The sequence below is a fragment of the Sceloporus occidentalis genome, unplaced genomic scaffold, assembly GCF_023333645.1.
Source record: "Sceloporus occidentalis isolate IW3139 unplaced genomic scaffold, rSceOcc1.0.p SCAF_2, whole genome shotgun sequence".
Lineage (NCBI taxonomy): Eukaryota > Metazoa > Chordata > Lepidosauria > Squamata > Phrynosomatidae > Sceloporus > Sceloporus occidentalis.
This window is the reverse complement of record NW_028316982.1, coordinates 67,335,990-67,469,415: the sequence shown is the minus strand read 5'-3', so window position 1 is coordinate 67,469,415 and position 133,426 is coordinate 67,335,990. Positions and strand designations below refer to the sequence as shown.

The 133,426-nt window shown below is 40.4% G+C and overlaps 1 protein-coding gene across 3 annotated transcripts; it reads left to right on the top strand.

The window, feature by feature from the left end:
• The first annotated feature begins 12,399 nt into the window (after nt 1-12,399).
• Nucleotides 12,400-71,097, top strand: LOC149318492 (xaa-Pro aminopeptidase 1-like). Of its 3 annotated transcripts, XM_089509849.1 has the most exons (21): nt 16,029-16,137; nt 23,240-23,351; nt 26,182-26,302; nt 31,606-31,669; nt 35,502-35,606; nt 36,785-36,877; nt 38,179-38,322; nt 38,556-38,651; nt 41,626-41,707; nt 44,293-44,503; nt 48,011-48,100; nt 48,357-48,407; nt 50,398-50,456; nt 51,246-51,323; nt 52,098-52,169; nt 59,246-59,306; nt 60,778-60,847; nt 61,188-61,361; nt 61,985-62,061; nt 64,280-64,378; nt 66,898-71,097. In XM_089509849.1, the coding sequence occupies exons 3-21, from the start codon at nt 26,186-26,188 to the stop codon at nt 67,024-67,026; spliced, it is 1,872 nt and encodes a 623-aa protein (XP_089365975.1). In that variant the 5' UTR covers nt 16,029-16,137; nt 23,240-23,351; nt 26,182-26,185; the 3' UTR covers nt 67,027-71,097. The 3 variants fall into 3 exon arrangements, with proteins under 3 accessions (XP_089365976.1, XP_089365975.1, XP_089365974.1); XM_089509850.1 differs by lacking the exons at nt 16,029-16,137; nt 23,240-23,351 and adding an exon at nt 12,400-12,456; XM_089509848.1 differs by lacking the exon at nt 23,240-23,351.
• Nucleotides 71,098-133,426: the final 62,329 nt, after the last annotated feature.

The following is a 133,426-nucleotide window of genomic DNA, read 5'->3' as shown; positions in this document are numbered from 1 at the left end:
CTTTGTAGTCAAGAGTCACTTTCTTTCAGACCTGGGTGAGAAGGTTCAGGGCATCATCCCATGCCTCTATTCTAGCTATTATGACCACAACCACCAGCTTCATCTCTTTACAGCTAGGAAACAGGGTCAAGGTGTTGCCCTAGGGTACTGGGGGGGGGGGGGAGCAAATTAAGAACATTGCTCCCCCCAATACGAATGCTGCCCTCCCATTTAAATTTTCATTTGTTCCCAAATTTCTACTATTGCAGTAATTTAAAGCTGTTAAGCATTTAGAAATGCAGCTTAAACGTCCAAAGAAAAAAGGCAGGTAAAGTTTCCAAGTGAATGCCAAACACAGCAAAAATAAAAGTTCTAGGGGTGAGCAATTTTCAGTGTCTCACTCTGCAATGCTAGAAATTTGTGGACACAAGATTTCATTGGGGGTAGAATTCTTATTTGGAGGCAACTGCTTCATTTTGCCATTCCTGGTAACCATAACCCTCATGTTACCAATGCTGGAACAAGGTGAGGAAAGCCAGATCTGCACCTCTCCCTTGCTGCAGGGTCATTTCCCTTTGGACAGCATCACAATACATTAAGCTCATGTGTTGGTACATGTGTAGGGTTGACATAACTGTCTACCTCCAAATTGGGACAAATGTAAAAAAAGTAGGACAAATGTAGGACAAAATTTAGGCCCAAATGTAGGATGTATTTTGTAAATGGAGGACATAAACAACTAAAAATACCAAATAAATAAATAAATTCCAAAAGCATTAATATAAACGCATGCTTCTTAGGCATGCTCAAAATGGAGAACATTTTGACATTCTTCCTGGATAGAAGTTTGGGATGTAGCTTTGTGTGGTGGACTAGGACTCTGGAGACCCGGGTTCACTTCCCTGCCTATTGGGTGACCTCAAGCTCAAGCAAGTGACACTCTCTCAGCCTCCTCAGCAGAAAGCCCTGGCAAACCTCCTCTGAACAAACCTTGCCAGGATAGGTTTGCTTTAAGGTATCCATAAGATGGAAAACAACTTGAAGGTACACAACAATAAATAACAACTGAGTACTGTACCTTTAAGTGCAGTGGAGGCTCCAGCATGGTGTAGTGGCCTAGGACAATGGGAGACTAGGGTTCAAATCCCAGCTCAGCCATGGAAACACACTGGGTGACTTTGGGCAGCAAGTCATACTTTCTCAGCCTCTCAGGGGAAGGTAAAGGCAACCCCCCCCCCCCCGAAGAAACTTGCCAAGGAAACTCTATAGGGTCGCCATAAGTTGGAAAGGAGCTGAAGGCACATAACAACAACAACAGCAGAGGAGGAAGAAGGGGGGAGAAGAAAAATGAAGGAGAAGGAGAAAGAAGAAAAGGAGCAGAAAGAAGAAGAATAGGAAAAAGAAGATAAAAATAAGAGGAGGAGGAGGAAGAGGGAAAGAAGAGGAGGAGGAGGAAGAGGGGAAGAAGAAGAGGAGGAGGAAGAAGAGGAGGAAGAGGGGAGGAAGAAGAAGAGGAGGAAGAGTCTCCCTACCCCCCTGCCAACAGAGAGAGGCCTACAGGCCTCTCTCTTTCCCCCGCCACCGCTGTGCGCCAAAAGTGTGGCAAGTGGCGGCAGGGACCCCTACACCCCCACCTCTTTCCCCCACCACCGCTGCCATGCCAAAAGCATGGCAGGGACCCCTACCCCCCCATCAACAGAGAGAGGCCTACAGGCCTCTCTCTTTCCCCCACCGCCGCGCCAAAAGCGCAGCAAGTGGCGGTGGGGGTCCCAACCTTCCCTGATGCTCCACCACAGCCCTACCCAGGCCTACCTGGGCTGCTCCTCCTCTGGGCCATTGCCCCTTGTGGGCAGTTGGAGACGCTGCAGCTCCTCCTGTGGCCAAGCCTAGAGGAGGAGGAGCTGTGGGCCTGCGGCGAGTGTGGCAGAGGCGCATGAGCGCCCAGGCCCCCTGCGCCCACGACAAACTGCCAAAACTGGGCCGGGACAATCTCAGGGCCCCAAACCCAGGATTGGCCTGGCTAAAACCGGGATATGGCAACCCTAAACATGTGCATCCATCCATCCATGCATGTGTACTCCAGTGCTAGCAAGATGGCGTTCCTAGCCAATTTCGCCACTGATAATTCAAACTTGGAAGAGAGAGACAAAACTAGTTGGAAATTGATGGTTTTTGTGTTCTACTTCTTTTCCATCATTGGACACTGCAAAAATGGATGAGAACCTCCCTCACATTATTAACTTCCTGACTAGGCTATCACAAAAACTGATCTATAGGATACCTCAGTGAGAACCTTGAGTTTTCCCTCTATCCTGGTCATTGTATGTATTTTAACCTGTTGTACGCCACTTTGATTGCCTGGGAAAAAGCGGGATAGAAATAAAAAATTGATTATTATTTTATTTATTTATTTATTGTCAAAACTCCTGTTTGAGAGCTAATATTTTTTAATGAATGTCTTCCTGCAAGAGTTCCACTTAGCAATTTACCTTTTGCTGCTGTTCTGGAGAATGGAGACATGGCTCATCCCTCTCCGTTTTTTAAAGCAGCTTCTACTGTACTTTTCAGCCAAGCACTGGTTCCCGCTGCAGCTAACAAAGAGTAAATGAAACAAGATATTCCCTTGTCATTGATTTCTGATCTCAAACATAGTGCAAATATAGGGGAAAGGGGAAAGGATAGAGAGAAGAGGAGAAAAGGCACATTTATGTACCAATTCCTAAAATAGGTGTTAAAATAAAAGTAGAAATTATTCACGCATAGGGTAGAGTTGGTTTTTCAGCAAGGCAATGGAATTATCTTTTTTTGGGTGGGGGGCATATTCCTCTGTTGCAACCTATCATACAATGTAAATGTGGTAGAGAGAATTAAAAACGTTTGAATTAGGATGTGAGTGCTCAGGGTCAAACCTATGTTTGATCACTGAAGGTCATGTAGTGAGTAGATGGTCTTGGACAGTTCACTCTCATCCCAGCCTATTTCACAAGGTGGTTCCCTTGCCATCCATATAAAGAAATCTACATCTGCTCAGCTATCATGTACACTACCCAGCCTGTGACTGCCTCCGAGGTATTACTGTAGCTTTAGGTAAATAGCATTTCCATTCATCTGAGCAGTTACTTCAGAGCCTCCAAATGTCCTGGATGCCCAACTGACCATTAAGGGGAAAATCCTGTTTGCATTATTTATAGTAATTGTACAATGTCTTTCCACTTGGATTGGGTGTGTGTGTGTTAATATCTGTGGATGAGAGAACGTGAACTCCATGTTCTCTTTTTTGGCCATCAACTCAGAGCCAAATTCCCTAGCTAGTCTAAGGAAATGGTTTTGCATGCTATCTTATTTCCTACACAGAAGTGTTGTTCATGTAGTAAACTCAGGTTTTTTGAACCAGTCTAGTAGTGCTGGAAATAGATTTCTGCATCTCTCTCTCTCTCTCTTAAAATGTAAGTTACAAATATAGTCATTGCAAGAAGAGCAGTGTCAAAACACAAGTAATGCTCATAGCACTCAGCTAAAGTTTCTCACTTCCAGTTGTATGTGTGTAAACATTATTTATTTCCCTATACTGGCCATGGACTGTTAAAAAATTACCAGCTTTTATCTGGGAGTTTCTATGATCGGAAAGCATGCTGACCTGATGCTAATGTGGAGGGTATGATTTTGTCCTTTCTATCCAATACCACCTGCGTAGGATTGAAATCTGAATATGCAGTCTTGATTAATTGGGTCTACTTTGCATTGACTTTGCTTGACTTCTTTGGTCTGTATTGGGTATGCATTTTAGCACAGAAGAAAGACCTGGAAAAAGCCCTGCTTGATTCTGATCTGTTCTTCATTAGATCTATATTTGATTCTTTCTATCTATTTTTCAAATACTAGTTTATATTTTTAGGTTGAACACATAGCCACTTGTTCCTCTAAAAGGTGGGAGACTTGGGGAGTCCGCATTAGCCGTGTTAGTATCTCCTTGAATTGTGGGGAAATTATAGCTCATAAAGAGCCCTGCAAGAGAAGGATAACTTCAGGGATCTTTTCACTCATGTATACCAGCACTAATTGCAAAGAGAGAACTTTAGTTTCCAGTAAACAATGTATTTTATTTAGAAATGTGTAAAAGGTGCATGCAAACATCCAAGAATGGAAACTGTCTCAACAATCACGTATCAGGCGACTGACCAATGGGTCCAAAATGGATGGATGGCTTTAACACCAGAGTGCCAATGCATTGATTAGATCTGAGACAAGCCCTTGATGATCAGGCAGGAAGAAGGATGTTAAGAACACCAGAAAGTGGGATATTGCGTATGCCTACTGATTGTTTTAACAATAGTCTCTTTTGCTTCCATCTTCAAAAGAACATGCAAAGAGCATGGGGGTGGATGGGTTGTGAGGTATTCAGCAAACCTTATCAGTGCCTATCTTTTGTTCTATCTAGGTCACACTCATGTCCTCCACTCAGTGTGACTCCTACAGGTGTACTTCCACAGGTCATTATAGCCTTAAAACATGTCCAACACTAGATATTAGTTATGAATTCTCATATCCAGTGACAGGAGTGTAAGGTGTGCTAACAAGCTCCTATTTGTGGGTATGATTTTTCTTTCCTAGATCTCTGTAGTACACATAGGGCTTATGTTCTGGTAACAATGCAGCAGATAGCCCTGCATTTGCAGACACTGCCCTACACATTTGTCTTGCAGTGTTCTAGACAATTATACTTCACATACTTACATGTATGTGATTTCGTTGCATAATAATACATAATTGTGGCTTCAGCAGAAGTCAACAGTTAGACAGAACACCCACCCCCCCCCCACAAACACCTAGGTATCAATGGATCAAGTTTTCCGATCACAGAACTGTTAAATTCTTGGAAGATAGTAAGATCAATGTTCTACACTAAAATACCATACTGGGCCTCGGCCCAGGAAGCTTTATTTGGCAGATGGATGAGAACTCAAAGTTGGATAAGATATAAGGACGTAACTAAAAGGACGATAAGAGGTGAAATAGAAATTAAAACCAAAGAGGAATTGGAAAGTAGTGGGGTTAATGTTCAATGGTTTATGTACCTGCAAATTAAATCCAAATTCAGAGAAGACTTAATAAAGGAAGGGTTGGAGACACGGCCAAATGAGCTGGATAAAATATTCTGGGATACAGATAAGGGAAAGATTTCAAAATTCTATAAATTATTGTCATCAAGGGAGCTTGAAACTGAATCGATCACATCCAATATGATAAGGTGGGCACAGGATGTGGGTCACCCGATTAACCTAGAAAATTGGGAAAATTCATGGAAAAAAACAGCAAAATTTACAGTGGCCCAAGACCTGAAGGAAAATCACTTGAAAGTTGTAAATAGATGGTACCTGACGCCGTCAAGATTATCCAAGATACACAATAACAAAGAAAATAAATGTTGGAAGTGTGGAAAGGCAAAGGGAAGCTATTATCATGTATGGTGGTCGTGTTTTAAAGTTAGGCGATTTTGGATGAAGATTCATGTCAGTATACAGAAAATAATAAGAGTAAAATATATTATGACTCCGGAACTATATCTGCTTAATATGACTACTCATTTGGGGGCAGAGCCGGAGAAAAGGTATTGGAAAATTGTGTTATACTTTATAACAGCGGCTCGTATACTTCTTGCCAAGTTTTGGAAAATGGAAAGAGTACCTAACACAGACGAATGGCTACAGAAAGTCTTGGAAATTAAAGCAATAGACAAATTAACTGCACTATTAAAGAATGAAGATTATGAAAATGATTTATGGCTACCCTTTGAAGATTATGTGTACAAAAGATGGAAAACAAGAATGTAACTAAGTGTTAGAGATAATATTTGGTGGTGGTAGACCATTTTGATTGCTATTCTTATGTTAACGCAAAAAATATGAATATATGTACATAAGAAGATTTCAGAATGAAGAGTTATAACATGACAAAAATTCAACAGAGATTAGCAAGAAAGATACGTATAGTGAGACTGTGCAAGGTTTATTAAATTTATCGATTATATGTCTGTACGCTGGATCGGCATTGTATAAAGAAGATGAAATAGATATACTGGACTTGTATGTTTTGAAATGAAATAAAATATAATCTCAAAAAAATGTACACATTGCCAAACAAATTGTGAAGAAAACAAATATATTATTGATATTTACATAGAAAAAATAAACATGTTACAGAAAAATGCAAAAAAAAAAAAAAAAAAAAAAGAACTGTTAAATTCTCTTGCACTTGCTGCTTACTTGATGGATGAAGGATTCCTCCTAGATTTAGCCTGTTAGCAATAAACACAGCAAATGGTCTGTTGTGCTTTCCCTTGGCAGTTGTAAATTGAGGCTGCTGCAAGCCACACTATTATAATACTCTAGAAGCACACTCCACATCCTGTGGGTTACCCCAGTCTCTAGCAAATTTGCTGTAACCTGGAAGCATCTCTCTCTCATCCCCCCCCCCCCCCCAATTCCTTTGCCTTCAGACATCAATGTTCTCTTAGGGGTTGTTCTCACTAGGTGAAACCCCGCGTTCTGAATCGAATCCAAGGAGTGGCGTTCCTATTAGGATCCGATTTAAACCTAGAACGGTTCTAGAGCAACCCGCAATCGTCTCCACTACAAATCGAATTGTAGAGCGGAATAAAATTTTGATTCGAGTTTTCCTCATTTAACGCGTGTTAAAAAAACACTAGGGTCTGACCTACGTTTTTCCATTGATTCGATTTAGGAACCGGAGCATTTAAATAGGAACGACAGCCTTTGAAATTGCGTTAGATGAATGGGAGGAGTGGAGTGCGATGGGGCTGTCCTTGGGGGAGTTGCCCTTTCTGTCCCCATCCGTCTGGCTGTCGCCATTTTTGCTTCCCTCATCCCTTTGTCCGCTGTGGTCTTTCAATAAGAGATAAGGATTATTTTTATTTTTTATTTTAATGGTTTACAGGCGCTTAATCTCTTCAGCGCTTTAAACACCTGAAGTCCCGGCTGCTCAAGGCTTCCCCCGGTGGATTGCAACCTCCCCTCTGTGTGGGGAGAGCCCATTTCTAACGGAGGAGAGGCAGGGAAGGGATGGCTCCTCGCGAGGAGACATTCCCTGCCTGCTTGGGCACTGATCTTGCCCAGACAGGGAAGGGAAGGCTCCTCGCGAGGAGGCATCTGATCTCACCCAGGCAGGGAAGGGAAAGCTCCTCGCGAGGAGGCATCTGATCTCGCCCAGGCAAGGAAGGGCTCTGATCAATGGGGGGGGGATAGAGCCTTTCTCCCTCCATTTCTCAAATGGAATCTGCCTTCTCCTCCAACCCTGGAAAGAGAATCTTTGGGAAGAGTGCTCCCTCCCTGCTTTTCCAGCAGCCTCCTTCATTGATCTCTGTGCTCTCTGAAGGGATTCTCCCTGGCTGTCTTGGGAGAAAGGATGCTGCCCTCCAAAACCTATCCCATAGTTCCTCTGGAAAGAGCTTCGCTTTTTGCCAGCAGCCTCCTTCATTGATCTCTGTGCTCTCTGAAGGGATTCTCCCTGGCTGTCAATGAAATGGAAACGATGCCAAAAGATAAATCGCTTCCAAATATTCCGGATTAACGTTACGTCATTCTGACGTACTATTGATTGACAGCTCCAAATAAGGTATGGAGGAAAAGAATCGCTTTATTTAAACACCGATTTCATGCCAAGTAGGAACGCTTGCAGGTAAAAACTTCGATTTAAACAAACAGATGGGAACGATGAACAAAGCGATTCGGATAGCGGGATAAGAACAGTGTTATTTTGAATCGATTTTATTAAAAACATTGTATTTTAAATCGTTTCAAATCTTAAGTGGGAACAACCCGTTAATAATATAGCTGTGGTCATCAGCAACATCTCCTTTTGCTAAATGGGGAGAGGGAGGTTAGTGAAAAGCCACCTGTGAAAATTTGCTCAAGGCTAAAAAACTGGCAAGCTGTTCAACTTTAGGGAACAATCAGAGAAAAGATATCAGATTCTTCTGTAATAACCCCTGTCATTTTGAGGCTACATGGATTTAGAGGGGAGAAAGGGACTGAAATTGAACACTATATCCATTTATTTTTAAGAACTGATTATCATATCTGATGAGATATAAAGAAAAGCAATGTGGTTTGTATGAATTTTTATAACAAATGGGTTTTCAAACAGATCAAGCTTGATTTCTCCCTAGAAACAAAGGGCCGGTACAAACCGGCGGGAAGTGGCGTGGTGGCGGTGATACTAGGGGTCGGGAGCGTGCAGCAACCGCATGCTCCTGAGCCCTAGTACGGGCGGATGATGGCATCATGACACCCTCCTGTCCATACAGGGGGTGCCATGATGATGCCGATGCCGTGCAGCATCCAGACGTCACTTCCAGGAAGTGACATCATGGCAGTGCCATTTCACCTTTATAGTGCCACAAAGAAGAAGCCGCTTAGAGTCAGGCAGTTAGGTCCTCTTCTGTAATTTTTTATTCTACTCCTTCCCTGTTTTCTTTTCCAATTTACTCCCAAAGTAAGATGCCTTGATTACATCATGTTTAGATGTAACTGAATGCCAGAGATGAAATTATTTTCAAAGAGATTACTATGTTATCTGTTGCAATATCAAAAATAAAAAGGGGGAGAGGAGGAATTTTATTTTTATTTACTTTTGGATTTATATCTTGCCATTCTCACAGAGTGGGATTCAAGGAATCTAGCAGCACTTTTAAGATTGATTTATTTTAGAATGAGCTTTCATAAATTTAAATTCACTTCTTCAGCTGCACTGATGGGGTTAATATCACACCAAGTATATTATTGCTGCTAATATAGTTGTGGTTGGTAAATACAGAAACATGCAATTTGTGACACTGGCAATAAATCTTAAAACAGTTAGGTCTGTCAGGTCTGTCAAGTTGGTCTGTGGTTATAAGGTGGGAAAGCAATAAATCTGTTGACCAAAAGTACTTTCCCTTGAAGTCAGATGGTTTTTGGGGAGTATTCTTTTGTTACATGTCTGGTTGTGAGGACATTTTGTATATACTCAACTATAAGTCGACTGCATGTTGAGGGCAAGTTTTGGGGACAAAATTATGCATTTTGATATGACTCTTGAATAAGTCGAGGATAAAACTGAGGGACTTTTTGGCCCATTCAGGCAAGGTCAAAGTCTTTGTTCATACCTTGGCTGGTCGATTGGAACATATGAATATGTTCCAGTTCAGCTGTTTCACTTCCCAATTTTCCTGTGAAACTTTTTTGTTCAAGAACCACTGACTTCTAAGTCAAAGAGTGTTATGTCCAGGAAAGTTAAATAGTTAACTAATGACATCAATGCTTTCCCTGTCTTCCTCCTAACTTTCTCTTTTGCTATGAGATTTGCTTTTCCTCACAGCTACCTGCTATGAGTTGCTGCATCCAAGTTTTTATGCATCAGGTGATGGAAGAGGTATGGAAGGAAAGTTATACTGTGAACCTTATTGCATGACAAAAGGAAGCGGAGAAGCAGCAAGAGAGTAACAGCTTATTTCTGGCCTCTCTGCATGCTGTCATAACGCTTCCATTCTCCTTTCAAAGGGAGATGGTCGTAAAAGTGTGCCTTATGCCAAACAGATTTTTCCAGCTTGACAAGACATGCTTTTATGACTGTCTCCCTCGGGAAGAAAATGGAAGTGCTTCGACGGCATGTGGAAAGGCAAAGAGAAAGCCGCTTCTCTCTTGCTGCCTCTCAGCTTTCTTTAGTCATGCAATAAGGCTCTGATTAATGGGAAGGAGGCATTAGCTGAGAGAGAAAGCAAGGAGGGAATTGGAAAGTGGCTGGCTATATCTAACGTGTCTCCTGCTCAGCAGTCCTTTGCTCTGTTTATCTTTTCTTTATTTTCCATGACAAAAAAGCAGAAGAGGATGGAGTAATAAAAACATAGGTGCAGAAAGCATACAGAAAATGGTGTGACTTTCTGGATAGCTCATTTCTTAGTGAGCAGTAAGAAGCTATTTTTAAATGTAGTAGAGAAAGCCCCTCATAGAAAGAAATGGTGAACCTCAGCACTTTAATTGTGTAGCCGCATGCTCACCATTCTCCCAACAGCAAAATGTTGTGGAAAATTTTAAAAAAATGTTTATATGATAGGATAAATTTAAAATACTGACTGAGTAGTGCAAATGCAGTTCTCTATCCCTGTCTTTCAAACTGGAAGTTGTTGTTGTGAGCTGGATTGCTAGGACATCAATTTCCAAGTGAGGAACATAGTAAGAGCAATGAAATAAAACAGCACTGATGCAAAGTTACTGTGTTTCATGGCCAAGGAGGAATTTTAACTTGATTCGCCCTAATCTAATACAGGAAAACCTCAGTTATCAAAGCCTCAGACAAAGAAATTCCTTTTTACAAAACTTTTAAAGGCCACCAAGCCCCTTCTTCTGCCTATCTAGATGGAAGGGTTTTTTTTAGCAGCATCTGTGTTCAAAGGATAGTGAAAGAGGACTGGAGAAATAGACTTTTGGTGCCAGGTTTCATCAGTACGTCTACAATAGACAATGCAATTAAAGTCAGAGCTAAGGAAGAATGGAATTCTAATCTATTTGATCCTATAGCATGTGTGCTTGTCTGCATTAAGCAAAACAAACATCAGCTACATCTAGAGTCCAGACTATGTGCAAACAGCAAAACTGAAAGAAAAGGGAAGAGCAGATAAGCTGGCCTCACCCAGCTTCCTCCAGCATGTTAAAAATGCACACTTCTATAAGTCTGGCCACCAAAATGGAAATTATAAGTAAAGTAGAGGCTGGTAGGGAACAAAAGCTGTTCCTAAATGCATATTGTAAGAAGATTTCAAGTAATCTGTAGAAGGTTCAGAATGTCTTTATTTGCTTAGGCAAGGCTTCCCTGACCTGGATGTTTCATTTCACATGTGTGTATTGTTATGTTTAAATAAAAAGTTTGCAGAAATATATTGACCTGGTTTTTTTTTTTTTTTTTTTTTTTTTTTTTTGTGGTACAGGAACTACCTATTCTATCTATGTTATTTCTGGCTCTGGTACCAAAGTTTCTATTAAAGAGATCATGCCCATGAACACATCTATTTTGTTAATTGAGGCCTGATACAGACAGGCCAAAATAAAGCTGCATCGAGTCACTTTGGAGGTATGCTGTTTAAATGATACATGTGTCCTAAGAGTCCAGAAGCTACACCAAAGCCATGCTCCAGACCTAAGGACAGAAGTGCAGCTTTGGTGCAGCTTCCAGACTCTTAGGATGCATGCATCATCGAAACAGCATACCTCCAAAGTGACTTGAAGCAGCTTTGTTTTGCCCTGTCTGTATAGGGCCAGAGATATACCTGTCTTCTTTAATTTTTTTTTTAAAATTGTATATTTTAAAATTGCTTTTACATCTATATATAATTTAAATATATTTAACTTTGTATGATTTAATGATGTAGACTTTTATCTGTATCTGTTTTAACTTTGTAAGCCACCTTGAGTACCAGGGTTGGGGGAAAAGCAGGAAAAAACAAACAAACATACCAAAATATGTGTGAGCACTAATTTCAGTGTGCTCAAACTAGGAGTTCTGGTGGTGCAGTGGTTAAATGCTGGTACTGCAGGGGTTGTGAGTTTGATTCAAGGCAGGGATCCAAGTCCAACCAGCCTTCCATACTTTTGTAGGTCAGTAAAATGAGTACCCAGCTTGTTGGGGGCAATTGGCTTACACATTGTAAATTGCTTAGGGAGTACCGGTACTAGTTCACTTATGAGTAGTATAGAAATGTACTTGCTATTGCTATAAAGAGCTAACATCAAGCATCTAACATTTCCCAGGATACTTCCCCCTCAGAATAGTTAAATATGACTTTAGTGTCACTTGAAAACAATAAAGTGTAACTTATAAGTGTCTGCAGTAACTAGTTATTGTACCTATCTATGTGTGTTACTAACTGATTTGACATTTTTGGAAATTTATGTTTCCAGAGATCCGTATCTTGGGCCCACTCAACAAGAAGCTTCATAAGTCATGTCACTAGTTCTCTGCTCACGGTTGGTTGCTAATAGTGTATTGAGTACAAGGATTGGGAGTTAATCCACAAACTCAAGACTTATAGCATTTTACAGTACAGTTCACATGCTGAGTAGAAGACAAAAAGTGTTTTGATACTTTTCTCTTTTCCATGTCTTCATGACAGGTGTCTACAGCTTTTTTAGGGTGGCTGATGTCTTATGGGGTGAGAATACATGACAACATTTTGTTGCTGGTTCCACTGGTATAGATCCAAGTAAGCAACTAAGAATCATCCAATCCGTTGTATTGCCCATCACCATGTATGGATGTGAGAACTGGACAGCAAAGAAAGTGGATAAAAAGAAGATCAACTCATTTAAGATGTGGTGATGGAGAAGAGTACTGAGGATACCATGGCCAGCCAGCAAGACAAACAAATGAATCCTTGAACAGATCAATCCTGATCTCTCCCTGGAAGCCAAGAGGAACAAATTGAGGGTATCATACTTTGGTCACATCATGAGAAGTCATGGCACGTTAGGGAAAAAAATGATAGGAAAGGCAGAAGGCAGTAGAAAGATAGGAAGACCATGTACCAGATGGATATCTCAATCAGGGAGAACATAGGCCTGAATCTACAAGACCTAAGCAGAGCAATGGAGAACAAGGGGTCTTGGAGATGTCTCATCCACAGGGTCACAATGAGTCGAGGTTGCCTTGAGAGCAGCTAAAAACAACAACAGCAACAACAAGCAATTATTAATTTCACTGAGACCAAAAGAGCAACAATTATAATTTACTGCAATTACAACCACCACACCCATATGAAGTGTATAATGCACTAATTTCCATATGTTGACTTAAAAGTAAGTCTCAGCTCAATTAGCTCTTTAAAGCAGGGGTGAAAATCCTTCAGCCTTCTGGAAGTTGGACTGCAATGCCCAGGAGCCTCTCCATTGGCAACTCTGGCTAGAAATGATGGGAGCTTCTTGAATCTTGAAGGCTACATGATTCTCTCTCCTGCTTTCATGTTTACCTGCATGTAAATAGAGAATTACAGGGGACTTTATCACAAGTGAGGAATTTCTCTTAATTTTGAATGAAAAGAAAGTGGGACCAGAACACATTTACGTGAATTCACTAGTTCAGCGAATTTACGTGAATGTGAATTGCATTCAAACTGGCTTCCCATTGCCTGAAAATAGCATGCCATTGCCCGAATTTGCGTGTGGTAGTCTATCACGCAACAACGTGAAACCTCATGATTGCACTTGGACTGACTTCCCATTGCCCACATTTGTGTGTGGTAGTCTATCACGCAACAACGTTAAACCCCATGATTGCGTTCGGATTGCCATTGGATTATACTTCCAATTTCCCTTGTCTGATAACATCCAGACATATGCTACTGATCTATTTCCAGTAGTAAACCACTTGCATTCCATCTTTGCCTGTGTTGTCAGTAGCGTAAGATATGGACTAAGGAACCCTAGGTACAAACATTTATTTAGTTGTGATGAACATTGACAAGGCCAGTCACTATCTCTCAGCCTAACCTACTTTGCAGGGTTTTGCAGATAAAAGTAACAACTCTATAATGTAATTATCACCTAACCTCCCTGATTACGGAGGTGCTGCAATCTATTCCTGGTTGAGAGGATGGCAACCAGGAGCAGGTCTTTTAAAAAAGTGGTACTTTGCTCCTGGAAGCCCCATCTACAAATACTGGATGGAGAGTGTGGGTGTTGTAGTCCAAAACATCTGGAGGGCCTGAAATCTGTCTGTCCTGAAATCATTTGCTAGATGCACTGATACTTTTTTTTCAATGTCAGATAAAGATGTCTGTATTCTCCCTGGCTTTAAATAGTGTTTTATTTTAATGCTATTGCCAATGAGTTAGGTCTCATCAATTGAATTGTTGTTGTTGTGTGCCTTCAAGTCATTCCTGATTTATGGCGACCTTATCATGGGGTTTTCTTGTTCTGAAGGGGGTTTGTCTGCCTTCCAGCCAAGATCACTCAGGGGGCTTCTATGGCTGAGTTGGGGGGGGGGGGTCAGGCTTCCCACTTGGCCATGGAAATTGATTGGGTAACCATGGGCAAGAGCAACTCTCCATTGAGCAAATCTTGCCAAGAAAACCCTGTCATAGGCTTATCATAGCATCGCTATAAGTCAGAAATGATTTGAAAGTATACAACTACAACATATTGCCCCTTTCTTATTAAAAATCTGTACTGAAAGAGTCCAGAGGAAGCTTGAAAACCTTCCAATTAAAAGCAATATCTCATCATGTCCATGCTGTCTTAAGGTGAAAACAGGCACATCTACCTGGGCATGTGCCATACTGAACACAACAGAGTTTAAGTCTAAGGTCCAAACATACTGTAGAAATAATCCAGTTTGAGACATTATTTGGAGAAATCTTTTGATATTTATTGTCCATACGCCTCAATCCATACCAAGTTGGAAAGGACTTCCAGGCACGCAACAACAACAACAAAGATACAACACACACTGAAGAAATAATCCAGTTTGAGACCGCTTTAACTGCCCTGGCTCATTGCTAGGGAATCCTGGGAACTGTAGTTTGGTGAGACATGTAGCCTTCTCTATGAGAGAGCTCTGGTGTCACAAGACACTACAATTCCCAGGATTCCCTAGCAGTGATGCAGGGCAGTTAAAGTGGCCTGAAACTGGATTATTTCTGCAGTGTGTTTTAGACCTATGGAAAATGCATAACATTGGACAGTATTTTTTTAAAAATGAAAATCAGAATACAGACTAGATCTTTATGAAAAAAACCTAAAACATGGCCTCTGCCTCTCTCCTCCCCTCACTGTCTGCTTAGTGTGTTGTGTGTGTGTGTGTTTTAAGAGAAAAGGTATTTATTTATTTATTTATTTATATAGTGCTGTAGATTTGCACAGTGCTGTACATAAAAACAATAAATATAAAAGAGTAAACCTGCCTATGGCGTACAATCTAAGAAATAATAGGATAATACATATAAAATACATAGCAACACAGGAAATGATTCAATAACACAGGCAACAAAAGAACATCAAATAGCAAGTGACAATCATGCAATGACTGGGAATGCTTCTCTGAACAGGATGGTCTTCAACTTTGTTTTGAAGCTGGTCAAAGAAGTGATGGCCCTTGCTCCGTCCAAAACACACTTCAGAAATAATCCAGTTTGAGGCTGCTTTAACTGCCCTGGCTCAGTGCTAGGGAATTCTGGGAACTGTAGTTTTTGTGGGCACCAGAGTGATCTCTGACAGAGAAGAGGCTATGGCGGGATACAGACCGCCGCTTTGCGGCGGTCTCCCGCCGGCGCCATTTGCTCCGCGAGGGAGCCGCAGCAGCCAAACCGCGCGGCTCCCGCGCGGAGCAAAAAAGAAGCTCCATTTCGGAGCTTCTTTTTGCGGCGCCTTTATGACGTCGCGAGGCGCCTGGCGCGGACTCGCGACGTCATAGGCGCCGCGACACGTACGGACGCTCAGCGTCCGATACGTAAACATGGCGGCGCCCATGTGGAAGGGGCGCCGCCATGTTGTACGTATTCTATACGTACTAGGGTTAGGGGGGTGCGGAAGCACCGCCCCTTCCTAACCCTAGTACGTATAGAAGACGTACTTTATGGCGGTCTGTATCCCGCCTAAGTGTCTCACAAAACTACAAAATCCAGGATTCCCTAGCATTGAGCCAGGACAGCTAAAGTGGTCTCTAAAATTAGCATACTCTTAGCTTATACCTTGTTTACACAGTTTCAACATCTCTATCCAATTCATTCATTTATTTCTCTTTGTTGCCTGTTTTTCAATAAACCATAATATGTTTCTGCATATAAGTTGAATTGCCAGGATGATAAGATGCAGCCTTTTCTGACTCCTTTGCCTATTGGGAACCATTCTGTCTTTCCATGTTTTGCCTTAAGAGTAGCCTCTTGTCTTGAGCCCAGATTCCTCATCAGGGCCTCACTGGACTACAAACCCCAAAATGCAACAGTCAAAGTGGAATGAGCAGCACTGTAAGACTGGCTCCTCCTCTGCTCCAGCCCCAGTGGCTGATGGTAGCTGGAGACGTCAGGGTTTCATGGCAGCCTCCAGGAAAGAGTGAAGCGGATGGTGCAGAGGAGGAGAAGGGGAGGAAAGGAAACACACAGACAGCCAGGACCAGGTGAGAGAACAGGTGCATTCCTCAAAGGGACAGAATGGATGCCTTGCATTTTCCAAGGGAGGTCTCTCTGTGTGTGTCTGGGTCTCCTCCTATAATATAGGACCTATATTGTCTGCTCTATTGGGCAGTGATTCATTGCTCATGGAAAAACCCATTGGGTGAGCTTGGGCAAGTCACACTCTCTCAGCCTCAGGGGATGGCAAGGGCAAAAACCCCTTTGGAGACACTTGCCAGGAAAGCCCCATGAAAGGGTTCACCTAAGGGTGGCCCTAAGTCACAAAGGCCATCTTCTGAGGCTGAGAGAGTGTGGCTTGACCACTGTCCACGTTTACTCAGTTCAAAAACCCTTTCTGTGGCCCCCATTGTTCAGTGTGTTGTTGTTGTTGTTGTTGTGTGTCTTCCAGTCCTTTCTGACTTATGGCAAACCTGTTATGGGGTTTTCTTAGCAAATTTCTTCAGAGGGGGGCATCCTCTGAGGCTGAGTGTGGTTTGCCCACTATGCATGTTTACTCAATTCACAAACTCATTCTGTGACCTCCATTGTTCAATGTGTTGTTGTTGTTGTGTGCGAGTCCTTTCTGACTTGAAGGCATCCAGCAACAACAATTCAAGTCAGAAAGGACTCGAAGACACAACAACAACAACAACAACAACACATTGAACAATGGGGCCCCACAGAATTCTAATAAATTTTTGAACAGTTTTTGGAGAAATCCTTTGATATTTATTGCCCATGTGCCTCAATTCATACCAAGGACTTAGAGGCACACAAAACAACAACAACAAAGGTCCAAAACACACTGTAGAAATAATCTAGTTTGCCCTGGCTCAGTGCTAGCGGATCCTAGACGCTGTAGTATTTGTGAGACATTGAGCCTTATCTGTCAGATAGCTCTGGGGCCACAATAAACCACAGTTCCCAGGATTCCCTAGCATTGAGCCAGGGCAGTGAAAGCAGTCTCAAACTGGATGATTTTTCCAGTGGGTTTTGAACCAAACTGAATAACAAGGGCCACAGGATAGTATATGTAAAGATCTGCCAAAAAAGCATGTTTTATTTGATGGAAGGAATCATAGAGTTGGAAGAGACCACAAGGGCCATCCAGTCCAACCCCATTCTGCCATGCAGGAAATCCTAATCAAAGCATCCCCAACAGATGGCCATCCAGCCTCTATTTAAAGATCTCCAAGGAGGGATACTCCACTACACTTCGAGGGAGTGTGTTCCCCTGTTGAACAGCCCTTACTGTCAGGAAGTTCCTCCTAATGTTGAGGTGGAATCTCTTTTCCTGTAGCTTGCAGCCTTTGCTCCGGGTCCTAGTCCCTGGAGCAGCAAAAAACAAGTTAGCTCCCTCCTCAATATGACATCCCTTCAAATATTTAAACAGGGCTATCATGTCACCTCTTAACCTTCTCTTCTCCAGGCTAAACATCCCCAGCTCCCTAAGTCATTCCTCATAGGGCATGGTTTCCAGACCCTTCACCATTTTGGTTGCCTTCCTTTGGACACGCTCCAGTTTCTCAATGTCCTTAAATTGTGGTGCCCAGAACTCGACACAATATTCCAGGTGGGGTCTGACCAGAGCAGAATAGAGTGGCACTATTACTTCCCTTGATCTAGACACTATAGTTCTATTGATGCAGCCTAAAATCACATTGGCCTTGGTAGCTGCCGCATCGCACTGTTGACTCATGTTCAATTTGTGATCTACTTGGACTCCTAGATCCCTTTCACACGTAGTCTCATTCATCCAGGTGTCACCCATCTATATCTATTCATTTCATTTTTCCACCCTAAGTGCAGTACCTTACATTTCTCTGTGTTGAAATTCATTTTGTTAGCTTTGGCCCAGCTTTCTAATCTATTAAGGTCATTTTGAATTTTGATCCTGTCCTCTGGGGTATTAGCTATTCCTCCTAATTTGGTGTCATCTGCACAATTTGATAAGTATGCTCCCAATTCTGTCATCCAAGTCATTGATAAAGATGTTGAATAGCACTGGGCCCAGGACAGAGCCCTATGGGACCCCACTGGTCACTTCTCTCCAGGATGAAAAGGAGCCATTGTTGAGCACCTTTTGGGTTTGGCCAGTCAACCAATTACAAATCCATGTAACAGTTGCCTTGTCTAGCCCACGTTTCACTAGCTTGTTTGTAAGAATGTCATGGAAAACCTTGTCAAAGGCCTTACTGAAATCAAGATATACTATATCCACAGCATTCCCTTCATCTACCAAGCTGGTAATTATTTTCAAAAAAAGAGTTTAGGTTTGTCTGGCATGACTTGTTTCTCTGAAACCCATGTTGACTTTTTGTGATTATGTTATTGCCTTCTAGATGTTCACAGACTCTCTGTTTAATGATCTGCTCCAGAATCTTTCCTGGTATTGATGTCAGACTAACTGGACAATAATTGTTGGGTTGCTTCTTTTCCCCCTTTTTGAAGATGGGAACAACATTTGCCCTCCTCCAGTCTGCTAGGACTTCTCCTTTACCCCTACACGTGCTCGCTATTTGAATTCCTCTTTGGTGATTTCCCCGTATTTCCATTTCTTATACATGTTCCGTTTAAAACTTAGCTCAGTTGAAAGTTCCTTAGTCATCCATCCTGGTTTCTTGAGACATCTCCCATTTTTCTTCCTCATTAGAACTGTTTGAAATTGTGCCTTCAGTATCTCCCTTTTAAGAAACTCCCATCCGTCTTGAACTCCCTTTTCTTTTAGTATTTCTGACCGTGCGGCAGAGCCAGGTTTACAGGAAAATGAAAGAAAAGTCCAAAGTCCTTGCTGTTTCTGGGAAGAGGCAACATTTCAGTTTCCTTTTCTTAAATGAAAGAAGCTAGTGTGCTGGGTGACCAGACATCCTCTTTTTCAAGGACATGTCCCTACATTTAAACATTCTTTTAAAAAAAAATTCAATATACATCTTAAAAATGTGCATATACAACAAGACAAAGAAAAAGTTATAAATATAGCCATACTAATAAAGTTGAACATATATGGAATAGTAATGCCATCCAACTGAAACAAATCAGGTAATTGGTGTTTTTGCGCTTTCTGTAGATTTGTATATTTTGTTATACATACATTACCCTATATTTCCACCTTCTGCCCAGGAGGAATTCCAAAGCCTCCATTTTGAGCATGGCAAAGAGACATGAATTTACATTTAAATGAATGTTTCCAGCTTTTATTTGGGAACCTTTGCAGTGAGGACATATCTGGTCACATTGCTGGAGTGTGAATGTGTGTCCAGTGTGATCTGTGTCTGATCCTGTGTATCTTCAGAAATAAATCCTAATCGGTTCAACCGAGGTTATTCCCTCAGCATGTATTAATTTTACATTAGATCTTTTCCTTAATGTGCTGGATGTTGATATTCTTGGATGTTGTTGTTGTGTGCCTTCAAATCCTTTCCAATTTATCGCATTCCTAAAGCATCTTATTCTAGCGGTTTGAGCGTTGGATTATAACTCTGGAGATCAGGGTTTGAATTCCTCACTCAGCCATGGCAACACACTGGGTGGCCCTGGGCAAGTCACTCTCTCACCTTCAGAGGATGGCCATTGCAAACTCCCTCTGAAGAAACTTGCCAAGAAAACCTCACAATAAATAGGTGTGGTGTAGTGATTTGAGTCCTGGAGTATGACTCTGGAGACCATGGTCTGAATCCCTGCTTGGCCATGGAAATCTACTTTGTTCAGCAGAACATTTGCACAATGGCCAGCTAGGTGATTATGAGAGGCTAGCAAGGAGGATTGCGCACTAGCAATTAGTATGGAGACTTAAGAACCACCATATTTCTGTTGGAAGGAATATATAGGCATCATGACTAAGTAGCTTTGGGCCCTTTATACACGGGCAACCAAGTACGTACTCCATATGTACTAGGGTTGCCTGGGGGCGCCTCTTTTAGACGCCTCCAACCCTAGTACGTACAGAGTACATACAAAATGGTGGCGCCCTGTCCACATGGGCACTGCCATTACGACAGCACGGCTGTGCCGCCGCCAAATGGAGCGATGTGGACGTGATGTCCTGGCGCCATGGAAGGGCGCCTGTGGCACCCTTTCCGCAGCGCTGGAAGGAGCTCCATTTTGGAGCTCCTTGGTTTTGTGTCGCTGGCGCAGCCTTTTCACAGCTGCACTAGTGACACAAAGGAGAAAGGGCCCGAGTGGCCCCTTTCTCCCTTTCCCTGCCACTGTTGGGGTGTCCTTGGGGCTTGAAGCTTGAAACCCCAAGGACACCCCTTTCTAGGCTGTGGGGAAGCGGTCTTTTGCCGCTGCCCTGCGGCCTGGAAAAGCAGCAGATCGGGGCCTCAGGACTGCTGCTGTGGCAGCTGAGGCCCCAATCTCTTGGGGAAAAGGGTGGGTGCAGGCCGCCCCAAAGGGGCAGTCTGTAAACTGCCATTGATAGCTTTTCATTCAATGCATTTTACTAATCCCTTTTGAAAGCTGTCTAGGTTGGAAACCATCAGCACCTCTTGAAGCAGTACATTCTGCTGTATGAATACTGTGCATAGAAGTACAGCTTCTTTTTGTCTGTCCTCAATCTCCTAGTATTCCACTTCACCGAATGATGAAACATAATGGAAAAAAAATCTCCCTATTTACTTTCTGTATGCTGTGCAGTTCCCTTACCCTCATTTTATTGCATTTAGTATTTTTGTTGAAAGCTACACGAAAAAGCAGCATATAAGTATCACACTAAACTAGTATTGGCTCCATGTATAATGGTTGGCATGCTGGACTAAGCCAAGGTTGTCCAGATTCAATTCCTCCTTTAATCATGCAGCTGACTTTGTGACATTGGGCCTGCTATTTTGCCTCAGTCCAATATGTGCTACAGGGCTCTTCTGAGGATAAAGCCTGTAAGACAGCAGGAGAATACATGCTTTGAATGCAAAAGCATAGTCTGGGAGAAAAATTGTGTTTGGCGCTTTACAGACCGCCCAAAAAGGGTGGTCTGCCGGCGCCTCCGTTTCTGCCGCCAGGAAGCCTCAGCTTCCCAACGGGGAGGGTTCCCGGTGGTGGAAAAAGAAGCTGCAACAAAGCGGCTTCTTTTTGCAGTGCGGTAATGATGCCACAAGAGGCCAATGGCGCACTTATGGCGTCATTTCTGCGCCACGATGTGCGGACGTTAAGCGTCTGCGATGTCAAAATGGCAGCACCCATGTGTATAGGGTGCCGCCATTTTGTACATACTAGGTACGTACTAGGGTTAGGGTGTCCGGAAGGGACGCCCTTTCATAACCCTAGTACGTACCTAGTACGTACTTTTTGCCCATGCAGAACGGGCCTTTGACTGTCTGTCCAGGATTTCAGTGTGGCCAACTCTGAGCTGCATAGTCCTGATACCTATCAAGATAAAAGTATGTGTGAAGCTTGTAAGCTATCTAGATCCTTTTGGAGGAAGGACATGGTAAAAGTGTACCAAGGGCAGGGAGTAGTACATGATGTGGGTGGGGGGGAGTTAAGTCATTGCATTTGTGAGCCTTTACCTTTGACATACAGTGAGCTTGTCATAAGGTTTACTTGACGAGATTTGTTCAGAGGTTGTTTGCCACTGATGCCTTCTTATATGTATTTTGTGTGTCTTCAAGTCATTTCCAACGTATGGCAACCCTATCATGGTTTGGGTTTTTTTGGTATGGTTTTCTCAGAGGAGATTTGCCTTTGCCTTCTTCTGGGGCTGAGAGAGCGTGAATTGTCCAAGATCACCCAGTGGCTTTTCTGGGATAATGTGACTTGGCCAGGGTCACCAAGTGGGTTTCCATGGCTGAGTGGAGATTTGAACCCTCATCTCCCAGAGTCCTAGTCCTACACTCAGTCATCATATCACAGGAAAAAGAAAGCTGAATTATCAGGTAGTCACTTATTAAAAAAAAAAAGGTCAGAGACTCATAGGTGCGTTACAGACCGCCGAAAAGTGGCGCCCTGTACCCGCCCTTTTCCCCGGGGTATCGGGGCCTCAGTGGGTAGAACGGCAGCCGCTGAGGCCCCGATCCACCGCTTTCCAGGCCGCGGGGAAGCGGCAAACGGCCGCTTCCCCGCAGCCTGGAAAGGGGTGTCCTTGGGGCTTCAAACCCCAAGGACACCCCGCAGCGGCGGGGAGGAGGAGAAAGGGGCCGCTTGGCCCCTTTCTCCCTTGCATTGCTGGGCGCAGCTGTCTGAAGGCTGCGCCCAGCGCGCAAAGCAGCACCGCAAACCAAGAAGGAGCTCCGAAACAGAGCTCCTTCCTGCTCCGCGCAAAGGGCGCACTAAGCGCCCTCGCATGGAGTGACGACATCACGTCCGTGCCGCCCTGTATAGAGGTGGCGCGGTCGTGACGTCGTCATGGCTGCCCCCATGTAGATGGGGCGCCGCCATTTTGTACGGACTTAGTCCGTACTAGGGTTAGGGGGGTGCAGAAGCACCGCACCTTCCTAACCCTAGTATGGACTGACTCCATACTAAGGCCCGTCTGTAACGGGCCATAGAGTTGGAAGAGACCTCAAGGGCCATCCAGTCCAACTCCTTGCCATGCAGGAACACAGAACCAAAGCACCCCCGACAGATAAACATCCAGCTTTTGCTTAAAAACCTCCAAAAAATGAGACTCCATGGCACTCTGAGGAAGCATGTTCCAAGTCAATACATGGCAAAGTTTAGCATCCGAAAGGAAAACTTCTTCCTGGACTTGCAGTTTCTGATTAAGCCATGGAGTCTTCTGTGTCCACCCTTTGCAAGTGTCACCCAATTATGTTTTTCACTTATTAGGCAGGCCAATATTAAACTTTATATTGACTACAAATGGCCCTGATCCTTACTAGTGTTGACCTTGTTTTTCAAAAGGATCAGAAACACCAACGTGGAAGTACCCTGTTTGTCTTCACAGCCTTGTAACATGGGATGGAGTTTAAAGTTGCTTTGGACCTCCTTCCCAAGGAGACATTTGATCATAGTTTTCGAGTTCAGCCTATGTCATGCTGCCTTCTGCTATTGTGAATTGTCACAATTCTATCACTCCAACCATCTTTGCTCACAATTAACAATTGTGGAAAGAAAAAGGTTATTGTGGCCAAAGTCTTTGTACCTTTGAAGTTTTGCCCTTTGCTTTGTCAGGCACTGCTGAGTTAATGAAAAGCAAGAAAAGAGCAGAATAGTGTGTCTCTGTCATAGCCTGAGCAACCTGGGATTCAGAGGGGAAAGAAGTAACACAATAAAGGACGTGAGAGTAAGTAAAGATTTCTCCCTCAATAAAATGATACATAGCCATAAATGAGAAAACTAAAACTATTCTGGCTTGTTTCTTAACATGTTTACTGTGAGATAAATCCTATTGAACTCGGTGGGACTTTATTTTGTAGAAGGAGTCAAGTTCAAAGAAGCAGTATGGAAATGTTGCAGGAGAGAAAAGAAAAGAATGAGCTGTAGACTCCATGGCATCTGCAACTCTGTTAGAAATCCATGGTTCTTTTTTTTTTTTTTTAATGAAGTACTATAGTATCCTTCTAGTTTTCTTTACTGGAGTGTTGCTGTTAGTGGTGTTCAGTCTTAGTAATAAAGTACAGTTGGCCCTCCACATTTGCAGCTTTGACTTTTGTGGAATTGATTAATATGTTCTCTCCAGGAATGTCTAATTCCTCCTGTGTGACTGTTGGAAACTGACATAGAGTTGTGCTGGAGGACTTAGAGATTACTGGAGAAGACACTTCTCTAGGCATTTGTAGGTCCTCCGTAATGATTGTACGGTCAGCTTCTGCCAGATGTAGAACACAGAGTTGGACTGGAGGACCTAGAAATTCCTATAGAGGTGTTCTCTCAGGTTGTAATGTAGTGTTTTTTTGTTTGCGGTTTTCCAATTTTTATGGGGCCCTGTGCCCCTGACCCCAGCGAATGTGGAGGGCCAACTGTATCTTTGCCAATGGAAATTTCCCATAACATTAAGGATATAAGAAGCTGCTTTATAACAGGGCCGCTTCCCCAGTCCAATTCCATACTCTCTTTGCCCTCTGTGGCTGCCTTTCCTTTGGAACCAAACCCACAGTTAGGGGTTGACAATGGAGCATCACATTGTATCTGTTTGTGATACCTAGAATGCCACAAATAGATTTGTAACATGAATTACATTTTTAGAATTGTTATGAGTATATTAGTGGAAGAGATATATGTGACCTAATGGTACTTTTCAGATGATTCTGTTCTATGTGAAATGGTGCAACACTTCAGGATGTTAACCCTTTTGTTTTTCTCTTTGCTGAACATGGTTTAATTTCTAAAGGAAAACAGTCTTTCCAGTCTTTTCAGCACAGGGAGCTAAATAAAGCTGTCAGACTGAAAATAACAGTTTTTCTGCAATTGTGATATACCAGATTTACAGTGCACTTTGTACTGTTGTGTGTTGGGATAGAAATAAATGCCAGCTATATATTTAGCATCCCTATGGGTTCTGTGACTTGTCGTATTTGAAGTTCCAAAAATAGCTCTTGTATCTCTTATATGGCTTCCTGTTGAGTAATTACAGCCCCCAGGCCTTGTCAAGGCGTTGTTGTTGTTATTGTGTGTCTTCAAGTCATTTTTGACTTATGGTGACCCTAAGGTGAACCTATAACAGGGTTTATTTGGCAAGATTTATTCAGAGGTGAGTTTGCCTTTGCTTTCCTCTGAGGCTGAGAGAGTGTGACTTGCCTAAGGTTGCTCAGTGAGTTTCCATGGCTGAGTAGAGATTTGAATGTTGGTGTCCAGAGTTTTCATCCAGTGCTCAAACCACTATATTGTGCTAGCTCTCTGTCAAGGCTTTACCCATTTTAAATTTAATTAATTAATTATGCCTTCTAAATGCTAAATAGGTTAAAAATAATCCTTTTGAGTTTTTGCCCTCAGCACAGTGTCTCCAACTATCAGTTTAAAATATAATAATAATAATAAAAAAACCACTAATTTATTACACCAGTATCAATATTTCTTATTCAACACCAAGGTAAGGATTTTCCACAGTATTTCTGATTTCTATGTATGGTTGTGAAAGCTGGACAGCAGAGAAAGCTGATAGGAAGAGGATCAGCTCATTTTGAATCTGGTGCTGGAGGAGGGTTCTGTGGATATCATAGACTGCTAAAAAGACGAATGAATGAGTTCAAGAGCCAATCAAGCTTGAACTCTCCTTATAAGACAACATGACTAAACTGAGATTATTGTACATTGGAAATATCATGAAAAGATATTGATAAAAGGTTGATTTAGAGGATTCTCATTCATAAGATTGCCATATATCAAAGTCGACTTGATGGCAATTCACAACGACAAATCATTCCTGTTCTACAAAGAGTTCAAATTTGTCTTCTTCACTTTGTCCTTGCAACAGCACTTTGAGGTAGGTTAAGCTAAAATGCAGGTGACTGGTGCAAGGCTGAAGGAGGATTCAAACACAGTCTCCATAGTTTGGTCAACACTCTGTATCACTACACCTTGCTTGCTTGCTTGAATATTTAGTGGCTATGAGTTCAGAAGTAAAATGTTCCCTTTCCTTGGGGAACAATCACTGAGAAATCGGGCTTTGTAGGACCAACTGGTTGTTCCTCACAAGTGACTATAATAAGAAGATAGGAAGTAGTGACTGGTTATGGGAACATTCTCCATGATGGCACAAGCAGTAGCAGCAGCTTGTGAATTGTTTCTTTCCTGTCCTGTGTCCTTGTCTTTCCTTTCAAATGCCTCAAAGCATCTGTTACTCTCAGTGCTTCCCTTACATAGTACTTCCTTCAATCTGTCACTTATCAGCCATCTCTTTCCAAGCAATCCAAATCTAAATAAGTTGGTTAGGGTTTAGCACTTAAGCCAGAGTTCAGGCACCAAAGAGCAGATGGAACCAGGAAACATTATTCTAAGGTATGTCCACCTCCACCCCTATAGAATAAGGGATAGTGAGATACTATAGATCAAGTAGGGAAATTTTACTTGCAAATTCTGGTTGAAGAGTTTGAGTTTTCATTCTGGGCTTTGAAATATTTGGGTTTCAGATCCAGAGGACCTTAACATCCCCCCCCCCCCATTTTTATGTGTAGGAACATGGCTCCAAAGATTACTACAGGGCTGCTTCAACAGCTTCGGCAGGCAATGAAAAACTCCAGATATGTTCCAGAGCCAATCCAAGCTTACGTTGTACCTTCAGGAGATGCACATCAGGTATGGGCTTTGGTACAAAATGTCTTCTGCTAATAGAATGAATGTCCCCTTTGAAAAAAGCTAGGGGTGCAGATTCTAATCAGAAGTGACTTGTTCAGAGAGAGAGAGAGAGAGAGAGAGAGAGAGCTGTTGCTCCTAAGGTGAAAGTAAGTCAGGGCAAGGAGTAATAAACAGGACTGTCTTGATATAGACAGACATTTCTTAGTAGCAGTGTACAGGTGTACCTCAGTTATCTAAGTGGATGTGCCCCTGGGCTTTACTTCTTTGGTACCAGAGGTTGAAGTAGCATGGAAAGAATAGGGAATAGTTTCCTATATTGCAAAAATGAAGAGCAATGTGTTCCAGCAAGTGTTTTATTCAAAACTAACATTATCATATGTGAAATGAAACAACCAGGTCAGGTAAGCCTTCCATAAGTAAAAAAACAAACAAACAAAAAACAAAAACAAAACAAAACAAAAAACATTTTGAATCTTCTAGAGATCACTTGAAAGTTTTTGCCAAAATGCATCCTGGGATGATTTATTTTTCTTTCAATATTTCCACTTTTCTTATGACTTCCATGTTGGTGGTGAAACAAAGATCTATGCTTTTTCAACATGTTACACAGCTGGTGAGGCAACATTATCTGCTTTCCTCTTTTCTTCACACTTGCTCAGTAAGTGGAGGCAGTTGTTTACCTTGCCTGTTATATCTAAGCACATACAGTTAGAATAGAATCACCTCAAACAGAATCCCATTCTTTTCCAGGTCAAGCTTTATTGCATTGTTTACTGCTGATATACTGCTGCAAGCTGACAGATACAGTCTGTCTTTCTCTAGTCTCCTTCTCCATCCACCCAGTGTTAATGCTGCAAAAAACAGATAGATAGGACACAAGAAAGTGGAGAGGGGGTGTTGGGCTGGGCTCCTGTAAAAAGACAAAATACCCTAAAGGCACCAGGTTCTGTCTGATCTTGGAAGCTAAGCAGGGCCATCGCTGGTTAGTACTTGGATGGGAGTGCACCGACAAATGCTAGGTTCTGTAGGCTATATTTCAGAGGAGGGAACTGGCAAACCATCTCTGAGTATTTCTTGCCTAAGAAAACAGTATGAAATTCATGAGGCCACTACCAGTGACAGGTGACTGAAGGCACATGCACACAAAAAAGAGATTTGTCAGAGGCTTTGTTAGCTGAGGTACACCTGTGCTGCGTTTTGGTGTTGTAAAATACATGAAGGAGAATCAATTAGCAAATACATGATACATTTTCCTTTGAAGTACCAGGTAGGGAAGTGGGAAGTAGAAAGCTAAAGCAGTCCGGTTGCCTGTCATTGCTTTTGGAGGGAGGCAGTGAGAGGTGTAACAGATACATTTCAAAAAGAGTATAAACAGGTAGGAACATTACACACACACACACACACACACACACACGTGTAAGAGAGAGAGAACGAAAGGGAGAGATTTGAAAAGTTATTTTAACTATTTTTCTTAAACAACCCACTCCCCCACAATATTTTATTGGTTATTTTACCCAAAATATAGAACACAAAATGAAAAATACATATTCCATGTACAAATCACACAAATATACAAAAATAAACATATATGCAAAAATATATCAACAGGTTAATGTATCCAGTAACTTAAACAACCTAGTTTTTTTAAAAGAGTGAAGACAGAAAGGGAATTAGAAATGGAAAAGTGGGAACAGGAATGGGAAAGAAGGCAATGGTTAAAGAAAACTTATGGTTTAATTGTTTAACCCTTAATTGTAAAATCTTAATGACAAATAAAAATGTGTGTGCTCCTTCTTCTTATTATTCTTTTTCTGATTTAGCTGAGAGGAGGAGTTTGCTAGCTGCTTCTTCAAATCTCAAGTAATCATAATTTAGTGCTAGTCAGACTGCACATAGTTAAACTGAAATTTGTATCCACAATATGTAATTATGTCTATCAACAATTACATATTTTTTATATTCACAGATATATGTGTACAGTACATCAGTACCTCTCCTAATGGATATATATTCCATAAAGTCCCGTAAAGTATACTTTGCATTTTCATATCGCAGGAGTGGGAGAGATGAGCCAGGCAGTATTACTACTAGTGTATTCTGTTTGGGGACTTCCCCTAGACATCCCTGCTTTCTAACTCTGTTCATTTAAATGCAATTATAGTTGATTTGCACACCTGCATCAGCACTGGAACTCTAAACTGCAGAAATAATGCAGTTTGACACCACTTTAACTGCCATGGAATTTCATGCTATGAGATTCTGGGATTTGTAGTTTTGTGAGCTATTTATCCTTCTCTATCAGAGCAGTCTGGTGCCACAACAAACTACAAATCCCTGGATTCTGTAGCATGAGCCATGGCAGTTAGAGTGGTGCCAGACTGGATTACTTCTGCAGTGTGGATGTAGTTTTAGTTCTTTCTGTTTTCCAGTGGTGACCATAAAAAGGTATGGTCATTATATGTTTTTAAATGAATATATAAAAAAGGGAAGGCCTTTTAAGGTCTACGATCAGCCTGCTTATGTGTGAAATTATGTTTTAATGTTAAACTATACCCTCAGAGGTGTCTTGGGCACATTATTTGGGGGCAACATTTTAAAAGTGGTTGGTGTGATCTTCTGGACCGGGGGGGGGCATGAATGGTCCCTGTACCCCTAGAAGATGTCTGTGTCTGATGTATGGAAAGGAGAACTCCCCAAAGCAGCATTGTGTAAATTGGACCTCAGTGGGGTAGCGATTCTTTTCCTTTAATTTGCTTATGGTCTGCCAATCTATACAGCTACGATAGTTTGTGTGTGTGTATGTGTGTGTAAATAAATAAATAAATATAGAACTGATTTCCTTAACCTCTCTGTGCAAAGAATACTGCCTCATTTTGTCACTACAGTGCCTTCTTCATCTTAGGCAAAGGGACAACATATGCATAGACATTAGTTTTACTCACAGGTGCTGGAAAGAAGGTTTCTTCTTTTATTGTTTTTGCAGCTGATATATGTTGTTTTTTTCCCTTGCCCAAAGCATCAGTTTCTCTGCAGCTCTGGTTACTTGGCAAGGCTTTTAACATGTTTCTGTGAATTCTGGAATAGCACCTGTGAGATTCTTTACTTCCTTTGAGGAATGCAGTGGTGCAGACACATTGTGCTATGCTTTTCCTGCTAGGCCAGTTAATCAGGTTATTTGTGTGCAGAGAGGCAAATGGACCTAAAAGCTGATTGTTATGTATCCGCTAGGTTTCTTACTTTCCATGATCATAGCAAAACCTATCCTCTATTAACATGGCTGAAGCCTTGGTTGCTCCTGTATAGGCTTTTGTCAGATCCTGTGTGGATAGAAGTTCAGACTTAGATCACGAAGTCTTGAGTTCAGATTCTCACTTGGCCATCAAGCTCACATGGAAGCCTTGGGCCAGTCATTAGTTCCCAGTCTAACCTACCTTTTAGGTTTATTGTGATGATAAAAGGATGGAGCTGGCAGTGGGATCCCCCCTGAACTCCTTGGAGGAAAGTTGGGATAAAAATGTAATACCCTATAATGAATGAAGTAAATAAAAGGGATGATTTTTTTAAAACAACAACAGCACAGTTTTATATGGTTTCAGTTAACTGTCAGGTGGATTTAGAAGGGGTTGGAAGCTGCGTGGGGGGCAGCTTCCAATAATCTCATGGGCATACTTCTGGGAAGCCCAAATTTTCCACTGTAGTCTCTCTCAAAATGGTGACGGGTAATGACTTAAGTTACTCCCTGCTGCCATTTTGAGACAGTTTGTAGAGGAAAATATAGGTTTTGAGGGTAGAATAGGCACCTGGGGTGCCTGTGGGTGCCGAGCGAGGGATAGTTTTGTGTGTTTTCACATGTTTCAGCATATTTTGGGGGCAACAATTGCCCAACAATCTTACTGAGAGTTAAATCATAATAGTTTGGGGGGGCTTTGAAGATCTGCTGGGGAGTTTCAGGAGCCACAAAAATGAGATCCCAGAGTCACATGTATCCCAGAGGCCGCAATTCTGACTGTTATCAGGTAACACCAAAAGTTAACTGATGCATTGTAAGCAGATCTATATTTCTCTGTCTTCTCAATTTGCCTAAGGTCTTTATGGATGGTGATTTAATTTTGCCATGAACATTGAAAATTGGTTGTTCAGCAATACTAACTATGACTAATGCTAACCACGATTAATGCTAACCAGGAATCCATCCATACACTAGATAGTTATAGCACTATGGATCCACTTCAGCTGCCATAGCTGCATCTTATGTAGTCTTGGGGTTTGCAGTTTGGTGAGGCACAAGAGCTCTCTGGCTGGGAATTCTAAACCCACTCCTGAAACTGCCAATCCAGGATTGTATAGGATATTGCTATGGAAGTTATAGCAGGATTATAGTGCTACAGTGCTTGTATGAAAGGGCCATAGAACTCTCATCTGAAATGGAGATTCTAGCTGATTTACAAGCCCTGGTTAAGAATGTAATTGGTTAGCATTACCTATGGATAATACTGGAGAAAATTTAATTCCAAGGCTAACAAGGAAAGAAGGAAATATTCATGTTGTGGAGAGTGAAGCATGCCTAATCAAGGCTTCCTACAGGTTGCAAATTGTAAATTGCAAGAGGCCAGCATTATGTCTTCATTATTTCTGTTACCCAGTTTTTATTTGTGAGTGAAAGTCCCAAAATACCTGTTAAAAATTATACATTTTTCCCTAGCAAATCCTGAATTGCACAGTATATACAGAGCAATGAATGTTTCTGGGTGCATGTATACATTTCTTGAGTATATAGAAAAGTGAGAGTGGTGAGATTTTGAGTGGGCACCTTTTAGGGTGAGGCATATTTTCAAGCATTTCTCTTAAAATCCAGTCAGAGGATGTCATTAAACTAATCAAAGTTCACAGATCTAAGACACTAGTTTTACAACCTGAAAGATCAGAGATAGGAAGGAGTTTCTTCTGCTCATGTTGCCACATCAAAGGCTTGACTTGTTTGTCTGACCAATGACGTAACCAAAAGTGAAATAAACATGAATACATGGGGAAATGTTAGAGGAAACTATATGGTAGGCATGAAATAAACAAATGTAAAACAAGTGTGGAACCTTAAAAATGGAAGAACTCAATTCTTAATGATGTTCTGTTGAAGAATGCCAAAATTTTAAGGTTTTTTTTTTTGGGGGGGGGGGAAATTGTCTGAAAGAACACTATTAGAAGAGAACAGCTAATCTTGGCCTGTATGATTTCACTGCTTTTGTTTCCTCTCTGCTGTTTTTCCTCATTATGCTCATTTCTTGCTTTTATTCAACCTTTCCCAGAGTGAATACATTGCGCCTTGTGACTGCCGAAGAGAGTTCATTTGCGGGTTTGATGGCTCAGCAGGTATGTTTCCAGAACTGTGTTTGACCCATCAAATTTGGCAGTTTCTTCAGCTGTGAATGCCAAGCCATTTTTCAGCCTGTTTTTGCTGTACTTTGTTTTTTATTTTTAAATCTAGTCTGCATATAACTATTTTAATGCACCTTTCTTGTAAGAGGTAGTTTGCCTAAGTTTATATTTGCAAAGGCAGACGTTTGTAGATTGTTGCTCACAAAACACCATTTAAAGCAGAAACACCATGTGATACACCTGCTTTCCTAGACTGGTTCCATTTCAGAATTGCAGGTGGGAGATAAAATGCTTGCATACTTCCCACATAAAATGTTCCACACATGCAAGGTATTTGTGTTGCTAGACATTCAGCTATTTGATCCCCTGCCTTCTGTCTGAAATAGTAGAGTGCAACAATAGATACACTAGGAAAGCTTACTGCTCCTCTTGAAAAGAGCAATCCCAGGTACTGACTGTAAAATAAGCCCCTGAACTGTACTTCACAACTGTTAACATGCCCCTTTTATTATTTCTCTGTGTGGGCACAGAAGCAAAGTGCCATAGAAGGAGCAGCTCTGCATTGGGACTTCTGTTCACCACTCTGAATCCTCTAAACTTATATTCTCATGTTGCTTCTTAAAATTTAAGTGTTATGTTACATTTAACAATCCAAAATAAATAAAAGCTTTATTATTGTATTCCCCGACCAGATTGGACGACTACCTATAATTGATCTCCTGACTATCCTAGTTATATTGTTTTTAAAACTGAATGTTTACAATTGTTTTTATAACTGTTTTTAATATTGTATCTGACATGTGTCATAGAGTTTTACCGTATGTACACCGCTTTGATCTGGAGGAAAAGCGGTATATAAATAAAAGCTTTATTATTATTATTATTATTATTATTATTTTATTATATAATCATTGTACTTACCTTTATTGTGGTTCTCTATCTCCTCATATATCTTGAAAACTATGAGAACATATATTATGGACACGTGCTTCTCAAAGCCACGGACACCTCTGCATGCGTTTATAGCCACTGTTCAGTTCTAAAGGAGAACCCCCCCTCCACACTTTACAGTACACTTTTTTACATGTTTACTCAAAGCAAGCCCAATTATGTTCAGTGGGATCTGTGTTCAGAGAAGGTTTGCCTTTACCTTTCTATGAGGTTGAGAGAGTATGACATGCTCAAGGGCACTCAGTGGGTTTTCATGGCTGAGCAGAGATTTGGACCCTGGTCTCCAGAATTGTAATTCAACACTCAAACCACTACACCATTCTGGCTTCAGGTTTAGACTTGGAGATAAATTCAACATTGGTGTTATTTTGAATAAACACATTGAAATGAATGCGATTTATTAGTCATAACTAATTCAAGTCCCATTGATCCTAGAGGGTCAATTGTAGGTGGGACTAAGGTTGGGTTTAGCCTTGAGATGTTTCATAATACAGTATCTGCTCTTCCCTCAAATTTATTGCAATATTGCTAATAGTTTTCTGTGTGAGCGAGAGTGTTAGCTCACTTATAACAAATTGTTGGGTGGAAAGAGTAAGGTTTGATTGTCCTTTTCCTTTTGTACAGTCAACACCAGCTGGAATGGTGATGTAATGTCAGTGTAGTAATGAGCTTTTGTCGACCCTGAGATGACCCTCCAGTACAGAAAATATCTTGTAAACTATTTCACACAGCGATTTCAGTTTTCCTTGCTTTCCCTCTCTGTGAGGCCAATCAAAACAGATTACTTGCAGTCCTGGCATATCAGGGATTAGCAATAAACAATGCCGGTTATCATAATTCATTCTTCTTTTAAAAAACAACAATAATATTTTTTGTATCTGAAAGCTGGTAGATATTGAAACTTGGTTAATAGTGTGTGGTGGAAAACCTTGTTTATTTTGCATAGGAACAACATGTTCTGTTTACCAGCCACAAGTCCTATGGTTTCAAACCAGCAGCTAAAAGATGCAGGTTTCAATTTATGCTGTGCCACTGATTAACATGCAGTGGGAGCATTGTCAGGTTACTTATACCATCAAGTTCTTTTTGGCCCCAAACTGGTAAGACCAGGTGTAAGCATGCCTAAATGTGAATACAATGATTTCATAATGGCCTAAACTACAAGGAACCAAGCTGATCTATTACAAAGCCCTGGCTTAATCTTATGTGTTTGTCTCTACAAATGGCATTTATTTTACAGAATATGTCTGCTTTGATCTTACATGACCAACCACCCTTTTGATCAGATCTTATGCTTCCTGGCCCGTGTATAATGTCATTAGGTGCTGACATTACACTCACAGGTTGTTTCTCCAGTGTCCTGGATGTCCTGGATTAGGCCCTGTACAGACCCTTACTTTGACCCGGCCTGGGAGCGGCATCCACATGATGCCGCTCCCAGGGTGCCATGACGCCACATGCCATTCCACATAGTGTGCAGCATCACGGTGCTCCTCCAGTGCTGAGTTCATACGATGCAGCACTGAAAGAACCCTGCCAAGCCATGACAATGCTACTGTGGCACCCTTTCCAGGGCGCAAAAAGGAGCCACTTTTCGTGTCCTGGAAAGGCCAGATCGGGGCCTCAGCGTGCGGTTGCCATGGCCCCAATTTGGCTGAAACAGGGGCAGCTCCATGCCGCCCCTTTGGGGCTGTCTGAACAGCTCCTTAGTTAAGATAAGTTCAGGTTTTACTTTTCTTTTTAAAAAAACCAAGAATTTTAATGAAGTTTTTTTAAATGTCTTTTTTGCTCAGAACAAAATATTTTAAAGCCATTTGACCTGATGACAAGGGTTATATTTTCTTTAATATTCAGGGATGAAAGAATCTTTATCCCTGGCCTTTGCTAAAATCTAATTGCACTTTTAACACTGTCACAGCAAAGCCTGGGGAAGTTAGTTTTTAGATTACAACTCCCAAAGTCTTCCATCCAGCAAAACTAGTGACCATTTTCACTGTGAAATTGTGAGAGTTGTACTCCAAAAAGTAACTTTTCCAAATCCTGGTTAACAACGTGAAATTACTGTGGGAGACTCTGTGTTCCTGGTCAGAAAAAATGGAGCACGGGGTAAAGATACCCCAGATGACATCATATCTCATTTCTAACCATTACTCTATACTATTAATTTAGGCTGATATTAGGAAGGTAATGTCAGACTTTGATAAAAACACTAGAAGATAGGTATTCTTTTGAGCAGTATAAAGTGTGCATGAGATTACTCATTTAATTGGCATTACATATGTATTGTACTTCTAAACCAACTGATAACCTGAGTTGTCTGAACAGTGTACCAAACATTAAAAATGCAAAATGTAAACCACAAGCACAAGTGGTGGCACAATAAAGGTGCTTTACAAAGGGCAAAGAGCAGTTTGAATTAAACAAGAGATACTAAAAAAGAATATCTGGCTGGGGAGAACTCTTCACCTGTGTTATGTAATAGGTGATGAGTGACTTGGGGTGGGGGGAGGTAGTTTCTTCCTGTATAGGCCTTTGCAATGAATTCCTGGTAGTTTAATTTGAAGTAAAGATGTTCTGTGAGCCAGCATGGCATAGTGGTTTGAGTGTTGGACTTTGACTCTGGGGACCATGGTTTGATTCCCCATTTGACCATGAAATACACTGGGTGACCTTGGGCAAGTCTCGGCCTCAGGGGAAAATAATGGCAATTCCTTTGAACAAATCTTGCCAAGAAAACCCCATGATAGGTGTGCCTTGGGGTTACCACAAGTTGGAAAGGATTTGAAGGCACATAAACACTTAAAGGATGTTCTGGGGGAAACTTATTATGTCTTAAAAGATGGTAACATTCTATTTTTCCTATGCTTTTTGACAGGAACTGCCATTGTTACTGAACAAGATGCAGCCATGTGGACAGATGGACGCTACTTTCTGCAGGCTGCCCAACAAATGGATAGCAACTGGACACTCATGAAGATGGGTGTGTGGCAAGTCCAAACTAGTGTTGTACTTTACCTTACCTCTTCTGTGGCTTAACTGAGCACTCAGGTTCCTTTAACTCATTAACATGCTCTCTCTCTTTCTCACTGGTTATAAAATGGAGGATATTGTTTCTTAAAGTGGGTCTGCAAGTCATGTTGCTGCAATAAAGTAGGTCTTCATTCATGTGGGTATCAACAGTGGTAGGGTCTACTTTCTACCTTCCCAACATGTTTTTTTCTGATCATAAAGAAAGCATTTTGGTAAATGTCACTGAATATGATCCTTTTGTGGAAAATTATAGTAATAGGGCAATTTCAGGAAGGAAAGAAGCAGTTTTAGCCGGTAAACACAAATATGCTGCTGGTCCCTGGAAAGGCTGCCATAAGTCAAAGTTTTGAAGGAATGTAATAAAAGTGACACAAGTATATGGGTAAAAGACTGAGGATATGAAAGGAGAGCATGAAATGTAAAAGCGTTGTATTGTTGCCCTATTCTTACTCTTCTTACTCTGAATCAGAATTTGAGCCTCCAAAAGCTGGCATTGCACACATCAAAACTTGAGCTTAGAAAATATATCACTGTGTCCCCACTCTTTTCATTTCCTTGATTTGTATTCACTTAAAAGTTAGCTTCCTTGAGCCACCATGACCATCTCTGTGCTATAACTCTGCCACTCTTATTCCCTACTACCTTACAACTAATGCTGCAACAAGGAGACTGTTTATCTTATTTTCTGTCTTTCAAAAACTAGCTGTTCATATCCTTTTCCAAAGTATGATAATAGGGAGGAGATAGGGTTATTTGGAGTGACAATTTTTAGGCTTCAGTGCACTGTACCAAACTTAATTGTTAATTATGCTTCTAACTTTCTGGAGCAAGAGAAGGGAAGATGGTAAATGGCATTTGGTTTTGTTGCAAGCGGAGCCAGTTCAGAGGTCTGCTTTCATGGTGAGATCGATGGGGACTGATGGTTTTTAGACCATCACTTCCTAGTGTTCTGTTTATGTTTGGTTTCCCTTGGACATGAGAGTGTATTCCATGTTTGGTATAATTTTCCTCACTTTTTGTCAGGTATTGTTCCCTGTCCTGTCTGATTCATATCACTCTCAAGGCCTCCATATGTGTATTCTTTTCTTCAGGCTATGTAGTCTTTACTATGTACTTTTCTGTTGTCAGGCCTGAAGGACACTCCCACACAAGAGGACTGGCTTGTGAGTGTGCTTCCTCAGGGCTCCAAAGTGGGAGTAGACCCATTCATTATTCCAGCAGGTTAGTTATTCTTATTTGTGTGACTGAATCAATTCTTCAGTCTTACTTTATCGTGTAGTCTAGTGGTGGGCAACTCTTCAGGGGTCAGGATCCAATTCTCTCTTGACTTCCATGGGCTGTACTCCTCCACAGCAAGCCCAGATATCTTTGATTTTCTCTGTAGTTCCTCTCAAAATGGCAACAGGATGTTGAGAGGGATTCCAGAAGAAAATAGAAGAATTGGGAGTTAATATGTGGTTCTGGGGTGCTTGTTGGGGTGGGAGTTTTTCCCCATGTTGATATTCTCCATGGTTGGGGGGGGGGGGAACTGTTTGAAAATACATCATTTAAAAAAATTGGTGTGGTGGTGGTTTGTCAGGCTTTCGAAAATGTGGTGTCCTGGGAAGCACATAGGTTTATTTACAGGTCACAAAGTTGGCAACTGCACAAGCTTGCCTGTAACACCTGATGTCTAGGGTGCAATTTCTGGTTTCAATCCAGGCTGATTGCCTTGGGTACTAGAACAGTCCCCAAATCCCACAGTTTCAAAGTGTAATTCCTCAAGAGAAATAAATTACCAGTATGTAATTTTCTAAATTTACTTATGCCCGCCTGTATTTAGCCATCATCGTTACAATGTTTTAAAATAGTGAGATATTTGCTTAACACACTGCACAAAAAACTATGGTATTTGGAAAGCAGAAAGGGCAGTGTCATGACATTGACATCATTTGGTTCCTATGACTGAACTATACAATAAATTATAGAATTCCCTACTGTGAGGTAAGGTGATGGGCACTAGTGTAGACAGTTTTACCCATGGATTAGATTAATTCATGGAACATAAGGCTCTAATTATGGCTATTATTTATGAAAGCTGTACTGTATATTATCCCCAGTATGGGAATAATTTTGACCTGAGCACCAGTTCCTGGGGAACACTGAAAGGAGGGGGCTATCAAGACTTTATTTGATCACTGTGGGAACAAAATGCTGGCAGATAAATGCTGGTTCTTTGGTCTTCTTCAGTAAAGTTTTTCTTGTAACACATATGATATTGCCAGTGTGGTGTTTTTTGTTGTTCTATTTATACTAATTTTTCCCAACTTGAGTCCCTCAAGAAGTTCCAGAAATCCTACACCCACCATTTCTGACCATTAGCCAAACTCATTGAGATTGATGGGTAATGAAACCTGAAATATCTGTGGGGACCCAGCTTGAAGATTACTGTATTAACATAGTGCAGGTGCACAGAATCATTATCAGGTTGAGGCTCTTCACAGCATCCTTTTGATACAGCCTATTTCTTTATTTTTAAACAGATCAATGGAAGAGGATGTCCAAAGTTTTGAAAAGTGCTGGGCACGCTCTTGTACCAGTCAAAGACAATCTTATTGATGCCATATGGGCAGATCGACTACCACGGCCTTGCAAACCTCTGATGACCCTGGGCTTGAGCTACACAGGTTAGAAAGATCCCCATCATGTCTGCATGTATGCTACTGATGACAAAAGGATGGTCTAAAGAGGATCCTGTTTTAGGTACAGGAAAGGAGATGGGGATGCATGAGAAATATTGAAAGCATAGTGCTCTCTAATATCTGTACAAGTGCATAACATCTGTTGGACATTTTGTGTAGAGATAGATGCTCTGAAATCTTCACCTAAGCTGGACCCTGGTTTTCATTGTGTGTTGTAGGAATCAGCTGGAAGGAGAAGGTCACATCTCTGCGGGGGAAAATGGCTGAGAGGAAAGCTCTCTGGTTTGTGGTGACAGCCTTGGATGAAGTAGCTTGTGAGTATCTGTATCAGTTTGGTTTATTTCTTTGTTTTCTGTTGCTGATCTCTGTGTGATTGGAAATGAGCAATGCAGCATCCTGCCTAGAAAACTGTTAAGATTACATGTCATAAGAATATAATACAGTCTGACCTTTGTATTCATGGGGGATTTGTTCTCCAGGGATACGAAAAAACATGGGACCTCAAGTCCTCTTGTCCCTGATAGCGGTGCAATGTGTGCGTGGCCATGCCAGTGCAACTGCATGCACACACTACCATTGGGGACAATGGGGCTTGCTGTCCGTGGATGCTCAGATTCACCGATGGCCAGCACATACGTAGCAAGGTCACGCTGGAACACAAGAATAGCCATGTTGGATCAGGCCAAAGCTGTACTTTGTCCAGCATTCTTATTCCCACAGCGACCAGTCAGGTGACCTTTCTGTCCCCACACAACCCTCAAACTATTATCAAGATAATGTTGGTGGAGGTACTGTGGAGGCTATTGTCATAATGACCAGTAGCCATTGATAGCCTTACCTTGCATGATTCTGTTTTTCAGTAAAAGTTTGCATTTCTTACCTTCTTTAAAATACAAAGACTTAGAGGATTTGGCTGTTCCTGTCAAAACTTGGACCATTTCAGTGAAGGCTGGAATGTTGGCTGGTTTTCCATAACTTAACTGCTATGTTCTTCACACAACATGGGTGGAGGCAGAGCCTGGAAAAGTCACTTTTTGAAATGACTGTGCTGGCTGGGAGGTTCTGGGAATGATGGTCCAAAAAGTAACTTTTCCATTTTTTTTTGTAATGATTACCAGAATGAAAACTGGAGACAGCACCTGTATTTTAAATGGTTGTATAGAAGATGGAATTTGAGAAGTTGTTGCTTGTTAACTGTGACAAGCAAGCAACGCCTGCTGAAATTCCCTCTTCTACACAACCTTTAAAGGAACAAGAACTAGCTCCAGTTTCCAGACAGCAAACATAGTAACCACTGCCTTATTAATAGTCTGCCACTGCTGAATTTCCATGTATCTACCACATACACCTGAGAAAAAGTGAGGAAGATGGTATAAGCAAATTAGGAAGTGGCATGTCTTCCTGAACTTTAGATAGCCAGTGTATATCAAGGATTTGATTTGGAAAACACATACTGGATCATTTGTGAGAACATCTGGTGGATTGGAAAAGTTACTTTAAAAATAATTAATTATTATCATCACTTATTTATATAGCACTATCAATATACATAGTGCTTTACAAGTAAAATGAAACAAAAACTAGCCAGCCTTGTCAAAGATGTACAATCTAAACTATACACAGGTGCACCCACAGTGGAAACTGGAATAATGCAAATATAAAGCTATAAAATACAGTTACAAAACAGATTTTCCATATATAACACAAAAAACAAAACAATATAAATATAGCAAAGTGACAAATACATATACGCAGAAGCTAACAAAACAATATTGAAAAACAACAACCTGAAAAGCTTTGGAAAACAAGTTACTGTTGAAATTCGAAGCACATTGTTACTGTTAATAAGAATTTTAAGGAAGGAAATCTTTGGTGTTACTCAACAGTAACTAAATGGCTACCTTCGTAACTGTAGATTTTAAAATTGCCTGCTTTTAAAAAATCCTCATTTCAACACCCACATAGCTTAATGGACATAATGAAACAACATGTGGCACTGCGTGAGACAGCATTTGAAACATGTAGTAGTCCTCCTCCACCACCATTTACTGAGACCACACCTTGTAACTATGAATATAATGAAATATTACTTCTGAAAACCTGTTTACACTTCATTTACTATATACTGTATTCTGTATGCAGGTCTACCTAAAAGCAGTGTAACAAATAGTTACAGTGTAGCACACCTATATCTTGTGTTTTGGCCACCAGCATTAATTTAAATGGTTCACTCCAAGCTCTGCAAATCACTCCCTTTGAACTTGGATTTTAATCAAAAAAGGTCTATTAGATGAAGTCATACAGGGAGTTTATAACCTTGAAGAGAGAAGAATTCTTGCTCAGATAAGGAAGTTGTTTTATCTGCTGTCTGCTTCTCTGTTTCTGGACTAGAAGAAAATGCTCCCAGTGTCCCTCATTGGTTTCAAAGTACACAAATCTGCCCAAACTGGCAGAGGAAAGTTGATTTCTGTCATTCACAAAGTAGCATTTAGAGCCAAATCCTGTGTGAAACTGGGTTCCCAAATCCAAAACTGAGCAACTTGCCCTTTCAGTTGTCTCTCATTTGTCAGAAGGGATGTCACATTATGTATTTCCTCTCCAACATCAGAATCATTTTTTAGATGAATGATTTCTAGTCACTCTGGATATGCCTTTTGTGATTCTGTGTCATTGTAGTTTTCTGCATTTCCAAAAACACAGTGTGCTTGAGGTTCAACACATTTTTGCTAATATTTGCCTCACAAAATGAGATTTTTACAATTTATGAAATTTTTTTAAAAATCAGTATGTACAGTATGTGGCACCCACAATACTTCCTGACTTCACTGATGGTTGTGACTGTGTGGAAATAGATAACATGTGACATAAGTGCTTATGAACCAAACCTCTTTCCCCACCATTCCCATCTGTGAAAATCATGATCTTCACCTGGGCTTCTAGTGCCATCTTGTGGCCCAAACCATTTATTATGTGTTAGAACTTTACTATTTTGCATCTGGAGGAGCACTCAGTATATAGCCACACTGCAAAAATAAAGCAATTTGACACTACTTGAATAGTCATGATTCTATCCTGTGGAATCCTGGGATTTGTAGTGAAGTATTCAGCCTGATCTGTCAGAGAGCTCTGGTGCCTCACCAAACTACAAATCCCAGGATTCCACAAGAGAGAATCATGAAAGTGGTACCAAAATGTTTTATTTATGCAGTGTGGCTACACTCAGGATTTTTCCTTTAATTTTTTTTTCATTGTGATTGTTAATACTATCTTCTTCATTTTTTTTTGTAGGGCTATTTAATCTCAGAGGATCTGATGTTGAATACAACCCTGTGTTTTTTGCTTATGCCATCATAGGGATCAATACAATCAGGTAATGTGTGCTGTAGTTTTCAGGTTGATATTGGTTTTGTTCTGGTATTTTCCTTTCAAAAGTTCATATTCAAGGTTTGGGGTGATATTTTAAAGGCAGTCAGGATAGAGGAATTTTAAAGTTTGATTTCGTTCTTATGATGTTTCTCATACTACCTGTAATTTACTAGTCTAGTTAGTGGCAGATACAGTACTTAGTTTTGATCAGGAGAGCTGATTCAGTCTGCAAAATATTATTTACTTTTCTGTGCTTCATTTTACCTGTGAAGAATTCAAATACCATTGTGGTAGTTATACTACTAGTATTATCTAATGTACTACTGGCTGCAGTGCTAGATTCACTAATAAATATAGGATTCCCCAGCTTAAAATGATATATTTATTGAGGTACAGAACTTTAGGGATGTTGCATTACCTTTTTAAACCCAAAGAAAATGACAATTGCAGTTGTGTATCTTCTTATCCAGCTCTTTCTTTTGTGATTTCTTGCTTTGCTAAGACTGATTGAAATGTTTCAGCCAGGAATGGAGAGGTCAGACTCTCCATTCCTTGGCTTGTGTTAGTTTCTTATATGTTTATTCATGAATCAGTTTTGTTTCTGCATTAATCTGAGAAGGTGTAACTACATTTGTGTCAGAAGTACATTTGCATTAATTACATTTATTAATCTGCAATTGAAAAAAAGGCAAGAATTCTTACATTTAAATATTTGGAACATATTTTGTCACAAAATGCATTTCTGGATGAATTTTACCTGAAAATACACATTTTATATAGATTTGGGTAAACATTTTGCATGAAGAACTGCAACACAAAGTGTGGGAGCTATGAAAACAGATAACTGTTCTCCTCTGCCTGTTGGTGTAGGAAAATGTGAACTAGGTCAGGGTTTTTTTCCACATGGACAGAACGAAATTCTTATGCATGCCCAGTCAAAGTCGGCTAGAGAGGAAGGAATTGCCAACATTGCTCCAGATCATAGAATCCTGACACTCCACATTTGGAGTGGAGAATCACCCAAGAAAGGTTGAACTGTTTTTGTAATTTTCAAATGCTACAAACACTGTTTGCATCTCTGCTGTTAGGAAGTGATAACATGCAAAATATTACCACTTAAATATTATTGCCATGAATTTTGCCTATAACTTTTGTGGTGAGAATATCATCTCACTATCTCACTATTAAACACCGATGGTAAGTTAAGTTTGGATAGATTATTGTTTTTCATTCCCTATTTGATTAACTTTATTTACTTGACAATATTTAGTGATGGCTTCTTTTAATTAATGGGTTTTACAATAAAACTGTCACATGTTATATTTTTCATTTGTCTTTAGATTTCATTTTTCTAAATTTCTTTGTGAAGGCAAGGCAACTTAAATGGCCTGTCAGGAATTCATTAAACAATTAACATATTAATTAAGTAAGACTAAAATAATTTAGCTTTCATTCTCTGAATCAAGATACTACAGTCCAAACAACCTCCCTGGCCTTGGTGCCCTCTTGTGGTGTTCGCTAACAACTCCCAGTGGCTAGGAATGGTATCTTGTAAGTTTTCTTGAGAGTCAGTCTTTGGGGGAATGTAAGGTTTAAATAAAATGACAGATAAATAATTGTGTGGCACATCTAGAGTGCCCACAGGTTGAGGACTCTGGTTTAAACCTAACTCCAGTGACTGGCACAAAGTTTCCTCCCTGCCACATGATTAATAATAATAATAATAATAATAATAATAATAATAAATTTTATTTGTATTTCCTGCCTCTCCCTATGGATCGAGGCGGGATTACAGCAAAGAATTAAAACCACAATACAATACAAAATAAAATATTATCTAAAAATACAGCCAGTAAAACAACACCAATATTACTACCAATCACTAAAAAGGCCAAATCGTCGTCAATTTTCCAGCCATGAATGTATAGTTACTATTCCAAAAAAGTTGCTTTTCCATGCTTTGCAAACATATATGGAAGGGATTAGAGCTTTTTAAGTGATGTGGGTTAAAATCTTCCCAATGAGTTTATCAAAACCAGTGTGGAAATCTAGCCATAGCAAAAGTGGTGCAACCTCCTTAATTCTAGGTTCAGTCATTAGAGGGATCAAAGTGGGGTACAACATATTGGAATTTATTCACTGCAGCCTAGTAAGAAAAGTAAAAACTCCTTCTTATTTTGATCTCTTAGAACATCTTTATCCAAAGTGCCAACAACCTGCCAGTATGACCTACCCATTAAGGTCATTATTCAGTTACAGTGGTACCCCGGGATACGAAAGCACCGCCTTACGAAATTCCCGGGATACGAAAAAATCCCAAAGAAAAAAACTGTTCCGGGTTACGTTTTTTTTTTCGGCTTACGAAAAATTTTTTTGGTGCTTTTCGGCGCTATTTCGCACGAAATCGCGGCTTTTAGCGCTAGCGCCTATGGCATTTCGGCTTGCGAAGGCTTTTCGGGTTACGAACGGCGCTGCGGAACGGATTAAATTCGTAACCCGGGGTACCACTGTATTAGCCACACTTTATTTAGATGTACCTAGACCCCTCCAAGCCTCACCTTTGTTTTCTTTGTCCATATTTTCCTCCAGGTTGTTTATTGATGGTGATCGCATGGCAGACCCTGCAGTGAGAGAACATCTTCTGCTGGATTCTGCTCAGGATGCTGAACTGAGCATCCAAGTGCTACCATACGACTCCATCCTCATGGTTCTAAAATCCATCTGTGAGACCCTCTCTCCTCATGAGAAAGTTTGGCTCAGTGACAAATCCAGCTATGCCCTGACCCAGGCCATTCCTAAGGTCTGTATATTTTGGTGAGACATCAAGCTTCTCCCAGCTCAGTTCTGCCTATGAGCATTTCTGTTTAGTCATCATGCTTCCAAGTTTCCTTCTTTGTGAGAATGTGGAGCCTTTAATCTTTGCTGGAAAGCCAAGCCAGGTTGTCAGTAGCTTGTTTAAGATTGCTAAGGAAGAAGACAGTAACTCATTAAAACAATATTATTTGATTTAATTTATGTCTTAGCTTTCTCCCAATATGGGACCCAAGGCAGTTTACAATATAAAATCCTATCCAGGGAAAAAGAATGTATGTATGTATGTATGTATGTATGTATGAACGAACAGGTGATTAAAGCAAAATGCAGTTATATGATGGAAAACTTTTTAAAATTAACCCAGCCTTGAACAGATAATTGTATTAACATTTAATCATTATACCAAAAGTTAAATTAGACTATGGCTGGAATTTTAGTTTATTGGTCTCTGCAGCAGAAATGGGTGAGGATGTGACTACAGGTGAGAGCACAATACTGGTCGAGTCTCCCTTATCCTGATATCCAAAATACTCCAGAATCCAAAATTGAGAAAGTAACACCTTTGCTTTTTAATGGCTCTGTGTACACGACTTTATTTTACACACAAAATTATTTAAAATATTGTGGATAAACTACCTTCAGGTTGTGTGTATAAGATGTATATGAAACATGCATGAATTTCATGTTTATACTTTGGTCCATCTCTATGATATCTCATTATGTATATGCAGATATTCCAAAACCTGAAAAAAATTGACATCCAAATGCTTCTAGTCCCAAGCATTTCAGATAAGGGAGAATAAGCCTATATGTCTTGGGATGTATTGTTATGTTTACAGTATTTGTAGATTCACATACAACAACAACAACAACAATTAAAAACCTTGCTACTTTTATAGCAGAATTGGAAAAAAAATGTTACCCTGGGGCCTCATTGAGCCACACAGCATTGGGATGGAATGTGACAGGGGGCAATATTTAAATTTGTTTTAGAGGTACTACTGGCTAATTCTGGGCTGCTCTTTTACACTTGGGGTTTTTATATGGCCCATGGGCTGCACTTTTCTTGCCCTTGTTCTAGGATGCATTCAATTGCAAGTTCCAGCAGGGAAGGCAGTAAGAAAAGAAGACAAAATTTCAGATAGATTGACTCAAACAAGGAAGCCACAACACTGAGTTTGCAAGACCTGAGCAGGATTATTAATGGCTGGATCTCTTGGAAGTATCTCGTTCATAGGTTTGCCAAAAGTTGAAGCTAACTTGATCGCAAATAACAGTAATAACCATCTCCAGTGCTGGTTGAAGATGATGGAAGTTGTAATCCAAGACATGATAGGCGCTACCTAGGAGAATGACGCTAGAATATCCATGTATTTTAAACATAGGCCTCTGTTTGCTTTTCTGTAATGCATTAACAACATGCATGAATGGGGAAAATACAGGAGGTGCTTTTAAATGATTCATGGAACAGTGTTGCAAGACTCTCCAGAGGGTGATTTAAAACCAATCTCAGTTTTGCTTTGAAACACAATGCTTCCTGTTAACTGGAGGTCTGGCACAATTTGGAGGCCCTCTAGGTAGATGCAATCACTAGATGCAATAATTTTTGTTAGAATTAGATGGGCTCTTTTCAGTCAAGGGGAAAAAATTGGGAAAGGGCAGGAAGGGTATGTCAAATGTCCAAGAGTCTCATCTTTGCATGAAAAGGGTAGTTTTTAGCTTCCATGCTGGGAGAGGCTTATCAAGGATGCTCTTGGTCCCAGAGGAGGAAAAGATAACCATCTTACGATCTTATGCGTTAGATTTCAGATGGGGGTGCAAGAAGCCTAGAGTTGATTAGAGATGCTAAAGTGGGAAGACAGCTTACCTACTGTTAAATCAAGATGAGCATCAGCAGCAGATGGATCAGAGTAATGTAAAATGTGCCGTTCCCATTTGTCTATTCCTAGCCTGCGATTGTTGGCATCTGGTATTGTTTGGGCATTGGATTATTCTACAGCTCTGGTCAGTAGAGCAGGTAAAATTTTGTTGGAAAAAGGTATTGCCATGAGACAGACTAGGAGAGCAGAGTGCAGAGGCAGAAACTTTAGAAATAAAATTGGTCATGTCTGACTGGCATAAAGTAACGCCAGAACTGGATAGAGTGCAATCCCCCCTCCCCCCAGAAACAACAGGAGTACTGTAAAACACTTAGGTGAAATTTAGTTAGAATAGGGATAGAAAGCTGATTTTTGCTTAAATTATTTTGCCATCCTGCTTAGTTGGGCTGGTTCTTGTGAACTGTTCTTTATCATTTGCTATAATTTGTTATAAGTATAATTGCTTCTGTCTCAGTTTATTGCAAATATATACTCTATTTTCCCTGTTGTTTAGTCTTTCATGCACAATATTGCTGATTACCAGACTGATTATCAGACTGAAGGCCTTTTCACACTGTACACTTATAGCACTATGATTCTGCTTTAACTGCGATGGCTGCATCTTATGAATTCTTGGCCAGAGAACTCTAGTGCCTCACCAGACCAAAAACTAAGGTTTCCATAGGAGCAACCATGACAGTTAAGGTGAATAATAGTGCTATAATTGTGTAGTGTGAAAGGGTTTCTAGGTCTTTCAATTTAGGGAGGGTATTTAGAATTCTGACCCACATCGCTCTAGTTTACTAGACTATACATCCCAGGATTCCATAGGATGTTGCCACAGCAGTATATAATTGTGTAGTTTGAAAGGTTTCTCAACCCTCCAGAGATGGCATTTTGGAGGCATAGGGCGCCATAGGATCCTGCCCACAAATTGTAAACTTACCAATCTTTAGTTTTTGTGGGTTTTTCGGGCTATGTGGCCATGTTCTAGAAGAGTTTCTTCCTAATGTTTCGCCAGCTGAAGATGCCAGCCACAGATGCTGGTGAAACGTCAGGAAGAAAGTCTTCTAGAACATGGCCACATAGCCCGAAAAACCCACAAAAAACTATGGATGCCGACCATGAAAGCCTTCGACTTCACATTACCAGTCTTAATTATGAATTTTAAAAATTTACCAGTGTAAACTTGGGGGTAGTGTGGTTAAAGAAAAAAAGAAGAGCTGGATTTGCATTGGGACTGGTTAGAAAGAAACGTGTGTTAAAATCCTAGTCTGATCTTGAACGTCTTTGGTTGGTTCAACTTAATCAGCCTCCTAGGGCTGTTCAGCAGATAGCTGTATTTTAGATTTACTGTGTGCTGTGCTAGTGGCATTTTAGCCAAAAGGGACGTAAAGAAATAAATAAAAATCATAATTAAAATTGGATAGTATCTGCCTAGAATGTATCCTTTTTAGAGGATTAGGACATAAATATGATAAAAGGGGGAATAATCTGGGGACAGATAAACTACCAAATGATAAACCACTTGTTTGGTGTACATCTTTTTTGTCTGACTCAGGAGATTTGTAAGGGTCTGAAATAGTGGCCAAACAACCCCTGGCCCAATAGATTACTGTGTTCCTTTTCCTCAGGATCACCGTTACCTCACCCCATACACTCCCATCTGCATTGCAAAGGCTGTGAAGAATGCATCAGAGGCTGAAGGCATGAGGAGAGCTCATGTAAGTGACTTACTGAGTTTCCTGCTGAAAGAGCTGCAGTATGTGGATTTTAACTGTCTGTATAATAATGCTTCTTTGAAGTCTTGCTGGTGAAATAGTTGTGGACAGAAATGTTTTCAGTAATGTTTGCTAATGCTGATAGATACATTTCTTCCTTAAATATTTGTGGCCAGATTTTCAAGATTGCTAAATAAATGTATTCTAAATGCATATATTCCATTGCCTTGTTTCCTCTGTTGTCTTTTTTAAATAACAGATCAAGGATGCTGTTGCTCTGTGTGAACTATTTAATTGGCTGGAGAAGGAGGTATGACTTTACAGAATTTTATTCGAAAAGAGAGGAGTGTTACTATATAATAAAACCGTACAGGAATATGAACTTAATTAGAAGTATGCATTGGAGAGGATGAGGGTGGCTCTACAGATCAACTTGCTGGATAGGGGAAGCCATTTAGATTCTTACTTTTTAAGAGGAAGAAATGTTTTTTTTAGTATGCTCTCACTTGCTCAATATAATTGAATGAGAAATAGTTGACTGTTGTTTGGTATATGGAGAGAAAGGACTGTGGTGATAGCCACATTGTGATGTTATTTGGACAACAATGAATTTCATTCTGTTTTTCATGTAAACTGGCCTGTACTGAACTCAGTGGCCTCATTCAGATAGAACATTGACTGAGGCATAACGTTAATGTGAACAAGCCTGGTTGAGCCTTTCACACTGTTGCATTTCTCTTTCTAGCATGGCTATGAAGAGGTGATCAGAATAATTCACTTCCATTTTAAACAAACCAGAGTTTAGCATTATGTCCAAATCATGCCAAGCTGTGTTCAGTTTATTGAAATCAGTCAACTCCAAAAATTCATGTACAAAGCTGTTTCAATAACACATAAACAGGTTTAACTGCAAGTCATGATCCAGATATGATACTACAGGATGGCTAGTTGAAGATGGAGGCAAAAGTTTCCAATCTGTTCCTTACAGCTGCACCAGAGGAGGAGAAGGAAGGATGAACCTGAGCCTGACCATGTTATCCACATTTCTAAGCCATTATTTGTATGTAGTGCTTGCAATGTTTCTAGGATCACATTTTGTGAAAAAAATAAAAACATCACAGTGGCTCTTTCCCTTGGTGAAAACAAGATACAACTGTAATAATTGACAAGTAACATTGTATTACTTGGGCTTAACCACATTAGATGAGAGAAATTCTTACGGTAAAGAGAGTGCTATATGATAACCTTTTCTCCTTAAAAAATATTGTACAAGTCTGGACTGCAAAAATGGCAAGGAGTGGTGGTCTGCTAACTACCTGTCATGATGACTTACCTTGTTAGTTCCCTTAGGGGACTTGAAAACTCTTGTAAACCACTTTCTTTAATAAAGGTGCAAAAGATTGAGAAAGGGCACAACTTGTACTGCATCAATGAATATAATTTGTTTACTAGGGGGGAGAAAGGGGCTCCACGAGGCCTAAAAAAAGCTGCTCTCGGCGGGTTCTTTTTGTGCTGTGCGTGGGGTGCCATTGGCGCGCTTGCACGCAATGATGACATCCACGCAGCACGGCACTGTTTGATTGCTGCGCACACAGACGTCATCGTTGCGTGCCCTATATGAACAGCTGCGTGCAATCATGGCACCCGCGTGCCAATAGTAGGGCTGGGTGTGTGTGGACACCCAGCCCTACAGAACCCTAATTTCAGCCCCAGGCTGGCACAAAATGCCAGTTGGTAATGGGCCTAACTTCCTCCACTGCGTCAGGGCCAGCACTATGTACACCTCCCCGATTACTTTTGGATATTTCCAACATACGTAACTCCTTGGTTCAACCAGATTTTGGAGTTGGGTATCAGAAAGAAGTACTTAGCACCTGTCCCTATTTATGTTTTTGCAAGAAAGGGATAGTCTTTCTAGTGGTTGATGGTCTTTCCTGATTCACCCTGTTGGACCTTAGTGTGGATCTGTGCAAAGATGAGAGATGCTTAATAATATATATCTCAATCAACAGGATTCCATGAATGACTTTAGAATCTTCGGTGATTCTGTCACTGATTAGAAAGAACATCCATTCTTATGGCAGAAATATGACAAAAGTTTCTAGCTTTGCCACTGCTGTTGTCATGATAGATACATATAAATGGCTCCTGATATCGATATGCAAGGATAACATGGAAGATGTGGCCTGAAAGAAAAAAGCTAGGATTTGAGCCATAAAATTAGAATCGATTAAAATTACCATCCAGTATAAACTTTATCTGTCTTTCCCTTACTAAGTTAATGCTGCTTTGTCTATTAGGTTCCTAAAGGAAGCATTACTGAAATAACAGCGGCAGATAAAGCAGAGGAATTCCGTAGGTAAGGAAAAAGATGACAGCAAAGAGTTTGTTGGTCCTGGTAGTTGCTATGTTTTTCAATAATCCTATTGAAATTCAATAATCCTATTAAAAGCAATGTCTTATTTGTTTTCTTGAGATACTTCAGAAAGGAGGATTATGTCTTTGTACTTAAGAGAAAAGCCATCTCCACTATGTGCTTTATCTTCTTCCTGTTTATCTTAACTCATTGCTCTCCTGCCTTGAGAACAAGAAGACAAGGCTCTTGATCTTTAAGCTCAGCAGTATCTTAATGTATCTCAGTGGGCCACTCTGCGCAATCTGCGCAAACTCTTCCCTGCTTCCAAGAAATGATTGCTCAGCTTGGTTGGATAATCTGTTGTTCTGCAGTAGGAAGGTATACAAACTCAGTATATCTTGGCACATCAACTGACTTTCTGTATTGGATGGATTAAGCATTGTGTGTAGCTCATAGATGAGAGAGATTAAGTAGTCACCATTGAATTGGTCCACAGCCTTCTTGGTTGATTCTATACTGATTGTTTAACAATCACATTTGAAATGCTGTGCCCTCCTTGAACAGATATAGGACTTAATTGGCCTCATCCTCTATGCTTTCTGAGAGCACTGTGCTTCTTGCCATCATAAATTCTAACTGTTTCAAATCCCACCCAGCTGAGAGACCTGGCATCCTAGGCCCCAGAGAAGAGAATGAGAAACTAAAGTCCAGTTCAGGAGATGACTGCACGAAGATTCTGTGGTAGTTTCCAGTGTCCCGTGTGGTCTTGTTCATTAAATCTCTTTTTTTCAGCCAGCAAGAGGACTTTGTTGATTTGAGCTTTGCTACTATTTCAAGTACGGGGCCAAATGGTGCTGTCATTCACTACAAGTAAGAACAACCAAGAGTCCCTGTACTTATCTGCTGACTCTGACCCAACCTTCTTGAGGGTGCATGTTTCACTACAAGATTTGAAAACCGTGTAAATCATGCATACTTAAAATCTTAGAGAAATATTAAGGAAGCAGAATGTCTGTATCTAAGAAGGTGACTATATATTTATAGATTTCTTTGAATTGTGGAGGGCTTTCCTGTGGATCATGTATTACACTTTTTCACAGGCAAGGAAAAACTGGAAAGATCTGTATCAGAAGGGACTGTTTGTAAGGTCAGAGATATAACATAATAAAGAACTAGCTGTATCCTTCCTGCTTTGACCAGTCTACCTTTGCTTGTGTAATGCTGAAAGAACCAGAAATGTCTGATAAATAGGCCTATGTGCATTCTGGGATACACTCATATTATGTATGTGTACCCATACCATCATCCCCTACCATGTACCCATGGGAATACAAAGAATCTGATTCTTGACAACCAAGCCTTTCTGATGTTGAAAATGTGATTTTATTCCCCTTCCATGGGATGCTATATAAAGCCCCATCTACTTTAGAATTGTAACCACATGTTTGATTATGTCCTTGGGTATTCTGTACTGATCTATTATGGGAGTTGATTTGATCTGGTATAGAACCATTATTGAGCACAATTATATTTATTGGGGAAAAATTAATTTTGTAAATTAAGTAGAAATGTGCAACAATACTTGTTGGCTTCACTGAAAAGATGATCCAGATGTTGAGACAAAAACTTTGTTTTATTGAATAGGCCTACACCTGAGACAAATAGAACTTTATCCATGAATGAGATCTATCTCCTAGATTCTGGTGCTCAGTACAAGTAAGTGGGCAAATTACTCATGGAGGTAAATTATCTCAGTTAAATCCCACCTTTACTCTTTTCTAGGTACAGAGAAACACCAAGGTGTCTGTTCCAGAGAAAATTATGGTGGAGAAAATCTTGACTCATAACAGTGTTATCTTGGCAGGGACCAAGAAGGAGTCACGTCTTTCTTGAACTAGCAATTGATTATTTCATGATCAGTAGCCCTGGTGGCGCAGTGGTTAAATGCCTGTACTGCAGCCACGCACTTACAAACCACAAGGTTGTGAATTCAATACCAGCCAGGGGCTCAGAGTTTATTCAGCCTGGCATCCTTCCAAGGTCGCTAAAATGAGTACCCAGGTTGTTGGGGGCAGTTAGCTTACACAAATTGTAAACTGTTTAGGGAATGCTTTAGTGCACTGATAAGCAGTATAGAAATGTACTTGCTACTCGCTACAGTACCATTTTGATTTCTAGGTAGTAATGTTGGTTTTGGACTCAAAACCCTAAGGCTTGGACACTGGATATGTTGGAAGGTTAGTGGATACTTTGACAGGAGCTTTGACAGGAAGCCCAGAGCTTGGAAAAGTTACTTTTTTTGGATTACAGCTCCCAAAATCTACCAGCCATTTGCACTTCCAGTCCAACAGGTCTAGAGATGCCAAGTTGACCAAGGCTTGGCTATGAACAATATACTAGTCATATTGCCTGTTTGTGTCATTCATTTCTCAACTTAGGCCCAATTTAAATGCTAGGGGTTGGCTGAGGATGCAGCGTCCATACTGGCCTCATCCCTAGCACGTGACGGCGGTGTCAAAATGGCGTTGCCCTGTACACACGGGCACCGCCATTTTGACGTAACAGCCGCATTGCATCCAAACAGTGCGGTGTGGCCGTTACGTCTTGGTGCCGCTGAAGGGTGCTTGGGGCGCCCTTTCAGTGGCGCTGAAAGGAGCTCCGTTTCAGAGCTCCTTCCGCTGCGCATATCGCTGGTGCGGCCTTTAAACAGCTGCGCCAGCAATACAAAGAGAAGGTCCCTTTCCCTGCCACTGTCGGGGTGTCCTTGGGGTGGTCTGTATCCCGCCTTAGTATGGTAGAATGAAGTGCAGAATAACAAAGAAATCTGGCACAGAGATATAATAATTAATAATAATACATTATTTATTTATAGCCCGCCCAATCACAAAGAATCTGGGTAGGTTACAGCAATAAAAATATATACAGAGTATAATTCAAAATTCAAAATTAGCCCCTTTCCAATCCCCAATACCCCTCTCTCCCTCCAGGATGGAAGATGGCAGTTGTTGCCATTGATATTGATATTCAGCAGTTGAGATCTTCCATTGAAATCTGTGGCAGTCCTGTATACTTCAGTATACTTCAGTGGAGGTCACCCTCCCCAGCATCTCTTTGTCTTATTGCTATGTGTGAATTATGTAGAAGGCCCTCATTTCCAGTTTTTTTTTTTTTTTTACTAATTTCATGGCTTTAAAATTTTTTCTCCATTCCTAGCTTTGACAAGCTGTGTACACTACAATTGCAGTGTGACACCATTTTAACTGTCATTGTTGTGTAAAGTGGAATACTGATATCTATATAGTAGAATTCTAAATATTTCATCAAACTAACAAACCCCAGGATTCTGTAGGAGGGAATCTTAGCATTTAAAGTAGTATCAGACAACTGCAAATATACAAAGAGTGTACATTCTATAACTCTTTATTGCTGTAATAATAATAATAATAATAATAATAATAATAATAACAACATTTGTTTATATCCCACCTCTCTACAAAATGCAATTGTAGTTGCATGGGCCAGTGCTAGTGGGAAATTACATGTATTTTTAAAAAGTTATCCTAATTCCAATGCTCTCCAGATCTCTAGGACAGCAATTTTCCCTGGCCATGCTGACTAGAGATTATGAGGGTTGTAATCCAACAAATCGGGAAGTGCAAGATTGACTATAGGAAATAAAATTTAACATCTATGTAGCATTTTCAACAATTTTGAACACTTCTGAATTATCTGTAAAGTGAAAGAGTTATCTAATTGTAATCCCAACAGAAATGGCACAAGGTACCTTGAGTAGTACTATTTCCCTTATTTGAGATAGGGGCGGGGACTGAAGCTGAGAGAAAATAACTCACTTGAGGTACCTAGTGAGTTAATTGTAGAGGCAAGATTCAAAGCTGGGACTTCCAGATTTGTAGCTCAGTCTTGTAGCTAATATGTTCCACCAGAGTTCAGATTAAAAGCATTTTGTTGAGCAAGGAATGTGGCAGACCTGATCTGCCCTCTGAGGGGAATTGCTTCTTCAGAGATTTGGCATTTTTGTAACCCAGCATTTGTAATGGGTCCTTTCAGTGGAAACTGTGTGAATGCTCTTTGATAAGGCTTGTACAATGAGATCCTTCTTCCCAGACAGCCTAATGATCAGCTCCCCCCGTGTCACAATGAGAAGCAGCCACTTCAGTATAATGAGTTAGCCATCCATTATATTTTTCTGGATTCTGAGAACAGTGGGGTTGAATTGGCTTAAACTGCAACCTTAATTTGACTGCTTTCAATGTTATGTGCTAGGGCAGAATGTCTGGACCTTTTAGGAAGGACTTTGTGCATAATTCACTTCTAAGGTTCTCTTGTTCTTTCCCAAATCCAGTCAGTTTTGATACAGTTTGTGATAGAGAACATTCAAGGTGATTGTACTCTTTTATTTTCAAAAGCAGGGAATAATTTGAAGGTATGCAGTATATCCATTACATTTTTCACCAGATGAACCATGCAGCTAACTTGGAAATCTGAAGGAAAGTGCTGTGGTCTTCAGAGCTGTAAAGCTGGAAGAAATGTCTTTGCCCAAGAAGCCAGTGCCACAGAATTAAAGATTCTAAACAAGCTTTCCTGGGGTGTTCCCATTGAACTCAGTGAATCTTACATCTGAGTAGACAGATTTAGATTGTATTCTAATTTTTCATAATGATGCCCAAACATCATCTTGCAGACTTGGAGGATTTCCGTTCTGAACTTATTCTCCTGCTCATTCATTCCCCCACCTTTCTCTCCAGTAATTCTCACCCTGAAGAAATTCTGGAAAATCACCATATTTGTTTGAGAATTTGGTGGTGGTTACTTAGGAGGCCATGGATCAGTGGAAATCCTTCTTGCCTTTCCTCTGCCTTTGGAGACTTTACAATGCATTCTCTCTGCACTCTCAAATCAGCTTTCACCATTGTCATTCTTGGAATACTGTATTCCACACTTGTACTGCTTACACAGAATTGCAGAATCCACATTGTCCATTATGTTTTTTAAATTCTGAACTGATCAAATTTGTTTCCTCATTTTTTGTTGATATACAGACAATAGTTTATCTTTGCTTTTCTTATTCACTAAGAATTCTTCTTAGCACTATACAGTTGGCCCTCCTTATCCACAGATTTTTTTATCCATGGATTCAAGCATCTATGGCTTGAAAATATTTTTTAAAAAGTATAAATTCCAAATAGCACACCTTGATTTTGCCATTTTATATAAAGGACACCAGTTAGCTCTGCCATTGTATTTAATGAAACTTGAGCATCCACTAATTTTGTTATACATGGGGAGTCCTCGTACCAAACCTCAATGGATACCAAGGTCCCACTCTATAGTGTATAATTTGCAAAAATTAGAGAAGTTAGGTTTTTGGATTACAGTGCTTGGGCTCCCACAATCAGCATGGCTGCAGTTATAGTTCAAAAAACCAACTTTTCTGCGTTCTGATTACTTCTGAAATAGGATATGCCACAGCCTTGAGTCTCACTTACAGAGACTTCATCCCATACTCCTGCAGAGCTAGCAAGAAGCTGAAGGTCATTTAGCAAAGTCTCTTGCATTGAATCCAAATCTGTTGCACAAACAGCTTGGCCTATGCCATAACAGAATGCAGACAGTTATCCAGATTGGAATGTTCCACATGCAGAGAGCAGAAGGAGCCAAGAGACTTCAATGCCAGAAAAGCCAGAGGGATACAGAAGAGTTTTGTTACAGCAGAGCTCATTTCCTCTGAAATGCTGTTTCCGATATTGCTTGATATCACTTTTGGAGACCTTGCAGTCTGTGGAAGCTTGCATGAGCACGCAGGTCTTGAGTACATTTGGAGTATAGTTTGGGCAGTTATAATATTAAAGAGCTAAACTTTCAAACAAGTGCACCATCTTTGAAAAAGCTTGCACATTATTTCATTTTGTAGCAAGACATCTGTCTTCTTCAGAGTGTTGTTTAAGAGAGCCCATGTTTCCACTTCTACCCACAGGAAATGGTTTCACTGGTACCCATGGGAAAGCAAGGTACATTTGTCAGTGGGAAACTTGCTTTTTAGATTACAGCTCTCAGAATCCTGCAGTTAGCATGGTCTCTACTATTTCAGCTGTAGCCAGGATGGTATTTGGTTATTTAGATAACTTGTTCTTTGCTGCTACTCCACCTTCTGTGTGTAGATCTTTATTTTATTTTATTTTAGATATTTTGTATTGGTTATCAGCAAGGTGTTCTGATTAATTTACAAAAGTTATGTACCAATATAACATAACATTATATGTAAAGCCATTATTCTATTATGTTGCATAAGGCATCTTATATTAAGTCATATAACCATTACACACAGACACACACACAGACACATGCAAAACCATTATATCATATTCATCAGGACATTCATAGGGACTTCATCTCTCTTTTCAGTTCTTTAGCAGGCTTGACAATAAGTAATACATGTAAGAACATCAGCCTTCTGAACCAGTAAATGTGTAACATTCTCCTTGTATCATCATGATCAGATTTTCCTTAATTATATAGTTTTCCATAGTGTCTGCTAAGTCATCATACGGATAATTCCTGAAGGTTTTTACATATGCAGTCTTGTCCCTTGTTATAGTTTCAGACATTTTACATTTAACAAATTATCCACGAGAATCTCCTTTGTTTGAGGAATTTTTCAACTTAACAGGCTTTTGTGTAACATAGGTATTCAAGGGTTAAACCTTAAGGGCTTCTTAAGCAAGCCTTAACTGTATTAATCACATGTTAAGCATATATCTTCTAGCCTCACCAGAAACAACATTTTGGGATGGCATGTTAGGGCTTATCAGGAACTTTCTTCGGGAAGGCTACATCCTTGGCTTCTTTTCCTGCATTGAAGGTGTACTTAAGCAGCCTCATTTGTGGCTCTGACTTAGCTCTTTTATTCTCTTCTGATACCCATTCAGTGTCTTAATTATCCAATTAGAAGTTTAGGTTTTAATCTTTTTGTTCAGTACACTAAAGTCTAGCACATATCCCCATTTTAGAATACACCCTACTACTCTACTTGTTGTCAGGTGTCTCTAATGTACTAACTCAGGGTGACCTGAGGTCATTCTTTGCTGGTTTTCTTTACATTTTTAAAGGAACATCTGGCATTCTTTACAGACTTGAAATCCTAACCAAGATTTTTTACTTTCTTTTATTACAAGACAAAAAATGGGCAGACACTATCTTGAATCTTAGGCTCTTTATATACAGTACTACCTTCTGTAGGTTGCCAGCATGTTATATGTTCTTATTTAATGATATAATATACAGGCTGAGGAGTTGCCAACTAAAAACCCATCTGGCCTGTAACAACAGAACCAGCTGCCCAGTGGATATGATTTCCAAGTGATAGGTTGTACCTGGAGTTCATTGTTCTTGTGTGCCTTCAAATTGTTTGTGACTTATGACAAACCTAAGGTGACTCTATCATTGCATTTTCTTGGTAAGATTTGTTCACAGGGGGGATGCTTTTGCTTTCCTCTGAGCCTGAGAGAATCTGCCTTGCCCAAGATCACCCAGTTAGTTTCCATGGCTGAGTTGGGATTTGAGCCCTTGTCTCTAGAGCGCTAGTCTAGTGCTAAACTGTTACACCTCACTGTCCTACAGATACAATATTCTCCAAAGTCTGGGCTATTGAGGAAGGGGCAAAAAACTCTGGGTGTATCATTGGGATAATCTTATTGTACTTTAATGCCTAAAGGCAGCGCACTACTTTAGGAACGCTACGGGTACTCGTGGTTTCAAAAAACAATGGCTATTCTTACCATTTACATAACAGGCCCAGTGGCCAGTTTTGCTTTTTTGTTTTGCTACATAGACCTTCTGGAGGATGCATGAACTGCAAAAACAAAAAGATTTTAAAAAACCAACCAACTAACCAAACAAACAAAAGTGGTGGGAATTTCCCTTAAGGATCTGTCTCACAAAACATAATCATAATACTGTGATTCTACTTTAAATGCCATGGCAACATCGTGTTCTGTCCTGGGATTTGTAGTTTAGGGAGGGGCATTTAGAATACTTAGTCAGAGAGTTCTAGTGTTTCACCAAACTACTAGACCCTGAATATCATAGCATGTAGCCATGGCAATCAAAGTACAATCATAGCACTATAACTGAGTAATGTGGAAGGGCCCTGGTTTTGAAGGACAATGTTTCTTTTTTCTTTTTCTTTTTTTAACATTAAACAGTACTGCAATCTAGTTAAAAGATGAATTGCTGCTCCTGAGAGAGACAGTTTTTTGGGTGATGGGAACAGAGAGGAGGAAGCGAGGGCAGCAAATATAGCGGAGGGAGAGATGGACATGCATCCACAGGACCTCATTTTGTGTTCTGTTTATCTATGTGGAGCCTTGGTGGCGCAGTGGTTAAATGCCTGTACTGCAGCCATTCACTCAAAACCACAAGGTTGCGAGTTCAAGACCAGCAAAAGGGCCCAAGCTTGACTCAGGCTTGCATCCTTCCGAGGTCACTAAAATGAGTACCCAGACTGTTGGGGGCAAATTAGCTTACTTGCTAATTAGCTTACTTGCTGTTCACTGCTATGATCTTTGGAATGGTGGTATATAAATAAAACAAATTATTATTATTATTATTATATGAAGAGGTTCTCAAGGTCTCTCTTATTTTCATCGGACTTTTCTAATGGATATAATCTGAAACAGATTCCCCTCTCCCCTTTTTGTTGTTTCCACCTTCTCTTTTGTAAATGTGCTTTACTCTGTTTTTCCTTCATTTTCTCTTTTTGTTTCTCTTGGAAGGGATGGTACCACTGATGTGACAAGGACTATGCATTTTGGCACTCCATCAACTTATGAAAAGGTATGGAAGAATTGCTTCCTTTAGAGGAGACAGACTTTGTAACAAATATCACAGTCAGTAGGTACATTTCTGGATACAATGGCTATGAGATGAAGACACCAAGCTACTCTAAGAAGGGGCTTGTCCCACCCAAGCATTTCTGCTTTGGAAAAAAATGGCATTCACTCAGAACAGTGCTACTGAAAGTGCTGATCCTGGGACCAGTGCTGTCCACAAGCCACTGGCTGCCCATCTGCAGAGAATTCTAGGCAACAAAACAGTTGTAGCCAATGGGCAGAAATATGGTATTGTAAAAAAAGAATTATTACTGGACCCACACAACAAATAGCCTGAAAAGCACTGATTTAATATTTTTTTCCTCTCACTGTAGGTGAAAACCCAACAGCTGAAATGCTATGTGGTACAAAAGGTTTTAAAAGCATTCATTAAATAATTAATTTAATCAAAATGTTAATTTAAAACACAATAAAATAAACTAAAAGCATATTACATAAAAAGTGCCCTACTCATTGTAGATCTTTCTACAATTAGAGGCTGCAGGCCTGTTGGCAAAGAGAGAGCAGAGCAAAAATACTGAAACCCCCCTCCATGAGAGTACCTTTTTGAATAAATATTTTTGTTTTTGAGAATGTGTTTGGGTAGTATAGACAATTGTAGATCCAAAAAAGGCTGAAGGAAATAGATTTTAAATGCCACCCATCAGCCATGGAAACTCCAGGGGAGAGGACAATTCATTTTATTTACCATTGAGAGCAGTTGAGGCCTCAAGCTCCCACAGAGTGTGATAGAATAGAAGCCATGCTTGGATTATTTTGGGCAACAGGACATTGCATTTTACTCTTAATTTCACTCAGTTTAATGTTAATTGCTATTTCAGTACAATAGTCATCAATTCTTAAATTTTATAGCATTCTTTTAAAAATGGATTTTGTCTGAATTTCTTTGGAATTGGAGGACTAAAATGTAAATAAACGTTTTTAAAAAACCCACACCCCAACCCCCATACAAAACTCAACCCAGCTTAAAGGGTTTCCTTTTCCATTTACTGTTTTAGCGGTTAGTTTTAAGCTATGGTCTCTGTCTTTCCTTTTTATCCACAAAACTGTCCTCATATTTCTTTGATGATACAGCTGCACCATTTTCTTCTGGTAAGACAGAAAAAGCTCAGAATGTAAGTGTTTCCTGAGGCCAGTGGAGGCATCTGTGGTGCAGTCCATATGGAGGCTGAATGGACAAGCCTTGATCCTGCCAGAAATTGCTCTTTATTATCAATCCTGCAGCTTTGGGATGTGATTTGACACACCAGTCACCCTCTTTTACCATCAAAATAAGCTGCAGTTTCAAATGTACTGGCAAATCCCAGCCCAGACACTTACATGGATTTATTCTGGGCTGCAGGTAAACTATGGACTAGACCTTTTCTGTCTTTGCTTTCCCTCCCTTCCTATTCATACTGTTCCATTCTTTGCAGGAATGCTTTACCTATGTGCTAAAGGGTCATATAGCTGTCAGTGCAGCCATATTTCCAAATGGAACCAAAGGTCAGTTGCTTTCCCTTTCCTCCTCATCAAAAGTAATTAACTGAAATATGTCTAGTTTTCTCTGGTTTACAGATTATATATGCAGGCTATTGTAGTCTAGGGAGCACAGGTTTTCAGAGAAGAAAGATGTTTGCATTTGGGGACTATGAAAGTCTAGGGAGTACAGCTTTTTAGGAGAGATGTTTGCACTTTCAAACATTCCATTTCTGAATTTTTAACAAAGTAAATAGCCTGTTCCTTATTGTTTCTCTTCCCTGTGGTGTAGTAAAATTGCATGTATATTATCAAGTTTGGATCATTAATACATTGTGCATTGACATTTTCCTTCTGTGACTTGTAGGTCATCTTCTGGACTCCTTTGCCCGTTCTGCTCTCTGGGATCAAGGTTTAGATTACCTGCATGGCACAGGACATGGAGTTGGCGCTTTCTTGAATGTCCATGAAGGTCCATGTGGTATTAGCTACAAAACCTTTGCAGATGAACCTCTGGAAGCTGGGATGGTTGTTTCTGATGGTAATATTTTTATTACTGTTGATGGTTTTGTGAACTAGTTTGAACACTATTTGAATGATTGCCTTTTTTAACTTCTGGAACATTTCTTAACATAAGCACTGGTGATTTTCTTGGTTCCTTGTATTTTGTAGGCAAAGGCAGGAAGCTCAGTAATATTTCCAGAATCCTTAAATATCAATAACATGATTATATAAAAATATAGCATATATTTCATGCTTACAAATGTTCAGCGTAGAAAAGAAAACACTGCAAGGTAGCTTTGTATTAGTGTTATGTTGTGGCTGAGAGATGTGGGAGCTTAGATTACTTGAACACTTGTAGTGGATAATGTGAAGCATGTTACTGTTGAGATTCTGGGAATTGTAAATCCAACATTTCTAAACTCTTGTTTGAGCTCCTTCTGCTTCTGCAAAATGACTTCTGTGGTCAACCCACAACAGCAATCTTTGCTGCCTTTCCCTGTGAAAAGTGTTGTGTATGTTTGAGAGGATGTTTTCTTAACTCATTGTCCTTTAAAGTCTCCCGCAGTTAAACAGTAAAGGTAAATCTTACCACACATTTTGTGAAGTTTTTAGGAAATTTTTCTTTGATGGATTTGTTTTCTGATAAATTTGTCTGCACAGAACCTGGTTATTATGAAGATGGTTCTTTTGGGATCCGAATAGAAAATGTTGTTATAGTAATTCCAGCTAAAACTAAGGTGAGTAATTCCTAAGTATGCCCAGGAAGGTTTTTTTTAAAAAATTAAAAAGTACTGTAGTGTTCTTTTATTTGCGGTTTTTCCACTTTCACAGGGGTCCTGTGCCCCTAACAACAGTGAATGTAGAGGGCCTTGTGGGCGGGGCCGGGGGTCCCATAGGTGGCAATACCCTCTGGGGATCCATGGCAGCGGAGAAACGACCTTCCCAATAAGTCACCGCTCAGTCCAGAGGAACAGGCAACAAATGTTCAACTTTATTTCCAACAACTATGAAAGTCTCCACCTTCTAACGAGTTCCCCCTTTCACACCCCAGTTACTTCACTAGGGTGTGAGGCAGCTGTTAACCGCACAGCTCTCTCTCTTTTCACTGGGCTCCTCGTACGCTCACTCTCTTCAGGGTCCTCCAGAGCGAGCCGGGTGGTATGCTAGCCCGGCCAGTGGCTGTTCCTCCCCCGGTCCTTGAACTTGAGCTGCAGCCACCCCTGGGTTGCTCCAACTCCTCCATTCCCACCAAGTGGGTTCCAACCTCCCTCCGGTACCCTCGCCGCACCCGGCTTCAGGGTTAAAAGGCTCACCCTTCTCTGTTCCTCGGCGTCTTGGACTGACCAGCACGGACACGTGACAGGGTCCGGCCCTTATCTTCCCATTCCTTGTTGGAGAGTTAAGGCTGGCACTCGGCGCCTCCGGCGGTGGGCCCCTGCTTCCCTCTCTCCGTCCCCTGATGCCTCCTCGAGCCCCTCTTCCGCGTGCCCCACTCCCTCCTCTCTTCTTCCCCTCTGGCCCTATATGAGCTTCCTCCTGGGGCCCCTCCCCCAGCCGCCTTCCTGGCGCCAGCTGCAACTCTTTCCTCCCTGGGCTCAGCTGAGGCTCCATCCACCCTGCCTCTTCCCCTGGGTCCTTCCTTCCCCCTCTTTCCTCCTCTTCTGCCCATCCAACCCTCCCCTGCTCTCCCTCTTCACAGGCCTACTGTACAAAGGACTGAGTTGACACTTCTTTTTTCAGAGCAGGATTGGTTGTTTTCTATTGGAGAGTGCTCTCTTGGCCATAAATTCTGTGGACAGTGTGTGTATGTCATACTAGTGATGAAATAGTGCTTCCCCATGCTACAAAATAACTTAAGTAGTACAGCTTCTGTGGAATATTGTTGCCATCGTAACACAGAGGAGCTGAGGGGGCAAGGATCTCTTGATCTTCTCTTTACTTTAAAGCCCTTGTATGGAAAACTAGTCACTATTTCAAAATGGGATCATCTGCTCTTGCAAGGGACTTTTGACTATAGAATACACATGAAATGCTTCTTCCTGCTTTGCCAGATCTATTGATTCTTATTCTTTTACTGACAATTTGAATGGTTACATTAAGGCCTTCCTGCTGGAATGAAACTTTTTACTTGGCCTTCATCCTCTTAGCATGTAGCATGATTGCTTTGTAGCCATTTCCTCATATATGTTTGTTGTGAAAGATGGAAAGATATAAATATAACATAAAGTATCTTTTAATCTTTATATTGCTTATTGGCAAAAATAACTTTTATACAAAAACTGAGTGAGATCTAACGAAATGTTAACTTGGCCTACAATTCATTTCCTTGTCCCAGCTGGAGTAGACCTATTAAAGCAATGGAATTTACATACGTTTTGATCTATTATTCTGGCTATGTTTCAATGAGGCAGTTGGATTTAGCCCACAATATGGTCAGATGTTGCTGTACCCTGATAGACCAACTAGTTGGCTTTCATTTACTCAATAAAAATGGGTTTACAAAGATGGGGAGGGAAATTCTAAATTCTTTACTATGACCCAGGAACAACTCTTCAAAGAGAGGAGTGTGTGTCTAGATTTAAATAGTAGTAAAACTCCCCAGATATATATTCTCACTCCAATCCTACAACCCCTCAGCATACAATATAAATATCTGCATGTGGACCTATGCTACTCTAAGCCATTTACCCTTCCTTTGACTTACAGTAAAGCCCTTGAAACTGTCTACATGATTATTCCATGCTTTGCAGCAAGCAAGAAGGTGCAGAGAAGTATATGGCTAAGTTCCCATAGCCAGACACAAAGTAGGCTACGTCGCACATAAGAGAAATGTACATATCAAGATACCCCAAACATAATTCTGGCTTCTCTCTGTGAAGTTTATAAGAGGAAAAGGCAACAGCACTCTAATTCTTCTAGCAGCTTTCTGTAATAACTAATTCTTTTCCTCAACAGTATAACTTCAGCAACAGAGGGAGTTTGACTTTTGAACCTTTGACCCTGGTTCCAATCCAGACCAAAATGATACATGTGCACTTGCTAACCCAAAAAGAGGTAAGAGAAGGATAAATTGCATTTTTTCCAAAAAAAGTTTGAAATCCCAGAATGTTTGGGTTTCCTCCTCTCATTCTCAGACAGGACATATTACGGTGACAGTACCCAGAATAGCACTTATTTAGAGGCAAATCTGCCATCATAATATCTTTTAAGAATCTTAACTGGAAGAATGTGGAGGGTAGTTTGCTGGTTGTCTGGGGAAAGAGCACAGCTTGTGTTAAAACTTCCAGATTTACAAACATTTCAGAATATTGCAGATGGTAGTGACCGATACTTTCCATTCATCTTATCCATTCATCTTATCCAGGTCATGAAATTCCATTCATTCAGAGTGACACTGCTTGAGTAGTTTTCTTTTCTTGATTACCATACCAAACAATACTTTTGTGTCTAGCAACTCAGACCCTCGACAGACAGGCCCTTTAGCACGTAAGGAATACATGCTAGGGTTGCCTCGGGGCATCCTTTACAGATGCTCCCTAACCCTAGCACGTATTCTGTACGTCAAAATGGCGGTGCCCTGTACAGATGGGCACCACCATTTTGACGTGACGGCCACGCTGTGTCCAAATGGCACGGCGCGGGCATGACATGCTTGCGCCGCTATAGGGCGCCCTATTTGCGGTGCCGGAAGGAGCGCCGAAATGGAGCTCCTTCCTGGGGAGTGCCTCGTTCCTGCAGCCACCAAATGGCTTCAGGAACGAAGCTGAGGGGAAAGGGGCTGAGTGGCCCCTTTCTCTCCCGGCAGTGGCTCCCTGGGGTGTCCTGGGGCATGAAGCCCTAAGGACACCCCTTTCCAGGCCGGGGGAAGTGGCGTTTTGCCGCTTCCCCGAGGCCTGGAAAAACGGCGGATCGGGGCTCCGGGGCTGCCACTGTGGCTGCGTAGGCCCTGATCTGGTGGGGATTGCAGCGCCTGCAGTCCGCCCCAAAGGGGCGGTCTGTATCCCGTCTTAGTTCTCCAAATGTAGATCCTCATGTAGTCAGAATGACTCCAACTATGCATGAGAGGGAGAGCCAGCATGGTATAGTGCAGTGATGGTGAACGTTTTAGAGGCCGAGTGCCCAAACTGCAACCCAAAACCCACTTATTTATTGCAAAGTGCCATGTCCCTCTGGCATTCTAGTAACAAACTCTGGCGCACTCTGTGCTGGGGTGAGGCACATGTGCCCACAGAGAGGGCTCTGAGTGCCACCTCTGGCACACGTGCCATAGGTTCGCCATCACTGGTATAGTGGTTTGAGCATTGGATGAATCTTGAGACCAGGGTTTGAATTCCTGCTGAGCCATGGAAACCCACTGGGTGACCTTGGACCAGTCACATTCTCTCAGCTTCAGAGGGGGACAAAGGCAAAGCCCCTCTGATCAAATCTTGCCAAGAAAACCCATGACAGGGTTGCTTTAGAGTTGCCATAAGTTGACAACAACTTGAAGGCGCACAAAAATAACAAACAACAAATGGACAAGAGGCTCAATGAGTACTGAGCATGCTCACTGGTCAAGAATGCTGTTTGCTGGAGCAAACCCCTCAGAACACAATATAACTGTAGTGATGGAATGGAGTATCTTAGAAGCAGATATATGTGCTTGTCTGTCTGTATGTCTGAATAGGCACACTCCACACTGCAACATTTTGTTACAACCTCCACTCATTCTCAAGACTTATAGGTCTGACATTCAGAACTAAACAAATAGACAGAAATGGACAAGTACATAGAAAAATGGTCATAACAAATCAGCGTTGTTATAGATCAGGTACAGATTGTAAATCCAGTCCTTTTATAGTAGAACTGGAAAACTAGATACTGTTGGACTGCAAATCCCAACAATCCTAGCCAACATAACTAGGGTGAAGGGCACTGGGAGTGGCAGTTCAACAACATTTGGAGGGACACACATTCTCCATCTGCCCTCATGGCAACAGTGAAAAAGAAACATACCTGTATGTAATAGAACAAGTAATAGAACAAGTGGAATCCAAAATTTCTCAACATTTTAAAGAGTTACTTCCTGTTGCATAAATTCCCAAAGATTATAAGCCAAGTCTCACAGTCATTTTCAGTTAGTTGCAAGTGGAAGAGCAGAGTAATTGTCTGCTGGTAAGCACATACTCATGGAACCTCTTTGGCATTAAATGAGTGCTGACATTTTTATTTTTGAATTAATTGATGCTGATTTCTGTGACTGACATTTTAAAAATGCTAGCATCAAGAGCTGAAGTGAAAACAAGAGTGCATGCCTCTGGATTCATGATAAAATCTTTTCAGAGTATTGTGGAAGAGGGAAGCAGAAGAACAGTGAGCAAGGAGCACACTGCACTGCAACATTGTGTTGCAGGTGGATGTGTCTTCATAGAAAAGGGTTACGAGTGTTTGTCTTTTACTGTGGCCACTTGAACTTTTTAAAAGATTATCTGAGGGTGTCTGTCATACCCCTTTCCCCTTCCAAGTGACGGTCATGATGGCTGGAGATCAAGGTTCATTCCCCTTTCTTCTTTTCTCTTTTCCCACCCTTTTAGTGTGATTGGGTGAATGACTACCATAGAAAATGCAGAGAGGTGGTTGGAACTGAACTTGAACAACAAGGACGACATGAAGCTCTCCAGTGGCTAATTCGGGAAACGGAGCCAATCTCCAAACTGCACTAACAGCAGTATTCTTTTTTCTTTGTTATTTTTTTTAATCTGATTCCTTTTTGAAATTGCAAAAACAGAACTGACTCAGCTTCACAACAGTACACTTGGTGCCACCATGTGTTATAGTGTGGATGGAAGGAAGATGTGAAAATCCTTTCCTAATGATCAAGAAAAACAGAAGAAAAAGGAGCAAGGTGGAATTTATTTGGAGGGATGATTTCTTCCCCCGTAATTATTATTTCTTCCACTTGTGATAATAAACAAATACAAACCTAGAGCTATGAAATCTTTAACCTACAGAGAGTGGATGGGTCATTTAGGAGTGCCATGCCCCCTAAGAGGCTAGAAGCTGTCTTAATTGGCTCATGTGTTCCAGGCCTGAGAGAAAGAAGTTAGAAACATAAGATTTCATAGACTAAGGGGTGGAACAGATGGGCAGGAAAGAGCGGTCAGATGCTGCTCCTGCCCAGAGTGCCCTGGGACCATGGTGACCACATGCTGCAGCCCTGATGATGGCCCCTGCCATAGTCCCAAATTAACTAGGACAAGGAGTGGAAAAGATCCGCTCCTTCTGGGGCTGGGTTTCGGCTGACTTAGGTGGCTCAGGAGCAACCCCAGCATCGCCTCTATGTAGGTTCGGGGTGTGTGTCATCTAAATGAGATGCCCCTAAGCTTAAAGAACTTGTCTGTTTTGGGTCTAACTATACTTGAAGTAGACTCAGGCGGGGTACAAACCGCCCAAAAAGGGCGGTCTATCCACGCCCTGTTTTGCTGCACAAGGGAGCTGCAGCGGACAAACAGCATGGCTCCATCGCTCAGCAAAAGGAACCCTTAAAAAGTGGGTTCTTTTTGCGGTGTGTTTGTGACGCTGCAGTGCGCCAATGGTGCACTTGCGCCATCACAATGACACTGGGACGTGCAGACGTTAAGCGTCCGTTGTGTCAAAATGGTGGCGCCCGTGTGTACAGGGTGCCGCCATTTTGACATCCCCGTCATGTGCTAGGGGTGAGGCTAGTATGGGCGGTGCGCCCTCGGCCAACTCCTATCATGTGACGGGGGCGCACTTTAGGCCCGTCTGGAGAGGGCCTCAGTCTCTGAAAGCTTATGCTACCAACATCTTTCTCTCAGTCTCAAAGCTGCTACAAGGTCCCTTTGCATACTGATCCTTACTAATGCAGCTGTGGCTCTGAACTTGTAGCACCATAGACAACATTATAGTATTTCTGGTGCAGATTTGTTATAAAATAGACCTTTATGTGGCCTCTTGAGACTTGCAATCTTTATCATTTGAAAGATTTTTAAGCCTAGCTTTTCTGCATTCCCCACTTTTTAAATGCAGCTTCTTAATGAATTTACATAAGCACGTATGCCATTTGGAGACTCCAGAATCAAGTAATACTTTGCTGTCATACATCAGACCACACAGTGCAATCCTATACATGTCGACACTAAAGCAAGTCCCACTTGTGTTCAGTTGGTCACATTCCCAGGTACATAGGGCTGCTAGCCACTGCCAAGAAGATTCATATAGTATCCCATCATCTCAGTTTACCTTGAACAAAATGATTTTTGATGGATGCAGTTCACAGGTTCAGATATCTGTCAATGAGCAATAAGTCTTGGAAAATTATGCCTGCCTCTGCACTGCACTTCTGACTTTCAGGAAGACTTTGTAAATTGTAAAACAGTTTTGGACACCACCTTGTAAACCTTGCAGTGTTACACAACAGGAGTTCCTCAGATCTTTCTCTCTCTGGCTTTCCCAGCTCTTGAAACTGTTGAAGGTGTGGACTTCTGGATGTATCCATTTAGAAAACTAATGTTAAAAACAATACTGTGTGTAAAGGGCCTTGAATGTTCAAATGCATCTTTTACACTAGGATCACTTCTCCTGTTTTTGCATTGTCAATACACAGGAGCTCCAAGTGCCAATAAAAATCAATCTACTTTACTGCTGTGTTATACAAAGTCTATAATTTTGGGGCAGAAGTGCATGCCAATTCTTACAATTAGGTGAGGCAACCAAACTTTCTCTGTTTGAGTACATTGTAACTGCAGAAGGAAGCATGGGAGAGGAAGGATAGAGCTATCTTTCCACCTCCTCTTACTGTGACTGGAATGGCTCCGCCAGCAGTATAAACTATTCAGGTGGAAATAATGTAACCAGCAGTGACAATTGGGGCTACTGAGTCTGTGCCACTTGTTTTCCAAATGACTAGCTTCCAGTGGGGGTCCTCAGAACCTGAGGAAGGATGGCTTAAACAATAACCTTTGCCACAGGACAGACAGTATTTTAAGCCTTCCCTCACAGAATGATTTGGCTCTGAAGACTGCCCTCCACATTGAAACTAGTAATTTGAGAAACAGGTTGACATGGAGCCGCAAAATTATCTGACAGCCATAGCTTCCTCTATTCACAAGGGCTGAGAAAGCACCACTGGTGAAATCATGATGACATACCACCCAACATTTCACATATGAAAACTGGGTCAAGCAACGTTAGAGTGTGGTCAAGGTGGCAAATATTAATGAGGAAGAAGATGCAAGCTAGGAGGAGCTGCAGCAGTTTGTTTTAGCCCTAGCCTACTGGGAAGTGCAAGTGCAAGGAACTGTCCATTCCTCTTCTCTCCTATTTGCTGATTTGAGTGCAACGTACTTTTGCACGTTGAGCCCATTTTGCATCAGAGGAAGTAAACAGAGGACAAAAGAGGAAAATAGGAGGAGGAGGAGAGAGAAACACGGACATTTTAGAAGCAGTTGAAAAGGTTGGGACAGCAGAAAATTAATTGGGACAGTTGGACAGTGTGTGGTGCTATACCTGTAGTGTGAAAGGGCTCTAGGTCTGAAGATTCTGGAGCTTTACCTCAGTAATGTTTACTCTGGCAGTTAGTTGCCAAAATCTCTGACAGAGGTCTCGCCCATTGTCTACTGCTGTTAACCAGAGATGCCAAGCAGCACTGAAACTGGGAGCTCCCACATGTAAAACATGTACATTACTCTTCAACTGTGATCCTTTTCCACATTCCAGGAAGGGCAGGAAATGTAAGGCTCTACCACTTTGCAGCTCTTTGTAACTCTAAGAAGGGGATTTAGTAAGATCAGAGGACAGCTACTTTTCTCTGATCATCATTAATCCACCCTCCCCTCTTTAAGCTATCAGAAGAAGGCAAAGTCCCTAACAGCATTGGAGTACTTTGAAATAGAGGTGTGAGAAATAATGTTTAGCCTGTTTGGTATGTTTCCCTTTCTGTCAGAGTACCCTGAACTCCCCCATGTCATGTGAGGGGAGGGGAGGAGAGGGGTTTTCCCCCTCCTTAAAACACGTAGGCAGTCATGAAACCTTTCCCTTATTGCACAAATGCAATTTGGTCTTCAACATGCTTTGTGACTACATGGATCACCCAGGGCAGCTCATCTGAGGCTCTTGTCACTGGATAGCTCTTGCCAGGTGCCCTCTTCTGTGAGCCAACAGTGTGAGCATTGAATAAACAAAGCATACTGTTAATACAGGACTTTTGGAGCAGACTCTCTGAATAAACACTTGTTAAGCTACAATGTCATTAACCAAAACCAGAAAAGTCTGTAGCAGTCAAGAAGAGGTTATGTGTGACTGCATCTTGATATATCTTGTCCCATTTCTCTTCTGGGAAATCATCTTAATTAACCCTGATGGATGGCAAAGTGTTTGTGATTATTAAGTGGAAAAGGGTGGTAACTTTGCCACACTAATGCCTAGGGTGGTTTATATGAATATTAAACTCATCCTTTTTCGAGGCAAGAGACTGGCAGGAGAATGTACAATGGGTTTGACGATATGAAAACAAATCTGCTTCATAATTAAAAATATCTTTCTAAGAGGGCCCTTTTCAGTCATTTTGTATGAATACAAGTCTTCACCAGCACAATGTAGTAGTTTGAATATTAGATTAAGGCTCTGAAAGACCAGGGTTCAAAACCGCACTTAGCCCTGGATACGCACTGGGTGACCCTAGGTAAATCACACTCTCTCAGAAGGCAATGGCAAAGCTCTTCTGATAAACCTTAACAATAAAACCTTTGGATAGGGTTACCATAAGTCAGATTTCAGCTTAAGGCACATAACATGGTTTTCGTTTGGGAGAAAAGGGTACTAAATTTTGAAGGGTGTTTCCACTATATGCTTTTATTGTTCTATCTCACTGATTGTTCCTGAAATTTTCTGGAAAAGTTCAGTACTTCTCTCTATTTTCCCACCAGTCCTTTTTATCAAACCGCAGGATGTCAGTTTGATCTGTAGTACTGAGAGGCACTTGAAACTTGTTTTTTTCTGGGCCCCAGATTCTTTGGGAGCATGGCTATCAGAATCTGGAGTCCAGAAAAGTAAAATTTCCAAGCTCCATTGCCCTCTGTGGAAAAGTGATTGAAAACCAAGACATTACTGTCATGGCCAGTCATGAGGAGGATTCTGAGGATGATGAGGAGGACTTGGCCTCTCAGGTGCAGGGGGAACCTGAGGCTGAGCCAGGCCCCAGCTCTGCTCTCCCAGCTCCTGGAGAGTTGGCTCAGCCAGGCCTAGCCCTGTTGTATCACCCCCAGTGGCCCCTGTGGCTCAGCAGCCCATCCTTTCCCTAGCAGAGGTTCCAGGCCTGGGAGACATGGAGGAACAAGATACTGAGGTACCTACCTTCAGCCAAAGAAGGACTGAAGGGGTGTGCCTTTGGCGTTCCTGAAGGTTAGCTGAGAAATGCTCATTAATCAATCAGCAGCTGCGATAAGGAGCTGGTCTAATGTAAACACCTGGCAGATGCTGAGCCTCTGTCAGAGTCTATCTGCATTCCTTTGTGAAAGCTGCTCTCTTTGGCCCTGTACAGACGGGCCCTTTGCAGCATCATGGCGACGTGCTAGAGTTGCTTTAAGGTGGTGTGTGCACACGCCCCGAAACCTTAGCACGTCACCATGACGCCATAGCTGTGTGGCACTGTCCAGATGGTGCACACAGCTAGGATGGCACTGCTGCGCGCCATCCAGATGGAGCTGTGCAGCAGCAGCGTACTTGCGCCGCTGCCAGCAGTTTCTGATGGCGCAAAAAGGAGCTGGTTTACAATACTCCTTTTATTTTGCGCAACCATGCCGTAAAATTTGGTTGCTGGGGCATGACCGCCTCTTTCTGGTGGTCTGTACCCCACCTCTGTCTACCTTGGACTTTGTTGCCGGACTCCTTGCTTCATAGAACCCGGATAGACCTAGACCTCTTGACCTTGGACCGGACTCGTTGACTTACTCTCTGGCACTCTAGACTATGGACTGGACTTGTGGAACTGCCCTCTGGAACCCTGGACCCTGGACTGGCTTTTGGTTTTGCTCCATCAGACACTGAACTGGTATTTTCATTTTGGAACTGTTTATTTGCTGCTATAAAGCCTTGCTTTTCTTTGCCTGGCACACTCTTATCAGCTGTCCGTTGGCAGCTTTCCCGGACAATTGCTAAGGTTGGACCAAACTGCCTTTCCAACCAGTATCTGGGTAGGAGAGGATTTGGGTCAACACAATTGTAAGTTTCCATATACATCTGCTGCTTTTTTCCAGAAGTGTTAGTGATTCATTTCCATGTAAGAAGTGTTGTGACCCCCACATCTGAGTATAAAGTGAGACAGGTGTTCTTTCCCCCACAGTGTGTTACAAGTTGCCACTCCTTCACATTGTACCTCAAAACCAGCAGATTATTCACATTTGGGGGGGGGGGGGGAGTAGTTTTGGATGAATAGTTTTACAAAGAAATTTGGGAGAGTCTTCTGGGTCTAACAGAAGTTGTGGTAGCAATAAGAGTAAAATGTGATAGGAACCTTCCTAGAGTATGAAAGTAACTGTATTGGCATTTTAATTAACTTGCGTTTCTAATGGTTGCGTACTAGCTTGGAAGAATGTTAATACAATAATTAAAACCAGAGCCTATCTCTTCACTATTTGGTGTCCTTTGGGGATTTCCAGAGGCACTGAAAACAGCTCAGACTGAAAAATTCGCTTTGCTTTCCCCCCCTTTTTTCTCTCATTAAAAGTTTTCCAAATTTGGATTGTTGCAACTGATGCATGCTGATATAACATGCAGGAGGAAAGCTCTGAAAAGGGAAAAAGTTTCCTTTGTCAATTTAGTGTATGCACATATACACTAAAAATAATCATGAAAATATTAATATACCACAGGATTAGTCAAAGGAATTCTGCTGCTTGAGGCAGAATAGGCAATGGCAGCCGCTTCCCAATTCATGTTACAATGCACAGTCCTCAGAGCCAGTCAATTTAATCTGGCATTCAAGGCAGAGAACTGAACAAGTATCTCTCCATTCCTATCAATAAAAGGACAACAAATTGAACTGCTAACAACTGGGTACCCTTTCATGAGCATCAAAATATACTGCCTAAAAAGGCTACCTCAATCTGGCTAAGGTTGGGCTGGCCCAAATGAATATTGGTTTATTTATTTTATAATTGCAAGAATAAATGTGTCACCAACAGGCTGGGCAAAATGCAAAGATGTTCTAGAACTATCTGTAAGTTTAGCATCACTGCCTTTTCATGTTTTTTGACAGATACTAGATAAATACAGTGGGGAGGGGAACCTTCCCACATAGTTCTTTTCTGATTGTCATAAAACGGTAGCAAGATAGCAAGAAAAGATATCCTTATCATTAAAGCCCATGGGATAATTTTTAATAATGGCATTTTTGGTGGTTTCTCCTCTCCATTTATAAAATCCATATAGCAGGTAAAGTTCTGTTCAAGGGTACATTCAATGCAAAAATAAAATAATGCATCTCGCCCATTATCTTCCTTGGTTCTGTTCCTGAGTTATAATGGATTTGGGGTAAAATCTTTTTTATTGACTTCATGAATTTACAGTATATTTAATACAACCTCTCTTTAAACTTTTCTTCTTCTTTGCTGTCTCCCTGTCATTTTCAAAATGTCTAATAAAAAAGAACAATGATGTAATGAAAACAACTCTAGGTTAACTAACGTGGTCAAAAGACGGTCGACCACATCAGCAGGTCAAGCTTATCAGCAAAAACAGGGTGAAAAACAGTGCTGCTTGTATGAGCCATTTTGGAAGAAAAGTAGGGTATAAATAAAATAAACAGATAACTAAAATAGATCACAGAAATTGAATGTGCATCAGAGTGCATCTGATAGTAATATGAGTGTCAAAAAACAGATGACGCAGAGGTGCCCTAAGATACTTAAGATACTTCACAGTTGTTTTGGATTTCATTTGGCCCTTCTTCATATAGTGGTCCCTGAGAGACTGAAAATACATTTTGAACTGAAATTTTGATATTGAAACCTCGCTTAGCCTAAAGCACTGCTATTGCATTTCAAAGTTAAATAAATAATCCACTTCACATTTGGAAAGACCCATATTTCTTCAGTGTACAAAACTATCTTGGACTGGTTTTGGATAGTTCATTCAGCAGGCAAGAGTGCTTCACTACCAATTTGAGCATATCTAAGCATTTGGGCTAAGTGCAAAGTTGAATGAAGAATCCTCTCTTCTTGTATCTTATTAATATTTAGGGTCTTCTATCAATGATTCATTTCTCCAGGGTCTGTTTTCCTCATTTCAAGTGTCATCAGCTTCACTTGCTTAACTCCCCCAGACATTGAGATAAGAATTTCATTTCCTGTGTTTGCCAAGTTTTAGTTCTAAGAGAACTTCTTCCAGACACACTGCATGATAGCAGGGAATGGATGATTGGGGTGGATGGGGGGAATAGCTCAAAATTGGCCTTATTTAGATTCTGCAAAGCAGAAGTAAATTTGCCACTCTGAGACATAGATTAATGAGATGGATCCAGACTGAAAAGTTTCAGACAAAGGGTTCCTAATGTTACTCAACCATTGATTTTCCAATATATGGTGTGGATGAAATTGTAATGGATGCTGTTTCTGCTGTTCATACTTGCAAGATGGGACACTGGTGTTCACACCTCTATGTTGGGACATAGCTGTATAGACAAAGAAAGGACAACCCCTCTTCTCCTTCTCCATTCCTCTTTGCCCAATGCATTTTCAGACTCTTCAGAAAGTCTCTGCTGTTTTTTTAATTTTATTTTTACAGAAATAAAATTCCCACCTCTCCCTCACACTTTGGTTAGAGGTTTGAATTGCAGTTTTATCTCAACCCTGGAGAGTTCTATACAGGGCAAATAAAGTAGTTTTGTCCTGACTCAAAACTTTGTGTGCACATAACTTTCGCTGCATCCTGGGACAGAACCAATATTTTCCCCAAAGCTGAAGCCTACAATAGGGATTGACACAAACTCAGTTTTAATCTAGGTCTTTTTTGCTTCTGGAAGAATGCCTCTGAATACCACCCACTTGGTATAGAAACAACAGGAGATGGTTATTGTTTTCACATCAGGCTTCATTCAGGCATCTGCATCCCAATGGGAAATAGGATTCTGGACTAGATGGGCCTTTGGTCTAATCTTCAGGGCTGTTCTGATGTTGTTAAAACACAGCCCCCAAACTTAAATTCCAAGATGTTGTTGGATTTCTGTTCCCAGAATCATGACCATTGGAATACGGGATGGGACTTCTTGACACTCAACAGCATTTTGGGACCAAAGATTGGGAGCCATTTTTAGTAGAATATGTGTTCTAACTTTTTACACTAGTTAGAGCACTGGTTTGTCCTGAGCAAGCAATCAGATCTTATCTGCATACAGAGAAGATGTACAATCCTTCATTGCTACCAAAACTGAATTGATTAAGTGACAAGTGAGCAAATATCTTCTGGATCTGCTATTTAAAATGTCTCTCTCTTTGTGGCACAATTATGTACTTTGTGTGGCCTGACTGTTGGTATTAAAATGTTTGTGTTGGCATTCAGATGCTACTGGCCAAGCAACAATAAACAGAAAAACATTTTAAGTATCATATTTCTTTTGTATACTGTACAGCTTTCAATAAGGTCTCCATAAGAACTTGAAGTACTAATGTGAAGTAATAGGTATTGTTGTGTGACTTCAAGTTGTTTCTGACATATGGTGACCCTAAGGCAAACATATAATGGGGTTTTCTTGACAAGAATTTTTCAGAGGAAATTCACTCCTGTTATATTTCTCTCAGGAAATACATTGCCAGTTTTAAGAAGAACACATCTTATGCAGTTGATATAGAAGCCATGCTATTGTTGAAGAATTTTTGGAGTTGTTCCGTCTTTTCTGAAGACTATTTTCCTCCTCCTTCTACAGCCTTAATTCTGCACCTTCAAAAGAAGGGAAGAAATGCAACAACTGACTTTAAGTACTGGACATCATATAAAATTTAGAACAGGTGTTATGAATATTATCTGGCTCTAATCCAAAATAAGAGATCACTGAAAATAAGTAATGAAAAACGGGAACAATCAAATACGTGACTCCATTATGTCTACTACCTAGATATAATGTCTAGATATGTCAGAGTGAAATAATTGTAGCCACACTTGCCCCTAGCTGGTGCACTGCATAAAAATGAAAGCCAGATGGCTTTCATTGTGTCAATAGTAACATAATCTGTACAGGAAGTGAGAATAGATTTGTAGCAGTCCAAAAAAGTAAAATTCAGGAATAACCAACCTTAATACCTTGCACAGTTTCGATCAAAAGGATGCATCAACACTGTAGAAATAATACAATTTGGCAACATTTAGCTGCGATGGCTCCATCCTATAGAATCCTGGGGTTTATAATTTTGTGATGCACCAGCACTCTTTGGCAGAGAAGGCTAAAGATCTCATAAAACTACAAATCCTAGGAGTCCATTGAATGGAATACAGTACTTAAAATGGTGTCATACTGCATTATTTCTACAGTGTAGATGCAACCTAAGATTCTGGGAAAGCAAGGTTTTAATCTGTGCATAGCCGTAGAAACTCATTGGCTGACCTTGGGTTAGTCATATTCTCTCACTGTAAAAGAAGGCAATAGCAAACTTCCTCTGAATACATTTTGTCCAAAAAGGTTCCTGTGATAGCTGGAATCAACATGAAGAGACATAAGAGCAATAACAACAGAAGTTAAAAAGTGGGCTGCTTCACTTGCTGCAATCAAGAGTGCAGGGATGTGTGAAGCTTATGGTAGTACCATCGTGCTGGTGCTATGTGAGAAGATTATGTTGTGCTGGAACCTGTTTTGCTTTCATATTGATAATTTATTATTTATCCCGATGTAGCTCCATGTTCAATTTGTATCATTATTTGCATAATTATATCATATCCTACATCAATCTGGAAGAAATATCTTTGTTTCTTATTCAAAGTGGACTAGAATTTTCACTTCATCCATATGTAGGCAGTGAAAATTGTAGGGGGAAAAAATCTCTTATCCTGCATAAGGTGGATCTGTCTCTGCTCAGGACTAGTCCTACCATTAGTGAAATGGCTGCTTCTTGTACAAATAGGCTTGTCACAAAAAAGCAGCAGATGATAGATAGATAGATAGATTAGATAGATAGATAGATAGATAGATAGATAGATGATAGATAGATAGATTGATATGATATGATATGATATGATATTATAATTGTACTTCCATTGCCAAAGTTGGAGAGATGAGCTTGTGGTATTTTCTACTTCATCTGACAGAATAACTTGGCCGAACCTGGGTTCTACGCAGTCAGACTTGAGTATTCTGGGCTGCCTGCTTTTTACTTTAGAGAAGACAGTTCTCTGTTGAAGGAATTGTCTGTCTGAAGTTTTCCTTCCATATTTGGTTTAAAAATAAAGAGGCCTAAGAAGAGAGAGCTGGAACCATGAGTTGGTCCATCAACTGCACCTGGACAGTGGAGCAGACCCACAGATTGGCAGGTCTCCCAGATAATGTTGGCCAAGATATTGAATCAAAGAGGTGTAGCATTACTTTATGTACATGGAGTTATGTCTTGCTTGTGCTTAAGCTACCTTGTTATAGAACTGTGATGTTGCACAACCAAATATATTTGTGCACATTCACACAATCGGTGCACCATTTGCAGAAATGCACGATGACATCACATGTGCACAGTCAGCCCTCCCTATCCATGGATTTTTTTTATCCACAGATTCAAGCATCGACAGTTAGAAAATATTCAAAGAGAGTATAATTCCAACTAGCAAACCTTGATTTTCTATTTTATAGAAGGGACACATTTTGCTATGCCATTGCATTTAATGGGACTTGAGCATCCACGGATTTTGTTATCTATGGGGGATTCTGGAACCAAACCCCAGTGGATAACAAGAACTCACTGTAATTCACTTCTTGTAAACTTCAATTGAATGTGTCCATCAGACATTAGTCCAAAATGGCCATCAACTTGTTTAAGGGAACATACACATGCATAAGACACCAACAGAATGCCATTTTCACAAACTTTCATACTATGGTGAGATGTGTTGGATTTTTACATCATTTCCAAATACATTGTACAATAACATGATCAGATGTTATGCACATTGGTCTCCTTTTATAGCCATTTTATGCACATCCTTTGTTTTGGGGGCAAGAGTCCCTCCTAAACCAGAGTGCAATTTATGAGAACATATTGACAGATAAACAAATTTTCATTAAATGGAGGGTAGGGAACCCGTGGAACATCAGATGTCAATGAACTTTTACTTCCATCACCCCTCACAAATGGTCAAACTGGTTGGGTATGTTGGAAATAGCAATCCAAAATCTGAAAGGTCATAGATTCCCCAGCCTTCTGTTCAGCAGTCTTAATTCTGTGCTCTGATTGTTAAAGGGTAAAGAACAATGAACTGTCTCTAGGAATAGTTCATCATAAATTTTCTCTGACATAAAAGTGAAGTGTACAGTCACTTGCATGTCTCTGACTGTCAGTGTCACAATAATGTGAAAGCTTGTTATGGGTATGTTCTCTAAGAAAAATCAGAGTAGATGGTAGTAATTGCTATTTGCACATGCCAAGCTGGTGATATACAAAATATTATAGAGTCTGATCCTTATGGGAACATGGAATACCATGCAGAAGCATAGGAACCAGTCTTATCTCAATGTCTTCCATCCAGTTGGAAGCCCTAAATTACAAGCAAACTTTCTGATTTTCAAGAAACAAGAGTTGGCAGGTGTAAATAATGATTCATAACAAATGCCAACACCTCAGTCCCAGGAGTAAGGCATGGCATACAGTTGTTAAAAGCAAGACAGGAGGTTGATGCAGTTTTAATGCAAAGGAAGTATATTAAATAATGGTCGTTTCCCCCCCCCCCCCCTTTATGTTCCAGTTCTTTCCCCAGTGAACAGGCCTGAAATGTAACTAAAACCACAAGTCAACTCGCAGACCTCTGCATGTATATTTTATTTATATATTCAGAGTCTAGTAGGAAGAAGAGGAAAAGGGGGAGGGGAGGAGAGGAGAGGAGAGTGAAATCTCCAATGAAGTGTTTATGAACTGTTCATGTGGAAGGAGGGAAGATGGAGAGAGTGTGTGTTATAGCAGAGGGAGCTTGGTTTCAACAATTGAAGGGAAGATGCTGTGAGAAAAGAGAAATATATAATAAAGACTGAGGAACCAAGGAAAATACATGCCTTACTGATAGCATGAAACCAGCACAACACGTTCCTCTTTTTCTGAACACACTGGCATGATTTCATTAGGTCTGAGAACAGAAGAATATTCTGGATACAAGATGGATATAAGCATTCATCCCAGCCAGTAAGTCAACACTGACATTCCTCAAGACTGATTGGCATGTATCAAAATGTCCTATTGAATTTGATGGCTGCATGGTACACATTGGCTAATTACATGCAAGAAACTGTGTCTAAAAATGTGTCTGACATTTTAGGGCTTGCTCATGGTCCTAGCTCACTGGGCTCAGTAACAAGATCGATCACAACACCCAAGCTGCATCTTGGAGGCATCTGAAAATGACTTGATTCTTCAGAGGCCGATGCAGCAGAAGTCGTTTGGCATTATTTTAAAATTAAAAGACTCTTGCCTCAGCATTCTCATCAAACCGTAGTCCTAGTCTCCTGGGAGGTATGAGCATGAGATAACTTAAAGCTTGGGACTGGATGGGAGCACTTCTAGATCTTGCTATTTAGATCCATCTTTTGATTTATTATCACATGTAGGGGATAATGTATCTTCCCATATTTCAGTTGTTAGCAAATAAGATTTCAGCTTTTGGAAAATATGGATGGCTTTATTGATATATTGTGCATGACATATAGAATTTTAATCAGTTGTAGTCAGACAATATAGTTTAATTTCATGAGCTTCTACATGCCTTCCTCCACTTGCTGTTTCTGTCGTCAGTATTCTGGGGAAGCCTCTGCTTTCTTTTCTCTCTCACACACACACTTGTTAATGTGAGACCATACATTCAAGTTACAATGAAATAAACATTTAGCAAAGAGATTTGTGATTTCTCTTTAATAATACAGAGAGCCCTCACCCCTCTTCACATCTCATACAGAAGAGCAACACCAAATAGTTGCAACACAGAGAAACTTTGTCAATCTATAGCCTTATATGCATATAACAACCAAGTTGACAATAGGGGCTTACATTGACAACATACATTATGCTATTAGTTCTTGCCAACACAATGGACAGTGAATCTTTCCTGTCATTTCTCTGAAAAATTGACCTTGGCTTTATGGTTGAAATAGAACAGAAGCTGCTTTCTAGCTTGAATTCATTCAATTCCCTGCTACTAACCACAAGGGGTCCTTCTTCAACCGGCATCTGACTTGCTGTTTCTGTCAATCAGTATTCCGTGGGAGTCTTTTAACTACGGCAGATGTGAGCTATGCTTAGGAGGGATGCATGTTACTGTATTTATTTATTTCAATTTATATTTTGCCCTCTCCCCCAAGATCAGAGTGGCTTGTATTTTCACACCACCTTCCATTTCACACAAATTTCCAGCTCCATGTACATATTTTCTCTACTCTCTGCAATCACATTCCTCCTTGAGCCTCAAGGAGATACAGAAGCACATGCACACACACACACACAGATATCGGGGAGAAAATTTAGAATTTTAAACATGATTTAAGTATTCAGCTATGAGGAAGGAAGATTTATTAAACCAAAATTACATTTGTGACTAGCTCAAATGATACACTGTGGAGATTTGTAGCCGAATCACCCAGTGTTTTTATCTTTACCTAAAAAGAAGGTTGTAGGTCTCCAAAATTCAATTGCAGCAGCAATCATATTTCAGTGCCCCACCCTCCCATACTATTTTCCTAATCTACAACAGCCCCTCTGAAATGGAGGCAGGACCACAAAGGTTCCATATAAGCAAAATCGTATTATACAAATTGTCAGCAACTGAGTCATGTACAATCTTGTCAAGACTATGTTTCATTGTGTATAAAGAGGGGTCATGGCTCAGTGGAAAACAATATTCTTTGCATGCAGAAAGCCTTAGATTTAATTTCTGGCATCTCCAGGTAGACTTGGGAAGGGCTGTACAGTAGATTGAAACTCTAGAAAATTGCTCCCAATCTGTGTAGACCAAGAATACATGCTCTTTTCAGCCTTCTCGTTGTTGAGCTAAAGGGCAGGCAGAGACAGTTATGCTTCTAACTACTCAAGGTTGTACTCTTAATACTCTAACAACAGCAAAACAGCAACAACTGTTTATTACTTGCCTCTCCCTATGGATCAAGTCAGGAGTAAAACAGTTTCCTTTCAGTGTCTGTGAGGTACTTTTATTTCCATACTTAGAAGGCAGTGACAGACATCATTGGCCCAAATCAGACATTATTTTAAAGCAATAGCAAAAATCATGCAGTCTCCCATATGTTGTTGGACCACTACTGCCAGCATTCTTCACCACAGGGAATACTGGCTAGCCTATGGTGAAGAATGCTGGGACCTGCAATCCAATGACATGTACGCCACACAATTCCCATTCCCACTTTAAAACCACAATTAATAGTGATGTATTTTATTCCAGAAGAATGTGTGGCACATCAGCCCCCAGGGCCCAATAATTTTTTGAGGGAAATTTTTTTTTTTTTTTTTTTTGTCTCCCAAACACCTCTTAGGTTGTTAGGAGGCAATTTTTGCATGGTTTGGACTTTGCAGAAAAAACTAAAGTCATATGTCAAGATACTCAAAAGATGATTGTTTTATTGGTAAAAAAAGCCCAATATATTTCAGCCTATGTACACTCTTAAGGACTTATTCAGGGACTGTTTAGGATCTAATTTCAGCAATTGTCTTGACCAGAAATCAGACCAATTACTGGATTATTTAAACCAATAAAACAACCATCATTGAAACATCTTGAAAAGTATCTCCAGTTTCTGCTGCAAATATCATTGGGTGGCCCCAGCTTTTGCATCCTATGTTTTGGAGTTCCCTGGACTGTCTTAGGCCTAGGAAAAGCCCTTTCTCCAATAGGAAGTGACACAGAAGGCCTCAAATGGCCCATAAAAGGACAGAAACATGATGAAATAGCTCCCTCCCACCCCTGCAAGATATCTACATGTGGGGGAGGCAAAAATTTCCAAACTTTTTTCAGAGGTGTGGCTCAACAAAGTCTCCTGCAGACTAGTGCAGCTTCCAAACCTCAGACAAACTCTAGAATAAATGCAGAGACAGTGGAACACACTCCCTCAGAGGGTGATAGAGTCTCCTTCCTTGGGGGTCTTTAAACGGAGGCTGGATGGCCATCTGTCGGGGATGCTTTGATTTGGATTTCCTGCATGGCAGGGGGTTGGACTGGGTGGCCCTAGTAGTCTCTTCCAACTCTACGATTCTATGATTCTATGATTCTATGACTGATCTAGATTGGAACACTGCTGTGTGAAGGTTGCATATTTATTTTGCAATATAAATTGAAAACCTACTGGGCCTGATGAAGACTGGGATCACACAGTGGGAGAGCAGGTTTCAAAGCCCCTTCCTCCATGCTAGGATACTGAACTACTTTGGGTCTGCTACGGTTGTTGTTGTTATTGTTGTATGTGGACTTATGGTGACTTATGGCAAACCTAAGGCAAACCAATCATGGCATTTTTCTTAGCAAGATTTGTTCTGTGGAGGTTTGCCATTGCCTTCCCTTGAGGCTGTAAGCCTCTGACTTGCACACAGTCACTCGGTTTCATGGCTGAGCAGGGAATCAAACCCTGGTCTCCAGAGTGATAGTTCGACACTGAAACCACAATGCCAGACTTGCTTTACTTTACAGCTTTGTGTGTTTTTTCCTTCCAACTTACAGTAATGAACCTATCATGTGATTTTCTTGGCTAGATTTGTTTAGAGGGGGGTCTGCCTTTGCCTTCCTCTCAGTCTGGGAAAGTGAGACTTGCCCAAAGTCACCCAATGGGTTTCCAGGGCGGAATGGAGATGGTCTCCAAAGCCATAGTCTAATGCTCAAAGCACTACACCACACTGACTCTATTGGGTACAACTGTTTTTTTCTTTCCTGGAAACTTGCCATGGACCAGCACTAGTATACAGACCACCACTGAACAGATGTGCTCTGCTGCCCTTTGTCTGTTCTTACCTAATCTGAACCTCCTTCCAATCCTTGAATGATATTTCTTAAGTTACTGATGTCACTTCTTCTCTTATTTGCTCTTCACCTTACAGAGGAGGCATTTTGCCCTCTGGGGGCAACCATGTCCACCTTAATTAGCCAGAAGCAAGATTTTGATTGCCTTTCCAATCTCAGCATATTTCTAATAGTAAACATTTGTCCCCCCCTGGAGAATCTGAGTGTGGTATCTAGTGGTTAACTGTGTGATTGTTATCTGTTTTTGATACTTGCTCTGATATGTGATATTCTATGTTTTTAATTTGTTTCTTGCTTATTTTATCAAATGTTATTTTGTATTATTATCCATTGTTTTATATATGTATTTTGTTATTATCCTATAGAATGTACGCCATTGGCAGGTTTCATTTTTATTGATTTTTTTAACTGAATGTACAGCGCTGTGTAAATCTACAGAGCTATATAAGTAAAGTTTAATAATAATAAAATAATATTTAACTGAGCAGTGAACCTTTTCCAGGTTTCAATCTGAACTTTAAGGATCCACCCAAGGTGCTCCTCAAACTGGGAATTGGGTCCCCCGTACCTGGGACAGATGCTTTAACCTTCACCTTAAAATCCAGAGTGGATTCACCGGCTGCAAGAAACCTGAGTGCATTTACATTCCAGGGTTAATAACAGGCTCCTGGCATCCTGATATTTCACAGGACTAAATTACCCATGAATCGGCTAGCTCCCTCTGCTAACCAAATGTCTGACTTGCTATAAACTGATGTCTTAAGATTTTATGAATTCTAGACTGGAAACAAAACTTTTAGCATGTGCCAATCACAGCTGCTCCTGTATGTTCCAGCTTATAGTGGAAGCACTTAGAGTCAGGAAGAGTATATAGATTTACTGTGGATAGGAAAAGCTGTGCACAGGGTTCAAAGAGGTCAAACTCAGTATTTAAGAATATGGAAGACTCAACCAAGGAACAGGAAACACCACAACAAAGAAGTCTGAAGGAATAGGCAGGAGAATCAAATAGCAACTACTTTTCTAGACAGAAGGCAAGCGCTGACCTAAAACCAAAGTCATTGGAGACAATGGCAGAGCTTTGTAAATAGTAAATTTGGCAAGCTCTAGGCAGTAGGCAGATTGCTATAAAGCTGACTATTGAGCCAGATTGAGAGAACCTGGGCTGCTTCTAATTCTTACAGGAGGTATGAGTGATCTGCAAATTATGCTGCTTGGAGAGAAAGGAAGAATTTGTTTTCAATACTAGAGGTGAACTTACCTGTCTTTGTCCTATAAATCAACTCCTGGTTCCCACCCTTGTCCCATTCTTCATTTCAGCAAATTAATTGGGGATAAAGAAGTCACTTGCATTTCCTGGTTTGTTGTTTTGTGCCTTCAAGTTGTTTCCCACATCTGGAAACCCTAAGGCAATATCATGGGGCTTTCTTAGCAATATTTGTTCAGAGGAGGTTTGCCACTGCCCTCCCCTGAGAAGAGAGCATGTGACTTTCCCAAGTTCACCCACTGGGTTTCCATGGCTAAATGGGGAACCAAATCCTGGTCTCCAGCATTCAAACCATGACCCTGTGCCTGATATTATTGGGGGGGGGGGGTGTTAATCAGAAACCTTTGGCAATTGATTGGAAATCATCCCGGAGATCTATCTGCTGCTCTCTCCTGCTGTAAATTATTCCCTTTTCACTTCTCCTTGCTACATGTAGATGAAGTTTAGGCAAACTGATATCATAGTCTTTTCCTACTTCAAGATGGACAGTGAAATGGCCCCCAATTCATTCTACTTTATTGAATGACCTGGAATAAGCCAAGAGACAACAAAAGTCTCTTGATTTGCTGGCTCATAAATAAAAATAAAATCCACAACTGGGTGTACCAAGATATCACCAAATTTGAAAAGAAAAGAAAAGGTGCACATTTTAAGGTTCTTCAGAAGTCTTCATTGGAGCCAGCAGTTGCAAAAGGAGGGAATGGGGGGAGAAATAGAAAAGTTAGGGCAGATGTTTGGGCCATGAGATTTGCTGTTCAATTTTGTGGCAAGGTGGATGTTTGTTGTCATTAGCCAATTACTGACAAGGCTAAACAGAGGCCTTAAATAACAGAACATCATATTTTAGGGTCAATAATAATGTACTTTTGAAATTTCCCTCTTTTTCAAGCTTTCTCCTGGGAAGAAGAAAGAACATGCATTTCAGCAGCAAGAATGAAGCTGAAGACTGGTAGGATTTGAGTTGATTTCAGCTTATCCCTAGTTTTTGATAGATCTTATCAAGTTAATTGTTAGCTGATGCTTCTGTAACAAATCTTTTGCTAAATGAGGCTCCTGCGAAAGTGTTTTAATCAAAGATAATGCTGGGGAATAAACAACCAATATGATCATTCTTCTTGCTTTCTCTCTTTTGTTTAAAGCAAGAGCAAAGATAAAATTCACCAGTTATTACATCACGTAGCTTTAAACTCAGTGCTTGCCCCTGTAGTACTACATGCTGCAATTCCTGCTCAATATGTTTTAAAATCTGTTCACTTGCTCAGCAGGTGGGGGAGTATATTCAAACGTTCTCACCAGCTGTGGGACAGGCTGCTTCATCTCAAAAGTAATGGCTGCTTTTTCTTTTCCGAGCCCCAGCTTACCCTTCCCATGCTTATCCTTTCTATGTTGGCTGCATGCACTATTGCTCACTTTAAAACAGCTCTTTAGCTTGCCCCCTGCTGTGGGTCTTGTGAGGATTAAAAATATACCCACAAGCATGAAGTAAAGAAACCCCAGGGAGCTTACCTGGCAAAAGTAACAACGAATTTTACTAGTTGGCAAAGAAAGGAAATTGCTCAACCAAGTGAACAGATATCATGGGCATGAAATTACATGACCCTGGGCTTCTTACAAAGTTGCAATTGTTAACCAGTAGCCATCAGTTTAATTTTTTAGATTATTTTCCACTGATTTCAAGCATTCAGTTCAAACATTTTTGATGCTTTCAAGATGAGAAGGCATGTTGTACCTGTAAAATGTTTTAATGCCTCTCACAAAATGAAAGGAGCATCGTTGCCATAACTGACCTTGCCTTGAGTAGAAGTTTACAAAAACCTCCCATAATGCAATTACATCTGCATCTGATACCATCAACATGTCATATTTCAGTCTCTCACAGATGTCATAATATGGTACAATAAAGGTAGCCTGTCTGCTAAAAAGGAGGAGATACTTACATCTTTAATGGTTGTGCTACTAGAGGGAATTTTGGCATATCTGGATTTTCTCAGCCAAGCTGTTTTGCTGACATTCCCTCTTTACATAATTATTAAGGCTTGAGAAAATTGGTCCCTTTTGTTCTCAGAACTGAACTGAATATAGTATGAGAGAGGCATTGCTGTCAAAAGGTAGTATACTTGTAACTCAAGTAAACAGTTGGGAAGCAGCAGAAACCCACAAAGCCTCTTTGATCAGTGATGACAGTGGGATGAAAAAAGGAGAGTGGGAAGTGTGCATGTGTATAAACCAAACGACAACAAAGCTTCTCTCATACAATTTTTGACTCAGAGCATATCTAACTGATTTAGTATCTCATGTACTAAATGCTTGTAGTACTAGTTAAATGGTCATGGCTGACCTCGAAAAATCCTGCGGATTGTTAAGCAGTAAGGCTGCCAAGAATATTACAGGTTGGGGGAATGTGTGGACTTCCTGATCTTACCAAATTGTAGCTCCCCTCATCTGTTGTCACTGATTGTGGCCCAAAACACACTGCAGAAATAATCCAGTTTGAGACTGGTTTGGCCTGACTCAGTGCTAGGGAATCCTGGAAATTGTAGTTTATTGTGGCACCTTGGCACGTTACACATGTGCCTATAGTATGTCCACAGGATGTACTAGGGTTAGGAAGGGGCATCATTTCCTGACGCCCCTAACCCTAGTACGGACTGGGTCTGTACAAAATGGCGGTGCCTGTTCCACACGGGGGCTGCCATTGCTACGTCATGACCGCGCCGCCTCCAAATGGGGCGGCATGGAAGTGAAGTACTGGGGCTGCGTGAGGGCGCCTGGGGCGCACTTTCCACAGCCCTGGAAGGAGTTCCATTTCGGAGCTCCTTCCACCTTTGCGTCACTGGGCTCAGCCTTTACATGGCTGCGCCAGCGATGCAGAGCAGAAATTCTCCTCCTCCCCACCGCCACCGGGTGTCCTTGGGGCTTGAAGCCCCAAGGACACCCCTTTCCAGACCGCAGGGAAGTGGCCTTTTGCCGCTTCCCCACAGCCTGGAAAGCGGTGGATCGGGGCCTCAGAGGCTGCCGATCCGGCTGGGAAAGGGCTGGATACAGGCTGCCCCAAACAGGCGGTCTGTATCGCGCCCTTGTCACCTTAGCATCACATTAAGTGGGAAATTACTTGAAGGTACACAACAACAACAACCAACAGCAGTGCATCAGTGAAATGGTACTTTTGTACTATAACTCTAAAAGATTTTAATAGACATCCATTTCAGCAAAGCATGTCCTCTTTAAAAAAACAAAACAAAACACATTTAGAGTTGCCTTTGTGCAAATCCAAGAAATGCCTACAAACTGCCCCCAACAGGATATAATGAATGGATGTGCAGTTAATAGCAACCAGCAAAACCTGAGTAGCCATATTTCAAGAACTCAAACTTCTTCCGACCGATTTGGAAAAGTCCTAAATCATCCACTGATGATTTGATAAGAGTTGGAAAGGATTATGTAAGCCTTCTAATCAATTTAATTTAATTTAAATCAGGCCTTTCTTTCAACATTGGGCCCATGGTGGCTTATCCAAGTCATGCTGAGAGAAGAATTCAAGAGCTAGAGCATTTTAAAGAGATGGTGGTCTTGGTATGTTTGAGACTTCCAGTGAGGGACATCCAGATAATTAGATTCCTTTTTTAAAAAAGAAAAAAGTCAACATTATCATCAAGAAATCTTTTCTAATATTCAGCAGAAATCTCATAAGTTCTTATTCCCATATATCACGGAATGTAATGGTAACAGTTGTGACATAAAACAACTAGCAAAGTTAAAACTATATCTTTAAATTACAATATCATGCACTCAGCCTAAATGTATTTGCATGTATATAGTTTCATGTGGTTAAAGTGTAAAATTGGTAAGATTTGATGTTTTTAAAGAAAATTTAAAAATAATATTTTTTGTTCATTTTATTTTTTTAATTTATTCTTTTTTAAAAAAACAACAACCCTGAACCTCTCCTTTCTCCTCCCACTGAGCCTCACTCCACTCAGACCAGTTCTTAAGCATTTTAAAGGGGCACAGGTGAACAATTTCTGCCAAAATTTGAGGAACAGTGGTTGTTACCCTTTCTTAGGATATCACCTGGTGCAGCACACCCCCTATACCCTTCTAGTGATGTGCCTGCCTGGAGATACAAAAACCTGTGTGTGTGTGCGCGCCTTCAAGTTGCCTGTTGACTCCATTAATTTCATAGGTTTTTTTAAAGCAAGGAATACTCAGAGTTGGTTTTGCCAGTTCACTCCTGTGAAATATAGCCTAAAGCACCTGGTATTCATTGGCAGTCTCCCATCCAAGTATTAACTAGACCTGACCCTGTTTAACTTCCAAGATCAGATGGGATCTGGTACCTATAGGGTATTTAGGCTTATTCTGTTATTTACTTATTGATCATTTATATTCCACTTTTCTTCTTGCACAGGATTCAGGGTGGCTTAGTTACAGCCAATCTAAACTAGGTTACAGCTAAAAAATTACTTGCACAAAAGTTTAAAAATAAACAAAAATCAAGTTAAAAACACAAAGTTAAAACAATATAAAGTACAATTAAGACATAGTGACAGAGATAAAAGCACAACCTGATTAAAAGCTGTTTCTGTCACAAGACTTATAAGCCTAAAGCCTGCCTGAATAAAAAGCTCTTTGTCTATTGGCAGAAAGAAAGGGGAGAAGGTGACAACTGAACTTTTCATGGAAGGGAATTCCATAACCTGGGAGCAGGTACTGAGAAGGCTTTCTCCTGTGTTTTTGCCAAACATGCCTGTGATGGTGGTGGGGAACTGAGGGTGCATTTACACTGCAGAAATAATTGAGTTTGACACCATTTTAATTCATATGGAATGCTGGGATTTGTAGTTTTGCAAAGTCTTTAGCCTTCTCTGCCAAAGAGTGCTGGTGCCTCACAAAACTAACAATTCGAAGATTTTGAAGAATGGAGCCATGGCAGCAGAAGTGGTATCAAACTTCATCATTTCTACAGTGTAGATGCACTCTGAGAAAAAGTCATATATATTAGCCCCAAATACTAGACCCACTGAATCAATGGTAGTTCAGTAAGTCAACACTTGTACTGATTTAATAAAACTTGTCTGCATGGAACTAACAACTTGACTGGGATTAAAGTTCATAACTTACCTTCTACCCTGTGCATATTTGATCTTTTCATCCTTGCTTATTACATTGTCTCTATGCCAGTGAAACATGAGGATCAATACACTTATGTTAATTCATAAGTTTGCAATGTTACATCAGTCTAGAGTGTTTAACTCCTCCTTCCCCCAGCACTTTACTTCTAAAACAAAGAAAAGAAAGGAACTCATCAATATATTAAGGAAGATACCAAAACCAGGGCTTGGAAATTTCAAGAAGAAGTGTACTCATGCTGGATCCCTCCATAACTGAGCAGTCATAGATGATACTCTGGGGTCTCAGAATTTTGTCCTTCCACTGATCAGTTGTGAAGGGCTTCAACATGTTATTATATTCCTTCTTCCTTTTTTAAAAAGCTCTGAAAACATAAATTTAGGTATCTGTTCTGAAACTCCATTAATGACAGTTTGCTTGGTTGGTCCTAAAGACTATGGCCGAATCCTTTTGGGGGCCCACGTCTTTGTAAATGGATTTATGCGTGTGGGAATTACAATTGCACAGTTGAACAATGCCCATATCCAGTAGAGGATTGCTATGTTACTATCGACCAAAGCCAGCAAAGTGCACATCACATCAATCCTGATCAGCATGAGGCACCAATGCACATTGAGCACTCTTTCTGTTGTCCTGTTATGCATCTTCAGAATTCAATAAAGGGTTTTCTTAGTGCCTAGGATAAGTTACATAATATATCAGGTCATGCAGGATTCCAGCATATATAGGCTGACATTCAGAATGTATATACAATAGGCTGTTGGTATCTGCTGGGATTTGGTTCCAGACTCCCCAGTGGATACCAAAATCCATAGATACCCAGGTCCGATTAAAAAAATGGCATAGTAAAATGGCGTCCCTTTATAAAATAGCAAGATCAAGATTTTCTTTTTGGAACTTATACGTTATTTAAAATATTTTCAAGCCATCGATAGTTGAATCTGTGGATAAGGAATCTATGGATACAGAGGACCAACTATATACTAACAATTATACGAGACATCAGTTCCCATATGCACATATATTTACATGTACTTAGTTTCATGTAGCTAAAGTGAAAATTTGGTAGGATGTGATATTTTTAAAGAAAATTTATTAATAATAATAATATATTTTTTAAAAAAAATAATTGAAAATTAATTTTTAAAATGTAAAATTTAACTTTTTTACAGACCCGAGGCCTCTCCATTTTCCTCCCACTGAGCCTCACCCACTCACACTATCTCTTTAGCATTTTAAAGGGACACAGGTGAACACCATAGTCTGCTTCTGCCAAAAGGCAGTTATTTGGGGAGCAGTGGTGTTACTCCCCCTTAGAGTGTCACCTAGTGCTGTCCACTCTCCCTGCACCTTCCTAATGAATCCCCTGGCTTCATGCACTGAAATCCATAGTGAGATTTTAGGGCATAATTTATTTTTATACTTCATCTAAGGAGATTATTGCATTGCCTTTTCCCTGATTTGGGTATGGACTGAGACCGGGCTGGGAACACGTGTTATTGCACAGCTCTGTGCCCAGATTGTTACCATTCTGTCCCCGATCGGAATGTCTCCCATTATGGAAAAGAAGCATTTTTAGCTAAGGATGGCAGAAGGATGGGATGGACATGGAGCTGTGCGATAAGACACGGTCCCAGCCTGGACTCAGCCTGTGCCCAGAATGAGAAAAGGCAGCTAGTGTGAAAATCTTCTAAGTCTGAAAGGAAGAGTGCTGTGGGCATGCTTGCAACACATTGAGAGGTAATTAAACTGTCATGCTTTAATGTCAGTATTGGGGTTCAATTTGGAATCAATAGGTACGAGCTGTGGTATCTAAAAAGGTATTTCGCCATCACATAGACAGCATCCACATTGATGAGAAACCATGGTTTATCACTAGGGCTTCCAGCCAATACTATTAACACTGTCTGCATAATCTCTTAGTTATGTCTTGCCCAGCTCAGGGCACCTCCTCCTGACCTCTTCTGCCCATCTGCTAATACTCCTTTCCCCATGGGGATGAGAAAGGCACGTTTCTATTCCTCTGTGTGGACATGGTCCCAGAGTCCTATTCATGTGTTAAATTAGCTACTTGGAACAAGGTGGGTGAAGATGCTAGATCTGCCCTCTATTGTTACCTCTACTACTTTCCTCACTTGTACAGTAACGCTCTGAAGAAGACAGCCTTCTCTAGGTACAGAGGCTCCCCACAAAATAAAAACCTCATGTACATAGCCTCCACATCCAGGAGGATCTCTCCTCTTTAGATTACTTCCCGTGCACAGAGTAGCAAGGCTAACATGCTCCTCTTCTCCCAGGTAGGACAATGTTCACATGAATAATAGGGCGTATGTGTTCATTAAATTGCATATGTTCATTTTGCTCAGAAGTGGGTCACATATTAGAGAAGTCCTAACTATAAGGTGTGAACAAAGCATTGCACAAATCTTATGACACTGAAATGTAAAAAACCTCTACAACAGCTAAAAAAACAAAACACCCTTCATGTTGAAATCTTTAAAAAGAAGGTAAGCTCTCTGCACTTATATTGCCTTCTAGCTGTGTTTTGAACTATTTCCATCAGCTACAAAACATGTTTAAGTCTGATCTGTCAACACAGCTTGAACTTCCCACCAGGATTTTACCTCAATGGAAATTGTAGCCTGTCAGAGGATCAGCTGCTATGACGCTCTGTGCATCTGCTTTAAAAAAAAAAATGAGCAACTGAAGCAAGAATAACCTAAATTTGGTTTCCCCCTACAAATTGTGTTAAAGCTTCGTAACAAGAGCTCTTTCGTCTTTGGCATGAATATGTATGATACAGGCTTCAGCTGCAAATAACAGCTCTTTCTTTTAATGATGACTGAGGCTAAGACAACTTCTCTGGGATGACCCTGAGGCCTATGTAATCTTTACCAAGGTGAGTGAGATAATGGAAGAAAGAAGCAGAAAACCAACCTTATTTTTCATCTTAAAGCACGCGTGTGTTGAGACACTCTGAATATATTAAATGAAAGCAGCTGGTTCATATTAAATGAAATACAGGGTTATTGGAGGGATTTGTGGACACTGTTAAGCTTTATGGAAAAAGAAAAGCAGCAGCAGGAATTGTTGAAGTGAGTGAACCAGAGTGGGGGAAAAATACATATTAAGAGCCCCATAGACAGCATGGCTGGTTTAGGAAGACATAGGCCTGTTACAGACAGCCAAAATAAAGCTGCTTCGAGTCACAGTGGAGGTATGGTGATTCAATGATGCATGCGTCCTAAGAGTCCAGAAGTCACACCAAAGCCACGCTCCAGCCCTAAGGACTGGAGCGTGGCTTTGGTGTGGCTCCTGGAGTCTTAGGACGCATGCATCATTGAAACACCATACCTCCACTGTGACTCGAAGCAGCTTTATTTTGGCTGTCTGTAACAGGCCATAGTACAATAAAACAACATTCACACTTTCCTATATGTGGGAGATAGAAACATGCTCCCTGCCCAAACATCAGTATAATCCATATGTGGGAATTTTGAGGCCATTGCCCACATGTGGCCCTTAGGGAATTTCAGTGTGGAAACCCACACAGAAGTCCAGCAACACTGACTTTTATTTTTATTGAAAACAATCTTGTTTTTTCAGCCAAAACTCCTCTCAAAGCAGCCTAAACCCCTCAGATTGTCCCAAATATGACAGAATGATACAAAACTGTTTCCTGTTAATCAAAAGGATATCCATAATGATGATCATCCACTAGCCATCTGGAAAAGCTGAAAACCAGGAGGTGTTTCTCTCCAGGCTCCACAGCATGCTTAGTCCTGCTATAATCCATGACTGGGACAAGGACATTGTTGGTCCCACCTCAGCTATGTATGTTTAATTGCAAGTTGCTGGAATTTTCTCCATGGACAAAAGCAAAATGACTGACATGTATGCAAGTGGTAGAAAGGCAAATAATACCTTTTGCTTGAATCCAGCCATCTTTTATAATATTGTCAGAGGAAGAATCTTTTTTATTTGAATTCTGTTTGGGGCCACCTTAGCGTTTGAATATTTGGTGTCTGACTAATTATGAGCCATTCTAGAAACAAAATAATGGTCTCTCTGACTTGGAAATAACCCTCTAATGCCTTGATAATATCTAGCCCACCTCCCCTCCCCAGACACATTTAATCTCATCTGACTTTGGAAGATAAGCAAGTTGGGCCTAGTTAGTATTTGGGTGGTAGGTATTTCACCTTTCAGTAATTTTGTCTCCATGTAAATTGATGTCTGTGTGTGCACACCATGGACAGTCACTGTGGTATAGTGGTTTGAGTGTTGGACTATGACTCTGAAGGCCAGTATGGAAAGAGATCTTGTAGCATCTTTGAGACTAACTGAAAGTAAGGTTGGCAGCATGAGATTTAAATGCATCTGAAAGTCTATGAATGCTCATGCTGCCAACTTCTTTTGGTTAGTCTCAAAGGTACTACAAGATCTCTCTACATACTGATTCTATAGACTAACATGGCTATATCTTTGAATACTACCACTCTACCAAGGTTCAAATCCCCACTCAGCCATAGAAATTCACTGGGTACCTTTAGGCAAATTACAGTCTCTCAGCCTCAGGGGAAGATCAAAGGAAAACCCTCTCTGAAAAAATCTTGCCTGTGATAGGTTCACCTTAGGGTCACCAAAAGTTGGAAATGTTGAAGGCACACAATAACAGTTCTAACTCTTTGCTCTTCGTAGCAATTTCCTTTTATGGAAACCTTGGGAAGAAGCACTGTAGTTTTTGAAAATATGCTTTTTGCTTCTTCCCTTGCTTCCACATCTTTGAATTTCTGAAGAAACAGGTTCCAGTGAATCTTCATCTATACTCTTGGTCCAGAGGAATCCTGAACCTGTATACATCTGCCAATGCAATTTGGGAATTTTCAAATGTAGTGCATACCCCTAGTTATTATTTAGTTATTATCCAGCCTCTGAGTTTTACAGCCTCTCCTTTGGGATTTAATACTCTTACAATTTTATTATGAGATGCATTTTGCTTCAATTTTGTTCTCTCTTTTTCTATTTCATTAGTCATAATTGTGGTCATGGCCATTCTGTTAACTGAAGGAAGGAAAGTAAAATCCACTTCTGTGAGTCAATTAATAATTTGTCATTGATAAAGGATCAGATCACACAGACAGGTGAGTATACTTTCAGATGAAGGTTGAATGAAATAATATAGAATTTTACATATGGTGGGGTTATGTGATAGCTTCACAATGGGGTCAAGCAGACTGGCATCTTGGAGTGCCTACGGCTGCTCCAGTGCCGGTTGCTCCCTGTTTGGCAAGGGACTGCAATGACCAGTTACTGCAGTCCTGAGGCTGGGTGCTGCTGAGGTCTGCTTTTTTTGCTCTCCTTTTGTGGCTGATGTTGCTGCCGCACAGCTTCAGCCCAATCTGGGAGTGTGTGTCATCTGTATGCCACAGTCCCAGATCAGAGTAAAGGTGGAGCTTTCGGACCATCTGTTTGGGCCAATGAAACTAAATCATAACCCAGTGGACCCTGCAAAGCCATCATAAAATAGATTCAACATGACTACTCAAAATAACGGCACTATATATAGTGGAAACCGTACTCAGAGCACTTGGGAGAAATAAATCACCAGGAACAGATGGCATACCAAAGAGCTGCTTCAGACTAAAGAGAAAGAATCTACTCTAGTTCTAACTAAAACCTGTCAGCAAATATGGAAAACAAAACAATGTCCCACAGATAACAAGCATTCAGTATAAATTCTAGTCCCCAAGATAGGGGATATCAGGGGTTGTGGTAACCACAGAACTATTGCATTTATTTACCATGCAAGCAAAATTCTATAAGAAAGACTTTTACCATATGTGGAACTAGAAATGCCAGATGTCCAAGCTGGGTTCTGGAAAGGAAGATGCTCTAAGGATCATATTGCAAATATATGTTGGATAATGAAGTGTGCCAAAGAATTTCCAAATAATATCAGCCTGAGTTTAATTGATTATAGCAAAGTCTTTGCTAGCGTAGACTGTGAAAAACTATGGATTACTCTTAAAGAAATAAGTGCATCATAACATATGATTGTCCAGATGTGTAACCTATACTCAGGACAATAGGCTACTGTCAGGACAGAAAACAGAGAAACAGAATAGTTTCCAGTTGGCAAGGGGGTCAGCCAACGCTGCATTTTATAATTTTCTCTGTTTAACTTGTTGAATATATCACATGTAAAATAAGATTAGACTTGGGGGAAGGAGGTGTGAAAATTGGAGGAAGGAAAATCAACAATATCATGGACTGCTAAAAAGACAAATAAACAAGTTCTAGAAAAAAATCAGTCCTGAAATCTCCCTAAAAGCTAAGATGCCCAAATTGAGACTGTCATACTTTATCATGAGAAAACATGACTCTCTAGAAAAAGATAATAATGCTTGTTAAGGTAAAAAGCAGTAGGAAAAGACTACATTGCAGAGGGATAGATTCAGTCAATGAAGTTTGCAAGACCTGACTTGGAGGTCTTTCATTCATAGGGTTGTCATACGTTGAAGTCAACGATGGCTGTTAACAACAAGAAACATATAATGTATATATCCCACCCAAGCAGCTTCATACCTTTAATCCAGAATTTCCCAGTTTCATAATCCAGTAATTGGGTCATGGTAACCTTATGGGAAAATGGTCTCATAAAGTATTGAAATGACTTTAGTTCTGTGTCGTATAACTGCAGCAAGAATCACTTTTGCATGAAAGACAGGTTGGACTGGTTCCTGTTTCTAAAAAAAGGTATTTTAACAGGGCTGAGGTAGATTGGATGGCAAATCACACACACATCTTTGTGGTTCTTCTATCTTGTACTTTAAAAGTAAAAATATCAAACAAAAGTAAAATATATTGCTAGCATTTTTCCTCTTGTGTTTGCCACATTGAGCTGACCACCTTTTTCAAGAGAGCTATAGAGATTTGACATCTAATGGAAGAGCATGTCAAGAGATTGAAAATGGGTTAAGTGAGGAAAGGAGGTTAGGAAGGCATCAGCCCAGACAAATAATTTTGTACTGATCCTGAAGGCTGTGGGATGAAAAACAGTTTCATTGCTCTCAACATCCATAGGAAATCAGAAAAAAAAAATATGAAATTTACCAGCTCTAATTCAGGAACAAATTACTTTATTGTTGTTAACTGACATCAACTTGGCTTTGATTTATGATAGGAGTTTATCACACAGGATGAATCCCATGCAGAAACAAAATTTAAACTGAAAACAACCTGCATTTGTGGGTTGTTTTCCAGATGACATCCTGGGTTAACCTGAACAGAAAGTTGAAAAAACCTGTATTTGCGGGATGTTTTTCAGACGACGTTTGTGTGAAAGAGAAAAAATGTGAAAATAACTCGAATGCAAAGTCATCAAAACCAGCTCCTTCTAACTTTCGTTAAATCCTGAAAGTACAAAGGAATTTTCAGTTCAGATTATTTTTGCGTTATTTCTCTTTCACACCAACGCATCTGACAAACAGCACTCGGATTTTAAAATCCCATTTCTGCATGGGATTTTACCAATTTGCCCTCTGTGCATTAAACTCCTTATGATGACCCTATGAACAGGAGACTTCCAAGATACCCTGTTGTTAGCCTTGATAATGTCTTGCAGACTTACAGCCATAGCTTCCTTGTTTGAGTCTACCAGTTATACAGTCTTCCTATTTTCCTATTGCCTTTTGTTGCAGCAAGCATTATTATCTTATGAGTCATGTAATCTCTTGATATGTCCAAAGCATGATAGTCTTAGTTTAATCTTGGCTTCTAGGGACAGTTCAGGATTGATTGCTTTTGGATTTATTTGTTTATCATGTTGGCAGTCCACCAAAAAACTCTCCTCCTGTATGACATTTCATATGAGATGATTCTTTTCTTATCAGTTTTATTCACTATGCAGCTTTCACACCCATATATTTAAATAAAAAAATATGGCATGGATGATGATGATTTTGGTATTTTGGTATTCAATTCAGTCCAGTTCTGGGCATCACAATTTAAAAAGGATGTTGAGAAACTAGCATGTCCAAAGGAGGGCGACCAAAATGGTGAAGGGTCTGGAAACCATGCCCTATGAGGAATGACTTAGGGAGCTGGGGATTAGCCTGGAGAAGAGAAAGTTAAGAGGTGATATGATAGCCCTGTTTAAATGCTTGAAGGGATGTCATATTGAGGAGGGAGCTAACTTGTTTTCTGCTGCTCCAGAGACTAGGACCCGGAGCAATGGATGTAAGCTACAGGAAAAGAGATTCCACCTCAACATTAGGAGGAACTTCCTGACAGTAAGGGCTGTTCGACAGTGGAACACACTCCCTCAGAGTGTGGTGGAGTCTTCATCCTTAGAGGTTTTTAAACAAAGGCTGGATAGCCATCTGTCGGGGATGCTTTGATTGGGATTTCCTGCATGGCAAGGGGTTGGACTGGATGGCCCTTGCAGTCTCTTCCAACTCTATGATTCTATGAGATTTCTGCAGTGTATTTTGGACCAATGATATATATTTGCACTCAGGATCTTATCTAGTTCCTTCATACTCATATTGGCCATCTCTGTATATTGCCACACTGGCAGCAGTCCTTCCATTTTGTTTTACTAGTGATTAGCGTATGGGAAGAGAAAAGCTTTGTTTGAAGGAGAGACTCATCTTATTTTGTTTGGGTTTTTTGTTGCTTAAATTCAGCTTCTTATTGCAGTAAAGCTGTAATTTACTGTCACAATGCTGGTGTTACTGCATAAAATGAATATATTATGTCAGTTATTCACAATGAGCACAACATGCCACTTTGCATGATACAATAAACCACTTAAATGTGTGGGATGCTTAGCAATTTGCAAAACTGGCTATTTCTGATTGCAGGATCTGCTTATAAGAATGACAGCTCAGAAGCCTGGTAATCATGTGAGTCAGGCTTAAAGCAACACTTGGTTTTATATTATTCTGCTTCTTAGCACAATTATGATGCCATTTCAAGCTGGTTTACAAATATATGTATATCATGTCTTGATTTGTCTACACTTGATGAGGAGCAGTTAAATATCTGAATTGACTCCATAGAAAAATACTGTGTTTCAGGTGATAGAAATGCCTTAGCTTTTTTCTGTGTGATGGCTGCCAGTTGACACCATTAGGCCATTCTTTGTTGCAATCAAATCCAAATAGTCTGGAACCGTTTAGGAAGAAATGTGCTTTTCCCTAGGAATTCCCCCCCCCCTTTCTGAGCTTATTTATTTCCAATTTTGAGAACCATCAGTTCCAAAGACATCTAGATCACCCTTATCAATTAATGTGTTACCCCTTGACAAGACAACCAAGAAATGCTGTAGGTGCCTGTCAATCCCACTGCACAACTGCTGCACCATTTGGTCCGGGCTCTCCTGTTTTCCTTTGGAAGCCTCTTGGGTGATTATGATTTTTATATCTGAGCAAAGCTTTGATGGTGCTTTGGTGTTTGCTGTCCTTTCATCTCCTATGACCTCAGCTGCAGAGTTGTCACTGCTCTGCATTGGCTTTTAATAGCTTCATTACAGCCTTTTGCTGACTGAAGGCAGGTGCACACTGATGGAGATAAGAGTGGAGAAATGTGGTTTTTTAGAGATAACCACAGCTGTCTGAAGGATAAAAGATGATTGGACTGAAAGGATAGGAGAATTGATTCATCTGCTGTTGGAACACCTAATGGCATTCTGTATGTTTTTAAGAACATAAATTGCATGACACAGGGCAGGGGCAAGGAGTATAAAGAAATAAAACTTGAGCCATAAAACTAAGGAAGATTCTAGGAATTCTGGCTTAAAAGATAATCACTGTAATGATCCAATGGGAAGACAATTTAAGATTATGTTTTTGGGAGAAATCCAGGAAAATTTTATAGTGATTTAATAAGATACCACGTAATAATAATTCATACGGCATCATTGTAAAAGAGACCTCTGCTAAAGACCATCCTACTGCTCATTTGCTTTCAACATCCTTAAGGATCAACCTAGTACCAAATGTATATCACTAGCACTGTCCCCACCAACTTCTCTGTGACCCAGTCCTATACTGGTACTACTGTATCTGTAGAAGATGCTGTGCATTGTGGTGGGGTATTTTGTTTCCCTGAAGTTTCTCTTGAATAGACTTCCAGGGCACCAAAATTGCACAGCGGTGCTAATGTACATACTTGCTAGCATCCACTTCTTGTGTACTAGAATGTCAGCACCCCTTTGAGTGCCTGTATGTCTCAAATTGCTATGTTGTCACTGAGTCTAGAAATTAGGCATAAAGTATAATGACACAACAGCAAACTATTCCTCCAGACTGGAATCAGAGCTGACCCAAAGCACTTTGATACCTGATGGAGGGCATCTAATAGAGACCCTCTTATCAATAAAAAGTACATTTCTATACCACTTACCAATGTACAGAGCGGTTTACAAAGTATAAACTAATTGTCCCCAACAAGCTGTGTACTCATTTTAGCAACCTATGAAAGGATGCCAGGCTGAGTTGACCTGCAGTCCCTGGCTGGTATTGAACTCACAACCTCGTGGTTTGTGAGTGAGTGGCTGCAGTACAGGCATTTAACCACTGCACCGCCAGGGCAGTTTAATCAATACCCAAATTCAGCCAAATTCTTTGGGTGCTTGAAGAAGTATTTCCAATACAGTGGAACCTCGGGATACGAAATACCCGGGTTACGAATTTTTCGGGACCCGAAAAAATCCAATTGGAAATAATTGTTCCGGGTTACGAACGTTTTTTCGGGTCCCGAAAAAACTTTTGGTGCTTTTTGCCGCGATTTTACACCAAATCGCGGCTTTTCCCCATTAGCGGCTATGGGGATTCGGCTTGCGAAAGCCGTTCGGGTTACGAAAGCGGCCGCGGAACGAATTATTTTCGTAACCCGAGGCTCCACTGTACTGGGGAGAGCATGAAGGACACAGGAACCACCTGGATGCACCCAGGAAGAAACAGCAGCTGGCCTCACCTGGATCTCCAGTGAGTATGCTGGGCATCTGGGAGGAGACAGTCTCCCCCCCCCCCCCCACCCCTGGTTACAGCTGTATGGCTCCCAAGTGTTCTATAACCTTCCTCAGCCACTAAATGAATACTGTCCTCTGCCAGCCACTGAATTGCCAATGGAGTGTGAGACTGCCCTTTAGAGCAGCCTTGCAGGGTGGGAGTGCGGAGGTGTTGCATTAGGAGAAACTGTACAGATCCTTACAGAATGAACATAAAAGGGCATCTGTATGCAGTGTGTGTGTGTGTGTCACCAACAGGATTTGGGACCATACAGTGGATCCTTGTTATTCGCTGGGGTTTGGTTCCAAGATCCCCCATGGATAACAAAATCCGTGTATGCTCAAGTCCCATTAAATATAATGACATAGCAAAATGGTGTCCCTTAAAAAATGGAAAATAAAGGTTTGATATTTCAACACAACTTTTTTATATAAGTTTTTATTAACAATTAAAACAATGATTTACAAAACAAGAATATACAATAATTGTAATAATTTGTACAAGTACAAATAACCCTTTTTAGACAAGTCCATATGATATGACTTCCCAAAAGTTCAGTTTGTGTCTACTCCCCCAAACTCCCTTATTCTTCTAGACTTCTTTTCATCAAGTTTCCTTCAAACAAAATTCTAAACAGTCCTCCTCAATTTGCCCACCATTCATATTTACATACCCCTGCTTACAACATTCCACTACTGGAGACCATTCTTCCTGCTTTTCTTCAATATCTTTATTGTTTAAGTAGCCAGTTACTTTATCCATTTCTACTATGTCATTAACTTTTAATATCTTTGGTAGTTCTTGATTTCTCCAGTTCTATGCTAAAATCAACCTGGCCATTGTAATAAAATACAACATAACTCTTCCATATTTCCTTTCTATCTGATAAGGTAAACTATTGAACATGTTTAGTAAATAAACTTCCAGTCCAATTTTGAACTTTATATTTAACATCTTGTTATATGTACCTTTTTCTAGTATTCACCAATTTTGGACAGCACCACCAAACATGGAACCTCCCTCAACACAACTTTTAGCTGATGCACTCTCCTCAAAATGCCAGTCTTTTGGCCACTTGAGAGAGGGGATTAGGAAAGGAAGCTTCCAGCTATATTCCTACACTTGGATGCTCAGCGCTGACACCATCATTTAGTACCTATAGAGGATTCCCAGGAGCTCCTGGAGGATGTCTTGTTTTTGTGCATTCAGCTGTTGGGCTTGACACTTCTCTGCTGCTCTCTTGCTCTCCATCAGCCAGTAACTTGGGAGTGTGGTTTGTGGGGGTGGGGTATACAAAAGCAGTTAATAGGCACATTTCGGTGGGATTGGTGAGAGGGGACACATTTCATAATTTTGCCTGTGTTCAACTTTACATCTTCAATTCCAGGATTTTGGCTGGTATCGTAAGCCTGAGAGCAGGGAACTCTCTAATTACCAATTTGTGAGCTGCTCTGAGAGCATTTCCAAAGAGTGGGTTATAAACAGACAAACAAACGAACAAAGAAACAAACAAATAGACAGACAGACAGACAGACAGATAAGATAAAACCCTAAATCAGATCTTGGAAAAGGGACTTATTTGGACTACAGTTCCTATAATCCTTACCAGCATGGCTAGTGACTGAAATTTACAGTACAAAATGTAACTTTTCCAAGCTCTGATCTGAATGAAGGATGCAGAATAAATTAGTGTGACAACTCCAAAAACTCTCAGAAGTTTTATTTGTTGCTTTATATGACAAGGAAACATTTCTTCAGCCAACATAAGGATCTAAAAGAGGGTTGGGGACTTGTCCAAGGTCACCCCTGGGTCACATAAAGCCCACCAAGGTCTTTTCTTGGTCCCTTTCAACTGGGAAAAGTCAACTAGATGGTGTAATAGTGTAACAGTTTGAGTACTGGACTTATTGCTTTACCATACTAGGGGGAAAACAGGATTTAAACGAGAGTTGAACTAGAGAAAACCAGGAAATGTCATGTGATAAACATCATTTATTTCCTGGTTTTCTCTAGTTTAGCTCTTGTTTAAATCCTGTTTGCCTCCTAATGTGATAAAGCAGTAAGACTCTGGAAACCAGTGGTAGAATCCCTGTTTAGCCATGGAAACCCATTGGATGACCTTGGACAAGTTACTCTCTCAACCTCAGAAGAAGGCAAGGGCAAACCCTCTCTGAACAAATCTTGTTAAGAAATCCCTGTGATGAGTTGCCTTAAGGCAAAAGATTAAGAGTTGTACCTCTGGATACATGTTTCTCCTGTCAAAGGACACCCCTCCCCACTCTCTGATTTTGTCAAAAGGGGGTGAAAAGAACAGCTCAAAGAGGTGGACAATAGGGTGGGTCCCCCAAATTGTTTGCTGTTGCTCACCGTATATCTACAATGTTACTAGTCATTATCAAAAGAATTAATGTAGACAAGTGGCTTTTCCATATTATTTACGTAAGAATTTGGATCTGAGGACACTTGGAGCCATCATGCATTAATGCATTCCTTGACTGTGAAGGGGAAGACCATATCCCTGCATTGAAGCCTTAGTTTTTTCTGAAAAATCTTCTCTCAAGGGGTCAATTAAAGCTTCCCCATCATTTCCTGCAGCACAGGCAGAAAATGTGCCTGGGCTCTTCTGGTTTTGATTTACTATATTGCTGTAAACAGATGATGCAGCACAAGAGAGAAAATCTAATCTGCTTTCTTCCCATCGTCATCTTTGAGGCCCTTGCAAATGAGTCAATTAATTTGAACCAGTGCACCCTTTTGCATGAAAAGGTGCAAAGCCGGCAGATATCCAGAATCTTGCTGAGTTCTCAGGGGAAAAGTGGAAGACACAGTTCAATGTTGCAACTCGCTGTCTCTTAGTCACTCACTCACTCTCTCTCACACACACAGGCTGAAAAGGACTATAAGTGCCCTACAGATACCTTTCTTCAGTTTAAGAGATTTCCAGAGACTCTCCCCACGCATGTAAAGGATGCCGTGAAGCAGGCATTTAAATTTTTATGAAGTGCCTTCTTTATTGCCTTAATAAATCTTAGTTTGGTTTGCTGAATGCAACCCCATTGATGTTAAAGAGTTTATATGAAAATTAAGCTGCCAATCTATCTCCTTAATTAGACAAACGCCTGGATTAAAAATAAAACAAATGTCAGCTGGAAATGAAGGGTTAGCTTAGCTTGCCTGAGAGAGAGATTTCTCCCCTCTAAAATTGTTTGCAAAGGTTAATGGACTCATATCTTATCGTTAGGATGAGCAAGGGGACAGCTACTCAACTCCTGCATTGTGTCTTTCATCTGTACTGAATTATTTACACCTGAAAATGAGTTACATAATTATGAAAGCCATAAAAGTTAAGCTGAGTTCATTTTTCAGGAGGTTATAGCTGAGTTTGGGCCTGCCATATCTTTGATCTGCCCCTGCCTTTAAGGGATATGCTGGCTGGCAGGCTTAGCAGGCAAAGAAATTTTGTAAATTGACAAGGCAATGTTGATTAATGAATTTTTTTATCCAGAACATCTTTTCATTCTCCAAAAGCAAGATGTTCCTTGACTAGTTTTATTCTATTCTATATTTCCCCTTTTGATAAAAATCATAGCATTAAAGTAAGGCCAGCTTTTTTGATATGTTCTGCAAGAGTGTTAGGTAATTATTAGAAAGGTCAGAAAGCAATGTTCCACCAAGGCTCTTGTAGTGGCTGAGAGATAGAATAGACCAGGAGGATGAAGCAATAACCTGAGAACTAGGGAAAGCTGCCTCTTCCCTCTCGTGGTTTACTCATCCAGCCCATTGCCTCTCTAGCCTTTGCAGAAAACTCTTACAATGTCTTGTGATCCAATGTGGATTGTGGAATTTACTGTCTGTGTGGCCATAATTTTACACTGCTATTGGCCAATCTGAATATAACACTGAATACATAACAGTGAATATGAAAATAAGAATTGCCCAACCCACTGTAAGCCCCATCATCATGTATGGGTGGGAAAGCTGGACAGTCCAGAAAGCAGATAGAAAGAAGATCAATTCATTTGAGATGTGGTGCTTGAGAAGAGTGCTGAGGATGTGATGGATGGCCAAAAAGATGAACAAAACGGTTCTTAGAACAGATAAAGCCCAAATTCTCCTGGAAGCCAGGATGAACTTTGGACACACCATACAAGGAAAAATGCATTAGAAAAGTCAATACTGGTAGGTAAAGTGGAAGACATCAGAAAGAGAGGAAGACCACAAGCTAGACTCAATCAGGGAGACTATGGGCCTGAGCCTACAGGACCTGAATAGAGAGACAAAGGATAGGGGGTCTTGGAGATGTCACTTCCACAGGGTTGCCATGAATCAAAGTCAATTTGAGGGCAGCTAACAAAAATTGACCCATCTGGCATGTGTAATTATTTTCATTTGATCATGCTAGATTGCATGCAGGAATGAAAATGACCATGGTCCCCACTAGGGACAGAGAAAATATTTGCTGTTTTGTGTTTCCTGGCTAAAAAATGAGCTTTCCAACACTTGAGAAATGTAGTCAGGAAGAACAACACAGGTGAGAATTTTGTATATTTTTTTGCCCAGTATTCACATGTGGGGCTTTTTGCACAAAAAAAGATGTCTTTTCTGCAAAATCCACTGTTTTGCACAAAACATTTTCCAGAAACACACAAAGCTCCATGTGTATTTTTTCAGGATCTGCAAACGCAGGTCAGAAACTCCATGGATATACTCATTTTCTCCTGCAGCAGGGAGAAAAATTCAGAAATTATTCATCTTCACATACAAAGATTTATATCCATAAACACCATCCCCAATTCATTTGGAATTATATCAAAAAGTAATTAAGCTTGTGGTTGTGTGGGCCATCATGATAGAGTACTAGTATGTTTCTCTAGAGGTAACAATACTTAGAATAGAAAGTATAAAGTACCACAGAGACTGCATCTACACTTGTGAACTAATGCAGTTTTGACACTGCTTTAACTGCCATGGCACAATGCTGTGGAATTCTGGAATTTATATTTTTGTGAAATACAGGTATGTAGCCTTCTCTGTCAGAGAACTCTGGTGCTACAACAAATTACAAATCCCAGGATTCCATAGGATACCATGACAGTTGTCAAGTGATGTCAAACTGAATTAATTCTGTTGTGTGGCAACAGCCACCATAATGGTAAAGGTAACGAGGCAAATACTTACATTCCCCTGATACTTCCATAATGCAAGGTGTTTGAGATAGATGTACTTCCACCTGGTATGTTGGCATTTCTGCATATCTGGAAATACTGTTTGGTGATTATCACACTGTTCTTAAGTAGTGGAATAGTAGCAGCATTTTAACTGTATGACAGGACCCTACTGCATGACCTTGTGGCTGGGCTATAACTACTGTGTAGCAAATCCATGCTTCCGATGGTACTTTTAATGAATGGGAAAATCCTATGAACAGCTGTATATTCCATTATTGAAGTATGTGTGAGAGATCATTCTTGGGGTAATTCAGAGACTGGTTATCCCACATGGTGTAAGTAGGTGTTACTCCCTTCCCTCCTGCTCCCTGTCTCTGAACATCCATAGACATTCTACTTTAGGTACTGAGAAGATTAAGAAGGATTGGTTCTCCGTGTTCCCTCAACCTTCCAAAGAAGGAATGATTCCTTACTCACAAGGAGGCAGTCATTCCTTCTTTGGCAGGAGGGAGGGGAGAGAAACAGGCTTCTTCATGCCACCCAAGCCTGCCAAAGAAGGAATGACGCTTTACTCATAAGGAGGGAGTCATTCTTTCTTTGGCAGGATGGAGTGGAGAGAAGCTGGGAGGGCTGGGAGGCAGGATAAAGCGGGAATGAGGGAGAGAGCAAGCAGGGTCCCTTGATGGCATAAAAAACCCCGTTGTGCTATTGAAGAGAAGTGTAGTATTATAAGTTCCAAAACTTGTATTTTTTTTAAAAAATAACATGATTGTGGCAAGAGTGAGATGGGACTGAGTCTTGTGTGATAATCTTCTTTGAGAGTATTCTGAGAGTACCCGAGAGACTGCATGGAGGGACAGAGAGTACAGGTTCTTGAAGTGCCTGCTTTATTGACAAATATACAAGCAAAATATATGTGTGGAGTCAAAAACAAACTCCTGCATGCAGAGCTAAGGCCCCTTTGACCATATTCATTCCGGCTGCATGTTTCCAATTTTCTCTTACTCCTTTTCCTTTCCAATTTCTACCTACAGTTTCTTAGACACTCTAAACCTCGTTTCAGTTTCACCACTGAAAGTGCAACTACTCATTTCAGTAAAGCATCCACAGTCATTACGAAACACTCTAGGATAATATTTCTTCTGTCTAAGGTTCTGACCTTTCATTTACTCTGTTATTAGGCCAATCAAACGTGCAACATTATTGTACAATGACAAATCCCATAATCTCATAATGATGTCCCAGGACACTCCACCCAAATTACCTACAAAATACATCGCTAAGGTTTTCTTCAGTCTACAGGGCTAGGGAAAAATGGTTTATTTTCTTCTTTTTTTAAGAAAGAAAAATGCAACTATCTTAGGGTTTTGTCCATTTAACAGTTTGTCAAACCTGTACATCTACAAGAGAAGGATTTCTTCTCTCCAGCTATGTAAACAAGCACTTACAACTAGATATTAGTGGAATCAATCAGTGTTCCCTTCATACCCTTTGGTATGGTAGTAATAGGCCTGGTTTATTACTCGCCTCATTTTAACTGTCAACGGATTAATGAAATCAGTAATTCTGTTTGCATGAACTGACATATTCCTGGAACTGAATTTAAACTTTTGCCACCAGCTTTCAGGCACAGATTTGTGTGAAAGCAGTAAGTATCCACTGATAAACTTCTTCATTAAGAATGAAGACCATAGGAGGTGCTTGTTTTCCTTTTTATTTTGCAGGCACTTTCCTATTATTTAAATACTGTGTTACTTATATATATATTTGATAGTCTGTCATTGTGTTACTTATGCAGTAGCCTTGCTTGTGAGCATATTGCTCCTGTTAAATGAATAGGGGATGTTTATGTATCAGTGAGATAAAGGTTTGCTCTCAGAATTGATCGCTGTAAATATTCTTTTTTAAAAAAATAATATTTATTGAATTTTATTACATTATATAAAATAGATAACATAAAATACATTAAAAAGAGAAAAAGAAAAAAGAAAGAATAAGAAAAAAAATCTATATTTGTTTCTTTCTATGTGTATTTATATATCAATTTCCCAACTTTTGTTATTTCTCTGTCTTCTTACAGTACAAGAATCATGTTTAGTTTCATTCCCCTTTAACAATAACTTATTAATATAATATTCTGTTTCACAAGATTTGTCCCACACTTTGAGTTATATTCTTATCTCTCTACTAGTACCACATTTCCCCAAATTTTTCCCATTTATTTTCATATTCTTGGTTTGTTTTGCCGGCAGTATATATCGTCAATTTGTCCATTATTGTCAACTCGTGTAAATATTCTTTATATGTTGAAGAAGACCCTTTTGGTTGCAACGGATATTGTCCAGAAGTCCCTTGTATTGTATAGTGTTTTATTTTATTCTCTATATTGCCCATGTATTGTATTGTATATATGTTTTTATTATAGCATTTTATCTGTTGTATATGTTTTGAATACATTATTCTATCTATAAAATCCCACTTGTGTTTGGTTTTGACACCTCTGGTGCTTTCTCTATTGCGATTCATCACCAATACCTGTCTTTTTTTTTGTTTCTTTTATTACATTATGAAGCCATCTCTTCCTGTCCCCCACTGCTTCTCCCTCCCCTTTCTCTCCCCCCCCCTTTTTTTTTTTACAAGCTGGCAAACATGAGAAACTGCCTGTTTGGAATTTGCAAGGAAAATGTCAGTTCTGAAAACACTGACCCAAGTATGACAAGTGAGTCCTTGTAAAGCTGCTGTTACCAAGTCTGAAATCGAGAGAGCAAATGAGGAGAAAGAAAGATCGGGGATATAAAACCCCTCGAAGCTGTTTCCCCTCAAGGCTAAACTGCCCGTATGGGATGCTTTCCATTTACTATATAGCTTACAATACTATTCTAAGCAAAGGCTATTGAAAACCTTTTTACTAGTGGCCTCTATTTATCTTTTAGACTGCCATGTTTATTGATGAGGAGGGGCTGGTGTATCTTGTCCTCTAAAATAATTTAACTAACAGATCACAAGCTGAATTGCTCAGAGAAGATACTCTTAAAGGTCTAAATCCAATTGTCAGGCTCAACAAGATCAGGGCTAATGAGCCAACAGGATTTGCATCACTGCTGCAATTGATTCAGTACTCTAGGCGGGACTAAAGGCTAATCTACACTAGGGGCAAAAGTCTGAATGGACTCCTGCCCCCCAACCCAGGGCTACCCTGTGTACCTTTTTCTTTGCAGGGACATCAGGTAGATTGTCTGCACTCAGGGTGACCAGATGTCACAATCACAAAGGAGGTCAAGACACCACAAAATGTAGGGCATTCATGAAAAATGCAGGATAATAATAATAATAATAATAATAAAGCTAAAAAACATTAATATAACTATAAATTAATTTCATATGGTTTATTTACAGCTATATTACCTATACTGTATTTTCTTATGTACTCAGCCATAGTTTTCTGATGAACTTCATTAAAATGCCTTGTTGGTTTGCAAAATACTTATAGAACTCTGAGCAAGACAAATGCTTTCCTAGCAACAAACCCTTGATTAAGGACCAAAGCACACTGTAGAAATAATCCAGTTAGAGACCACTTTAACTGCCCTGGCTCAATGCTAGGGAATTCTAGGAACTGTAGTTTTGTGTGACATTTAACCTTCTCTGTCAGAGAGCTCTGGTGCCACCATAAACTACAGTTTCCAGGATTCCCTAGTACTGAGCCATGGCAGTTAAAGTAGTTTCATTTCTGAAGTGTAATTTGGACCTAAATCTATATTTAAATTGTTCCTTTCATGTGCTCATTGTGAAATTAAGGAAAAAACCCTTTCAACATTTGCATTGTGTCCTCAAACAGCTGGTGGCCTAACAGATTTGATGTCTATTTTCCCTTCAAGAAACAAATGTGCTCTAAGCTCTGAGGGCAAATCTTGTCTGTTGATGCTCATAGGAAAAAAAGAATTTCAGAAGGATCCAGCCTATCCCCTACTCACAGTGAGGACAAGCTGCTAAGGAGACAAATTTCTCAAAGGGGAACAGCATACATGGTATTACCCAATGTGCTTCTTAGTGATGCTCAAAATGGACAGCATTTTGGATTTCCTCCTGAACAGAAGGTTGAAATGTAGGATATGTCCTGGAAAATGAGGACATCTGGTCTCCCTGTTTATACTATTCGACTATATCTGTGAAGTTTCTTGGGTCCACTGTCACTGCCCCCACTGTTCCTGCCCCCCCCCCCCATGGCACCTTTCCTCCCTCTTCCTTTGGCAGCACTGGTTTTGCAGGCATACCCATCACTCTGAGGCAAATGAGGTGTCTATCATGTGATCTAGATGCTTCATCTGAACTTAGCAAGCGGCTGTGGGCTGGTGGCAGTAGTGCTGCCAAGGGAAGAGGAAGGAAAACCTCCTTGTTTGGGCTGTGAACTGGCCCAGACATAAAAATGGTAGCACAACCTCTGGAGAGAACAACATGTTGCAATAATAATAATAATAATAATAATAATAATAAATGCTAAGTTAGGATACTTTGAATCTGAATTGGATATGACCATACGTTGTGTGGCTATATCATCTCAGATTCTGGAGTAGTGTGGGTTTTTAAGGAGCATAGACAAGCTGTAAGAATTGGATCTAGGCACTAAGCTACAATTCCCAGAATCATCCAGCCAGCATGGCCATGAAGAATTGTAGTCCAAAAAAGTAACCTTCTCAAGCTCTGAAGCAGAGTGAGCTAGATGAGGGTATTATAAACAAACAAACAAACAACACAAATCCCCTTCTGGTTTGGCCTATTGGCATCTCTGCCTTAGGGGTCGTGGACAATTGATTGCCAATTTGTATAACATGATGCCTTGGGTAAGAGGGAACTTGCAATTGCTTTTGAACTGTTTGTAGAGGCCATATATTTCAAGCAACCCCTTGCATTCCCTGAAAGTAACCTGTATGAACCTCTCATTGGGTAACTGCCTGAGGCTCGTTCTATTCAAAAGTATTGTAGAAAGAGAAGAGGGCACTGCCATTCAGCTTCTGTTTTAAGGACAGGATAGAAAGAGGAGAGGTCTTAACCAAGGCTGGACCAAAACACTTTTCTTCCTGAGATGGAGGCCTGAACAAGATGCTGCCCTTGGTTTCCCTTACCAATCCAAGTGGACAGTAGTACATTATTTCAACAAAGTTAACAGGAAATGTCATACCGCTTTTGAGACTAACTGAAGGGCTTGGAAATTTACTTTTAAGACCACAATGGCACACTGAAGCCATCCATAACCAACTAAAAAATGTAACTCTGTAGAGACCAGGATTCAAATATCCGCTGGGCATGGAACCCACTGAATGACCTTGAGTAAGTCACACTTTTTCATTCTCAGAGAGAGGCAAAGGCAAACATCCTCTGAACAAATCTTATCAATAAGACCCCATGATGGGTTCATTTAGGGTCACCATGAGTCAGAAATTAATTTAATGCATGCAAGAAGCAAAAACCGAGAGCATCATCTGATTGCTATTCTTTTATGGATGGCATGTCCTCCAATTGTCCTAGTTTGCAGGGACAAGCTCGACTAGACCATTGTACCACTTTTTAAAATGTTCCCATTTGACTCTCCTTTTTCTCCTTTCCCTGTTTGACCTCAGCTTTCTCCTATTATGGGGGGAGAGAAAAGAAGGGGGCAGAATCTTGGTCTCCCCAATAGACTCAGGCAAAAGCAAACTGTTGAACCCTTTCCTAGCTTGTGAGATTTTTCACCATTAATAACTTTTGCCATTTTGACCATTCTGATATTTCTTGGCCACATGTGTCTTGATTTTCATGTGTGAAATGTTGAAGGATATTGGATGGGTTCATTATTATATGCAGCATATGCTGCTGGGTTCTCCAATAGTTCAATTTTGCTCCCCGACTCCACCTCCTCATCATCTGGCATCTTAGGCAATAAGTTCAGCTTGCCTAAAGCTGTGTCTGTTCCTCAGTGTTAGAGCACAGGTCCTGGCAGATGCAATTCCTAGGTATCTTCAAATAGGGAGGATGTGAAAGATCATTTCTTGATGAAGTGAACACATTGATTAGTGTAGGCCAGAGTAGATAAAGTGGGGCCCTCCAGATGTTGTTTGTTGAAATGCAACTCCCACCATCCCTCATCACTGCCCATCTTAGGTGTTGAGAATACTGAGGTAAATGGATGGTCTGATTCACTATAAAACAGCTTCCAATGAAGCATTGAAAATACACTGTGGGGAAGAAGATTTAGGTTACTCATCAAAGAAGAGAGATGATCTAGTAGACCTACTGAGTCTCTTTAGTAGTAGTAAAACTTTATTCGGTCATTGACCAATAGTCACAGAATTATAACAACACATAGTTACAGAAAATTACAGTAGAAATTTGTGGGTTTCTGAACACAGTTATAAATGGTGCCATGCACCCTTATGCAGTCGTTTAAAATCATAATAAAATCCTTGTCACTTCGATTAATTCAGGCAGATCTGGTGCTAGTCACCATCTCTCCTAGAATTCCCCTAAAGGCATACAGCTACACACGATTAAAATCGTTAGTTTCCAGTACTCTTGGATTAATATTTATGTCTTTAATACATACTGGTTTTAAGACATAAACAATAAAATAGCAATCTTGTTAGTAGACGACGAGTATAGCCAAGGTCTGAAATATTATGTTCCCCATCTTGGTTAACAATCATTTAGCTCAGGCAAATCCAAGGCCGAGCTTCAGAGACCTCCCGGGTTCTTTTCCTAGGTGTTTCAATCTAGCAAATTAACAGACTTAAATATATTATTTCCCGTTTACCATTTGCGATTGGAGTTTACATATAATATAACAAAACTTTGCTACCTTAAATATCACTTCGGGTGTCTGACTGTTTAATAGATTGCTAATATAAAAAGCATCAGAGTGGCCAGGGTATTTTCTCAAGAGGGGGGCAATCAACTGGGAGCGGGTATCTTTGTAGAACTGACAATATAAAACAACATGTTCGATAGTTTCAATTGCGCCCGTATCACATGGACAAAGACGGAATTTATAAGGCACTTTTTTGAACCTCCCTTCCAATACTGCTGTAGGTAAAGCATTAAACCGGGCCAAGGAGAAAGCTCTCCTAAATTTAGGGAGAGTAATTTGGGACAGATACACTGTGGGTGATGTAACCCGAATTTGTTTGTTAGCTACAATATAATACTGAGTCTCTTCTAATCCCCCTGTTCATTATGGTTCAAAAGTCAATACTAGCCCATCAAATGTGTGGTGGTTACAAGATTTCAGTACACATTCCATTTATTATGAAGTAACATATTGAAATCAGTTGGAGTGCATTGGAGGGTTGCAATAGATAAATATGCTGCTATCTGCAGTTCATGGATGCTACTGCCTTTGCAAAGCCTTATATGTTATGATGGAATCACTGCCATTCTCTGGAAATGGAGATTAAGAAAAAGTGCTGGTAGAGAAAATGATTGTGTTTTCAAAAGCTAGTGATGTTTTAAACTGTTAAGTAAATATTTGAGTTATCAAAATACTCCTGTATTGCCTGCCATCTGGGCTCAAACCCTGAACAAGAAAAAGTTAAGAGTCCTCCTGTAAGACTACAGCAGCCAGAACTACAAACATAAATACTGAGAGGAAAACCAACGTTATATTTTTATGTGTTAATTTAGTTTGCCCACTAGAGGCTTCCAGGAATTTTATATCACCCATAAGAGAAACAATGATAATAGAGAGAAGCACAGAATTCTAAATATCCATGTTCTGTACAGACATCTTGTGTCTCCCTCGAAACAGTGAAGCCCCAGGCAATAAAATACCATTATCACTGAGAAAACAGTGTCACATGGAGCTAAGAGAGAATTTGAAATAGCAGCTCTGAAGGAGACAAATCAGAGTAGTGCTAGCTTATAGCTGAAAATAGGTAAAGGAGGAGCAGAATGTAGAAAAAGATGGAAGGAAACTGATGACTGAGTAAAGAAGAATAATCTGGAGCCTAGAACAGCATTGCCTTGACCTGGTCAAGTTTGCCTTATATCTCTTGCACCTTTACTTGCTCCCCTGGGTTTTACTCAGGTTGCTAATAAATTAAACACTGGCGCGTTACAGACCGCCCAGAAGGGGCAGTCTCGCGCCGCTGCTGGTTGCTGCGTCCGGGAACCGCAGCATCCAAACCGCGCGGTTCCCAGACACAGCAAAGAAGAAGCACTGAAATGGCGCTTCTTCTTCTGCCCCGGATGAGACACCGTGAGGCGCTACTCGCACACTCGCGGCGTCACATCCGGTGTGCGATGTGCAGATGCTATGCATCCAGCACGTAAAGATGGCGGTGCCCGTGTGTATAGGGTGCCGCCATCTTTACGCCCTCGTCACGTGCTAGGGGTAAGGCCGGTGTGGACGCTAGGTCCTCGGCCAATCCCTAGCACATGACGGGGGTGCCGGAAGAGCCCGTCTGTAACGAGCCACTGCTTTGTTTAGAGAATAAGTAAAAATGTGAATACCTAATCAGGTATGTATATGATTGAATGTAAATACATACAGATTTTATTAAACCCATCATGGTGTACTGGATTATGACTCTGGAGAGCAGGGTTTGAATCCCTGCTTGATCACAAAACCCCACGGAATGACCTTGGTCAAGTCACACACTCTCAACCCCAAGGAATGGCAAAATCAAACCTCCTCTGAAGAAAATTGCCAAGAAAACCCCATGATAGGCTTGTCTTAGCAATAGCAATAACAAGTACATTTTTGTACTGCTTATCAGTGAACTAGCACTCCCTAAGCGGTTTACAATGTGTAAGCCAATTGCCCCAACAAGCTGGGTACTCATTTTACTGACCTGCGAAAGGATGGAGGGCTGGGTGGACCTTGAAGCCCTCCTCTAGGCTTGAACTTACAATGTGGCTGCAGTACCAGCATTTAACCACTGCATCACCAGAGCTTCTTAGGGTAGCAATAAGTTGCAAACAACTTGAAGTCATATAACAACAGGACTTTTACACAACAGGCTTGTAAAGTGCCACAATCATGTTAGTCTAGGAAAGGCAAATATATTAGGTTGAGGACAGTCATTATCATACAGCTCTTCCAAATAGCCATGGTGCTGCTTCTGACCTGGCCTCTGCCTTCCTCACACTGGCCTTCGTAATGCTGCTTCCCCATCCTATGTCCTTCCCAGTATACCTTTTGGGTTGCATTTATTTTTAATTCTGTTTAGCTTTAGCACAATTGCACAATCATGGCATCCATTAAGTTATAAACAAAAGAAACTGTGGGAAAAAAAAGCTTACTTGGGAATAATGAGTGGGAGAGAGAACAGGAAAGAGGGGAAAAGGAGCAGAATCATTCCCATATGACTGCCTACATATTGGGATTGCTTTGGGAGAAACTTGAATCAATAGTGGAAAAGCAGTGCAATTGGGAGGCATTGATGGATTTTGCCCATTAGTGAAAAGGAACACTCCAGGAACAGATGGAAAAAGAAGCAACTACAGGACAGACACATAAGGTACAGTTACAGATGCTACTATCCTGCTCTAATTCCACATTTCAAGCTTCATGTGGTAATGTTACATGGGTATTGGCTCAAGTATTACAAATATCCATAATGTAAGGAAGACACTATTATCTCCAACATCTGGGATATGTGTGCACATGCCAGGGAACTGTGGCTTTGTTGCTACCATCTCATGTAAAACAACAAAACACTAGAATTTGGTCATCCTAAAATGTAAATCAACCCCGAGGCAGGCATAACTAAAATAGCTGCCATTTAACTCACAGATACTTTATCTCACTGCTATTCACTCTCCATCTATCTTATAAACTAACTTCCCCCAGCTTGGCACTCTTGATCTCAGACCAGAGAGGTCAAGATGACATGGTTAATGTGAGAGTTGTAATCCAACACCTGGAACTTCTGTAACTCTCTAGGTGGAAGTTCTGAAGACCAAATCTAACATGTCCCAAGATCATATCTAACAAGGCATTCTCCTAAAGTGATACTGCTTTGGTTGGGTTTGTGACATGATGTTGGTTTTATTTCTTATTATCATTACAAATAAATTCCCTATAACAACATAAATAGGATTCCAAAGTTGGGTAGACATTTTAATCCATGTGCATGAGCTGCCCTTCATCTATGACTAGTTCCAACCCTTTTGTAGCATCATCAGCCACCTAAGACCTTAATGGTGCTTGCATCTTCAGCACCTATGTAGACCTTTGTCAATCAGTCCTATTGCCCACATTTAGCCTTTTCTAAGGTTTCTATGACTAGTAATTATCACCCTTTCATCCTGTAAAAACCACTGAAAGAAAGAAAAGCTGGTTTTTAAAAATGAGAAACTTCTTTCTATAGCAAGGCAAAAAGCTCTCTGATCTCATTGCACCGTTTAAGTCCTTGCTAGTCGCATTGTCGGAGATACTTGGCACTGAAAACTCTCTTTTGCCTGTGAGCTGCAAAATATTTCATGTCACATTTTTTTATTTTATTATTATTCCTCTTAGAGAATGCCAGATCCTTTCTCCTGCCAGTGAACTATGATTTTACGAACAACTGAAGACAGAGAGGACTTTGAACAGAAAAAGACATACCATTGTGCTGAGTGCAATTACCAAAAAGAATGGACAAAGAAAAACAGAAATCGTGGCGCTGGCATCTTTTACAAGCTGGCTCTGTTTTGTTAAGTGCGATGGGAAGAACAGGGGTATAACTATGAGGGCTAGGGGCAAAATGAGGGCATTGACTCTCTTTTTTATCAGTCCCCAAATTTCGAGCATTACAGTAATTTAAATCATCAGATGAGCAATTAGAAATGCAGTTTAGGCATCTAAAGTAAAGGAGAAGGCAAATTTCTGCAAAATTCTTGATGTGAATGGTTTTCAATGTCTCACTCCCCACAATGCTGGATGTTTGGGGTCTGAAATAAAGTTTTGTTGGGCTGGCATAATTGTTATTAGGAGGGGTGCCCTTGTTCTCCCCCCTGCCATAGCTACACCATGGGAAGGGCAATAGATAGAAATTTTACTCATGTTCAGGATCTAGCTAAATACCATACTTGGTGTCAGGAATGAATATTCCTGATGTCAAATTACTTAGTGATCCCAAGATGTTTAGTGTTCTATCTGGAAGCATGACTAAACTGAGATTGCTATACTTTCATGAGAAGACATGACTCATTAGAAAATATAAGAATACTTGGTAAGAGGAAAGAGAGTAGAAAAAGAGGAAGAACACATTGGGTAGGCAGACTCTGCCAAGAGAAACCACAGCCCTGAGTTTGCAAGACCTGAGCTGGACTGTTGATGACAGGGTGGCTTGGAGGTCTCTCATTCATAAGTTGACTTGATGGCAGTTAACAACAACAAATCCTCTTTCTCTGCTGCTCCACTTAAAGAAATCTATAAATTACTTTCTTGTGCTTTTCCTGTTTGCTTTTAAAGTCACTACACATTAATGTCAATACAGGGCAGTATGAATCTGTAGTTGTTTCATACTATCTTGTAGTCCTGCAAATAGCCTTAGAATATCCTTCCTCTAACTTTCCACCAGTAATGAATTAACAGACTTGGGAGAGAGCATTGCTAGTTTCAATGAGCATGCATTTAAAAGAAGTAGCTTGTTAGTCTTTTGCATCATATATGTGTTAGTCTTTTGCATCATGTGGATGGTGTCCCTTATAAAAATGGTGTCCGTTATATAAAATGACAAAATCAAAATTTGCTTTCTGGATTTTTAAAAAAGTTTCAGGCTGTGGATGATTGAATCCATGGAAATGGACAGTACAAGACTGTACAAGTACAACAAAGCAGTACCTATAAAGCTGAAATACATGAGATAAACCCATTTCTTCAGAAGCAGTACAGAGGGACTTGTGAGAACTTGTTAGTTTCTCTTTTAAAATATAATACTTTAACATTTTAAAAATATTATGTGGTTATCAGTGCAGGAATATCTCAGTGATGTAGGAAAGAAAATTTTCCAGTGCTTAATTTTGTAGCAAAAGTGTTTCCATTTTTAAAGAAATCATTGTTTCATAAAATTCATTAGCAATCATGAATGGTAGCCATTATAGTATTATTCAAATAAGTCTACAGTGGTGCAAGTGAGCCCACAGATAGTGAAAATGAAAGTAGAGATGTGCCAGGAACCTCAGCAGTGAGAGTTAAACTTGGATGGAAGTGCATGACACAACAGACATTTAAATACTAAACTACACAGTTTAGGTATGCTAAAAATAGTGTGTCAATGATTTTCAGTGCTTCCCTTCCTATTTAAACTGTTGACACAAGAAAAGTACATGTTGTAAAAATTAAAGGCAAGCATTAAGACACACATAAAGCTTTCAGTTTGTATGAATACAATATTTAAAGGACATCAGTGTGCATTGTTTCCCCCCCTAATCATTTCAATTGAAATGCTTATAGGATGTTTGAATGTTAAAAGCTTTGTCAATAAATACAAGTCACGTTTGCCTGATCAAGTGATGCTTTTTTTTAGGGTTGGCATCAGTAAGGTGTGTCTCTGTCAGTGGCACTACTAGGTTTGGTGTCACCTGCAGTAACTCACAATATCACCCCCCCCCTTGACCTCTTCCCATACACACCATACAGAATCCTTAGCAATATGTTTTGTACTAATGTTACTCATAAATCATAATTCCTGTATATCACTGAATGTAATGGTAATAGTTGTGATATAAACAACTAGCAAAATTAAAATTATACCTTTAAATTACAATATCATACACTCACCCTAAATGAATTTACATATACATATATGTAGTTTCATTTGGTTGAAGTGAAAATTTGGTAAAATGTGATGTTTTAAAAGAACATTTAAAATTTTATTTAATTTAAAAAAAATTAAATTTAAATTTAAAATCCGGAGCCTCTCATTTCTCCTTCCACTGAGCCTCACCCCACTCACTCCATTTCTTCAGCATTTTAAAGAGATGCAGCAGGTGAACACCATAGCCTGTTTCTGTCCAGAGGCAGATGTTCGAGAAACAGTGGTGTCATCTCCCCTTTAGGTTGTCACCTAGTGCAGTTGCCCCCGCCCCCCCCCCCCCCACCTTCCTAGTGATGCCACTGGTCCCTGTAGGTGGACCTGTTGATCTGGACACCATATTCCTCTTGATGCAGTCTAGAACTGCACTGGTTTTTCCCCCAATACCCAATACCCTTTTCACATGTACTGTTTAAAATGTCACTCATCCTATATTTGTGCATGTAATTTTCTTGCTTCAGTGTGGCTCATTACATTTACCTCTATTGAAATTCGTTGTGTTAGTTGTGGTCCAGCTCTCCAATCTGTTAAAATCAATTTGAATCTTGATCCTGTCTTGTGGGGTATTTGCTACCATCCCTCATTTGGTGTCATTTGCAAATCTGATATGCATACCTTCTATTCCATTCTCCAAATTGTATATAAGGAGGCTGGACCAGGCCAATGGCAGAACTCTGTAGCGTCTGACTAGTCATTCCTATGCAAGATAAAGAACAATTGTTGAGTAGTCTTTGTGTTTAGTCTATCATCTAGTCACAAATCCACCTAATAATAACACAGTGTACACTACATTTTAACAATTTTTATGCAAGGATATCAAAAGCCTTACTGAAATCAAGATATACTACATCCAATCTAGTCTTCTGTCATTTCCTAACTGGGTAAAGAAGCTTTTCTTTAATGGGTTTCTTTTGAGAGGGGATGGAGAGGGGGCAAGAATGAGACCAGGAAATGAACATTCTTTAATGGCTGCCATAATAGTTTATGACTCTATTCTTCCTAGTATTATAACATCCTACACCTTGCATCTGTCCTTCTCAAAATTTGTAGCTTACTTGCCTAGGAAATGTTTTTATGATGCATGTCATTATACTAAAAAAATAAAATACAATACAAATTGTCCTCAATCCATGAGCGGTAGAACTTAGGGTGATGCTATGGATATAGTATATCTTGATTTCAGTAAGGCCTTTGATAAGGTTTTCCATGACATTCTTGCAAACAAGCTTGTAAAATGTGGGCTAGACAAGGCAACTGTTACATGGATTTGTAATTGGTTGACTGGCTGAACCCAAAGAGTGCTCAACAATGGCTCCTTTTCATCCTGGAGAGAAGTGACCAGTGAGGTCCCACAGGGCTCTGTCCTGGGGCCAGTGCTGTTCAACATCTTTATCAATGACTTGGATGACAGAATTGGGTGCATACTCACCAAATTTGCAGATGACACCAAATTAGGAGGAATAGCTAATACTCCAGAGGACAGGATCAAAATTCAAAATGACCTGAACAGACTAGAAAGCTGGGCCAAAGCTAACAAAATGAAATTCAACACAGAGAAATGTAAGGTATTGCACTTAGGGTGGAAAAAATAAAATGCACAAATATAGGATGGGGGACATTTGGCTGAACAAAACTAAATGTGAAAGGGATCTTGGAGTCCAAGTAGACCACAAGTTGATCAATAGTGTGATGCGGCAGCTAAAAAGGCCAATGCAATTTTAGGCTGCATCAATAGAAGCATAGTGTCTAGATCAAGGGAAGTAATAGTGCCACTCTATTCTGCCTTGGTCAGGCCCCACCTGGAATACTGTGTCTAGTTCTGGGCACCACAATTAAAAAAGGACATTGAGAAACTGGAGCATTTCCAAAGGAGGGCGACTAAAATGGTGAAGGGTCTGGAAACCATGTCCTATGAGGAACGAGTTAGGGAGCTAGGGATGTTTAGCCTGGAGAAGGGAAGGTTAAGAGGTGATATGATAGCTCTGTTTAAATATTTGAAGGGAGCAAACTTGTTTTCTGCTGCTCCAGAGAACAGGACCCAGAACAATGGATGCAAGCTACAGGAAAAGAGATTCTACCTCAACATTAGGAGGAACCTCCTGACAGTAAGGGTTGTTCGACAGTGGAACAGACTCTCTTGGAGTGTAGTGGAGTCTCCTTTCTTGGAGGTCTTTAAACAGAGGCTGGATGGCCATCTGTCGGGGATGCTTTGATTTAGATTTCCTGCATGGCAGGGGGTTGGACTGAATGGCCCTTGTGGTCTCTTCCAACTCTATGATTCTGTGATTCAAAGGCCTGTTACAGACTGCCAAAATAAAGCTGCTTCGGGTCTCTTTGGAGGTATGCTGTTTAAATGATGCATGGGTCTTAAGAGTCCGGAGGTCGCGCCAAAGCCACACTCTATTCCTAAGCACTGGAGTGCAGCTTTGGTGCAGCTTCCGGATTCTTAGGATGCATGCATCATTTAAACAGCACACCTCCAAAGAGACCCAAAGCAGCTTTATTTTGGCAGTCTGTAACAGGCCTAAGTGTGTTTTATGGATACCCTACAGACATAAAGGTTGCTCTTGTGTAAAAAAAACCCTTTGACTCTATTCATCTGAAACTTGACAGTTTAGCTTTCCTCAAAAGGCAGTTATGCTCCCAAATTTCTTCCAGTTCTGCCAAAAAATAAAGGTGTATTTACAGATGGGAGGCGGAGGCGGAGGTGGCGGTAAGCTTGGTGCAGCTGAAGTAGACACCTCTATCCAGCTGTCTGATGCACAAACATTAGACCAAATACCAAGAAATAGGTGTTGTGGGGCTCTAGGGTTGCCTAATAACTGAATATAGCCAGAAAAAATTTGGGGACCACTGCTCTACTGTGACAGATTCTCATCATTCTACAAATTTTGTACATCCTGGTACTTATACCTGTCTTGGACAATCCAGGGGCTTCATACCGCCCAATCAGAAAGACTGATATTACACAGCCTTATTCCCTCACACACTTAAAGAAGAGGGCTCTGAATAAGGTCTACACAAAATATGGTGTCAATTGCACATCAGCTGAGCATGCAATTTTTTCTTTCTTTAGATTACAGCTTCCAGAAACCCCCCAACCAGCCTGTCTGTGCTGGCTGGAGCATTCTGGGAATTTTAGTCCAAAACGTTTCCAAGCTGTGCTCATCAGTAGAGCCATAAAGTTAGTTGTTCAAGTCACCATGTTTCTGGTACAGACTGTAAATTGTCTTTGGGTGATCTTTGTGGCAAGGAGCTGTAAAATACTTTAACAAAACAATTGTGTGCATCCTTCAGCATCTAGGTACAGGATAATAGTCTATTGTTGGTATTGGCTGAACATTACTCCTTTTGTTTCAGTGCTAACTGCCTGTGCTCTCAGCTGTAGAATATCTTGAGTTGAAGCTTTAACAGATAAGTGACTATGGGGATTATTATAGTTAACTCAGATGAAAGAAGTTCACATAACAATGAAGCTGAAGTTCAGAATGGCCTTTTTTACAGCTTAGAGCCCCTTTCATTTCCCCAAGCAAGTTAAGTATATCTGAGATGCTTTCCCTAAATTGCAAAAAACAACAATACAAGCTTTAACAAAGAGTGCCCCCCCTTCCCCCTCACTTCAAGTCTGGTATCTGTTTCAGCATATTGATCCTATGAAGTCATTTCTTTAGACAGTTCTGTACTACAGCATGATATAAGTGGTTGCTGTCTCTTCAGAAATCAATGCCTTGGGATGCTTTGTTTCATCTGTTGAAAGCAATATGCCATTTGCCCTGTGGTGGTAAAACTTTGGGCTGCAGGCCCATCAGATTTAATCAGCCAAGCAGAATTGAACCTGTTTTCACTATGTAGAGACTAATTCAGGGTCTGAAAGAAGAGGTGTGGATGAGGCAGTAACTGTGCTCAATGTATTTGGGTCCCACTGTACAGTGAAAACTCTGGCTTCTTTTTTCTCTACCACTCTGGGTATATAGCTCCAATGAGCAGAAAGAATGATCTTTGAATCAGCAGCACACTCAAAAGTAAAGCCATTTTACAATTTATTGACATGATGGACAAGATGGTAAAAAGCAATACATGATTATAAAATAGCGAGTAATATAAAATATAGGGTGGAAGTAAAGATAATGGTTACAGCATAACAAGCAATTATAAAATGGCTGGTAGGTAAGAAAAACAATACAAGGTACTGACTCAAACATATCCATTAAAGAGACTATGAGGGTAGTAATTAAAGCAGTTACAATGTGTCTAACAAAAAGTCTTAGATGAAATAAAGAAACAGTAATCAAGGCATTATAAATCTCTAAGAAAAAACAAATCTGAAATCTTAGCTTGATCCAACATCCACACTAGTTTACCAGATTTAAGCATTTTAAACTTCTAGTTAACAAAGAAGGTAATATCTACCACTCCTATAAAGAGTTCAGGATGCACTCACCACTTAATTCGAGGCCAGTCCAGAGCATTATGTCTAGTTCAAGACTGATTACGATGATGACCACATGCACTGGGCTGAATCTGGTGTAATGCTGGATCATTGTGTACATGGAATAGCCAGGCCAACACTGTACCAGCCCTGCTGACCCATCCTGTCTTCAGCTGCTATTGTCACTTTCTTGCAGGCAGGAGCTCCATGTAAAGCTTGCCCAGCATGCTGCCATTCCTGTTGAGGATGGAAAAAGCTGCCCAGACATATCATCAACAAGACGTCTGAGCACCCATTTCTGTTCATAGCAGAAGTGGCAGCACACCAGACAGGCTTTTCCAGGAACTCTTGCCCATGAGGAAGCATTGGTAGCAAGGTTGTGGACAATTGGATCAGGCTGAATTGGACCAAATCCAGTTGTCCACACACTCAAGGATCCAAGGCAACTCCAGGATTTCCAGGAAGCACCAGGATTTTCCTTGACTTTGCTTAATTTAGAGCAAAGTCAGGTTAAGGACAGAAAAACATGAGTCATCCTCAGAAGTAGCTGTATATTGTCAGGACTGTGTAGACTAGCCTAGATGGATGGAGCAAAAACCTCAGAACTGAGTAGCAAACTAAGCGCAGATTGTACAAACCTCCTGTTTTTGGTAGTCTCTCTGTGTGTTTCTCTACTTTCTTGCTGGGTCTTCATATAAGGCTGTCACTATGCCCATGTATGACTTCACTAGACTTCAATGCCCAGACAGATGCACCTGAGAAATCATCAGTCATATCTGTTACTTCAGTGGCCTGGAAGGATCTTGGTTTATTTCCTGGACTACAGTTCTCAGATTGCCCCTCCAGCCAATATGGGCAGTGACTATGTTGGCTGGGGGATTATGTGATCTGTAATTTTTTTTAAAAAGGAAATTACTGCAGTTAGTATTTCAAAATAAGCAGAAACCAGGGAGCATCCAATGAAATCCACTGAAAAACAAGAGTCACATTTCAAGACATTCAAAAAGATGTTTGATTATTAGAAAAGCCTGATGTGTTTTGTCCTGTGTGTACTCTTACTTAAAGACTTCTTCAGGGGGGTATGTAATGTGATATTCTGTATTTATGGTCTGTCCTTTCATGATTTTATATAGCCCATTTGAAAAGGTTTTAAGAGCACACACAGGCCAAAATGCATCATGTCTTCTATTAATTAAACAACTACACTTGGGGCATCTTGAGATGTGTCTCTTATTTCTTCTGTACAGTATTTCAGACATTTGCAATACATTTCTGGATCAGCCTTTGCAGACATGTATCCATTTACTTGCATGTAAAGCTATATAAGTCTGTCTCGTCAGGTGAAAGAATGTGTTAGGAAAATTATAGGAAAGCCTCAGCCTATACATGTGGGACCTTATCGCACACACATTCTGGGGATGGAAGGAAGATGCTCGTGTGCGCGCACGTGTGCTGCAGAAAATGGAGTTTATCGCACACAAATACGTCCTCCAAGAGGCCCTGTTCTATCCCCCGGCATGCACCTGTTTGCGTCCATTCCTGACGGGCGTGATTTTTGCCTGACGGATTACCTTCCATCAGCAAAAAATCACGCCCATCAGGACTGGACGTGAACAGGTGTGTGCCGGGGGACGGAACAGGGCCTCTTGGAGGATGTATTCGTGTGCGATAAACTCTGTTTTCTGCAGCACGCACACGCACATGAGCGTCCTCCTTCCATCCCCAGAACATTTAAAATTGTGTGTGCGACAAGGTCCGTGGTTTCCTTATGCAGTACATACTTTGAATGGGAACTGTTTTGAATTTGAATTCTTTGAATTGGAACTGTTCTCAGATCTATGTGACTTCTGGATTAGGTACTCTTTTTGGACCAGAATCCACAAAACACTTGGAGAAAAGGTATTTCTGCTTTTTGCATTCCTTTATTTTCTACTTCCTTATAAAATCAACTACATGGGCTTATTTCTTTTAGCATTACCCTCCTAATCAATAATCTGGAAACTGCAGATAGCCACAAGTATGTAGAGATCATCTATGTCTCTTGTACATGGAGTTCACCTATGCCTCCTCTGACCTGTAAATCTTTTGTTTTACAATATAACACATAGAAAAAAGCATCATTACCAACACAGCTCACAAATCATTAGTTACAGCAATGTGTATTAATTAAAGAAATAGACTGGGAAATCATTTCCCTTCCTTATTTTCCCCACCTTTTCCTCTTGTGACTTTCCACTGCCATGTTAGGGATGTAAATCTTTGTAAAATTAATTTAATTTTTGCAGGTAAGAATGAATATTATAATTTTTCTCATTGCTGCAAGAAAGTTCTGAAAAATTTCACACTGTTTGTGGGGTCTGTTTTAGGATTTATTTGGCGTGCTCCCCCCCCCCCCAAACAACCAGAACAACCAAAAAGGGACACATTAGTTTTTTTATGCAGCATTTTCTGCATAGAAATGTTTTTTTTTCTTTATAGAAACTGCCATTTTCTGTGCAAAAAATTAAAATAAAATCATAACCCATGAGAATTAATTCTGAACTGTGAAGATTCATCTCTTTCCATGGTTGTCAGGGTTTTCCAACATGCAGGTAATCCATTTCTCATTCCTCATTCAAATACTTTCAAATATTCTTTTCATCCCTATTTCAGATACTTGGTTTTTCATCTTTACTTAGAATTTAACTGTTTTTCTCCTGACATCATAAAATACTGGGAAGGTATCATTTTCTTTACCTGTCTCTATCCAACCACCTTCTTTCTACCATAGAGAGTAGATCTAGGGCACCCGAGTTTGCTCTTGCAAACATTCAGTCAGTGTGCTATTTTCACTATCTTTCACAGTGGGAGCCAGTGATATGGAGTGACAAATGTGCACAGTTACATTTTAGTACACAAGGCATTACACAAGATGAGGGACAGGAATGATTCGGGATAACTTTTTTCAATGTACATTTCTATCCTTAATTGAAATAAATAAAATACTCAATTATAATTAATGTACCCCTCCTTTTCCCCAGACATATTCATGGAAGGGAGACCTCCATTATTTTCAATGGGGCTGACCCCACGGCATGTGCTCTATGCGCGCTTGTTGGCACACATCCCATTGAAGCCTATAGGGCCTGAATATTGACGAGTCTCTGTTTCTGCGGGGGCACCAGAATGGATCCCCCATGAAAATGGAGGGCCGACTGTACTCCAATATCCTAAAAATAATTGGTTTATCTTTAACACTATTTATATCATATTAGCAAGGTGTGCATAACTGGAAGATCTCTAGATTTCAAGAACTGCTATCAGCAATATTCTGAATGACCATAGAACTAAAGAGGCTGGCAATTACAAAAATGAAATATGTAGAAACTATTGCAGTGTTCCTCAGGAGTAGGGAATTCCATGCTCTCGAACTGTTTCAGACAGAAGCATGCATATCTCCAGTCACTGCTTGTACTGACAGGAAGTAATGGGTAATAATCTGAAACAGTTGCTTGGCACCAAGTTGCCTACTTTTAGCTTGCAGCTATATCTCCCTATAGTTCAGAGAGAGAGAGAACATTTTCTTTCAGTTTTACTCTAACTTGACAGGGGCCCCTTCACATTACAAAATTATGGTGCTATGATTCCAGTTTGACTGCTGATCCCAGTCTTCATCATATGCATTCCTGGGATCAATAGTTTAGGGAAGGGTATTTAGATCTCTTAGCCACAATGCTACTATAGTGCTTCACACAATGACCAGCCCCAAGATTCCATAGGATGTTGCCATGGCACTTAAAGTGGAATCAAAGTGCTATATCTGGGTAGAGTGGAAGGGCCCTAGTGTTGGGTCTCCCCTGAGGATACTAGCAGGATTGGAGTGTTTTGGGAGAGACATGGCACACCTGCAGCTCAGTTGGTGCAGCCCCACATGTTTGTATTGAACAATCACCCTGACTCAATAAGGAAGGCAGCAAATGCTCTGTTGCTGTTGGAAAAAGTGTTGATCACCGTCTTTATGTGCATATTTACATGGGCCAAATGAAGTGGCTCCCCTCCCTCCCAAACAGTGACATAAGGCAAAACCCCAAATTTGGATGTGTACTGTCTTCATGACATAAGGCCAATTCCTCACCAAATCCACCCTATGTTCAGGTAGATGGTTATCTCTTTTATTTTACTTCAGTGCTTGTTGAGCAGGCTTGGAAAGTTGCTGTACTGTTTCCAAAATGTCTGAGAAACATTGAAGTAGAACAAAATAACTTGCAAGGTATGCTGATTTTTGTCACATGTTTGATGCCTGTGATCCAGGTCAAAGAAATGGTCTCTTATGGAGGCCCTTGCCTTGGAGAAAAGATTTGCAGGTTCCATTTTCAACACCTTGACACTGCTAGATGTAAGATCTTGTCCTCTCTGAGGGCCATTCTGTCTTGTGAAAAGTGCTCTGTAACAGCCCCAAACCCCAAAACAATAACAAAAATATTTATTTAACAAACTAAATGTTCCCCAATATTATTTTTCTGTTGCATTTTACATTTTATCTTGCTACACTAAGCTACATCCTCCCCTTCATTCATTCTGATATAATTTCATGTCTTTTGAATGTCAGAAAGAAACTAGACATTTTAATAAGCCTCTTTCTGCAGTCAAGATGCCTTCTAAGTGCTGAGATCCTCTCTTTTTCCATTATGTCATCCCACCTCACCTCCTGAGATGGTCAACCTTTGCAATCTCCCCCAAAGTATCAGTATAAATCAATTTCTTTACTCCCTTTTCTCTCTTAAAATTTGTAACTTTTTCTGTCTAAGTGTACCCCCTTTCTAGTTATGTCTGATGTTTTTCAAATCTGGCTTGTTTTAAGGGGAGTTGAAAAAGCTTTCAATATGAGAACATCTTCTGCTAAAGCAAGCTGCAGGTGACAGATTGCAACACCCCTTTGGGCATTGAGGCTGGAGAAAAATGCTAACAACTGGCTCCAGTCTAATCTACAGATGCCAGAACCTTGGAGAATTTTCTTGTCTCCAAAGTAACAAAAATATTTTACTCCCACTAGAGGCCTAGTGGGCTTTTTCACACTTGGATAGAATCTCTTTCTGCTCCAGAGGGTTGGTGTTTTAAAGGTTTTTTTTAATATAAAAAATATAAATCTAACATTTTCAGCATATAGAAATGACTCACTTTCATTGCCTGTCGATTTTATCAAAACAGGGCACCACAAACCTTAGTATAATGCATGAACAAGACTCAGGAGACTTTTCTTCTTCTTGTGCTTTTTCCTCCCACCTGACTTATTTCTGAGATGTCAGATGTAAAACTGATGCTGAAATGACAATAGCAACATTTTCTCCTGGGATAGGAGCTTCCTGGGTAGGTTTCACTTTCATCCTAAATATAGATCCTTTAAGTCAGATTAGCTACTTGCCACCTTCTTCATTTTGTTCCTTAACAGTAATGCCACAAAATCCTCTTGCTTGAATCATCTTTGCGTGTTCTTTAAATGAAGCCTAATTGTTGACCTAGAACCACCTGTGGAGTTCTCCTCCTTGGTTATTCCTGCTCTCTTAACCAGTACGAACTTGATAATTATAAGCCAGTTGATTTTATTATATTGCACTAGTTATTTTAAATATTTTTGATATATACCCTTTCCCACATGCCTATATCATCCCTTCAGTATGCACAGTTCCTTTGTAGCTCAGCACTAGGTGGGTTCATGGTAGCAAATCTTTAGTCCACAGATTAATACATTAAACAATTTCCTCACTAATAATAAGAACAGTGCATTGGTTTTACTGGTTGGGTGAAAAAGCTCTTCCATGCACTACCTCTCTGCAGGACTTTACAGGTGGAAGGTTTTAAACATGAACAATTAACCAGAGTGACTCCAGGTAAAAAATAAGGTGGAAGGATGAGCTGATTTTGTAGTAAAAACAATTATTTCTTTATTAAAAAGACAGAATCACTTCTATGAAACACTTAGCTCTAATTCTATTTATTTAATTTAGAATTCCTTTACAATCATCCAATTTGTCTTTGCCCTGGATCATTTTCATGACTCACTTCTCCTTATTTACCTGTATGATTTATTTTAAAAAAATATGTATACAGGCAAATCAGATTTCTGACTGTATTACCAGATCATGGTGAAGGTTATGTTGATTGCCTTAAAGACTAACAAAATTTATTCATTATGAGCTTTGGTGCACTATAGTCCATTTCATCATTTGCCTACAGCGTCACTTCAACTGACAGACATTTATACACATATTTGGGAGGAGAGAAGGAAGTTGAATAATGTAAATGCAAAATGTAATGGCACAGTGATGTTCTTCTGGCTGTTTAACAGTTGTTGGGAGGTAACAGGGACATTCTAGCATAGATAAGAAAATAATGATGATGAAATGTCTTTGTGCATTAAAAGTAAAATGTATTAATAGAGTATAAGACTATTTTTGGTGTAAAAGATTAACATGGCTACTCCTCCAAAATATTTTGACACCTTTCATGTGCCGTGCAGGCGAAATGATGACCAGTTTTTGCTGAATTCAAAGATGCAGAAACAATTGTATGCCTATTTGTGCCATGTTCAGATTTGTTCTTGGTAGTCAACACTGAACTCTGCATGGTTGTAAATCAGCATAGGATTATTTTTTAAAAAAAGTAAATTTATAGGCTGGGACACTGGAAGTATCTTTCTGGTTATAACTCTGTTTACACCTCCATGCACAATGGTTTCCTATATGAGATTAGGTTCCATTAAATAAAGCAGGACCTATTTCTGAGCCTAATATCATTTGGTTTTTATGGGGAAACCCCTCCCCAGTCATAACTTTCTCACATGTATTACCTATCACAACATCATTTTTACTGCAGGGGTTATCTCCCACCTCAGATTTGCAGAATTTTGATGGTAAAATCGAGCTTTGATTCTGAAAGAGATTTAAGACTTTACAAACCTCTAAAACATGTTTACAATTTAGCCCACCTGTAAGAAGAAGGAGAGTAGTCAGCAAATAATAAACTCAGTCCAGCTGACAGCTATGCTTCATGCTAAACTTGGTAATTAAACCACATGCAAAAGAAGGACTCTTAAATATGCAAAGCAGTCTGTTTATGAATTGAATACTTTGTTAAGTATGTGATTTTTCAAGATTATAAAGGACATCCTGCATCCAAATAATAGTCTGAAAATGGCTGAGGCATTGTTTCCAGCCATCAAACCTAAGAGATTTAAAAGGATTTTAACTCAGAACATTTATGATTTATTACCTATTTGTGTATCTCTGCCTTTTCTCTTTAAGAAGTTTGCTTCAGAATTGGCTTGGAAACAAATTCTTAGCTTGTTACCTAGATAAGAAATAGTGAAAGTTTACACAGGCTCAGTACATACCACCGTAAAGCGGCGTACCATCACCGATTCTAGAGTTAGGGACCACGTGGCAACCGCATGGTCCCTAACACTAGAACATACAGGCGGTGTAACAATGGTGGTGCCCTGTGTAAATGGGTGCCACCATTGTTACATAAGTGCTGCATGGCATCCGCACATTGCTGCGCAGTGCTTACATAACGAGTGTGCCAGTGGCGCACTTGTTACACCACCCCTGCAGCTTAAAAAGAACCTGCTTTTCTTGGCTGCAGATTTCCTCCAGAATTAAAAAGGCTCCCTGCAGAAAGTCCTTTTCAGGCAGTCTGTCCCAAGCCACAGATACATCAATCTTCAACACTTATATATTTAAAATATAGGGGTTTTTTTTGTATAAGCATCATCTTCTATGTTGCCTCCTCCACAATTCATGGAATCTGATGTATCAGAATCTACAGCCAAAAACATTTAAGTAATTAAATCACAGAATGAGAGATGGTGCATCTGGAGTAAAGTTTCTGCAAATACTTCCATTCTGTCTTCTCCATTTTTATATTTATATACATGAATATACTCTTCATTTTTAAAGACTGCATAGAATAGTTTACAAGCAAAACTGAATATTCAAAATACTATACAGTACTAATGAAATAGGTATATTACAATAAGCACAATAATATGTACTACCAATTGTTTAAACCAGAAATGCACAACCTTTTTGACCCGAGGACCATATCAGGATCACACAGAATCACTTACCAATTATATATTTTCCTACCAAACACAGAAAGCATAGTTCAGAAAGAAGTCACAGTGTGATATTTTCAAGCATGAAAACACAGCTCAATGCTTTGAAAGATCTAAATGTTCTGCTCTTTATAAACCTTTACAATGTAAAGAACAGAGTATTTAAAATTAAAATGCTTTAAACTGCTTTTATATCTGATTACTGATGGAAGATTAGAATGTTTCCTTGCTTAGTTCAGAAGAAACTTTCACCATATCAACACCAATCCTGTATCTGTGTGAATCAGAGAACAAGTGTAATATGACTGCTCAAATATTTTACCTAAGCATAGATTTCCTGAATCATCTTTAGGAACATCCACACACAAGCTGAATTACAGTAGTTCAAAACCAAGGGAAAACCTCTTTATTAATCTTTGCTTGGAGAGATGTTTGTTACAGTACTTACTTGTGGAGAAAGGGAAGAGAAATCTACTGTAAATGTTTTGAAGTTAATAAGGGACGGATCATTGTAGGCAGATGATCTTAGTCCAGACTGAAGTTTAGTCTGGTAACCATAGCTGGAAATTATTCTTAGCCACTGTATCCACTTTCAGTAACAAAGATGGATTCCAAGATAGGCACCTTAAGTGGAAGTATGACTCTGTCCAGAAAAGGCCACCTCTTCAAATCCTGGCCTTGGGAGCTACCCAGTAACAGTGCCTTTGGCTTGTATTTAGTCTCAGTTTCTTACTATGTTAGGAGCAGACAAAATTGGCAGCATGATTTCCATGTCCATATTCCTAGTAAATAAATGACTGCTCAGCTCTTTACTCCAAATAACCCAACCTTATAACGACTTTGGGAAAACTAAAACAGTGTGTGGTTTAGCATTTTAGGACAGGCCTGGGTTTAACCTCACTTCATCCTCCTCCTGTACAACCACTCAGTGCTATCACGAATTATCTGAGTATAGCTATTTACATGGGTAGCTAGAGTAAGGTCTTGATGTTTGAGATCCATTCAGGATCACAAACCTTCCATAAGAATGTCTCTAGACCATCATTCTCTTCCCATAGTGATCAATCAAGCAGAGTATGAGTGCAGTAGTGCCCCTTGGCTGACACTCTCCAGAAACTAACACACAAAAGTATGGTGCCTTTGGTGCTAGAGAAACTATAGCTATCATGACTGGTGGCCACTGATAATCTTATTCAGAGTGAATAAGAACTTCCTAAGAACTGTGAATAGCACCTGTTCAAAGGCTGATCTTTTGAAAAGTGCACATACCTACAGTATCCAGCCATCACACATAAAGGTCAGATTGTACCCTTATTTATTCATTTGTGCTGGAGTAAGCCTTCAGTTCTTCAGCTGATCAAACAATGCATCATGGCTGCCTTATAAAATATAGCACCACTCCTGTGAGAGAGTATTAGGTAATGACAAAAAGAATTGCGTGGTAACTTGTAGGCATAAATTGTTGTGTATTATTTTTCGTTTAAGGATGTGGTGGAAATTTACATATAGATTAAACTCCTAAATATACAAAATGCCATGGTAGTGCGCTATTTATGTATAACTGTGTGTCTGTGTGTGCATTTTGACATTCACCTAAACCTCTTTTACCTCTTAATTATAAATTATGCTCAAAGGTGTCCATGCTCATTCTTTGGGTCTTGGAGGGAATGGGGATTAAAATGAAAGCTTGTAGATTAAAGGGTGACAGGCAGTGTGTGTTCATTTTTGAACTGAAGATAATTGAATTGAATAGAACTGATCAGATGACAAAGGAAAAAAGGAGAAAGCTTGCTATATTATAAGAGTGAATTGCTGTTATTGTTTTGTGCTTGGCAAGCTTATCGTACATACTCAACTATAAATCGACCTCATGTATGAATTGAGGGCAGGTTTTGGGGGCAAATTGATGGATTTTGATGTAACCCGGGGATAAGTCGCGGGTAAAATTTAGTGGCAATGCAATAAGGAATCTAAAGGATGAAACAAAGGAAACAATGCCAACAAACTTACAAAACCACTGAAAGCATAACTGTT

Coding starts and splice junctions, on each gene's coding strand:
- LOC149318492 (XM_089509850.1), top strand. CDS start 26,186: ATGGCTCCAAAGATTACTACAGGGCTGCTTCAACAGCTTCGGCAGGCA. Junction 38,323..38,555: donor CCTGGGCTTGAGCTACACAG/GTTAGAAAGATC, acceptor TGTGTGTTGTAG/GAATCAGCTGGAAGGAGAAG. Junction 50,457..51,245: donor AAAGCAGAGGAATTCCGTAG/GTAAGGAAAAAG, acceptor TCTTTTTTTCAG/CCAGCAAGAGGACTTTGTTG.